Here is a 128,052-nt window from a genome sequence, read left to right as displayed (position 1 = left end):
TCTGATCCACCTGCCTCCACCACCATAGTCCTGTGATTATATGAGTGTACCACAACTCCCTGTTTATGTGGTGCTAGGGACCAAACCCAGGCCTTTGTGTGTGGTAGGCAAGCAAGCACCTTACCCACTGAGCTACATTCCCAGTCTCAAATAAAGAGTCTAAAAATCCATCCTTCTCTTCTCTCAGATCCTGCAAGGGTTGCCTGACAAACAGCTATTTAGAACCCTTACTAGAAAGCAGACTCTGCTTATCATAGTGGCAAGGGGGCTCATGGAAGAGCCAGTGACCAATATTAAGTCCCCCAAAAGACCCTCAAGAGCTTTCAAAAGATAGAAAATAAACAATACATTCTTGAAATAGAAATTTAATGACAAAGGGGGTCTATTTCAGGATTTAGAATTAAATTTAAACTTCAGTTGAAAATAAAATCAATGTTTGAAAATATGTACAAAACAGGAACTATCAGAGCAGAGGAAGTACCAAGTCAGAGCACAGGAAGACAAGACAATTAATGCCAAACCTGGTTCTTTGAAGACACAGAATGAAGATAGAAAGAAAAAACAACAGTCAACCTAAGCAAGAGAAAAAAAACAAAACAAAACAAAAATCTTTAATCTCATAAGACCTCAAAATTGACCCTTGGTGGCTAGCTGACATATGGCCAGGCATCTCATGACTTTTTTCAGGCTCACCCTGATTAGAAGGAGCAAAACAATTGCAGCTTCCCAGAATCCCCTGGTCTACTCCCTCTCTCTTCTCATTGACCAGAACTAGGTCATGGGCCACATTTCTGTGAATTAAGGAAACGAGTGGGTGAGGGAATAGAAGCAGGGCTGACCAACAAGCTGTTAGAGCTGTTCACACTGTGCTTTGAGAATCCATTTGTTTTTGATAGTTGTCTGTTTTGACAGCAAACCTGGATTTGTTTCACTGCTGTCTTTACATAGCATCTTGAATTACCTAGTTAAAGGAAGGTTTCCTGTCTTGGCTGACCTTGTATGTGTTTACTGAAAAACTTATAAATCAGGGATTCTTGGCTGATCTTGTGTGTATTTGCTTATTAAGTTCCACTACAACTCAGTGGGAAATTTGGGTATCATTTATCTGGCAGGGTCCCTCAAGCCCTATTACGCTTTTGTTCCACTCTTCTGTCTGTCCTTTGGTGATTATCTTCTCATGTTTCTTAAATATTAACCCCAACAATGTAAAATTAAAGTGTAATTGGTACAAAATGGTCAAAGATAATATCACTATTGAAAGTTAGTGGCATAAGAAGTTAAAATGTGTTGTTTAAGTGTATGAACAACTAAAGTTAACCACATAAAGCTGGGCATGGTGGCTGATGCCTGTAATCTCAACGCTTGGGAGACTGAGGTAAAAACATCAACCAGTCTAGGCTATAGACTGAGATCTTGTATCAAAGAACCAAAAGAGGGAGATGGAGAGAGAAGAGAAGGAGAAGACATGCTAGAGTCGTATTTCATTCTCATGAGTCTAATTTGATGACTCCTGGACCATTTAAAAAGAGAAGTTTTCGAGCACTGCTGCGATGATGGTGGCTACAGCTGCTGAGCAAAACAAGGAGCCCATCCTGTGAGTGCTCCGCCAGGATGTGGATCCTGCTCAGCACAGTTCGTGCTCGAGGTGGCCTCGGGCTCCAGCCAGCACGCTGAGCACCTTCCCCCACGAGTGGCAGCCGTCAGATGTGGATCAGCGATGCCTGGACAGCATTGCCACCACGACTCAAGCCCAAGGGCTGTTCAATGTGATGGCCCCACTGTACCCGGATGTGACCTGGGAGTGGGAGCAATGGGGTGGGATTCAGCAGCGATCCCTGGACCTGTTGCTCTGCATGAATATGATCCACATCAGCCCCCTGAACTGCACTGAGGGGCTGTGCTGATCTCCTATGGGCCCTTTGCAGTCAATGGGAAGATCTTTCCCCAGAGCAACGTGGACTTTGACCTAACCCTCAAATGCAGGAACCCAGAGTGGGGGCTTCGTGACACAGCTCTCCTGGAGGAACTAGGCCAGCCCAGTGGCTTGATCCTGGAGAGGATAGTAGGCAGGGCAATGTTGGGGAGGGTAATCTCCCTGTGACTAAGGGCCACTCCAGCAAAGTATTTTTCCAGGTGGACATGCCAGCCAGATTTTCCGGAAAGAATAACCTATTCCTACCTCCCATGTGCCTGCATCTCTGTCAAAGGTCCTGTCATGGCACAAGCCCCTCCCTCATTGAGTCATTCCTTGTGATAAATTAGCCCCTCCTAGTCTGGTGGCCACAGTGCTACAGAGAACCTGGGTCCAGTGGGCCCTGAAATAAAGCCGTTCCAGCCTACTGTGGGACATACATAAAAAAAAAGAGAGAGAGTCTACCATCAAGGTCCCAATGTGCATTCTTTTTTACATACCACCAATTAGAAAATTATGATAAATTTTGCTTTGTTTCTGATAGAGATGATAATTTTTTTCTTTTTTTAAATAAAATTTTTATTAAGAGATTTTCTATTCATTTTACATACCAACTACAGATTCCCCTGTCCTCCCTCCTCCCACCCCCAAGCATTCCTCCCCAACCCACCTCCCATTCCCACCTCCTCCAAGGCAAGGTCTCCCATGGGGAGTCAGCAGAGTCTGGTACATTCAGTTGAGGCAGGCTCAAGCCCCTCTTTCCTGCATTAAGGCTTCACAAAGTGTCTCACCATAGGCACTAGGTTCCAAAAACCCGACTCATGCACTAGGGACAGGTCCTGGATCCCACTGCCTGGAGGGTCCCTATGCAATTCAAGCTAAACAACTGTCTTGCTTATTCAAAGGGCCTAGTCTAGTACCATGGGGGCTCCTTAGCTATTGGTCCACAGTTCATGTGTTTCCAATAGTTTGGCTAGTTGTCTCTGTACTTTTTTCAGTCATGGTCTCGATATTTCTTGCTCATCAATTGGACTCCTGGAGCTCCACCTGGGACCTGGCCGTGGATCTCTACACGTGCTTCCATCAGTCACTGGATGAGGGTTCTATGATGACAGGGTATTCAACCATCTGATCACCAGAGTAGGCCAGCTCAGGCACCCTCTCAGCTATTGCCTGCAGTCTATGGTGGAGTCATCCTTGTGGATTCCTGGGGACCTCCCTAGCACTCTGCTTCTCCCTATTCCCATGGTGTCTTCATTTATCTCTTTCCTTGCTCTCCCACTCTGTTTCCATTCCAGATCGAACCTCCTGCTCCCCTAAGCTCTCATCCCCCATCCCTTGCCCTCCATTACCCTGCTCTCCCAATTTGCTCACGTAGATCTCATCCATTTCTCCATTGATGGGCTATCCATGCTTTCTATAATTTTTGTTGTTGTTGAAATCTAACTTTAAGCCATGGTGGTCTGATAAAATACAGGAGGTTATGCCAATTATTTTGTATCTGTTGAGATTTGCTTTGTGACCGAGCATGTGGTCAATTTTAGAGAAGGTTCCATGGGGTGCTGAGAAGAAGGTATATATTTTTTTGTGTTAGGGTGGAATATTCTGTAGATATCTATTAAGTCCATTTGTGTCATAATGTCTGTTAGTTCATTTATTTCTCTGTTAAGTTTCTGTCTGGCAGATCTGTCCATTGGTGAGAGTGGGATATTAAAATCTCCCACTACTAGTGTCTGGGGTTTGATGTGTGATTTAAGCTTTAGTAATGTTTCTTTTACATATGTGGGTGCCCTTGCATTTGGAGCATAAATATTCAGAATTGAGACTTCACCTCAGTGGATTTTCCCTGTGATAAGTATATAATGTCCTTCCCAATCTCTTTTAATTGATTTTAGTTTGAAGTCTATTTTATTAGATATTAGGGTAGCTACACCAGCTTGCTTCTTAAGTCCATTTGATTGGACAGTCTTTAAAGTTGAGGTGTGTTTCTTGTATGCAGCAAAAGGATATATCCTGTTTTTGTATCTATTCTGTTAGCCTGTGGCTTTTTATAGGCGAATTGAGACCATTTATATTAATGGATATTAATGACCAGTGATTGTTAATTCCTGTTATTTTTTGGTGGTAGTGTTGTGTGTTTCTCTTCTTTGGTATTTGTTGGTGTGGGATTATTTATTGCCTGTGTTTTCATGCTTGTATCTAACTTCCTTAGGTTGGATTTTTTTCCTCCTAGTGCTTTCTGTAGGGCTGGATTTGTGGATAGGTACTGTTTCAACCTGGTTTTATCATGGAATATTTTGTTTACTCCATCTATGGCGATTGAGAGTTTTGTTGGATATAATAGTCTGGGTTGGCATCCATGGTCTCTTAGTGTCTGCATATTATCTGTCCAGGACCTTCTGGCTTTCAGAGTCTCCATTGAAAAGCCAGGTATTATTCTGATATGTTACTTGTCCTTTTTTCTTTGCAGCTCCTAATATTTTGTCTTTATTCTGTATGTTTAGTGGTTCGATTGTTATGTGGCAAAGGGTCTTTTTTTTTTTTTTGATCTACTCTATTTGGTGTTCTGTAAGCTTCTTGTACCTTCATAGGCATTTCCTTCTTTAAGTTGGGTAAGTTTTCTTCTATGATTTTGTTGAATATATTTTCTGTGCCTTTGAGTTGGTATTCTCCTTCTTCTATCCCTATTATTCTTAGGTTTGGTCTTTTCATGGGGTCCCAAATTTCCTGGACGTTTCATGTTATGACTTTTTTAGCTTTAGTGTTTCTTTTGGCTGATTAATCTATTTCCTCTATTGTATCTTCAATGCCAGATATTCTGTCTTCTATCTCTTGCATTCTGTTGGTTATGCTGGGATCTGTAGTCTCTGTTCATTTACTCAGATTTTCCATTTCCAGCCTTCCCTCAGTTTGTGTCTTCTTTATTGCCTCTATTTCAGTTTTCAAATCTTGGACTTTTTAATTCACCAGTTTAATTGCTTTTCTTAGCTTTCTTTAAGAGATTTATTGGTTTCTTCCTATTTTTTTTGTTTGCCTTTTCTTTGAATTCTTTAAAGGTAGTTTTCATTTCCTCTTTAAAGGTTTCTATCATCTTCTTAAGGTCATTTTAAAGGTCTATTTCTTCTACTTTGGGATGTTCAGGTCTTGCTGATATAGCACCACTAGGTTCTGTTGGTGCCATATTGGTCTTTATGGTGTTGACTGTATTTTTGCAGGGGCATCTACCCATCTCTTCCTGAACTCCCCGTGCAAGTGCTGTCTGTGGCTGAGGGAGCCTCTTTTGGTGCAATTGATACTCTTGGTCTAATGGGAGCTCTTGGTCTAATCTGGGCTCTTGGTCCAATCGGTACTGGTGGATTCTATGTCTCAGGGAGCAGATCTTAGTCCAATGGGCACCAGTGGGCTCTGTCTCAGGGATCAGCTTTTCCCAATTGGTGCAGGGTAGGACCTGTTTTCTGTTCCCAATCAGTGCAGGATGGGCTTATGTCTCCTGTTTTCACTGGTGTCACAGGGGCTGTTTTCTTGGCCAGGAGGAGGGGGAAGAGGCAGCTGGCTGTTCCCTGGGGATCCAAAGGCTTGGGGGAGGGGCACAGGGTGTGTCCCCAGGGCCTGGGAGCTTGGCACCTTGTCAGATGGAGCCTTACCTGTTCCCAGTTGGTGCAGGGTGTGTTTAAGTGTCCAATTTTCCATGGTGTCACAGGGGACAGTTTTCTTGGTGAGGGGCTGGGGAAGAGGCAGCTGGCTGGTCCCTGGGGATCCAATGGATCATAATTTTTCATACATCTCTTTTTTGTTGATGCTTCTAATTACAATTTCTTTCCTGTGTCTTGTACAATTTATTATCTTTATTTTTCCTTCTTCTGTTAGGGTGTTTTGGAGACAAGGTCTGTTGTATCCCAGGCTGACTTAAAATTTGGTATATAGCTGAGGATGACCTTGAACTTCTGATTCCCCCTACTTCCACATCCCTAGTGCTGTATTGTTCAGGGATGTACTATCACCTCCAATTTATGTGGTGCTTGGGATCAATCTCAAGTTTTTTGTCTGCTAGGCAAGCAGTCTACTAACCAAACTACATCCCCAACCCACATCTGGCTTCTTCAAACTCCTAATAACACCTTTTAACATATTGAATTCACAAACATATAGATAATTTATTTTTAATTCTTGGACTACTCTTTCTCCACTTGCTGTTCTCCACTTCCAGGACTTCTGCCCAGTTGGCATCCCTGGGATCATCTGTGACTGCTTTCCTGGCATAGATTCACTATCTTGTGGATCCCAACACTTCGTTCTTGGCTTACAACTTTCTCTTCCTTCAGAACATCCTTAAGTAGCTTCCTAAGAAAATGTATTTGAGAGAGAAATTTTATTAACTCATATATCTCTACAACTCTTTATTTCATTGTCACACTTGATGGTTATTTTGGCTTGTACAGGATGCTATTACTAACAATCATTTTCCTTTAGAATTTTTTTGGCAAGCAAGGTTTCATTGAAAAATAGCCAGGGCTGGAGAAATGGCTTAGTGGTTTAGAGCACCAACTGCTCTTCCAGAGGACCCTGGTTCAATTCCCAGCACCCACATGGTAGCTCACAACTGTCTGTAACTCCAGTTCCTGAGACCTAAAACCCATGGCAAAACACCAATGTACATGAAATAAAAATAAATAATAATAATTTTAAAAAAGCTGGGCGGTGGTGGCACATGCCTTTAATCCCAGCACTCGAGAGGCAGAGCCAGGTTGATCTCTGTGAGTTCGAGGCCAGCCTGGGCTGCCAAGTGAGTTCCAGGAGAGGCACAAAGCTACACAGAGAAACCCTGTCTCAGAAACCTCCCTAAAAAAAATGAAGGGCTGGAGAGATGGCTCAGAGTTTAAGAGCGCCAACTGCTCTTCCAGAGGTCCTGAGTTCAATTCCCAGCAACCACATGGTGGCTCACAGCCATTTGTAATGAGATCTGGTGCCCTCCTCTGTATACATAATAAATAAATAAATCTTTAAAAAAATAAAAAAGAAAAGAAAACTTTCCTCCCAAATCAGAAAGGGATCCCTTGTGGTGATATATTGTGTACCCTAATAAAATTTGCCTGAAGATCAAAGAACAGAACAAGCCACTATATTAAACTAGAGGCCAAGTAGTGATGGCACACACCTTTAATTCTAGCACTTAGGAGGCAGAGATCTGTCTGGATCTCTGTGAGTTCAAAGCCACCCTGGACTACATGAGATTGACTCAGTCTAGGAGAAAAACAGAGCCAGGCTGTGGTGGCACACACCTTTAATCCCAGTACTTGAGATTCACACGCTTTTAATCCCAGCAAGTGATGGCTGGGCAGAGAAAGGTATATAAGGTGTGAAGAGACAGGAACTAAAGCCTTTTTTGGCTGAGGAAGTTCATTTGGCTAGAGGCCTATGGGCTGAGGAGTTGGTGAGGTAGGAGGTGGTGGCTGTGCCTTGCTCTGCTTCTCTGATCTTTTAGCTTTCACCCCAATATCTGGTGCCAGGTTTTTTATTTAAAGACCAATTAGTAATTTGTGTTACAGTCTGTAACAATGACTTTCTGTTTTCTTGTTGCCCTCTTATCTTTTGTCACCCAGTGTTCTTAGGAAGTCTGGAGCTATTCTCACAACTGTCCTTTTTTTCTCAATTTTTAGTTTTCAAACTCTTGTTAGGCACTGGACTTCATAGAACACACTTCAGAATTCACATTTTTCTCCCTCTCTTTTTTAAAATTTTATTTCCATCATAGTTTTGTCTTTGCTGTTTCACTGTTTTCTGAGAAACATCTAGAATCCTTCTCCTTAATATTCATATAGGAATTTGAAATTAATCTTAACTTTTTGTTGTGCTAGAGATTGAACCTGGGAACTTGTGCAGACTAAGCAAGTGCTCTAGCATTGAACTACATCTCCAGCCAAATAAAGTTTAATTTCTCTTTTGTTTTTGCTGTTTGTTTTTTTTTAAACAGGGTTTCTCTGTGTAATAGCTGTCTGGGAACTGGATTTGTAGACCAAGGTGGCCTTGAACTCACAGAGATCCACCTGCCTCTGCTTCCTGAAAGCTGGGATTAAAAGCATGCACCATAACACCCAGCTTCAAATTTTAATTTCTAAGAATTCCTTTTTGTCTCTGATTGCTCCTTTATATAATGTTCTGTTCCTATTTATAGATACAATATTTTCTCTTAGTTCCCTGAATATACTAATTAAATTTAATCTTTTTCATATATAACTTATATTTCCTGAGATTCCAAATCCTTTTTTTTTTCAGCATTGACCATTAAAGTAAGTGTTTTGTTAATTTTAGACAAGACCCTGATTTGTGTGCGTGTGGGGGGTAGTGTTTTGAAGGCTTTCTTCTATTTTTTTTCTTTTTCATGTTTGAGAGGACAGGTTCTAACACTATACCTCTGGCTGACCTGGAATTCTCTATGTAGCCTAGCCTGGCCTTGAATTTGTGGTGACCCTTCCTTCTGACTCTCAATCTCTTGAGTGCTAGGATTACAGGTGTGAGCCACCATACACAGCTCTTCCTCTCAATTTTTTTATTATACTTAGTAATTATTATAATTAATAAGAAAGTTTCAAAAGCTATTGTGGATTGAACATTATGTTGGAAAAATATATCTGTTTTCCCAATCCAAATGGCTTCTGTATAGGGCAGGGGCATGGAGAAGTGGAGATCGTAGACCCTACATGCTAGAATGAAGAAGAAATTACTCACAAGTTGTCAGCATCCATGCTGAAGCCTTGGCTCTCTGCAGATGTCATTCAGTTTCTTCATAGAACAGTCAGATGTTTTCTGGGTAGGTTTATGCCAGCTCAAGTCTGCTGGGGGAGAGGGAAGTTCCAAATGAAACCATCATCCTGCACCAGGGCCTTTGCTGAATCCCTGTGTGTCTAGTCCTGTTTTATTTCATTTTTTTCTATAACTGTAGATTCAGACTCTGCTATTAAACCTGCAAAGTGTCCCCTATCTCTTTTCAGCTGCTCTGTCAAATATTTTCAGCTGAATTTTCCCAGCTACCTTATTTCTCAAGTAATTCTTCTCTGTATTCTGTGTGTGTGTGTGTGTGTGTGTGTGTGTGTGTGTGTGTGTGTGTGTTGTGGGATAATCTTTTTGTACACTGTGAAGATGTGTCTCTGTTTTATCTCATCTGCCTAAGGCTCCTTCTGATTGGTTTAATAAAGAGCTGAATGGCCAATAACTAGACAGAAGATAGGTGGGGCTTCCAGGCCAAGATAGGAACTCTGGGAAGGAATCTGAAGGCAGGGGATTTTGCCAGCTAGATGCAGAGGAAGTCAGACATACTATACTGAGGAGAGGTAACAAGCCATGTAGTGGAACATAGATTAATATAAATGGGTTAATTTAAGTTTTAAGACATGGCTAAGCTAAGGCCAAGATTTCATAAATAATAAGAAGTCTCCATGTCATTATTTGGGATGTGGTCCAAAGAGATGGTGTGTGTGTGTGTGTGTGTGTGTGTGTGTGTGTGTGTGTGTGTGTGTATGCAGGCATGCATGTGGATACGGGTGCATGTATACATGTGTATGTGGAGACAGGAGACAAGCTCCAGTGTTCCTCCTCAGGATCCATCTGTGGGTTCCCTACAAGCTCTACTGCTATCAGTGAATCAAACTACAAGAAGAAGGAAATCCAGTTCAACAACATTTAGTTAGCCTGTGTTGGTTCAAACTTTTAGAGTCTGACCTCAGGCAGGTTTATTTGTTTAGTTGGTTGGTTGGTTGGTTTTAGGTTTGTTTTTTTTTTCTTTCCTATTTTGGTTGTTATTATTATTATTATTTGGTGTTTTTGAGACAGGGTTTCTCTCTGTAGCCCTGGCTGTCCTGAAACTCTCTGTAGACAAGGCTGGCCCCAGACTCAGAGATCCATCTGCCTCTGCTTCCTGAGTGTTGGGTTTAAAAGGCATGTGCCACTATATCTGTCTCTAGGCAGTTTATTTAAGACATATTTAAGTACAGTACAATTTTGTGAAAAAGTTTCCTGGTAATAATTATCTCAACCCCATGTACATAATAAAGATTAAGGCCTAACTACATAGAAACTCTCTTGCAATGTACATGTGACCTCTACCATTAAGATGGGCTCTATAGCTTAGGGACCTAGGATCTGGTGTGGCCTCAGTCATACAGATAGTGTAGAGGCCACCAAGATATAACATACATAGGACATCTCCCCTAAGGATGGGTTCTATTGACTGAGAAACCAAACTAAAGATGAAGGTCTAGGGAGGGAGAGTCAAACATAATAATCTGGGAGATCCAGGTGTGTCTTGGCCTTGCAGACAACAGAGATCACCAGGCTGTTAACAACATCCACTCCCAGCCTTCTGGTTGGAAACAGATATACACATCCGTTCTGTTGAAGAGACAAGCCTGTGTACTTAACATTCCTGGTTCCCATAGTGCTTGTCTGTGAGCACAAAGACCTCATGCCATCTACATCCATCACTTTTTGAAGATTGTGCCCATCACTGGCTGAAACTTACCAAGTAGGCTAGGCTAGCCAGGCAGCGCTAGGATTCTGCTTGTCTCTGCATCCCCAGTATGTTGTGGAATATTACTTTAACTATTGTAAAAGTGTGTTACATTTGTTTATGCTGCATTTGTTTAACTAGGAAAAGATGTATTACATTAGTTTATGCTGCATTTAATTATGTAAAGATGTGTTGCATTTGTTTTACTTTGTCTGCCTAAGGCACCTGATTGGTCTAATAAAAAGCTGAACGACCAATATCTAGGCAGTAGAGGAATAAGCAGGGCCGGAAGGCAGAGAGAATAAATGGGAGAAGAGAATGAAAGAGAGGAAAGAACAAGGGAGAAAAAGAGGGAGATGCTAGGGGGCCAGCCTGACAGCCACCAGCCAGCCAGAAATGGAAGAAACAGGAAAAGTAGGATACACAGAACAAAAGAAAGGTAAAAAGCCTTGAGGCAAAAATGTAGATGAAGAGAAACAGGTTAATATAAATTATAAGAACTAGCAATAAACAAACATAAGATAAGGTTGAGAATTCATAACTAATAAGTCTCCATGTCATGATTTGGGGGCTGGAATCTGAGAAAGCCTGTTACACCAATACTAGAATTACAAATACATGCCTCCTTGCCTATATTTTTAATGTGGCTTCTGAAGGTTGAAATCAGGTTCTCATGCTTGCACTTCTGATCTTCTTGCATTTACCTCCTGAGTGCTGGCAATATAAATATGCACCACCAGGCTAGGTTCATGTAGAGTTAGGTATTGTCTCAGGGCTTTGTACATGCTAGGCAAGCATTATACCACTGAGCAACACTACCATCTTCTGTGGCTATTTTTGGTGTGTCTGGTGCATGAATAGCTTTAGGAGATATTCCATAAGTATCTGAAGCAAAGTTGTGTTTATACTTTTGTAGCATCACCTGAGATATTACCTTCAAAATTTTGGACTGTGTCACCTTTCTCATTTTTCTTTGTAATTTTGGATTTATTCTTCTAAAATATGTTTTCTATCACTCCCACAAGTTTTTAGGTAGAGTAGATGTTTTCTAGCTCCCATATTGCTAAAATCCTTCAGTATGTTGAGGTTTTGCTAATGGGTGTGTGTAGTATGTTTTCATGGCTTTAATCTCCCTCCTTTTTTATGATAGCAGGGCTTCACACATGGTAGACAAGTGTTCTACCATTGTGCTTTATCCTCAAACTTTATCTCCCCATTTAAAAGAGATATGTAGTTGGAGAGCTTCTCTCCAGGTCCCACCAAGCCCTGTTAGTCCAACAACCCACTTACAAAATAAACACACAGACATTTATATTATTTAAACTGCTTGGCAACTAGCTCAGGCCTACCATTGTCTAGCTCTTACTCTTATATTTAGCCCATTTCTATAAATCTATACTTTGCCATGTGGCTTGTGGCTTACCAGTACCTTACATCTTGTCATGTCAGAGGCTAGCATCTCTCCCCCAGCCTTCCACTTCCCAGAATTCTCTTCTCTCTTGTCCCGCCTATACTTTCTGCCTGGCCACTGGCCAAACAGCATTTTATTTATACAGAGCAATATCCACAGCACTTCCCCTTTTCTTTTTTTTTTTAAAGAAGGTTTTAACTTTTACATAATAAAATTACATATAAAAAAACAATTATCAAGCAAGAATTATAGTTAAATATCTAGTCTATTTGTTTTGGCAAAATTAAACACAATATTTTATCTTTCCTATATTTGTGAGTCTAAAGTTTTTATATCTAACTTGTCTTTTATCATAACTGAGGAAATTATAACTATCTAGTCTTCAACCACATCAAAGACCTCAGAAGGATATATTATTACCTGAGAAATGGGAGAAGGATGCAAGTAACTTTCAGGAGTCTTGCAGGGTAGACAGAGACAGCTGGCAGCCTGGACAGTCACCTAATGTTCCTTTGTAAATTTGGGGCATTTGTCTTCAGCCCACAGGGCTAGAGTCTCTTGGTCAATTTTCTCAGTGTCCTGGAGAATGTCTGGCAGTTTCATCTGTGAAGCAGGAACCTGAAGGACCATTTTGTCAAGCAAAGTTTAGTGGTCACCTTTCTATGGGTCCTGCATGTCCAATTGATCAAGCAATCCAGGCAAGAACACTTTCTTGCCCAAATGGCTATTTTTGCCAAGGTGAGGATAAGATATGAAGTGTCTTCAATGCCCATCCTCCTCTCTGAAGTAAATTAGTGTTGCCAGGAGCAGACATGTCTCACTGTCCAGAAAGTCTAAATTTTTAAAAATATTTTAAATGCCATACTCTGTGGGTCTTTGAAGTATTTGAAGATTACCTATCTATCTGAAATGTCTCTATGTATACCTAGAAGACTTAACTAACATGGCTACGAGTATGATTATAATAGATGACTAATTATTAATCTATTTTTAATTATCCATTATAATTTAAAATGAGCTATACAAACATAATACCTTAAACATGAGTAGAAATATACACACAGTATAACAAAATTAACTTTAAGTTTGTATCAATAGACTAAAATCTATACCAATGTAAAACATTTTAAACAAGTTGTTGCTCTTTAGAAGTAAGTTTCTTAATCTACCCTTTTCTCCTATTATATCTATATCATATCCCCTTTTCTTCTTTAGGAAGAGATTGCATTTATAATCAACCTGCTTTAAATAAAAATATTGTTTTTTTTCTGTCCCACACCAGAGGGCTCTTCTGATTTGGGACACAAAAATCTCTTAACCTTTTCTTTTAGCCTTGAAACTGTTTTGGATGTTGGATTATCTGGGCCATGGTGTCATTGGAGACCTTTCAGGGGGTCTTGGCTGGTCAAACCTGATGTATCTTAATCTGGAACAAATCCATAGCTTCTGGCTTCCTGTGGAAACAAAAGCAGAGCCTCTTTTCCAAAGCAACATATCCTTACATCCAAATTTGAAGTCAAGGTACCTTTAAATTTTACATATTTATTTAACTCAACAGCTTTTACAATCAAATCTTTTTCTGCAGTTAAAAATCCCAAAGACAACATAAACCAGATTCTCTGTGTAATATCCATCTTTGTAAGACTGAAACACCAATGTGGCTCATGGCTCCGCCCACCTCAGCTTCCCAACATGGCGGTGGTACAGTTTACTGCCAGCTCTGGGTCTGGAGCCATGTGTACCATCAACTATCAACTATCAGAAGCAGTTCTATCAAAGCAGTGCATAGCCCAGAAACTCTTTTTTTTTTTTTTCAAACTAGCAAAGGCTAAATCCACCTTGCAGCAGAGTAAAGTGCCTCTTGTAGACGCCTCCTTTCCACCATACTGCAGGTCAGATGCACATGCCAGGAACCCGCCATAGTAGCTCAAACTGGCAGGCTGCCACTAACTTGAGAGAGACAACTAGGAAGCTGTTTTTAGCTCTGTTTTAGAATCTTTTTTCTCAGGTTTTAGGTGAAAACTCATGCCAACACATTGGCGCCATTTGTAGTTGGAGAGCTTCTCTCCAGGTGCCACCAAGCCCTGTTAGTCCAACAACCCACTTGTAAAATAAACACACAGACATTTATATTATTTAAACTGCTTGGCCACTAGCTCAGGCCTACCAATGTCTAGCTCTTACTCTTATATTTAGCCCATTTCTGTTAGTCTATACTTTGCCACATGGCTTGTGGCTTACCTGTGTCTTTACGTGTTTCTCCCCCAGCCTTCCACTTCCCAGAATTCTCTTCTCTCTTGTCCCACCTACCCTATCCTTCCTGCCTGGCCACTGGCCAAACAGCATTTTATTTATACAGAGAGATATCCACAGCAGAGATATTATTTTTAAATGCTACAGTCCCATTTTAAAATGGCTCATTATTGTTCTGTGAAATACTTTTAGTACAGTATATTTTTCTACTTTTAGTGAAAACACAAACTATGTCATTCAAGTCTTTTTTTAAATCTAATTTAAGGAACTTAAGATTCTCTTTGCCAGGCACTCAGGAAGCAGAGGCAGGAGAATCTCAGTGAGTTCGAGGCCAGCCTGGTCTACAGAGCAAGTTCCAGAACAGCCAGGGCTACACAGAGAAACCCTGCCTCAAAAAACCAAAAAACCAAACCAAAACAAAACAAAAGATTCTTTTTGTGGGATTTCAAAAATGTCTTGGCTTCTTTCCCACATTACTCTTCTCAATGCAGGATTAACTTATTACAGTCCATAAAAACTCTTGGGTTTATTTATTTGTTTGTTTGGTTTTGGTTTTTCAAGATGGGATTTCTCTGTGTAGCCCTGGAACTCAGAAATCTGCCTGCCTCTGCCTCCCAACTGCTGGGATTAAAGGGATGAGCTACTATGAAAGGCTCAAAGATCTTAGATTAATTTATAAAGATTGACAATTTTATGTTGAATATTCCATTGCAGGAATATGGTAGTTGACAGTTTTTTTTTCATATCTTTTAACTACTTCAGTAAAATTTTATATAGGTTTTTACATTTCTTTAAACATTTTTATGGAATGGGGATTTAGCTCAGTTGTAGAGTGCTTGCCTAGCAAGCACAAGGCCCTGGGTTCGATCCTCAGCTCAAAAAAAAAACCATCTTAAAAGAACATTTTTATTACACATATTCATTATTGTGTGTATATCTACACAAGCATTCAGATGCCACAGTGTGAGTATGGAGATTAGAGGACAACTTTTGAGAATTAGTTCTCTTCTTCCATGATGTGGGTCCTAGGCATCAATCAGGTTGTTAGACTTGGCAGCAAGTGCTTTTATCTGCTGAACTGTCTCAGAGGTCTAGTTATTTACAGTTTTTAATAAATATATTTCTATACTTTAACCCTGCCATTACACTTGGCAACATTTTATTATTAGATAGGTTTACGTGTCTGCACCCTAATACTATACTAAATCTATACCAATGTAAAACATTTCAAACAAGTTGTTGTTCTTTAAAAGTAGGTTCATTAATCTACCCTTTCATCCTATCATATCTAAACTATCCCTTTTCTTCTTTAGAAAGAGATTGCATTTATAATCAACCTGTTTTAAATAAAAATATTGGTTTTTCTCTGTCCCACACCAGAGGGCTCTTCTGATTTGAGATGTAAGAATCTCTTAACCTTTTCTTTTAGCAATATGCCTGTGTTTAGAGGAGTGAGCCAATTCCATCTTTAAAGCAAGTTTGGTATATTTGGGAATTTGGGTATAGCTTCTCTTACTACCTCCTGCTGGAGGGGGCCACTGTGTCTTATGGGGACACAAAGAAAATTTTAGAATTATGGAGTAGTCCGTGAGGGTATATTGTCTGAGCCAGTTGCCTTGAAACTGTTTTGGATGTTGGATTATCTGGGCCATGGTGTCATTGGAGACCTTTCAGGGGGTCTTGGCTGGTCAAACCTGATGTATCTTAATCTGGAACAAATCCATAGCTTGAAGTCAAGGTACCTTTAAAATTTACATCTTGGCTTAACTCAACAGTTTTTACAAACAAATGTTTTTCTGCAGTTAAAAATCCCAAAGACAACACAATCCAGATTGTCTGTGTAATAGCCATCTTTACGTGGCTTATTTTTTATACTACTTTTACTGTCTCTTTAAAGACTTTAGTTTTAAAAACTATGTATTTCTTTTTATAACTGTATATATTCCTTTTTCCCTTTCTTCCAAACCTACGTACATTTTTACACACATTGTAAACTATTTAAAGTCTTGTTCCATCTAAATATGTCTTACTGTGAATCTATTAATCTATTGTTTTAAACTGCAGCATTACTAGGCCTAAAATAGCAGCTGTGGCTGCTGGCTCTGCCCACCTCAGCTTCCCAACATGGCGGTGTTATGTTTTCCACCAGCTCTGGTAGCCACCAACCCTCTGAAGCAGTGGGTCTATGCTTCTATCATACCAGCGAGTAGCTCAGAAACCTTTTTTTTTTTTTTGTACTAGCAAAGACTAAATCCACCATGCGACATGTTGCGTGGCTTACAGAAACCACTGTAACTTGGTGGAAATAGGTCAAGCCCACATGTCACCAGCCTGCCATAGAGTAGCTCAAGCCCGCATCTAACTGCCTGTATGAGACATGAAGCAGGAACCTGGTTTTGGCTCCTTTTAGAACTGCTCATCAAATGTGCTCAGGTTTAAGGTGGAAACTCAAGCTGTTGGGCACCATTTGTAGCTAGAGTTTTCCTGATCCTGCCTGACCCACATTCAGGATAAATCTCTCTCACCTGCCAGTCCCACAGGTGCTCAGACCCAACCAAGTAAACACAGAGTCTTCTATACAGCTTACAAACTGTATGGCCGTGGCAGGCTTCTTCTTATCTAGTTCTTCTATCTTAAATTAACCCATTTCTATTAATGTATAAGTTGCCACGTGGCTTGTGGCTTACCAGTATCTTAATATCTCCTCATGGCAGTGGCTGTCAGCATCTCTCTGCCTCAGCCTTCCACTTCCCAGAATTCTCTTCTCTGCTTGTCCCACCTATACTTCCTGCCTGGCTACTGGCCAATCAGTGTTTTATTTATTAACTAATCAAAGCAACACATTTGACATACAGAACATCCCACAGTAGTGAAGGGCCACTGATGAGATTGTAGGAGGGAAATGTATTTTATTTTATGTGAATGATAATGCACCATAGATCTTGCTCTGTTTCTTGGTTTGTCATCAATTAAAAATGTTTGTTCTACAGTTTTATAGATATCTTTGATCAGATTAAGGAAATTATAGTTCTTTTTTAAGGCTTTTAATGTATTTTATAAGGTAATGCTGCATTACTGCTCCATTTCTCAGAAAAAATTTCAAATTGAAGATATCAAGAACAAATTAAACATATTACATCAATAAAAAATGCACAGAGTAACTACTTAAGATAGGCAAAGCTAAGAGCTACTGTCAGACCCTCAACACAGAGAAACCCTGTTTCCATGATTGTACTGGACCTATCAAGAAAAGCTGTGAACAGCAACATCATAGATACAAAAGGTCATTTGTTCTTGGGTAGTCCTTATCCAATAAAAAGATGGAAGCAAGTTAACCTGTTCTTTTGACTTGGGAACAGTGGCTGTGCCTTAGTCTACTACTATGTCAGCCAACAATTGTGACTTTGCAGTTACCAGCCTGCTTCTCTAGCAGTGGCCTGGCCACTCAGGCTATGCAGCCTAGTGGGAATTTTATTCCCCCAGGTATCAGGTCTATTGCTGCCACTAAAGATAGTTTAAACTAATTTCTATTGTTATATTTATAATTAAGACTCAAGACTCAAAGGCTGGGGTGAAAACCTGCTAGCTGGGTCATAACTAGCTAAACTCTCCTTGCTTGCATCTCCAAAAGACCCACACTTCCACTCTACCAAACCAGAAAAGGCTGTACCAGCCACTGCAAATGCCTCCTTTCTACTTCCTGTGTCTCTCTATCTCTTCCAGATGCCCTCTGATGTTCTATGATTGCTTTCTGTCAACTAGTTGCTAACTCAGCTGTGGTGATATTGTATTCCCCAATATATTATGCACCCTAATAAATTTATCTGGGGTCAGAAAACAGAACAGCCACTAGACAGACATAAAGGCCAGAAAATGGTGGCACTCACACCTTTAATCCTAGCATTCCAGAGGCAGAGATCTGTCTGGATCTCTGTGAGCTCAAAGCCACACTGGAAATAGTTAGGCATGGTAACAAGAGCTTTTAATTCCAGGAAGTGAGGGCAGAAAGCAGAAAGGTATATAAGGCATGAGGACCAGGAACTAGAGCTGGTTAAGCTTTTAGGCTTTTGAGCAGCAGTTCAGATGAGATTCATTTGGATGAGAACTCAGGCTTCCAGTCTGAGGAAACAGGATCAGCTGAGGAATTGGTAATATGAGGAAGCCATGGCTAGTTCTGTTTCTCTGATCTTCCAGCTTTAACCCAATAACTGGCTCTGGGTTTGATTTTATTAATAAGACCTTTTAAGATTCATGCAACACTCAGCCTCCTGACCCAAGGTTAATTTTATGTAATCATTGCAAATGCAAACTCAGGGCTCACAGTATGATCAAATATCCCCCCAACATTAACCCAAGATTTTTAAAAAAAGAGATATACTAAAATAAAAAATTCAATAACTCCAACAGACTCCATAAGCCAGGTACAGTCCACACCAGTTGAAAGAACAGGTGAGTGACCTGCCTCCCAGCTGAACTGCCCCACTCCCCAGACCCTGATCCCCAGGCCACTTCTCATGGCCCTCCCCATTGCCATGATCATAATAGACTGAACCTCTGAAACCATAAGTGAGCCACCCTCAATTAAATATTTTCTTTATTAGAGGTGCTGAGGTCATGATGTCTCTTCACAGCAGTAGAAACCCTAACTAAGACAGAAGTTGATACCAGGGTAATGGGGTATTGCTGTGATAGGCCTGACCTTGCTTTTGTTTGGAGTAATTTAGACTTTGGTACTTTGAGTTAGGAAAGCAGTGGAATGCTTTAAGCACTACTTAATGGGGCATACTAGTAGGAGCATGGAAGATAATGGTGTTCATAATGATTGAAATGTCAGGAGCTGGCTCAAGAGGTTTCAGAGAATACACCAGACAGACTTGATAAAACAATATACCACAGACTTTAATTTGTTAAATACCACCCCTCCCTTGACCTCTGGCTCCAAGAATACTCCCTAGAATAGCACAGGCAAGGAAGACTTATCTATTGGGAAGAATTCCTAACACTTTTCCAGGGTAGAATTCTGGCTAGTCCAAAAAGGACCCTTCTTTTAAGGGTTTTGGGAAACTAGACACTGCAACTTTATTTAGTATTGGCGACATTTATTTGAAGCAAATTCATCTCCAGGAGCTGGACAGTTGAATGCAGGAGTTCTACTAATTCCTTTGATTTGTAGCAGCTTGGCCAAAGCATTCAGTTTTTGGTGGAGTCAATCCCAGGCCTTCATCTGGCATCATAGTGTCAAGTCCTGGAAGAGTTGGGATACCAGTTAGCTCAGGAGCTGTAGGCATGGTGCCTCTATTGTTTATGCTCATAACACCTCCCATAGCCATTTGGCCCATCCATATCTCTTGTTCTCTCAAATCAGGGAATGTTCCCTTGAATCCTTCCTGCTGTCACTGCATCATTTCTTGTTGCTGCAGCATTTCTTCTTCAAGGTGCCTGCACTCATCTTCCTGCCTAAGTTTTAGCTGCTTTTGTTTCTGAACCTCTTGGTTATGCAGTTTCTCCATTCTCTGAAGCTCTTCTTGACACCTCATCAAATCCTGCCTCATTAGCATAAACTGGTGCTCATGGCATGCTGCCTCCATCTTCAGCTTCAGCTTCTCATGAGCCTCCCTGATATTTGGGCGCAGTTCATCCTCCTGTTGCTCTTCTATCTCAATGAGTGTCTTCCTGTGGGTGACACTGGCTGTGCAAATCTGGGTGGGTGTTCTTGCTCCTTGTGAAATTGCTGGGGTTTTTTTTTGGTTGTTTGTTTGTTTGTTTGTTTTTGTCAGCAGCTTCTCTGCAAGTGCCTCTTCATCATCTAAGTGGTCCACAGGTGTAGATGTAACAGTCTTGTTAAATAAGAAACACAGAATCAAATGCAGAATTAAAAGCCCAAGAGGTCAGAGCAGAGCTGATACTAAAAGACCTTTCTTACCCTTTGCTGTTGTTGTCATCCTTCCCCTCAGAAGGAAACCTACCTCCTGTGTACCTGTCTTTTTATTGACTTTCTGTTCTGCCTTCTCATTGGTTGTAAACCCAACCACATGACTTCCTCGTCACTGCCCGTCTATACAGACCTCCAGGTCTTCTATGGTTGGTATTGAGATTAAAGGCGTGTGTCTCCATGCTGCCTGTGTCCATGAACACACAGAGATGTGCCTGTCATGTGATCGGGATTAAGGGCGTGCACCACCACTGCCAGACTTCTGCTAAGGCTTGCTATTAGCTCTGACCCCCAGGCACTTTTATTTATTAACATACAAATAAAACCACATTTCAGCACAAATAAAATATCACCATACACAGGCTCCACGGTCACAGGCCAAGGAAATGTGCTTAGCAAGAATGAGCCTTCACAACATCTGTCCAGAGGTTTTTGAACAGCTGGATTCCCTGAGACCTCAACAGTACTTTTCCCCAAGGGCTTTCCTCAGTCATCCACAATTACCACAGCCCTCTCCACCTGGCCAAACACAGAAAAGGTTTCTTCCAGCAGTTCATTAGATATGTACTAAGGAAAGTTGCGGACTGTAAGGGATGCACTATAGGACAAGCAAAGTGTACAAGCTGCTGCTTTCCACAGAATGTCATATTGCCCAGCTCCACTTTGGCAACTTTCACTAGGGGTCCTGTTTCCAAGCAAGTAAAGACAAAGACAGGCTGGAGAGATGGCTCAAAGGTTAAGAGCACTTGGCTGCTCTTCCAGAGGTTCTGAGTTCAATTCCCAACAATCACATGGTGGCTCACAACCATCTATAATGAGATCTGGTGCCCTCTTCTGGCCTGCAGGCAGAACACTGTATACATAATAAATAAATTATTTTTTAATAAAATAAAATAAAGACGAAGCCTTTATCCTTAAGAACAAAAACTTTGCCTGCTTTCTTATAGTTCTCAGAAAGTTTCCTCATTTCCTCCTCAATGACATCAGAGGAAGATTGCCCACAAAGAGGCTACTCCAGGTGAAGGTCTTTCCTGGTTTCCTAAAATTCTGTCTGCTGGCCTGCTGTCCATTTGCAGGTATTGGTAGGGTGTCTGCTGCTGCTGTTTTTGCTACTTGTGGTGATGTTGATGATGCTTCCTTGGAGTATGGTTCTGCTTCTCCAAGTTAAATCTTTTATTGCTCTGCAGTTTTGAACCCTTGACTTTGATTTGAACACAGCAAAGTGTCTATGTCCCGCTCTTTTCTAACCTTCACTTCCTCTGCACACAGTTCTTTGCTCATAGTAAAAGTAATGCTGCATAGCCTCCACCATCCTGAGCTCTAATTATAGTTCCTTATAATATTTTTAAAATCTTAAGTAGGTCTTGAATTTTATCAAATGCTTTCTCGTGCATGTATTAGGATAATCACATGATTTCTTCTTAAAATTGTAATTGGTTTCTAATTTTAAAGCATATTTGTTTTCTTAGAATAAAGCTCAACCTGGTGGGGTTCGAGAGAGGGCTCAGCACTTAAGAGTGCTTGTTTCTCTTGCAGAGGACCCAAGTTTGGATCCTAGCACTCATGTTCAGTGGCTTATAACTGTAACTCAGCTCCAGAGGTCTGATGCCATCTTCTGGCCTCTGTAGGCACCTGTACACACACACACACACACACACACACACACACACACGTACGTACGTAAAAATAAATAGTCAATGATATATAACCATATACTTCTGGATTCAGTTTATCCAGAAAACAAATTCTTACATTTATTCTCATAACTTATGTCATATATTTCTGTTTATTATTATATTAGCTATTTCATTCTAATAAAATAAATATGACCAAAGTTCTTAATTTTCTATGTATGATTCAATCTGCTAACCCATTAAACAGTTGATAGAATTCATCTGGTAAAGCATCTAGCTGTTTTATTTTTATTTGATTGTTTTTTGAGGGAGGGTATTAAACATACTTTCTTTAAGCTTATGAGACTCTATCTATAGTTAGTTTGACAAGCTGTATCTTTCTATCATTTTACTTACGTTTTCAAGTTTACTCACAGTTCTTCATAAAGTTGTTTTAAAAAATCTCAGGCTGGAGAGATGTCTCAGTTTTTAAGAGCACTGGCTGTTCTTTCAGAGGTCCTGAGTTTTATTCCTAGCACCCACATGGTGGCTCAAAACCATCTATAATGGGATCTGATGCCCTCTTTTGGTGTGCAGATGTACATGCAGCCAGAGCACTAATATAAAAATAAATACATACATAAATCTTTTTTAAAATATTACTAGGAACTAAAGAGATAGCTCAGTGTGTAAGAGCATTTGCTGTGCAAACATGAGGACTTGAGTTCAGGTCTCAATCTCTAGCACTTACATTAAAAATCCAAGTGGCCACACATAAACATGAAACCCTAGTACTATGGGGAACAGAGACAGTAGGATTGCTGGGACATGTTGGCTATCAGTGTACTTCCAGTTTCAGTGGGAGACATTTATTCAAAGAAATAGGCAGAAAGTGATAGAGCATAACACCCTACATCCTCCTCTGGCCTCTGCATATGCAAATACCTGCATGCTTACACCCCAACATGCATGCTCATAACTCACACACATATCACAGTCACTTACATATATCATATTCACACATACACATGCACAGTTTCTGCCACTCTGTGACCATACCCACTTAAATTTTTTTACATTTATCTATTTTACTAATTTGTATTAGTGTTTTGCCTGTGTGTGTATATATATCACCATGTGTGTGCCTGGTGCTCATGGTGGTCAGAAGAGGGTACCAGATCTCCTGAGACTAAAATTACATTTGGTTTTGAGTGGCCGTCTGGGTGCTGAGAAACCTCTAGTTTTCCCCATTGTGGTAAAACAAAACAAAACATTCACTTGGGTGATCCTGCCCCAAAGTCAGCTATCATCCTTTTTTTTCTTCTTTCTTTCCATCTGAAATCAAATACTTTTGGCTTAATTTTGAACATACATCTTAAATACCACAACTTATTGAAAGCCCCCCCCCCCCCCGTCCCAATAACTTAGCCTAAGAAACGCCATTCTGCAAGGCAAGCACCAGAAAAACAGGAGTTCATAACTATGGTCGGCCACCCGGCCTTGGGAGAGATAACTATGGTCGAACACCTGGCCTTGGGGAATAAACAGTTGGGCTTGGAAAATAGCCACTGTACCCTAGACAAGGCCAGGTCGGCCACACACAACACATTTCTGAAAATTAAAGATATGTCCCCAAGTTCACCCTGGCCTTATTTGAATCAACCAGTGGGAACCCTGTAACTATGCTTCTCGCTTCTGTAACTGCGCCTCTGCCCCTGGGATCCTATAAAAAGTCCCCTTTACCCTGGGAAGGCGCGCAAGTCCTCCGAGAGACTTTGTCGCCCCAGGTACCTGTGCATTTAAATAAACCCTCTTGCTGTTTGCATCTGATCCGTGGTTTCGGCGTGTTCCTTGGGTTCGGGGTCTCTCCTGAGGGAAGATCTCCCATGGGGGTCTTTCATTATCACAATTCAACTGCTACTGCCCTAGTTAGAGCCACCATCACCTCTCTCTTCGACTGTTGCCAGAACCTCTGGACTGGTCTCTTGGTCTTAGTCCTAGTGTCCACCTCCATTCTCCACCTGCAACATAGGTTTCATGATGTCAGCTACTGATTCAAATATCTATCAAGGGCTTCCATAGATGGAAGTTTTCCTGTGTCCTACCTGGTCCCACAGCTGCTTAGTCCCAAGTAAACACATACTTATATTAATTACAAACGATATGGCCTATGGCTCAGGCTTCTTGTTAGCTAGCTCTTTCATCTTAAATTAACCCATTTCTACTAATCTATGTTTTGCCACATGACAGTGGCATTACCAGCCTTCAGGCATCTTGTTGCTCCTTGGGAAGCAGGCTGGCATCTCCTCTTCCCACTTGTCTCTTTCCTATATCTCTGCTTGGATTTCCCACCTGCCCCTAAGCCGCCTTGCTAAAGGCCAAAGCAGCTTATTTATTAACCAATGGGAACAACATATATTCACATCCCACAGCAGGCTTCTCATCTCAAAATAATCTCTCAGTTCTCCTGGAGGCCTAGGCTACTTCTCTTATCTCTCTCTCATCACATGGCCTCCTTGGTAAGTCAGGCATAGTCCTTCCTTAGGATCTTTAAACTTGCCTAGAATGTTTCCCCCAGTTACCCATATTGGGGGATAACATGAAGGCAAAAGCCAGCGTATCTAAATAGCACTCCTTTCACCCTTGCCTTATCTATTTCAAAGTCTTTATTTCTTTGTAAACATTTAAGTTCTACTTACTTGTATGTTTAGTGAGGATTCTTCCTTACCAAGATTCTGGTTTGTTTCCTTGTTCAGTACTAAAACAGTGCCTAGCAAATAAATGAATGGAGCGGGAAGCCAAATTTGAATCAGAAAGTCTCTTGTTGAGCATCAGATTAGCAAAAGAAGCATTGGATGATGACTGATATCAGGGTAAGGTTGCTTTGACACTTCTGCCTGACACCCTATCACCTAAACCTTCCCACATAAATTAAATTCAGATTGCTGGGTCTCAGGTCCCAAATTACATCTTCAAAGCAGTGCTGATTCCTTTGGGCTCACTGCCTTTTATACATACTTCCACCTAGCCATCTGATCAACAATGACAGATCTCATATGGACTTGGCACGCACCATCTTCCCACAATAGAAGTCTGCAAAGACCAGAGTTTGATATGTTGAGTTTACTGCCAGCCCTAAGAGTGTAACATCTGGAAATTAAGTGGAATACTACATGGATAGGCCCTTTAAAACAAGTCCCTTTGCTTGGAACAATGTCAGGCTTCTCAGCAGGCAACTTTGTTGCTTCTGCTGAAAATGATACTAAGAAAATGCTGGTGTAGTCAAATGCTTATTGCACTGTACTAGATGCACTTGCAGATAGAGGGTCAACTGCTCAGCAGGGCGGAGCTAATAGGCTCCGAGAGCCTAGCCTTTCTTAAGCTCCGGCATCCACAAGGGCCCCTTTAATCCTTAGCATTCAAAAACCGCCCACAAAACCAGCCCCTCCATGCCCTAGCCGCCTCTTTTCTCCAAGTGACAGTCGACCATCACCAATCCGCAGCTGAATGGGGTCCGCCCCCTTTTCCCTGACCTAAACAGACAGGACCTCCTGCCAATTGGGGATGTCACTCCTAAGGCTCCGCCCCAGCCTGGCGCCACAGCCAATGGAGGGTAGATTTGACTAAGTGCCGGAGGTGGGGCACGGGCGCGCAGGTGCAGCTGCGCACATTCTGGCCGGGAGGGCGGGGAGCGACGTCGGCCGTGCGGGGTCCCGGCATCGGTTGCGCGCGCGCTCCCTCCTCTCGGAGAGAGGGCTGTGGTAAAAGCCGTTCGGAAAATGGCCGCCGCCGCCGCCGCCGCCGCCACCGCCGCCGCCGCCGCCGCCGCCGCCGCCGCCGCCGCCGCGCCGAGCGGAGGAGGAGGAGGAGGCGAGGAAGAGAGACTGTGAGTGGGACCGCCAAAGCCGCGGGCGGGGACCCTTGCTGGGGGGCGGGAGGGTAGGGGCGGGACGTGTCGCGGGAGGGGCCCGCGGGGTCGGGCGACAAGGCTGGCGGATGGCGTCCCTCCTCTCTACCCTCCCCCTCCCTCTGCTGCCGGTAGCGGCTTTCTCCTCCACTCGTCACCCGCAGTCGCGAGCGACCTTCCTCAGCGCGATCTCCCTGGAGCCACCTTCGAATGACGCCCTCCCGCTGCCCGCCCCTTCTGTGCACATCCTGGGCCTCGGCTGTGCGGGCGCCCTTGTCGTCTGGGCTTCGCCAGTTGGGCCTGCGCGCGCTCCTGTCCTTCTTGGGGCTTTGGGCCACGGCAGTGTCGCGTGCCGGTGGTCCTGGCCTCTCCCTGGATCGCGCTGTCCCCTCTCCCTCGCGCGCCCCCTCTCCCGTTACTCGTCCCCCCCCCCCAACACACACTCACACTGCGCGCGTGCGCAGTCCACCTCCTGTTGGGAGAGTGCGCCACAAGGGCTCCTGAGCTCTCACCCCCATCTCTGGGCTTTGCTTACCCCTCCTCCTCACCCATTCCACGACTTTTTACCCCCACTGCAAGCGAGTCGGTCCTCCAGCTTCATTCCCCATTTGGCAGGAACAAGTAGGTGGGGGTTATTGTCCACCCACATAAAGGACTAGACATTATGTTCTGAGTCCCAAAACTCATCATAAAGAGATGGTTATAGTTCTCGTCAGGAACCGTGGGAAGGGGACTGTGCGTTCTTCAGCACCTGAAGCTCTTCCGTGAGACCATGCCCTCAGGGTGCTCTGGTTCTTTGGGGGTGCTGTGCTGTGGCTTCGGAATATGATCGTCTACCCACCCAACCCCCCTCCTTCGCCAGCGATCATCCAGTTACATAAGTGGAATGGGACATTGTATGTAACGGGCTCTCTTCGTCCTGGAGCGCTCAGGATCACCAGTACCAGATGGGGCAAGTTCATCACATCGCTCTGACTCCTGGATTATTTCTGAAAGTTCATTCTCTTTTTAGTTTGATTATGGCCAAATCACTTAAAATAAAACACAGGTGACTTTTATGTGGCAATGTTTCTGAGGTTTTTGCACTGAAGGTTTAAAGATATTATGGAATCTAAAAAGATTGCTCTCACAAGAAAGACCCTGTATAACATTGCTAAGTATGGACCCCGTGAAGGGCAAAGCTTGCTAGGGAGTAATTCTGTGCTAGTTCCTTGTGTTTTTGGGTATGGGTTAATCACAGCAAAAATGGGCTCCACCACAAAATTGATATTCCTGACTCATTGTCAGGCAAATAGGTGTTTCTGGTTATTTTTCCAGGAACACAAATGGGTTCCGTTGAGCCATTTGCATATTATCTCCAGTGTTCGGAATCATTAACCCAAACAATGAGACAATAGGATCAAATACTGGGTGGTTGGTGGTGATCATGAAACATAATGGACTAATTTATAGTGCTAGGTGGCCGAGATGTTGTAGGATTCTCACAAGTTCTAGGTATTTTATTATACTATATAAATGAAGCCAATTTGGGCCTGGGTAGTAAAATTGTAGTAATAGGTAATTATTACTGTAGAGGAGAATTTTGGGTTTGTGGTTGGAATTGTCATGTGAATCTCAGCAGTTTCAATTAATAACATGATTAAACTGACCTCTTGGTTCCTTTGAAATATGCCAGATCTCTATAAAAAGATGGATGAAGTCTGGATTGTTTAGGCCTTTGGGGAATTTCCACCAAGGGTTTGGAAAAATACATTTATTTATGGGCTTTTGGGTTTTTCTTTGTTTTTAACTTCAGATCTTATAAAGCCTTGCTTTTATTTTTTTATTTTTTTGTACCTGGGTATGTCAGAACCTTAAGGAATCCAAACAGTTTAGAAGTAAAAATTACCTAAAATGAGTTGATGCACATGACCCATTCATGGCAGGGCAGCCAAGTGGCTGATCAACAGATCGCATTCACTTTCATAAACACACCCAAGCCTTGCTTGTCAAAGATTCCAAGGTTTGCACATTTGAGCCTGAGCTCAGAGTTGGAATCTTTAGTTAATTTTCAAAGTGCCTGGTGACATCTGAAGTTAATGGTCCTGAGAATTGAGTTAGTATGTCCTGAGAGTTTAAAGAAACTGTATGGCTTTCTTGCTAATGTTGATCTATCACATATTCGTATTTCCTTTCCATGAGAATGAGCCTTGAATGTTTTAAACCTACAGTAGCAGATCCTTGTTACACTTAGGAAGAAAGTATCTTGTAGTCAGTTGTACTCTGAGAATTTTTAAATTTCTTTTTGTTGTTGTTGTTGTTGCCGTACTGGTGGTCAAATCCAGGACCTTGTGCATGCTAGGCAATCACCCCACCCCACTGAGCTACGTCCCTAGCTTTCTATTCTTTCTTTCATGCTGTTTGAATTCTGAGGTACATCTGGGGCACTACATAAGACCACAAAGATTTTGGAAAGTTATGATCCATTTTTGCAATCTGTGTTTCTTTTTCCAGTTAGAGTTGTTCCCTCTGCCTAATCTGTTTCTATGAGGCCTAATCTACTGGGGGCAGGGAGGCAAAGCTATGGAGTTTGAAAGAAAAAAAACGACTAGACTATAGTCCCATATGCCAGTGCCCCAACTCTACTCAGGCACTCCTGAGAAGTTTGTTTAACCTAGTAATAAAGAACAGCAGTGGTAAACTTGATAGCTTGTTTACATGGTAAATTATGTATCCTGGAACCTTTTATCTTTCCTAAAGGTGACTGTCAGTAAGAATCTTAATTGGCTAAGAGCAGTTTATCACCAGGCTGTCTGAGTTATATCTCTGGGAAACAGAGAATCATGGATAATGACATTTGTAGTAACCAATGTTTTAAGCACAGCCTAGACTGTAGAATTCCAGGGAATGTGGCAAAACACCTCATTTTCATCACCTGCTCTCGTAACATCTGTGCAGACCAGGCCATGTGGCTGACAGAAACAATCTTTTTGTTGGGTAGAGAACATTATTGTTCTTGCAAGGGAAGGGTGTAAGTCCTCAGTACCCATCACAGCCTTTTGTAGTCACCCTGCTGTTGTCTAATCAGAGCACTGTACCTACTCATCATTTCAGGGAGGACCACTGTCAGTGGTTCCCTTCTTCTGGGGCTTGTTTATACAGAAAGTGTGTGTGTTCTTCTGCTTTCCACACTTTTCTTCTGCTTTCTTTTCCAAGGAACATTTTCCATCGAAATTTTGATTTGTGTGTGATGGCTTAAATACTTGATTAGACCACTTTCATGGTAGATATAGTATGTGGGATGACTGAGTGGTAGTAAGACTCTGAGAGAAGGCAGACATGCCTATTCCCATGTTAAAAGGGGCAGTATGACCAGAGTAAACATTGGCCTTTTTACCTTCTGGGCACTCTGCTAGCATGTGGATGTCTGCTCACCTAGTGTAGCTCTTTGCCAGCCAGTACTGTGGATGTCTGGACTCTTGTTATTGGCCAAACCTTAGTAAAAGTGTGTTTATCTTCCTTTCCTAAGAGCTGGAGGTATAGCATGAACATTTTTGTTGGATTTTTACCTAACTGTACCCCTTTTTAGCTTTTTCCCTGTAAAATCTTGAGTTAATTAAAGATCTCAAACTCTTTAAGAGCTTAGAATAAAGCTTAGCTCAGCTCCCAATGAAACAAGGGCTGAAGATACATGGCTTAGTCAGTAGTAAAGTGTTTGCATTGCATGTGCAGGACACAGATTTCAGTTCCAGTACTACAAAAATAAAACAATAAAATTGCATATAGGTAAAATTGTGGTCTTCAGAACTTGTGACTTTGCAGGCCCTCCCAAACAAGGTGTTGGTTTGGTTTTTATTAGGCAAGTGTCCAAAAAATATTAACTTTGGGATTTCAAAGTGTTTCATGACTCAATTCTATGACTTAAGGAAATTATGGGAATTAAGAAGTTTTACTGAGCCTTAAAAGATAACTATAGTCATCATCTAGGGAACTAGCAGTCAGCTGCCAAGGACTTGGTTGCTGTTGCCCTTCGTCTGGATTTGACCCAATGAGTGACTATAATAGTCTTAAGTTGTATAATGTAAGCTTTTCTCTTAGTCTAAAGATAAAAGTATTAATGCTGGGAGAGCCAGGTATCTGAAATCAGCTAATATGGAGCAATTTAAGTTTTAACAAGGAAATGATGGTATCTTGATGGCAACATCTTTATTTGAACATGTGTTCAAAAACAAAAGAGGCTGAAGCAGAAAGATCTGAATGTGAGGACATCCAGAACTATATAATAGAACTGCCTTAAAAAGTACCAAGGTTGGAGAGATGGCTCAGCGATTAAGAACACTGGCTGCTCTTCCAGAAGATCTACATTCAATTTCTACTACCTTCATAGAGGCTCACAGTGGTCTATAACTCCAGTCCCAGGGGATCTGATGGCCTCCACTGGCTTCAGCAGGCACTGCATGTAGGTGGTGAACATGCATTCAGACAAATGCTCATACATATAAAATAACAACAAATAAAATCTCAAAAAAAATTTAAGAAAAATAAAAAAATAGTCAAATGACCCATCAGTTCAGTGTTTTATAGACATTGAGATTTACTGATATGAGAGGCTTAAAGTAATTGGTTAGAGATGGACTTCTATATTTTGGATGATGGCTTTGGCTCTCCTGGTGCTTTTTGTCTTTTATCTCAAGGTGAAAGCCCCTTTGTGTGATGTTAGAGCAGTTCCTTGCAGCTTTGACTGCTGGAAGCAGAAGGGAGACTTGGCTTCTGGATTTGGTGTGTTCTTTTTGAGGTGATGTTTTGATGTTGCATGCACTCTTTGAACACATTCTATCCTTGACTTTTTCTGTATTACCTGTAGAAGAAATCTTATCAGAAATCACCACTTGTGGTATGCATTGTAGTTTCAAAGTATTCCTCAGAGGTGTCAAGACCTCTGAGTTTTGATTCTGACAAGCATAAATCTTGTTTTTATTTTAGCATTCTGTCATGTGGCAGTAATTTGCAGTTTATTCTTTGCTTCTAACTAGATGAGCTGGGAAGTAACATAGTACTTTGTCTGTGTTTATCTTCAAAATGTCCCAAAAAGCCTTGGGAAAAAGGTGCAGCTCAATGGGGACTTTCAACTTACAATTTTCTTTGTTTTAGGCTCCATAAAAATACAGACTCACCAGTTCCTGCTTTGATGTGACATGTGACTCCCCAGAATACACCTTGCTTCTGTAGACCAGCTCCAACAGGATTCCATGGTAGCTGGGATGTTAGGGCTCAGGTAAGTAACCTTCCTTTTTTTTTTTTTAGTATATGTCCTGGTTTGGCCATCTGTTTTTAAAACAAAAAAAAAGGAAAAAAAAGATATATTACTCTTGGACAGTATAAAAGTACCCCCAAGATGAAAAACATAACCTGGCCAAACTGTGCCATATAATAAAAAAAAGTCACTTCCCTGAGCCCTGAAAGGTCAGTTCAGTTTGGGTAGAGTTACTTTGTAGTCACAATGTGATCTGGGGGTGGGTGTCAGATTAGAGCTGGAACTGGTGATCTGCAGCTTCAGTTCACCTTGAAGCAGAAGAGTGCTTGTCCTGAGCTCTTCACCTATGCTGCTGCTCTTACCTAGTGGTCTTCAGCATGACCATTTATTTGCTTTGGTTTGGGCTAAATGACTTACTGGTCAATGTTAGCAAAAGGTAGTGTACTGCATTTTCAGATACAGGAACTGGTATGTGGTCCCCTAGAAGGATACCCTTCTGAAAGTGTCACAGAACAGTGGAGAGTATGGCTAATGGTGCTTACTTGCTGTACTCCAGTGATAGAGTGCACTCAGACACGTGCAGCTCTTGGGATTCTAGAGCAGAATAAGTGCTTTTGGAAAAGCTGGAGAGCCAAGTCATTGTAGAACTGACATTTAGGTGATAGGTCTGCTGCAGTGGGGTACCATTGTGTGGTACTATTGTGTCGAATTTAGTTTTGTAAGAGTGAATTGTTCTGTAATTTCTCATCTTTTATCAGATTCAAGCCTCTCAAGCTTTTTTTTTTTTTTTTAAATAAATGGTTATTCCACATTTGATATTTTTGTCACCTGGATTTCTGTGTGATAAAACAGATAATTCCAATGGAATTTTCCCATTTTCTACAGAAGAAAATGTTGACTGTTCACACATGCTGCATTGTAATTCCAGCCGAGACCCCCAAGTATCATTTTCTGTGTATCTAGTATTTATTATGCCTCATAAAACTATTGTGTACATGCACATTACCCCCAATCCAATAGCCTATTTATCTGTGGGAGTAAGTTTTAGGGAGAGGAGAATAAAAGGAAATGAAGACCATAGCACTGCCTCCAGGTCTCCGGTTTGGTTCTGCTCTTGACCCTGTGACTTTAGTTGTCATTCTTCTTACTGTGATGGGGCGTGCTCCAGACCTGGCTGACTGTTCTTTGTGCTCTACATGTTTATATTGGTGGGAGTTATATAGTTAGTGCTTTATCTCAGAAATTCTTTGGACTAAATGTAATAGGAACAAAGATAGGTTTCTTCTGATAGATGTTGAGTTGGGAGTGGTTTGTGTTTTTTATATTATTTTTCTCAGTTTACAAATGCCTTTATGAAAAAGGTAGTAATGACACTACACATATAGAAAAGATGGATTTTGGAAAAAACTTACTACTTACAAATAAGAAAAACATAACCATTTGAGTTCGAACAATAGAATTTGTCTTTACTTGTAAAGTGTATCATATCTTTTCTCCTTTTAAAAAATTGCGGGGTTGGGGATGTAGCTCAGTGGTAGAGCACTTGCCTAGCAAGCACAAGGCCCTGGGTTCGGTCCTCAGCTCCAGAAAAAAAAGGGGGGGGGAGAAAAAATTGCCAGGCATTGTGATATATAACTTTAATCTTAGCACTTGGGAGGCAGAGACAGGTGGATGGATCTTTGTGATTTAGAGGCTAGCCTAGTTTACATAGCAATTTCTAGGCCAGACATGGCTACATAACAAGACCCTGTCTCAAAAAAACAAAAGAATAAAACTTTGAAGTAGAACTTCTTCATAAGCCAGTCATTTTGAAGAATGGCTGCCTAGACTTGGAGGTACTGGTAGGTATTGGCATATCGCCTTTCCAAATGGCTGTCTTAGTTCCTGGGGCTTCATAATTAGATAACTATGTTTTAAATCAGTTCTCTTTTCACTATTACTGAAGTTGAACCTCAGTAATCATTGGCCATTTGTATCTGGCCTATGTGAATTGTGTGTTCATGTTCTGTATTCATTATTCCATCAGAATAATTTTTTAATTCTGTGTATGAGTGTGTCTTTATGTCTGTGTCTTTAGGGATGTGTATGCATATGAGTGCAGGTACCTGTAGAGGTTAGAGGTAGATTGTGTTGGAGCTACGTATATGGACAGTTGTAAGACACCTCACATGAGTGCTGAAAACTGAACTCAGGTCCTCTGCAAGAGCAGCAAGTGCTCTTTTATCTCTCCAGACCCCCAAGACACTTCTTTTTAACTGGATCTATAAGAAGCCAGGGCCTTGTACTTTCTAGAGCCACTGAACTGAATACCTAACCTTTGTAAGAACTCTTTATATATTAAGAATTCTGACTCTTTGTCATGGTGCAGATATTTTTCCTACTCTGTCATTTTTTGATAACTGCTTATCTTTCTACTATATAAAATTTCAGACAGCCCAATGATTGGCTTAGTGGCTTAAAGATACTTCTACCAAACCTAATGACCTGAATTTGATCCCCAGAAGCCATATAGTAGAAGAGAACCATCTCCTGTAAGTTGTTGATTCCAGTTGTTGATTCCCACAAGTTGTCTTTGGACCTATACATACGCACTATAGTACGCACATGTGTAACATGCATTCATTTTAAAAAGTTAAGATTTCTTTTGCTTTTAGAAAATGTTTTCTGGGGGCTAGAGAGATGGTTTAGTGGTTAAGAACATAAGGACACTTGCTGCATGGCAGTGGTGGCGCACGCCTTATAGTCCAGCACTCGAGAGGCAGAGGCAGGTGGATCTCTGTGAGTTTGATCTACAGAGCAAGTGGACAGCCAGGGACACATAGAGAAACCTTGTTTTGAAAAACCAAAAGAGCCGGGCGGTGGTGGCGCACACCTTTAATCCCAGCACTCGGGAGGCAGAGGCAGGCAGATCTCTGTGAGTTCGAGGCCAGCCAAAGCTACACAGAGAAACCCTGTCTTGAAAAACCAAAAAAACAAAAACAAAAACAAAAAGAGCACTTGCTGCTCTTGCAAAGGGTCTGGATTCAGTTCCTAGAATTCACAATTGGGTGTAACTCCTGTTCTAGGGGATCCAACACTCTCTTCTGGCCTCCACAGGCATCAGGCATGCATATGGGAATAAACATACATGCAGGCAGAACACACATAAAATTAATTTTTTATAAAAGAAAGTCTTTTTCTTCTAAGAATTAGTTGATTTTCACTTTCATTTTCTTTCTGAAAAGGTTGATGTATTTATAATATACATATTTAATGTACATTATAAGTTCATGTTCCAAATTCTTTTATAAGTTCATTTTTCAAATTTGTGTGTGTGTGTGTGTGTGTGTGTGTGTGTGTGTGTGTGTGTGTGTGTGTGTTAGACTAAGGGATCATTAGGCTTGGTGTCATGCCTATTTATGTCTCTCTAGCCCTTGTAGTTTTTTAAATTAGCTTACAAAATGACGGTTTCATAATGGTATTTTCATATGTATTCTGTTCTGTTGCTCATTCTTCCCCAGTCCCTTTTCTGTTCCCCTGCCTTGTCCTCCTAGTCCTCTCTATGGAACCCCCACATTCTGGTTTCATGTCATATGTGTTCTATTACCCATTTTCCCCTTAAGTTTGCCCAGTGTTTTCCCAAATACTGATTTTTGTGTTTAATTTTGGGGTGGGATGATGTCTAGAAAACACTTGGTTTTGTTTTAGTCATTTGGTGAGCTAGTCATTCAATTTTCAATATCAAATGCTGTCTTCTTTAGATAAAACAAAGTATCTCTTAATCGTTTTTCCTATTTTCTCTGTAAAGTTGTGTTTTGTTTTTCCTGAAATTTGGGGAGCTTGATGGTGGTCCTATTAGCCAACATTTATTCATTCACCTGCTAGGGCAGTGCTAGGGCCTGGACCTGGCGTTTTCTCCTTGACTTGGTAGATGTGGGCTACAGTGCTTCCACAAAACTTGGACACAGCAGATCTTCACAAAAGCAGACTTTTGATAAAATGGTAAGAGTTTAGAAGAGTCTGTGTTGAATTTTTCAAAGAGCCAGGTGTAGTGCTCCATACCTTTAGTCCCAGCATTTGGGAGGCAGAGGCAGACAGATCTTTAGGCCAGCTAAGGCTATACAGGCTCTGGCTCTTTAAAAAGTGTGTTTTAAGAGGCTAGAGAGATTACTCAGTGGTTAAGAGCACTTGTTGCTCTTACAGAGGACCCAGGTTTAGTTCTTAGCATCCATAACCATTCATAATTCCAGTTCCAGGGAATCTTTTCTGACCTCTGTGGGTACCAGACATGCATGTGGTACACATACATACATGCAGGCAAAACATTCATACACATAAAATAAAACCAGTAAATCTTAAAATTTTACTGTATTTTGAGACAAAGTCTCTCTAAGTTGCCCAAGCTGGCTTTAAACTTGTAGTCTTCCTGCCTTAACCTTTCTAAGTTGCTGGACTGACAGACATGTACCACAAGCTCCAGCATATATTAAATTTGTTTTAGTCAAAATACACATAAAAGTTACCATATTAATATTAACTTTTATGTTAAAATGGTTACCATGCCATTTAGTGTATTGAGATTGTTGTACACCTATTATTGCCATCCATATCTGGATCTCTTTTTTAAAAAATAAAGCTGCAGTTCTGTGCTTAGTGAACACTATAATTTCCACTTTCTTCCTTCATTCCCATCTTTTGCTAAACCACTATCCTGCTGGCTGCCAATTTGACTAGTGCCTTACTCTGAATGTTTATGCATATATGTTTTTATGTATTTTGTGTCTGCTTACACACAAGAGTATGTAGGACTCTATCTTTTACCTGAACTATAAAATATGGTACATACTTGCAAAGCTTGCTTTCTAGTTAATGTATCTTAAAAATTGTTTGGAATTAGTTCATAGAGAACCATATCATTCTTTTTAACTATTGGGATTAAATAGTCTATTTATGGGATGTACTATAATTCATTTAACTGGCTTTCTATTAATGGGTGTTTGTGTTTCTGATTGTTAAAATTTCATTGATCCTAGCTCAGTATGGTGGCACACACCTATAATCCCAGTACTTGGTAGGCAGAGGCAATAGGATCACTGCAAATTTGAGGCCAGCCTGCTCTACATAGTGGGTTCCAGACCATTCAGAGCTATATAACAAAATCCTATCTGCCCCAAAATGCTAATGCTATACATTCTTCCTTGTAGATACGATTTAGCTCAGTGATAAGTTTATGTGTAAGAGAAAGTTCTAGAAGTGGAACTTGCTGGGTCAAAGGATATATGCATGTTTAAATTTCAAAGTATTTCAAACAAAGGGGTGGCCATTTGGTTGTAGACTTTTAAGGGGAAAACTGAGTAAATAAACACAAATTTATGACTACAGTACTATTTTTAGAGATTAGAGTGTAATTGGGCTAGAAGGAAGTTGTTTTTAGTAGTTAGCACTAGAAAACAAAACTTTGGAAGCTTGCATTTCATAAAATGCTCCTCATGTGAGCAGGACATTTCAGGCAAGACATTTTACTTGAGAAGAATTTCAGCTAGTTCCTCTTTGTGAATCTTGAAGAAAATGAAATATTTTTTTTTTATTTTGAATCATTCTAAGTTATGGTAGCTTCTTTGGATGCCTGGCTGAAAAGTATCCCTCAGATGCTGGACCTTCTGCCTCTTTCCTGTTTTAATTTGCATAAAGACTATCCTGTAAGTATTTGGAACTAATTGCTGTTGCTTCATTTCTCTATGACTATTGTAGTATGTATAGCAATACTTTATTCATATAACCTCCACTGCTTGAGCTTCTGTTATGTAGGGTAACTGCTAGCTACTGGGGACTGCCCTTAATCCTGGCCTAATAAAGGTACAGATGGGCAAATGGGCTGTGACTTTCCAAGGGGTTGACCGCTATGATTGTGAAAAGTGTGTGCCACTGAGGGAGCACATAAAGGGTTAGATTTGGGGAATAGAGGCAGAAAACGGTTTAGTTTTCTTTGTTTTAAATGACAGTCAACACCTGAATAGTAAGGAAACTTTAGCTGAGTCCAGGAGAAAGCATCAGTAGGAAAAAATGAGTCTTAAGGATAGACCAGAATGCCTGGTAGCTGAGGCATGAGAGAATATGTGGGGCTGGCTCAGAGTGGCTGGCTTGGTACATCAAAATAGGCAGGGGTGAATAGCAAGCTGGAGCCTGTGAATGGGAACTCTTGTGTTTTCAGGCATTGTAGTACAGATGCTGAGGCAGCTGTATACCAGGTATGCCAGGCAGGCTCGCTTTCTTTACAAGCTACATCATATTCTTAAGATATTACTCTTACCCTCAGAGGCAACAAGCAGTTCCCTGTCCATCCATCCTGTCCCATTTCCACACTGAAATTTGTTCTGGGGGGATCTACTCTTAGGCAACTTCTGTCACCTTCCCATTCTACCTGTTGGGCCTCCAGGGTTCACATTGTAGCTATCTTCAGAGAACCTCCTTCCCCTATAGTTTTGCCCCAGGAGACTGACAGACATTAACTAGGACAGGGCTTGTCCTTCCAACATAGTTTATTCTCTATTAACATAGTAATGCTTAATAGTGCCAGCCTGTGAGGTAGTCCAGACTTCCATAGGAGCAGAAGCTATCGATGGTACTAAATGATACTTAGTTCTCTTGGTTTTTTATTCTAGGAAAGTACTTTACCGTTAACCTATACCTCCAGCCCTTAAACTCTTACTGATTTTCATTTGTTGGTATTTTTTTAATGTATGTATGTTTTCATTTTTGAGACATTGGTGCCATGTAGCACTGACTGGCCTAGAACTTTCTGATTTTTTGAAACAGTCTATCCTCAAAATCCACATGTAGCTGAGGCTGGTCTTAAATCACTAATCCTATTCCACCTCCCAAGTACTAGAATTAGAAGTGTATATCACCATACCTGGCTTTATTATTTTTTTGAACAAGAATTTGGTAGTGAAGGAGGTGTGTGAGTAAACTTGCTCCTTTCTTGTCATGGCCCAGGTCTGCCCTTGATGAGCCAATTTTAACAGCACTTGTTCCAATTCACCCAGCCTGGGCTCAGGAGCTGAAACTAGAACCTTCTCCTAGATCTTCTGAGCTTTCATCTCTCCTATCCTCCCTAGGTCATTCTGAGGTTCTGTTCTCCTACACTACAGTCTTCCTAGCCCATATACCTTAGTCATGTGGTAGCTACCTGAGTACTTTATGACCCAGACATAAGTGTTAGCAATTTGCATATTCATGCCAGGCTCCTTTTACAGAACCCAGAAACAGTCCAGCTAAACTCCAACCCATGATTAACATTAATTTCCCTGCTTCCCCAAAGCAACCAGTCTGCTAAAATTGATCAAGACACATTGCCTGCAAGGTTTGTATTGTACATACAGCATAGTATATTTTACAGTGCTTAGCAAATTTGCAAGATGCTGCTGTATGCAACTCCTTTCTCTCTCTCTCTCTCTTTTGAAAAGTATAGTTGCATTGATCTTTGCAGACCTTGTTCATTTGTGTCTTCTTTTGCTGTAGGAACATTTTTGCAACAGAAGCCTAGCTAACCAGAGTCTTGACTGTGAATGGAATTAGAAACAAGGATTGGCATTTGATTTATGTTTACATCCTTTGGTTCTGTTAACTAAGAAGTTGTTGGATCTCTGTGTTTGTAAAATCTTCCTACAAAAAAAAGATGGTATCTGTACCTAGGCTTCCTCTCTCCTTTGTAACCTTCCACATTTCTACTAAACCATGGATTTAATACTTTTGTATCATGATCTTAATTTTCTCTATGTGAGTTGATTTTGAAAATCTTAAAATATTTTGGCTTGTTTGGGGCTTTTGATACTCCTGGGTGTTCTCCCCCAATTTGGGACTGTATCCAATTTTTTTATTTTTTTTTGTTTTTTCTCTGTGTGTAGTATCCCTGTCTGTCCTTGAACTCACAAAGATCTGCCTGCCTCTGCCTCCTGAGTGCTGGGATTAAAAGTGTGTACCAGCATGCCTAGCATTTTTGTAAATGATTTAAACATTTTATATATATATATATATATATATATATATATATATATATATATATATATATTTAGACTAGTGTTCCTTATGTTTACTTGCCTAGTTGTTGAAAGTTGTTCATCTGTGTCCAATTCCTGATAATCCCAAATCTTCATTAGTTTCTACCAATGAAAGAGATATCCTTTATAAATGAACAGATTCAGTATGCCAAACTACTAAGGGAAAATTCCATTGCTTGAGGTATGTATTGACATTGCTTTGATGTGTTATATTCTGATTGTTCCTACACATATTTAGTAATTCATTTTTAAAATACAAATTTCCATGTGTTTCTAGGTTTTGTGTTTTTGTAAACAGCAGAAGGTATTAGAGCATATTAAGGACTAATTTGCTCTAATATTTTTAGCTGTTTTTGGAATTATACTTGGCAAAAAAAATAGACAAACGTCTGCAAGTTGTGACATTTTGCTTTTTGTTCTTTTAAATTCCAAGATAAATAAATCTACTGAGGTTTTTTTTTTTTTTTTTGCTTGTAAAAACATGGGAATGATTAAAATGATAAAACCCAAGTAGTTAGGACAGTTGAAAGTGTTTTTTTAAATAGTTATATATTTTTTATGTATATAGGTGTTTTGCCTGCATGTGTATATCTGTATGAAATGTGCAGTCTTGGTTCCTGAGGAGGCCAGAAGAAGGCTTAAGATCCTCTGGGACTGGAGTAACAGATAGTTGTTAACTGTCATGTGGTGCTGGGAATTGAACTGGGGTCCTCTGAAAGAGAAGCCAATGCTCTTAACCACTGAATCATCTCCAGCCCCAAAAATGTGTTTTAAAGTGATGCTACCTTATTAAAAAAATGTAGCTTTTAAGTACTTGTATAGTATTCCTTAGAAGTTCTTCCAGATTAAGACAAAACAATCAGAAATATATCTTTCTTTTTTTTATGTGCATTGGTATTTTGCCTGCATGTATGTCTGTGTGAGGTTGTTGGATCCCCTGGAACTGAGTTACAGACAGTTGTGAGCCACCATGTGGATGCTGGCATTTGAACCCTGGGTCCTCTAGAAGAGCAGCCAGTGCTCTTACCTGCTGAGCCATCTCTCCAGCCCCAGAAATATGTTATCCTTAAACCTTTTGGGCTTTGGTTTTTTTAAGACAATGTGTCATGTATCCCAGACTGGTCTCAGACTCCTCATATAGCTGAGGATGACCTTAAACTTCATATCCTTTTGCTTCCACCTCACAAGTTGGGAGTAGTCCTGGCCTTGGCATATAGCTCAGTGGTAGAGCACATGTATAAGGCCCTGGATTTGGTCGTTAGTACCAAGAAAGTATGTGACTATCACCAATAGAATATAAAATTTTTTTTCAGATTACATTATATTTATTGTAGATACATGAAATATCATATGTGTTCATTACTGCTTCTAATTTTTTTTTTCCGAGGCAGAGTTTCTCTGTGTAGCTTTGTGCCTTTCCTGGAACTTACTGTGTAGCCCAGGAGGGCCTCGAACTCACAGAGATCCACATGCCTCTGCCTCCTGAGTGCTGGGATTAAAGGCGTGCACCACCACCACCCAGCTCTAATTTTTATGGTTAGATCTACTTCTGGATCTGATTAATGATTTACCAAAGAAGCACATGTTATTTTAGCACCAATTCTCAAAAAATCATAAATCATTTTCTGTGTATTTTATTTTATGTATTTCAAACCATTTCCTGAGGAGGAATCCAGAAAATAAAACAAGCTCATGACAAAAAAAAAAAAAGTTATGAATGACCATCTGTGGGCTGAAAGTGTAGCTTATTGGTAGTATGCTTGCCTCGAGTTTGTGAGGTCCTGAGTTTAGTACCCAGATCTTGGAGGTGAGTGGGGAGAGATCTCTGTTTATTATTCCATGCAACAGTAGATTAAAAAATAAATCAAGTCTGGCTTGGTGATACGTACCTGTAACCCAGCACTTGGGACATCATCATAAGTAAATAAATAAGTGACCAGTTGATTTGAAAAATACCCAAAGTAAACTTTAAAATATGGGCTGGGAAGATGTATCACTGGGTAAAGTACTACTTACACAAGTGTGAGAATCTTGAGTTCTGATCACCGGCACCATGTTTAAACAAACAGATGTGGCACAGATAGAAACAAGAGGATCCCAGGGGCTCTCTGACCAGCCAGTCTAGTCAACCTATAAGGTCCAGGTTCAGTGAGAAACCCTTTCTCAAAATATAAGGTGAGGAAGCTGAATAAAACTCTCAGTGGTTAAGAGTGCTTACTATTCTACAGCAGCTCACAACCGTGACTCCAGAACCAAGATATCTGTTACCTTCTTCTGACCTTGAGCACCTGTACATCCATGATGCATGTATATACACACATACATATAAAATAATAAATCCCTTAAAAATAATAAAAATAAGCAGGAAAAAAATAGAGGAAGACACTACCTGCCAACCTCTCACTTCTCTGTATGTGCACACATGGATGTGCACATGTAAATAAAATAAGTAATCACTGGACTAGAGATATGGTTCATCAGTTAGGAGCAGCCCATAGCTCTTACAGAGGACCTAAGTTTGATTCTCAGTCAGTACCCATGTTAGGTGACTCACAACAACCTGTAACTCCAGCTCCAGGGGATCCTACACCTCTAGCTTCCATGAGTACTTCATACTCTACACACACTTAAAAATAAATCTTTATAAAAAAATTAAGGTATTGCCGGGTGGTGGTGGTGCACACTTTTAATCTCAGCACTTGGGAAGCAGAGCCAGGTGGATCTCTGTGAGTTCGAGGCCAGCCTGGTCTACAGAGCAAGGTCCAGGACAGGCACCAAGACTACACAGAGAAACCCTGTCTTGAAAAACAAAAACAAATAAAAAAATTAAGGCATCAGTACTCAAGTAGGCAGTTATATAGGATAAAGCACAGGTATACTAAAAGTAGACAAAGGAACTAGAGAGATATCTCAGCAGTTAAATGCACATATTACTCTTGCAGAGTTTGGTTCTCAGCACCTATGTTTGGTGAGTCACAACTGCCTTTAAATCAATTTCCAGGGGATCCAATGCTTTCTTCTCTCCTCTGTGGATACCTGCACTCACATGTGCATACTACCTTTACCCCATAACCCATAAAGATAATTTTTAAAATAAATATTTTTTAAAGATACAAAATGAAATTCGAATTTTCCATTTTGAGATAGTGTCTTACTGTGTAGCTTAAGATGTCCTCAAATTCATCATCCTCTTGCCTCACATTTCCAAATCCTAGGATTGTAGGTATGTGTCACTGTACAAGTTCACCTTAATTACACCTAAAATTTATTAACACATGAGAAGTTTATAGATCTGCAGAGTGTAATAGAATAGAATTGGTTTTTTGTATATGTCTCTCTCTATATATATTAATTACTATTATTGTATATTTAAGTGTTGTTTGTTTTGCTCTTTTGGGGAGCCTGCCACCCAGCTCCGAAATAAATCACACACAGACGCTTCCTATAATTTATAAATGTCCAGCCTTAGCTTGGCTTGTTTCTAGGCAGCTTTTCTTAAATTACACCATCTATCTTTGGTCTTAGGGCCTTTATCTTTTTCTATTCCCGTATACCTTTTCTTTTCTTCTTACTCTAAGACTAGCTGTTTAGCTGGGTGGCTGGGTGGCTAACTCCTGAAGTCCTCCTCCTTCTCTGGCTACTTCTTTCTTCCTCCCACATTTCTCCTTTATATATTCTCTCTGCCTGCCAGCCCACCTATTTCTCTCTCCTGCCTCACCATTGGCCATTCAGCTCTTTATTAAACCATCAGGTGTTTTAGACAGGCACAGTAACACAGCTTCCCAGAGTTAAACAATGCAACATAAACAAAAGTAACACACTTAAAATAATATTCTCCACCCCCTCTTCTTTTTAAACAAAAATGAAAGGTTTTAACTTAAACATAGTAAGACTGTACACAATAAGAACAATTACCAAGTAAAGGTTACATTCACATTGTACTGAATTCCAATTCATTTGTGTCTAGTAAATTTAAAGAAAATACTTCATTATCTTATCTTAGTAAATCCAAAATTTTATACCTAATTTACTTTTATCATATCTAAGGAAAACTGCATCTATAACTATGTAGTCTTCAACTCCATCAAAGACCACAGAAGGATATAATATTATTTAAGTAAACAAAAAGGTGTATTGCAAACAACTTCCAAAAACTCTAGAAATGACAGAGATGTCTGACTGCCTGGACAGTCACTCAAAAAGTTCCTCTGCAACATTGGGGCATCCATCTTCAGCCTACAAAACCTGAGTGTCTGGCAGACTTTTCAGTGAAGCAGGAAATTTGAATGACTGTCCTGCATATATTGGCAAAGTTTGTCAGTCACTTTCCTCTGTATCCTGCAAAATGTCTGACATTGTTCTGTGAAGCAGGATCCCTGAAGGACCATCCTGCCTTGTTTTGTGTTTTAATTTTACATATCAGCCATGGGTTCCCCTGTCCTCCCCACTCCTGCCCCCGCCTTCCCCCCAGCCACTCCCCTCCATTCCCATCTCCTCCAGGGCCAAGACTCCCCTGGGGATTCATTTAAACCTGGTGGATTCAGTACAGGCATGTCTAGTCCCCTCCTTCCAGGCTGAGCAAAGTGTCCCTGTGTAAGCCCAAGGTTCCAAACAGCCAGCTTATGCACTAAGGACAGGTCCGGGTCCCACTGCCTGTGTGCCTCCCAAACAGTTCAAGCTATTCTATTGTCTCACATATCCAGAGGGCCTGATCCAGCTGGGAGCTCCACAGCTTTTGGTTCATAATTCATGTATTTCCATTCATTTGGCTATTTGTCCCTGTGCTTTTTCCAATCTTGGTCTCAACAGTTCACACTCTTACAGTCCCTCCTCTTTCTCGACAATTGGACTCCTGGAGCTCCACCTGGAGCCTGGCTGTGGATCTCTGCATCCACTTCCATCAGTTATTGGATGAGAGTTCTAGCATGACAGTTAGGGTGTTTGGCCATCCAATCACCAGGCTAGGTCAGTTCGGGCTTTCTCTCGACCATTGCCAGCAATCTACAGAGGATATATCATTGTGGATTTCTGGGGACCTCTCTAGCTCTCTGTTCTCATGTGGTCTTCATTTATCATGGTCTGTTATTCCTTGTTTTCCCTTTCTGTTCTTGATCCAGCTAGGATCTCCTGCTCCCCTAAGCTCTCTTTACCTCGAACCTTGCCCTTCATTACCCCCACTGTCATCCAGGTTGATCATGTAGATCTCATCCATTTCTCTGTCATTGGGCGATCCCTGTGTCTTTCTTAGGGTCCTGTTTTCTAGGTAGCCTTCCTGGAATTGTGAGTAGCAGTCTAGTCATCTTTGTTTTACATTTAGTATCCTCCTATGAGTGAGTACATACCATGTTTGTCCTTCTGAGTCTGGGTTACCTCACTCAGGATGATTTTTTTTCTAGATCCATTCATTTGCCTGCAAAAACTCATGATGTCATTGCTTTTCTCTGCTGAATAGTACTCCATTGTGTATATATACCACATTTTCTTTATCCATTCTTCAGTTGAAGGGCATCTAGGTTGTTTCCAGGTTCTGGCTATTACAAAAACTGTTTTGGCAAAGTTCAGCAGTCACTTTCCTATGGGTCCTGCATCTCCAGTTTACACAATATACTGTCTATCAGTCCAGGCAAGAGCAGCTTCTTGCCCAAATGGCTAACCTTGCCACAGTGAAAGCAAACTCCATAAGGAGTTTCTTTGGTGCCCATCATTTCTGAAGTAAATTGGTGCTGCCAGGAGCAGATGTATTTCATTGTCATGAAAATCCCTAAGTTAACAAAACATTTTAAATGCCATATTCTATAAGTCTTCAAAAGGTTTGATGATCATCTGTCTATCTAAAATATATCTCGGGTTGGAGATTTAGCTCAGTGGTAGAGCGCTTGCCTGGCAAGCACAAGGCCCTGGGTTCGGTCCTCAGCTCTGGAAAAAACAAACAAACAAACAAATGACTGACCACTAACCTGTGTTTCCTGATTATCCTATATAGTTTATAATAGCTTTCAAAAACTAGAACTTCACTCTACATTTCCAAATGAACTGCATAGGCACAATACCTCAAACAAAAATAGAAACATACATACATTATGTTGTAACAAAAATTAGCTTATATTTTTATCAATATACAAAAATCCTTTAAACAAGATTAGAAACATATATTCAGTGTAACAAAATTAACATTAAATTTATGTCAATATACCAAAATCCATGCCAGTGCAAAATATGAGATTAATAGTTGTCTTTTTATCCTATATTCCCCTAAATTATAACAAACATCCATAACCCACCAAATAGCCAAAGACCACCCACACCCCTCCAACTCTTGGGAATGTGAGTGTAGTTTTCTCCATACTGCTTCCTGCTGTCTGTTGACAAAGTGTCTTTAGGGTCCCAGAGAGAAAATTTTTAGATAATTGCCAAGTCCTGGGAAGACCAACTGTAACTTTTGTTGACACATATCACCTGTCAAGATTCAGGAGGTCTCCCCTGATCCATATTATTCCTGAAGAAATACACAGCCTCTTGTTTCCTGTGGAAACAAAACTCCAAAGCATTTTTGACTTCCACTTGACAAATATATTTTTTTACTTCTTTTTTAAAGTTAAGGCATTCCTAAAGTAGGTAGATTGGTTCAATTTTACAGTCCAGTTCACAGTCCCATGTCTCTTAGCAGCTGTCGTTTGCTTCTTAACAATCAAAAAATTGAAAATCAACACAATAACATACAGAATCCAGATTCCCTATGTATTTCCCATCTCTACATGGCTTATTTTTATATTACTTCTCTCTTTACTTTACTTTTAAACTATTCCTTTTTTTTTTCTGTGACTATACCCTTTTTCTTTTCTTAAGCCTATGCACATTGTTAAACATACTGTAACCTATTTAGAGGTTTTTTCTGTCTGGATCTGTCTTTACTGCATATCTCTTAGCCTTTTTGACCATGTGAGCAAACTTTAAACTGCCAAGATACACTTGAATCCTCCATGCAGCTCTCTTGACTGGCTCTGCCTAAAGTGGGTCATGAAAGCCAAGCCTAAAAATCACACCCGGTCAGAGGTTCATCTGACCAGGAACTGCATTCAGCCTTCCTAGAACTCTAGAATGCTAATGCACGATGGCAGGCATTTTTGTTTAGTTTTTTTTTTTTTTGTTCCTACTTAACATACTGGCTGCTCAGGGGCTTGCTAGCAGGCAGAAACTCTTAAAAGAGCCGAATCTTTTTTTTTTTTCTTTTTCTCAACTTTCTTAAACCCTCAGTGGAAATTCAGGCCTACGTTGATACACCAAAATGTTGTTCGTTTATGCTCTTTTGGGGGGGCTGCCACCCAGCTCCCAAATAAATCACACACGGAGACTTATTCTTAATTATGAATGTCTGGCCTTAGCTTGACTTGTTTCTAGCTAGCTTTTCTTAACTTAAAATCCCATCTCTCTTTGGCCTTGGTGATAATTCTCTATTCCTGTATATCTTTTCTTTCCTTTTTACTCCATGTCTGGCTGTTTAGATGGGTGACTGGCCCCTGAAGTCCTCCTCCTTCTCTGGCTACTTCTTTCTTCCTTCCAGATTTCTCCTTCTATATATCTCTCTGTGTGCCAGCCCTACCAATCCTTTCTCCTGCCTCGCCACTGGCTGTTCAGCTCTTTATTAGACCATCAGATGTTTTAGACAGGCACAGTGACACAGCTTCACAGAGTTAAACAAATGCAACATAAAAGAATGCAACACATCTTTGCATCATTAAACAAATATTCCACAACATAAATGAATGTAACATACCTTAAAAAACTATTCTACAACAGAGTAAAGTATGGGAAATGGCAAGGAATGGTCAGAGAGATTGACAGCAACTGGATCATGCAGATTTTGGATGTTGATAACAGAATGGTAGGAAACTTGGAAGGTTAAGTTTGTTGGGGTTTGAAGCTTAATTTACAAAATAGTAGGTTTAATTATGACATTCTCATATGTATAATTTGGTCATATTAACTTCCTTGTTACCCACAGTTACCCCTTTTGCTGGTTGTCTTCTTATTCCCTGAAAGTCCCCCTTCTACTTTGTCTTCTTTTAAGCTTCCACCTAGGAGAGAAAACGTGGCATTTGTCTTTCTTTGTATTTTAATTCATTTGAGACAGAGTCTCATGTACTCAGGGCCTGGCTTCAAATTTGCTATGTAGCCAAAGATGACCTTCAAATCCTCCTGCCTCTACATTTTCCAGATTACTGGAATTTCAGGTGTGTACTATCATGCCAGGTATTTGTCTTTCTGAGTCTGGCTTATTTTTGTTCTCATATAAGTAGCCTTCCTTTTGTCTTTCCTTCACTAGATTTTATAGAATATTCTTTTTCTTCTGTGTTCTGAAATTCAAAGAGGCTGTGTCTGAAACTCTTTTCATTCATTGTTCTAGGGATTGCTCAGTCAGAACACTTTTGTATGTTGTCATGTTTTTAAAAAATTAACATCTTGGGCCAGAGAGATGGCTCAGTAGTTAAGAGCACTTGTAGCTCTTGCAGGGGACCCAGATTCTATTCCAAGCACCCACATGGCAATTCACAATTAATCTATAACTCCAGTTTGGGGGGAATCTAATGTCTTCTGCTGGCCTTAACAAGCACTGCATGCATGCGGTACAATTACATGAAGACAAGACAGTCGTGCATATAAAATAAAAACAAATAAATATTCTGTTTCCTTGTTTTTAATTTTGGAACTGTGGATTGCTCCTGTCTCTCAGGTTTTTTTTTTTTTTCAGGTTCCATTTATTGGGGGATGTACTGAACTTTGAACCATCCTCTGATTTTCTGAGCCTCTGTTAAATGCTTTATTTCATTTTACCTTTTTTTCTTTACATTGAATCCTGTATGCCCACTGACTAGATTTGACAGTTGTTAACATACTGGCATATTTGCCTGGTATGTATAGAGTGGTACTTTTGTTTGTTTGTTTTTCAAGACAGGGTTTCTCTGTGTAGCTTTACGCCTTTCCTGGAACTCACTTGGTAGCCCAGGCTGGCCTGGAACTCAGAGATCCACCTGGCTCTGCCTCCTGAGTGCTGGGATTAAAGGCGTGCACCACCACCGCCCAGCGAGAGTGGTACATTTTTATACTTCTTTGCTGATCATTTGAAAGGAATTCACAGACATGATGGCATTTTACTCTTAAGTACATCTCCTAAAAATCATATTTTCTAGTTTAAGCACAATGCCCTGGGTCACATCTAAACTATACCCACTCCAATTTCAAAGTTCCTTCATATGTCTCTTATTGCTATGAATTGGGCTGCAAAACAATTAAATTTTACGTATTTACATTGCATTCAAGTTTTGCTTGTTTTGTCTATTTTGACAGGAACATCCTCCTCCCCCTCCACTTTACCTTTAACAACAAGTCTTTTAAAAAAATGTTATTGTTTTAGATTTATTTTATTTTATATGTATAACTATTTTTGCTTGAATGTTTCCCAGGTGTGTGCTTTGTGCCCCCGGAGGTCAGAAGAGGGTGTTGTATCCCCTAGAACTAGAGTTCTGAATGGTTGTGAGCCACCCTGTGAGTGTTGGGATTTCTGCAAGTGCCAGGTGCTCTGCAAGAGCAACAGTTACTCTTAACTTCAAAGTCATCTCTCCAAGCCCCCAACATTGACTTCTTGAAGTAATCATCCCAGGCAACTCACATTTTAGAAATCTCTTAATATAGGCTTTAACTTTTATCTGTTACATTAATTGTGAACGAGAAGTTAGGTTGGTAGGCTTGTGAAGGCTTAAACCTTCACAGCAAGAATCTCTCACAGGCAGTGCTGGATACTTCATCCCACATCAAATTAGGAACCACTTAATGGCTTGTCTTATGTGGTGTATGATGCTACCTACACTTTACTAAGTAGCTAAGTGGTTAAAGGAGCTAACTAGTCAGGTATGGTTGACAACCTGTAATCCTAGCTAGTACTCATAGATAGTATCATCACTTCAAGCTAGCCTGATCTCCTATCTCAAAACAAGCAAAACACAAGGTACACAGTGTGCATATACATACTGAAGGTAGATGGCCACTGCTAAATCTCTTCATTATAAATGTACAGTTTTTCTCTTGATCTATGAGGTTTGGCACAACATAAATATCTTCTTTCCCAACAGTTATTTACTTAATGACTTTAGCATTCATTGATATCTTTGCCTGAATTCATTATTTTATTATGGGCTGCAAAATTACAGTTTTTTTTAATTCTGTCATCTTTCTTTTTTGTTTTTTTGGGGGGTGGGTGGGGGTTTAAGATTTATTTATTATGTATACAGTGTTTTGTCTGCACATATCCCTGCAGGCCAGAAGAGGGCACCAGAATTCATCACAGATGGTTGTGAGACACCATGTGGTTGCTGGGAATTGAACTCAGGACCTTGGGAAGAGCAAGCAGTGCTCTTTACCTCTGAGCCATCTCTCCAGCCCCCCCTTTTTTTTCTTTTGGTTTTTCAAGACGGTGGTGGCGGGGGGGGGGGGTTCTCTGTGTAGTTTTGGTGCCTGTCCTGCATCTCGATCTGCAGATCAGGCTGGCCTTGAACTCACAAAGATCTGCCTAGTTCTGCCTCCTGAGTGCTGAAATTCTGTCATCTTTCAGTTGCCATCCCTCTGTAAAGAATTTTCCTATCAATTAAGGGGGAACTATATTTCCTCCCCAAAAGGTATAGATTCATAAACTTTGCCTTTAATTACTGGATTAATTACTAAATTTTAGAACAAAGAGTTAGTGAAATAATCACCTTTGGTGGTAACAAAATATTTGTTGTTTTTCATGTAGGTGTGGACTCATTATTTTATTTATTAGAAATTTTAGAATTCAGCTGGTCCATAGTGGTACACATCTTTAATCTCAGCACTCAGGAGCGGAGGCAGGCAGATCTCTCTGACTTTGAGGACATCCAGAGCTATACAGAGAAATCCTGTCTAGAAAGAAAAAAAATTTTTTTAGAGTTCAGCTAGTCATTGTTTTATGATCAAATTATTCCGAATTTGGTCATTGAATTCCATATACGTATTATGTATGTATGTATGTATGTATGTATGTATGTACTTATGTATGTATGTGTGTATGTATGTGAGTGATTTATTAGAATGGCTTATAGGCTATAATCCAGCTAGTCCAACAATGGCTGTCTACCAACAGAAGGTCCAAAAAAAATCCAGTAGTTGTTCAATTCATGAGGCTGGATGTCTCAGCTAGTCTTCAATATATGCCAAAATCCCAAAGAAGTAGGTTCTAATAACATTGAAGGAATGGACTTGTCAGTGAGAATGAGAAAACAGCAAGCAAAAAGAGAGAGAGAGAGACAGAGAGAGAGACAGAGAGCAAGTTTCCTTCTTTCCTGTCCTTTATACAGGCTGCCAGCAGAAGGTGTGGCCCAGATTAAAGATGGATCTTCCCACTTCAAATGATTTAATTAAGAAAGAAATCCCTCATGGGTAAACCCAGCCACTTGGGTTTTAGTTAATTCCAAATGTAGTCAAGTTGACAACTAAGAATAGCCATCACAAATCTACCCCTTATCACTTTGACACTCCATCATATCTCCTTAAGCCATGCTTAATTTCCAAATGAAAACAATAACCAGGACATAATTACATCTAACATGATATAACTATCTCTTTGTACAACACCAAATGCATTATAAATTTTAGAATAGGTGATAATGTCCCTTGAGAGACATTCTTTTAATATCTCAAACTTAAATATGGTAACCACTAATATTCTCTTAATCGATGTTACTTTACATTATAAAGAAATAGAGGAAAGAAAATGCAATTCCTATATAAATACATTCTTAACAAAATTTGACATAAACACTCATGTCAGTTATAATCCTTGTTTCTGCAACTGGTCATGAGGTCTTAGCTGGAATTTATAACTGCTTTTCTCTACTACCCATTCTGTATTTCTTCCACCTTCAGAAAGCACCTCAGCAGGTCTTGGTTATTTTTCCTTGGAGGAGTGACCTATATCCTCATTCCTGAAGGGTCTGTGCCCTTTCCCCTTGTCATCTGCCTGAATTACATACACTGTTGTAGTCTCCCATGGACTTTAATCACACACAGAACATGGTAGTACCAAGAGATACCCTAAGGGATCTCCTGCACTCCAGACATAATCTTTCTTACCTCCATTGGAGAGACACAATACAATTTTCCTTTGCTAATCTGATCAAACACCCCTCCCAATACTGTTATTCCTTAACCCGATGGCTTAAGGGCATCAGAAGCCCAAAGTGACCAGTGGGAGTCTGAGCTTCATTTTAATGGAATGTCTCTAGGTAGAAGCCCTCTTCCCCCCTGGAATCAAAACTTCTAGGTCATCAGAACTTAATGTTGTAGGAAGCAAACATTTTCCTAGTGGGTCACTAGGGGTGATAGTCAAACTATTCCCTTTTCCATCCCTTGATTCCTGGACCTATGGATTTTCTGAACATGAGCCCACTATTAAACTTCTCTGGCTATGAGAAGCAGTTGTTCAGAAGCAGTACTGAGTGGAATATTGTGATGATGGATAAGATATTCTGTAAGTCTGTAGATGGTGGTTTTGGCAGAAGCATTGCCTACAGTAAAGGCAAATCCATAACTAGAATAAGCATCAACTCCAATAAGAAAAAAGTGTTGTCCTTTCCATGGAAGAAGTGCTCCAATGTAGTCAGCCTGGTGCCATGTCTGGGGCTCAGTGTTGGCCTTTGCTCTTGTAAGATCTGGCCCTCAGGCAGCAGCTGTATCCAGGTTAGCCTTGGTGAGTGGAAGTCCATGCTATCTAGCCAGTGTCTAACCTTTATCTCTGCCACTGTGACTACTTTGTTCATGGGTACATTAGGCAGTGACAGGATGGCTGGCAAAAGAGGCTGAATGTTCATAGAATGGGCCATCCTATCTACTCAATTACTGAACTCCTCTTTTGCTCACCTTTTGATGAGCATTGACATGGGACACAAGTATCTTCACATCCTTCTTCCACTTGGAGAGATCTATCCACATTTCCTAGTTCTTACCTGTTTTCTTTTTTTGGTTTTTTCGAAACAGGGTTTCTCTGTGTCGCTTTGCGCCTTTCCTGGAACTTGCTTTAGAGACCAGGCTGGCCTCGAACTCACAGAGATCTGCCTGCCTCTGCCTCCCGAGTGCTGGGATTACAGGCATGTGCCACCACCGCCCGGCATCTTACCTATTTTCTAATCATGTTCTTTCCAAGCTTCTGACCATCCAGCTAGTCCATCAGCTACAGCTACAGTCCATTAATCAGTGAACAATTGCACATCTGGCAATTTGTCCTTCCAAACAAAATGTATGGGCATGTGTAGTGCCCAGAGTTCTGCCCACTGTGAAGATTTCCCTTCACTGGTGTCTTTCAGGGTTGTCTCAGAAAGGGACTGTAATGCTGCACTTCTGGGTGATTCCCACATAATGTGAAGAACATCAATAAACCAGGCTGCTACAGTCTTCTCTTCCTCAGTCAACTGATCATAGAGCACACCCCATGAGGCTATAGGTGCACACTTGGCAGCAGAAAGCATTGTAATGGCAGTAAAAACAATAGGCATTTGGACAACTTCTTCATGTAACCTGCGTGTGCCTCAGGACCTGCAAGGACCTGGAAACATATATACTTCCATTTGATAATGGATTGCTGCTATACACATCCTACTTTATCACTTGGTAGGTCATATAACACCCAGCTAATGATGGGCAGCTCAGATCACATGGGAACTTGGTGGCCCGTTGTCAAATGTTCAGTTTCCACTAAGGTCCAATAGCAGGTCAAGAGCTGTCTTTCAAAGGGAGAATAATTGTCTACAGATGATGGTAGAGCCTTGCCCCAAACCCCCAAAAGTTTCTTTTGTGTTTGCCAATAGGGACCTAACAAAGGCTCTAAACAGCATCCCAATCTGCCACTGACAGAACTATCAGGTCTGCTGGATCCTGGTCCAAATGGAAAAACCACTGCCCAGCAACCTGGACCTGTTGAAGAGCCTTCTATTCCAGGCTCCACTTAGAGCTAACATCTGTCTGAGTCACTTGTTATATGGGCTGGAGTAACACACCCAAGTGAGCAATGTGTTATGTCCAGAATCCAAATAGGCCCACTAAGAAGTGTGCTTCTTTATCAGTGGTGCAGTAATTTTATCATGTGCAATAACTTATCTTTCACCTTGGAAGTAATATCTCTGAAAATCAAATGGTAAAGTGTGAGGTCTGGCATGTGTGAGGCCATAGGTTTGATTCCCAAACAAACAAAAATCCCTGATAGCACCAAATGTTGCTGATAATATACAGTAGGACTGACTAGGAAGGATGCCAGGGAACTTACCATTGCTGTGTTTATGTCTTGCTAAAAGTATGTGTTACACAGCTGCATGCTCTTAGCAAAACTTATCTATAGGCAGAGTTTCTCTGTGTCCAAGGCAGGTGCTCCCCAATAACCACACAGAGGCTTAATATTAATTATAAATGCTCAGCCAATGGCTTAGGCTTTTTTTTTCTAGCTAGCTCTTTTAACTTAAATTAACCTATTTATATTAATCTGCATTCTGCCGCATGGCATTTACTTCTTTTTCATCTTGCACCTCCTGTTTCTTCTCTGTGTCTAGATAGCCACTCCTCTGATTCCATCCTTCTTCCCATTGTCTTTAGTCTGGCTCTCCCACCTAAACTTATCCTGTCCATCTATTGACCATTAAGCTTCTTTATTAAGCCAATAACAATGATGTATATTTACACAGTGTAAAGGAATATTCCCTATTTCCTCCTTTTGTCTAAATAAAAAAGGAAGGTTTTAACTTTAACATAGTAAAATTATATACAACCAAAAGAATTATCAAGTAAAAATTAGTTAAAATACACTTGTATTTGGCAAATTTTTAGAGAAAATACTATATCTTTGTGAGTCTAAAGTTTTATATCTAATTTACCTTTTTATCATAACTAAGGAAACTTTAAGTCTAATTATTTAGTCTTTAACTCCATCAAAGACCCCAGAAGGATGTAATATTATCTAATGACGAGGACGTCTGGCTGCCTGGACAGTCACCCAAAGTTCTTCTGTTATGTTGGGGCATCCATCTTTGGCCTATAGGCCTAGATTATCTGACAGACTTTTCTGTGAAGCAGGGAATTTGAAGGATTGTCCTACTTGTCTTGGCAAAATTTGGCAGTTACTTTTTTTGTATCCTGATGTTCCAGTTTGGACAGTATACTGTCTGCAGTTGAGGCAAGGCAGTTAGTTTCTTTTCCCAAATGGCTAGATTTTGCCATAAAGAAAACAAACTTCATTCGGAGTTTCTTCAATGGCCATCATCTTCTCTGAAGTGGATTGGTGCTGCCAGGAGCAGGAATGTCTTACTGTCATGAAAAGCCTTAGGTTATTAAACATATTAAATTCCATATTCTGTAGGTCTTTAAGGTGTTTGAAGACCATCTATCTAAACATATTTGTCTATGACCTTGAAAATATACCTCATATGACTACAAGTATTTTTAATTATACATCACATTTTTAAATAAGCTGCATAAGCACATTACCCCAAATAAGAATAAAATATACATACAGTATAGCAAAAATAACTTTAAATTTATGTCAGTAAATCTAAACATATACCAATGTAAAATATTTTGAGATTAATAGTTGTTTTTTGGATTTAAAGTAGATTCAATAATCTACCCTTTTTTCCCTACCATTCCTGTATCATATCCCCCTATTTTCCTTTAGAAAAAGATCTTTGAATTTAACTCCTTTGTTTAGCCTTTTTTTTTTTTACTAAGACGAATAACAATTTGTAACCAGCCCCCCCCCTTAAATAATAATAAACATCCATAACCCATCTTTTGGGAATGTAGGTGTTGTTCTTTAGACTACTTCCTGTTGTTTGGGAGTGCTGGTAATCTTTGGAGGAACCTTGAGAAAATTAAGATAATTGTTAAGTCTTGACTGGAGTATTCTGTGAGGCGGGATCATCTCAGCTAGCAGCCTTGAAGCTGTTCTGGATGCTGGATCACCTGGGCCATCTGTTCTTATTGGTGTCTGGGCCCCTTGTTCTGAAAATACATAAACTTTTAAAGGTAACATACATGTCTACATTAATACAAGTATAGATGATGCATTGTACACAAGTCAGCCAAAGATGATTTTTATTTTATGTTTGATCAGGTAAAATATATATCATGTGTCTTTTAGTTCTTCTAAGTTTATTTTCTTTATGTTTGCAGTCAGGATTTTCAGGGGGTCTTCCTTGATCAAACCTGATCATCTTTAACCTTGAACGAATCCCCAGCCTCTCATCTGTGGAGATAAAGGCATAACCTCTTCCCCAAAGTAACATATCTTTTGACTTCAATTTTGAAGTCAAGACATTTTTTAAATATATAGGTTGGTTTAATCCAGCAGTTTTCATAATCCAGTGTGTTTTACCAGCTGTTGTTCCTTCATTAGCAATCAGAAAATCTAAAGACAACACAATAACATACAAAATATAGACTCTCAGTGTATTCCTCATCTTTATGTGGCTTATTATATTTTTTACTCTATTCCTTTTTTAAGGACTTTGTTATTTTTAAACTGTTTTTAATTTATGACTGTCTCTACTCTTTCTTTTCTTTCCTAAGCCTAGGTGTATTTTTTAACACACTATAACCTGTTTAGAGGTTTTTTCCATCTGGATTTGTCTTTACTGAGCATCTATATATATATATTTTTTTTTATCACATGAGATGAATCTTGAACTGCTATGTCAGCCACCAGCAGTGTAGCTTAGCTTAGTGCTTGGCAGCTGGTGCCTGGCTCCAGCTGCTGGGAGATGTGTCTCATAAGAGGCCAGCATAAGAGCTACAAGTGTGTTTGGCTCCAATTTATGTGTTTAGAACCTGTTTTAACCTTCCTAAGGTTTTATTTGGATATAGGTGCCAGACATTTGGATGCCACATGTAGGCAGAGTTTCTCTATGTCCCAGCAGCCACTCCTAAGTAACCACACAGAAACTTAATATTAATTATAAATGCTTGGCTGATAGCTTAGGCATTTTTAGCTAGCTCTTATAACTTAAACTAACCCATTTTTACTAATCTATGTGCTACCCTAAGGCTTGTTTACCTTATTATGTACTTCCCATCCTGCTTGCTCTGCATCTCCTCAGGCTCCACCCTCCTTCCCAGCATTCTCTCTGCCCCAAAAATTCTGCCTAGCTATCAGCCAATCATTTATTAACAGTGAGAGCAGTACATATTTACAATGTACAAAGATTGTTCCACAGAAGTCATTAGATGGTACACTTAAGATTTATACACTTCAGTGAGTATAGGATTTTTTCAGTTTAATGACATGAATTCCAAAGTGTTTATGGATTGTCTTAGGGTTTCTGTTGCTGCAATGAAACAACTTGACAAAAAAGCAAGTTGGGGAAGAAAGGGTTTACTTGGCTTACATTTACACATCATAGTCTATCATCAAATAAAGTCAGGACAGGAACTCAAACAGTCCAGGAAACTGTAGACAGGAGCTGATATAGAGGGGTGCTGTTTACTGGCTGGCTTCCTGTGGCTTACTCGGCCTGCTTTCCTATAGAACTCAGGATGACCAGCCCAGGGAATAGCACCACCCACAGTGGACTGTGCCCTCCCTCATTGGTCATTAATTGAGAAAATGCCTTACAGATGGATCTCATGGAGGCATTTCCTCAACTGAGGCTTCTTTCTCTCTGATAACTGTAGCTTGTGTCAAGTTGACACACAAAACTATCCAGGACAGGGATGAAGTAACTTTTGAGATGCATTAAAAACAAAGTAGAGCTGGGTGGTGGTAGTGCACACTTTTAATCCCAGTACTAGGGAGGCAGAGGCCAATGGATCTCTGTGAATTTGAGGCCAGCATGGTCAACAAAACAAGTTCTAGGACAGCCAGAGCTATTACACAGAGAAACCCTGTCTCAAAAGACAAACAAAAAAAGTGAATTGCATGTATAAGACCCTGAGTTCAACCTCCAAGGCTACAGAAAAATAATCTTATGGGTTGTTGAATGGGTGGATGCTGTTGACATTAGGACAATGGAGATAATGAGTATACAGACATTTTTGTATTGTTTTTGGTTTTCTTACATATTTGCAGATTTTCTATATAATATGTTAGAAATAACTTGAAATAATGAATTTTTTTAAAGTTTTGATTTTTTCCTTTATTTTTTTTTTAACAGAATTTCTCTTCATAGCCCAGGATGGCCTGGAAATTAGACGCTTTTTGTCTCAGCCTTCTGATGGTTGGGATTACAGGGGTACAATACCAACCCAGCTTTCTCTTTACTTTTTAGATTAAAACATTTTGATGATTATGAAGTCAGGCCTGGACCTGGAGAGATGGCTTGGCAGTTAAGAGCACTTGTTGCTCTTAGGGGGACCAGGATTTATTTCCCAGCACTCATATATTGGCTCACAACCACCTGTCATTCCACTTCTAGGGGATCTGATGCCTTCTTCTGGCCTCTAAGGGTACAAGGCACACATGTGGCACACGTACATACATGTAGGCAAATTATTCATAAACATAAATTTCTTTTAAAGAAATCACTCCTAAATTATTCTGTCCTTCTGATCCATTTCCCTTGTTTCTTATATAGAAGATTAGCATGTTGTACCCATGCTAGTTGCTGGCTCAGTTTTTTTTTTCTCCAGTTCACTTTCACTTACTCTTTCCCAGAGATCACACCCCATCAGCTAGTGATCTTCTTTTCTTCAGGCTACATACAGCTATGTGTGGTGATATTGTGTTCCCCAATATATTGTGCATCCTAATAAACTCATCTGGGGTCAGAGGACAGAACAGCCACTGTATATAGAGGCCAGAAATGGTGCCGCACACGCTTTTAATCCTATCACTTGGGAGGCAGAGATCCATCCGGATCTCTGTGAGTTCAAGGCCACACTGGAAATAGCCAAGCATAGTGACACATGCCTTTATTTCCAGGAAGTAGTGACAGAAAGCAGAAAGGTAGATAAGGCGTGAAAACCAGGAACTAGAGCCTGGTTAAGCTTTTAGGCTTTGAGCAGCAGTTCAGCAGAGATTCATTTGGATAAGGACTGCAGGATCAGCTGAGGAACTGGCGAGATGAAGTGGCTGTGGCTTGTTCTGCTTCTCTTATCTTCCAGCATTCACCCCAATACCTGGCTTCAGGTTTGATTTTATTAATAAGGACTTTTAAGATTCCTGCTACAGCTATGTCTTCGTTCTTCCCATTACTGACTTCCTTGTGTAGATGAACAATGCTTTTTCAGTCTGGCAGTTTCCTGTGAATGGACATTTGTGTCATTACAGACTTCTCTTTTGGGAAATGATGCCATACTGAAAAACACTGTACAGTACATGTGTTGTTTTGTATTTGTACTAACCTATTTTAATTTTGAAATTCTTATCTGTTTCCTTGTTGTTTATGGATGATTCTCTTGTAGGATTTCTCTGAAATACTGTCTACTTTCTCTAGGGACAGAATTGGAGTCTATATGATATTAGTTCTCTGAGCTCCCATCCCCTCACCTGAAGAGCCTCTGGGGTTGGAGTATGCAGTCTGCATGGTCTCTCTTCAGAGGAAATCTGGAGGCAGGAGTTTTGTGGAGGGCATGGCAGGTTGACAGGCACACTCAACTTAAAAGAGGATTTAGGAGAAAGCAGTCTAGTTGATCCTCAGAGGCCAAAAGAGATGGAAGGAAAGGAAGGTTCTGTCTAAGCATTGATGTCTTAGGAAGGGAAGAACTAACTAACTTCAGTAGTATCAGCCTCACAATTGGCACTGTACACCAAACTTTATGAATTAGGGCCTAATAAACAATAGGCCTGGCCTATTTGTATGAGCATGAGAGTCTGAGAGACACTTCTTGTCTTATTCTAGTCTGGTCTTATCTGAGAGTCTCTGGCATTTGGCAGGGGTGCAGGCACCATTCATTTTTTTTCCAGACAGGGTTTCTCTGTGTAACTCTGGCTGTCCTGTAGACCAGGCCTGCCTCTGCCTCCCAAGTGCTGGGAATAAATTTGTAGGCCACTACCCCCCAATACCTCCCTGTAATATCTTTTATTCTGTTATATTAAGTAGTTTTTTTCTTCCTACTTGCAGTGTATGGAAGTTTGCTAAATATACTTTTCTTGATAGTTTGTAAGTCTCTTACTGTCTTTGTTAGAGGTTCCGTCCTTTTGTGTGTCTGCGCTTGTATTTCTTAGTGATTTGAAGGACCTTACACAGTTGGCTGTCCTTTAGTGAAAGATTTTAAGGTTGAAATAACACAAATCTACTTACATATAAAAACTTGCAGGAACCTTACCTGTGGTACAGTAAATTTAGTTGGAGTTAATGGAGTCAGAAGCTAGATTAGAGTATATGGGTGAGGGAGAAGAGATCCAGTGTGGTGATATTGTGTTCCCCAAAATATTGTGTACCCTAATAAACTTATCTGGGGTAAGAGAACAGAACAGCCACTGGATATAGAGGCCAGAAAATGGTGGCACACACACCTTTAATCCTAGCACTTGGGAGGCAGAGATCAATGAGGATCTCTGTGAGTTAAAGGCCACACTGGAAACATCCAGGAATGGTGACTCATGCCTTTAATCCCAGGAAGTGATGGAAGAAAGGTATATAAGGCACAAGAACCAGGAACCAGAGCTAGTTAAGCTTTTGTTTAGTTAAGGTTTTAGGCTTTTGAGTAGCAGTTCAGCTGAGATTCATTCTGGATGAGGACTCAGAGGCTTCCAGTCTGAGTAAACAGGATCAGCTGAGGAACTGGTGAGGTGAGGTGGCTGTGGCTTGTTCTGCTTCTCTGATCTTCCAGCATTCACCCCAATACCTGGCCTCAGGTTTGATTTTATTAATAAGACCATTTAAGATTCATGCTACAATCCGGTAACAACAACTCTGTTTAAGAAGTTTTGATATTATCCAGACATGGTGGTGTATGCATATAATCCAGCACTTAGGAAGCAAAGGTAGGAAGACTGCTACAAGTTCATGGCCGCCTGACCTACATGATAAGTTCCAGACCAGCCTGAGCTACAGATGAAACTGTCTCAAGAAAAGAAGTTTATTATAATCTCAAGGCTGGGAAGAATGAGGCAGGAAGATTGTGAGTTTAAGTCTATCTCCAAAAATAAAAGTTTTGTTGTGATGAGGTCCAAAGAACTAGGGATAGAGTTGATGGTGCTGTAGGATTTCATAGGGTCGTTTGAGATGAATGGATATGTGTTAATGGATTTTTCAGAATCTCTCAATTCTGAAGCATCACGTATAAATTCTGATATGAAAGCATGTCTAGATCATTCTGAATAACCCAGGACATAAAGGACTGGGACCTGATGGAGCAGAGACTTTGTGTGAGAGAAAAAGTAGCATCCAGAGGAGCTAGCTGGAGTTGGTTTAAAACAGACTCCCTTCTGTGTTCCTAAAGATGTAAATACAGGGCCCAGACATTTTATGAGAATTAGAGTAGATACTGCTGCATTTGTCGGCCAGTCAAAACAAAGTGCTCCAAACTCTGTAGCTTGTGCCAACAGCAACACATTCTTGAATAGTCTGTGTGCCAGTCTAAATCCAATGTGTAGCAGTGACCCATTTGCTCTAGAAGCTCTAGCAGGGGAACTTTCCTGGCCTCTACTAGCTTCTGGTGACTGCCAAACAAACTTTCCTTGGCTTGTGATCATATCATTCCATTCTGCTTTGTCAAATGTCCTTCTTGGCATCCGTATCTTCTCCTGGCTTGAGGTGGTGATATAGGGATCTCATGTGGTTGCCAGTGTTTAGAAGCTATAAAACAGGACAACCATCCCCTATAATGCTCTCATACTTCTCTGTACCATGGTCTGTGGCTGCAGAAGGGAACAGAACATTAAAAAGTAAAAGTACTTTACAGGCACACCCTTGAAGACAACTCTTTTTAAACTTATTTTTTTTGTGTGCTGAGTATTGCCTGCATGCATATATATGTGAAGGGGCACAGTAAAGAAACTGCCTAAGTGGCTGCTCCATTAGGGTAAGGTTTTTATTGTAGGTAAGAAAGAGAGAAGAGCCAGAAGCATCTGAAAGAGTCCAGAGCAGAGAGAAAGATAACAGACTTGAAATATATAACAGGTACTTGTGAATGGGGACTGAGTAGCCTGGAGGTCAGCATGGTCTTTGATATGCAACCACAGGTATGTGCCAATGGAGAGCTATGTCCCTTCTGCTAAAGGCAAGGTATATTAGTCATTGTTCTCTTGCTGTAACAAGACACAGTGACCAGGGCAACTCTTACATAGGAAAGCATCTAATTAGGAGCTTGCTTACAATTTCAGCATCTTAGTCCATTATCATGGTGGCAGAGAGCATGGTTGCAGGCAGTTGTGGTGCTAAAGAAGTAGCTAAGACCTACATCCTGATCTATAGGCCAAGAGAGAGATTGGGCATAGCCTGCCTGGGCTTTTAAACCTCAAAGCTCACCCCCAGCAACATACTGCCTCCAATAAGGCCACACCTAATCCTTTTTAAATAGTGCCACTCCCTAATGACTAAGCATTCAAATATGTGAGCATATAGGGACCTTTCTTATTCAAACCATCACACAAGGGAAATGACTCCTTTTGGAGGATGGGAACCTATTTCATAGTTCCTGAGGAATGCTAGATTTTATCTAACTAGCAGAAATCTATCTGTAGTCCATCTTGAACTCATTTCTAGACATGGACTGCCTGAGACCTAACAATATGTATGTGAACTATGTCTGTGCCTGATGCCTGTGGAGGTCAGAAGAAGACATAGGATCTCCTGAAACTCAAGTTAATGGATGCTTGTGTTCCACCATGTAAGTTCTGAGAATTGAACCCAGGTCCTCTGCAAGAGCAACAAGTCCTCTTAATTAGTGAGCCATCCCTCCAACCCTGTCAAAGACTTTTTAAAGCTGTGTTAGCTCTGAAGGTTAGCCACATCTTTTTACTTTTTCTCAAGCATTCACAGTGGCTAGTGCTAGTTCTAATACCAGAAAATTTAGCCCAGATCATGTTATTTTTCTTTTTTTCCCACATTGTTTCATTTTGTTTGTTCATATATGTACGTGTGTTACACCAAGTGCTTTCTTTACCTGCTGGTCTGTTGTACTGGCCCTTAAATCTTGTATCTGCAAAAGCAGAACTCTTATGTTTCAAACTTACCACCTATAGTGCCCAACTCCAGTACTCATTGCCTTGGGAGCACTTATAATCCATATTTGCTTCCATCTTTAATCTGGCCATGTTTCCCACTCATCTTTCCAGTTTCATTGCCATGGCCAGTTGTTTGTATTCAGTCAACAAAGAACCAACTCTCATAAAATTCAGTCATCTACCTTTCTCCAGTCTACTCCATACACACTGAATATGGTGCCTCTTTAATATGCGCCAGGTGGTGGTGGCGGCGGCAGCGCACACCTTTAATCCCAGCACTTAGGAGGTAGAAGCAGGCGGACCTCTGAGTTTTGAGGCCAACCTAGTCTACAGAGCTAGTTCTAGGACAGCCAGGGCTACACAAGGAAACTCTGTCTGGGGAGAGGGGACTTCCACGTGAACCTCATATTGGCCAGCATACTATAGTTCCCCCATGTTACTGTTTGCTCCACCTCCTTTGACCATGTATTAGATGTCACTGTGACAAATACCTGAAGAAAAGGGGGAAAATGTATTTTGGCTCAGCTTCCAAGGTCTCCCTTTATAATCAGCTGGCTACATTGTTTCTGGACCTATGGTGAGGAGAGAGAGTATTATAACAGAAGGATGTTAGAGAAGAGCTACTTACTTCATGGTGGCCAGGAAGCAGGGGAAAGCTCAGAGCAGGGGACAAAATACATCCCTCCAAGATATGCCCTCAGTGACCTATTTCTTCTAGCTAGATCATATGTAATAACATGACTACCACCTTTCAATAATGCTGTTAAGTTATGAGTCCATCAGAGCCCTCGTGGTTCAGTCACCTCTCAGGGACTAAATCCACCAGCTGGGGATCCTTTGGCCAGAGGTGGAGAGGTGAGAATAGGGGAAAGGCTATCAATTATCAATTATAATAGGTTGTCATACCTCCTCTCACCTGGTAACTGTTCTGTTTCCAGAGAACAGGGGAGCAGTCAAAGAGAATGTCCACAGACCAGCATTGCACCTCCCCAATCTCCCTTATTCTGAGAGAGACCTAACCCTGCACTCTCTCTTCTGTTTCACGACTTGTCTCTAGAGCTCTCTGGTATCAGACTCTCCCCTCAATTCCCTAGAATTCCTACTTCTTCCACTTCAGTGGCACTGCTTCTGGCTTACTCCCTTCCAGATTCACAACTTACCTTTTCTATTCCAGTGAGCTCTGTCTCTCTCCATGCTTTCCTGACCTCTTTGCTGCCACAGCTAAGCCATGCTATATATAGTAAGGCCTTCCCAGTAATGACCTTCATATTGTTCAATATAGGTCCAGTTGTTGCTTATCCTGTTCTAGAACATTTCAGCATCATTTGATCCTGTTATCTATAGAAGTCAGCCCCTTCCTTCTGTGAGTATCTGCACTAATGTATACTTTCTCATGGGGAGTACCCTGGCTATGCTTTTTTTTTTCTCACTCCAACCACAGCTTTTGTCCCTTTTTAACAGTATATAGCTGGCAGTTCTTATTTTTACAGTCAGCCCATTGTAGCATATGTTGTACAAGACAGGATTGTCCACTTGATTCCTGATGTGGCCCAAGATAAAGCTAGAACAGTGCCTGGTGTCCATAGGTCCTCCAGAAGCCCTGGGCAAATGTATAAATATCCCTTCCTTCATCTTCTTCTGTTCCCTGTGTAACATGGAAGGGCTTTGGGCCCAGATCTCTCTACCCTCACTCCCAAAATTTGCTCAGATTCATGACTCCCACCTGTTTGTAAACCATTGATTTCCAAATTTGCATCTTCAGGCTGATCAAGTCACAGAACCTCCCATTCCCATGACTCCTCTTACCCTGATTTCCTTTGTAGTCAGGAAACTCCCTCCTCCTCCTCCTCCTCCTCCTCCTCCTCCTCCGCCGCCGCCTCCTCAGAGGAGAAATCTGGTGCTGGTTGTCTGTCCTATTTCTCCACAAGTCTCACTAATTCTATCTTGACAACATAGTTGTAGAATCTGACAAGTTCTACTTCCACCACCTCTTCTTGGTCCAAGAATCCTGCCTCCTTGTCTCTGCTCAGTCCTTCAACACATGGTCTTCTGTTTAAAAATCCTCCATAGGGTACCTTCTCACTCAGAGAGTCAGGCTACAATCCTTACAATGGCTTGTTGTAAGGCCTAGTGTTGTGGCCATTCATCTGCCGCATTGGAGTCAGGGGAGAAACAGGGGCTTCCTAGATCCACCATGACATGCCCCTATTTCAGGACATTAGCCCCTGTTCTCTTCCTGGTATCACACAGCTAGCTCCCTTTGTGGTTTTCTTCAGGTCTGTTCAAGGATAATTTTCTACTATGACTCTATGTAGCCACATCCTTCTAGGTCAAAGTCTTCTTCCTATACCCCTTCACTGCCAAGCCTAACTAACACTTGTCACCATCTGCCGCAAACTGAATATTTTTGTTTTAGCGCTCCTCTCCACACTACAGTCTGAACCCCATGAGGGCAGGAGGGGTGGGGCATATAGATACTGCTATATATCCAGTAGCTAGAATCGGGAATAATTATTGAATGGCTGAATAGGGACCTTGCCCTAAGGGCTTTATCTTAAAATAAGCAGAACAGATTAGAACATAGCCTGCACTGCTGTTAGTTCATCAACTTCAATGTGCCTAACAGAGACACTATTGTTCATGAGCTAATTAAACCCGTAGCTGTGAGTCAGAGGTATACAGAAAGGGAAGATATATGGATTTGGAGTTACTTTGGGGGAGTTGTAGTCACCCAAAACAGAATAAATTCAATGAGAGTCTAAATAGCACCCACACATTCTTCCTTCTTTTAAACATAAGTGTATGATTTAACAGCACAGTTTCTCAGCTCAACTTTACAAAACAGGAGACATGAATTTTAAAGGCTGTCAGGTGCCTCTGCAATCTGTGGCTTCATATTTGTATAACAATATTTGTGTTTTGCCAACATTTGTACTACTTAAAGTACCCATGAGAATGGCCTCTGTGGTTTTCTGTTTCACTAGAGGGAACCTTAGGAACTGATGAATGCACAGAGACTGGCACTACTCCCAGCTCCAGCTCCAGGGCCCTGGCCGACCCCTGTAGGCATCTGTCACTGCTCCTTCCTGGCACATTGTTCTACCCTCATGGTTAATGAGTGCCTCAAGCACAGAAGTCCACAGCTGACTTCCCTTTGCTTCTTCCCCCATATAGGAGGGCACCCTGTGTGTTGAGGCACCCAACAACTGGTCAACGAAAAGAGAGTGTTCAATCGAATCTTCCTGGTTGTCTAAGGGAACAAGAAAGGCTTATTCCTTAAAATCTAACCATTGCATCTGAGCAAGTATGTCACCCATGTTTGCTGCCGAGGTTCACTCACAAGACTTCAGCTGCTTCCTTTACTGCTAGGTGACTGTTGTAGCTTGGGAGTGTGTTCGTTTTCTTTGCTATGGCCAACTGAGCTTTCTGGGTCCCAGCAATTTAAACGTGTAGTTTTTGTTCTAGTTAAGATTGAAAAGGAAGGGTCTGCTATTGTAGGAAGTGGTGTGTTGTGTAATTACTTATCTTTTAAGTTTTTTATAGTTTTACAATAAGGTACGTTTTCTTTTAATAAATGATGCTGGGAGGTTACTACCTAGGAGACATAATTTGTATTCAGTACAGTCTGAAATATCTAGGTTTGTTTTGTTTCTCAAATTCACTTAGAACCAATTCAGAGGCTGATTTTTTTTTTTTTTTGATAACACATATGAAGGAAAACCTTTAACTTTGTCATTTTTTTTCTTTCTTTTTTTTTTTTTGTTTATATGTGTGTGTCTATGTGAGTATACCTCACGTGATTGGGGTGCTCACAGAAGTCAGAGAGGCATTGGATACCCTGTTGCTGGAGTTACAGATAGTTATTAGCCATCCAACATGGATGCTGGGAACTGAACTAAGGTAGTTCAGTTCTACAAAAACAGCAAGTGCTTTTAACCACTGAGCCAATCCCACTTGTAGTTTTTTTTTCAGTGGGTTGAGTTACATTGTGATTGTGATATCTTAGTGGAAAAGCAGTATCTCAAATAAACCTCACATATGGTATATCATGCACATCTTTTTGTTTGTTTGTTTCTCTTCATCTTGATATCCCATTTGTATTGTAAGAATCCCCTTGGGGCTGGAGAGATGGCTCAGTGGTCAAGAGCTCTTGTGGAGGGCCCAGGTTCAGTTCCTAGCACCCACATGACACCTAACAACCATCTGCAGCCCCAGTTCTAGAAGATTTTGTGCCCTCTTCTTGCCTCCTCAGACACTGCATGCCCATGGTGCACAGACATACATGCAGGCAAAATACCCCTACACATTAATTTTTAAAGACTTCTCTTGCTGGGCCTGGAAGTACATGCCTTTAATTCAGCACTCAAGAAGCTGAGGCAAGTGGATATTTTTGAGTTCAAAGCCAGCCTAGTCTACATAGTTCTAGGCCAGCTAATGCTAAATACTGAGACCTGTCTCAAAAGGTGGGGAGGGGGTGGCTAGAGAGATTGTGTTTTACTTTTCTATTGCTGTGTGTAGTTAGAGTTTTCCTGCCTGGCCCAGTCAGGACAAATCTCTCACCCACCAGTCCCACAGTCTCTCAGACCCAACCAAGAAAGCACACAGAAACTTACATTGTTTAGAAACTGTATGGCCGTGGCAGGCTTCTTGCTATCTGCTTCTTCTATCTTAAATTAACCCATTTCTGTTAGTCTATACTTTGCCACATGGCTTGTGGCTTACCGGTGTCTTTACATGTTGCTTTTCATGGCGGCTGCTGGCAGTGTCTCTCTCCAGTCTTCTACTTCCCAGAATTCTCTACTCTCTTGTCCCGTCTATACTTCCTGCCTGGCCACTGGCCAATCAGAACTTTATTTACACAGAGCGATATCCACAGCAGCTGTGATAAAACACCAGGACCAAGGCAGCTTATAAAAGAAAGCATGTAATTTGGAACTTACAGTTTTAGGGGACTAGAGTCCTCCCTGCCTCCAATTTGTGGAATAAGATATTAAGCACTCAGATGTTCCTGCCACTGTCACCTGCTCCACCATCATGGACTCTAATCTTCTGAAACTGTAAGTCAACTAAACACTTTATTTTATAAGTTGCATTATTTGTGATGTTTTGTCACAGTAATATAAAAGTAGCTAAGGCAGATGATGGCTCAGTCATTAAAGCACTTGCTGTTCTTTCAGAGGATATGAGTTTGATTCCAAACACCATGCTGGGTGGCTTACAACTTCCTATAACTCCAGCTAGAGGCGAGGGGCAGTTGATGCCTCTGGCCTCCATGGGTACCTGTACTTACTTGCCTATACCCCACGCATATATACATATTGCCAAATATGGTGCTGTATGCCTTTAATTCCAGAACTGGAGAGTCAGAGGCAGGTGGAGCTCCATGAATTAGAGACCACCCTGGTCTACATAAAAAGTTCCAGCATAGTTAGGGCTGTGTAGAGACCCTGTCTCAAAAAAAAAAAAAGAAAGAAAGAAAGAAAGAGAAAAAGAAAAAGAAAAAGAAAAACAACAAAAAAGGTACATATAATTAAAAAATAAATTTTAAAACAGTCCCCATTGTTTTCTTAGTCTAAAGACAGAGTTAGGAGCTCATATTGTACTTGTCTTTCATGTACCATGATATCTGAAGATAGATTTCCTAAGCCACTAGTAACTTTTTGTGCATACACTATCTAAGGCCCCTCAGTGAGTGTATTCCATCCCTAGTATAATGTCATAGCTGTAAGATGGCTATCGGTATTGTAGCCATTGCACCCATCTTTCTAGACAGGCAAAAGTGACACACACACACACACACACACACACACACACACACACACCACAACACCCTTGCAGGTAGCAGCTGCTTCCAGAGTCTAACTTGTTTTTTTTGTGATGTTACATGTATATACAGGCATATATAAACATTTTTATTTTTCTTGCACCTGCTTGGATTAATATGGGGAAAATTTTTTTACAGGAATTGTCTTTTTTTAAAAAACTAAATTGATTAACATTATTTACATATTTTTTTAAGGACCTAAGACATTCTAGAAGAAATTACCATTCTGATGAATTAACTCATTAAATCTCTATCATACTTTTAAGAATAATAATAAAAAAGACATTTTGCTCTTAACATTGAGTAACATGGTATAATAAACTTCAGCAGTAGAAGCCCCAATTATGACAAGTGTATAAGGAAGGGATCCTTTCTCCATATATCCGTACCAACATTTAGTAGCTTAGTAACATCATGGTCAGAGACTTGGTGTAGTGACACCAGTCCTTGCTATTGGATGATAACTGCTTTGTGACCTTACATAAAACAGGCTTGGGCCTGGCTGCAGTCCTCAGCCTTTGTCAGAGTCAGTCCCTGGGTAAGGCTTAGGTCTCAGCTGATATCCCATTAGGTGGTGGTAGAGAACACTAAAAGGAAATACAAAGGAAGTAAAACTTGTTTGGCTTTATGGTAGAATGGGACTTACACAAAGAATTAGTTTTGTCAGATTTTACCAATATTTTTAATAGTGTATTAATTTTACAAAATAACGGGGTTTCTTTCTGATATTTTCATATAGGCATATGTTGTGTACCTGTTCTCCCTTTCCCCATTACCTTCTCTTCCCTCCCCCTTGTGCCCTTCCTTGGCCCAAATTTTAATCCCTGAAGGATTTCTGGTTTGGGGGTTGTTTTGTTTTGTGCTCTTTCTTCCTCCTCTTCTCAACTCACTGCCTGCTCTGCCACCTATGAGCCTTCTTCGAAACAAGCTAGGTAAATAAGAAGACCACACAGCCATGACATATGCTCTGCTTACAATCCCCCAAGCCGAGACTCAAGCATCTTCTGTCCTTCCCTACAATATCTGCATCCAGGGAGTTGCCAAGCTGTGCCACACTGTCCCTTTCTTTTTCCCACCTTTCTCTTGACTACTTCTATCACTGTCCTGGATCAGATCTCCTCTTGAGGATTCCTGTGATCTTTTAAGCTTCCCTACAATTTCACACTATCTCTATAGTCACATCTCTCTCCTGCTTTAAACCCAAGTGCTATATACCTACCTAGCTTTAAATGACATCAAGACCCTTAATGTAACCCTTGCCTTTCTTTCTAGCCTTTTCCCTAATCCCTATCCAGGTTAGATTCCCCTATCTCTGTGCACCCACACCTCATCCTCTTCCAACAGTTGCTCATTGATTGTCTCCTATCCCATGTACATGCTGTCCCATGTCCCTGGGACTTCATTTGTCTTCCTTCCTTTCATGAATCATGCTTATCACCATAAAAATGTGTTTTGGAATTTCCTCTTTAGCCATGCACACCTTCTTCAGCCTCTGTCCAGTCTCTGCTTCCCCTTTTAGTCAAACTCTTTCTAGAGTTCTCTGCTCATAGACCCTTTGCTCACCTCCTGTATAGTCCACCATATAAAGGCTTATTTCCCTGTGTTCCATGAAGTGGCCTTACCAGTCTGCAGCAGACTTTCACAGTGTCATGGACAGTGGCAAATCCTCTTCCTTCCTGGCATTGTGTTCAGTCCTTTACAAAACTTTTTCCTTATTCCTCTTCTGAGACTTCACAGTCTCCAGATACCATTATGTGTTTGGAGGACTTCTCACCCCACCTTAGGAGTTTGATGGGAGGCCAAATAACTTCTATAATAAAAAAAAATGCCAGTTGCTTGTTTACCTAGCTTTTCCGTTAAGGCAACAGCTGGTGAACCACATCCCAAGAGTTAGCTCTGGCTCACTGCTTGATTTAGTTTGGTTTATTTGTGACAAGGTCTTACTGTGTATCCTAGATTGGCCTCCAACTTCTGACCCTGCTGCTTCAGTCTCTAGAGTGCTGAAAATATAGTTATGTGTCACCATACCTGGCTTCCACTGCTTGTTTTTGCATATAAAATTCTACTGGAACTCAGCTGAACCATTTCTTCATGTGTTGTTTTTGGCTGTGGCCCTGTTACAACTCTTAAGTTGAGTGGTTGTGATAGAGCTTGTGGAGCTCTCAAAGTGGAAAACATTTACTATCTGGCCCTTCACAGGAAAAAAAAAGCTCCTGGGCCTCGTGCAAGGATATGGATTAGGCTCTGCCAGTGACCTTCACCTGATAGAGGAATGTGCCGCCAGGGATGTAGGACAGATGAGCTCCATAGCCAAAAATGGCCACAGTGGTGGCCAATGTTTTCTTCAGGCAGAGTTGCAGAGACAGTGCCAGCTGCCGTCAGCCAGATTGGCAGAAAGATTTAGAGTATTCTTGGCCAACTGGACCCAAACCTGTTCCTGCAACCTCTAGGAATTCTCTGACCACCCAGTAGCCATTTTGAACTTAAGTTACTTTTTTTAGTTTGTGGGAGTTGTTGGATCTGGGAGGCATCCTAGGGTGATTTTGTTTATTTAGCTTGTTTTGATTTGATTTGGGGTGTGTGTGTGTGTGTGTGTGTGTGTGTGTGTGTGTGTGTGTGTGTGTGAGAAAGAGAGAGAGAGAGAGAGAGAGAGAGAGAGAGAGAGAGAGAGAGAGAGAGAGAGGAGACGAGACAAGATCTTATTCTTTTACCTTGGCTGGTCTTAAACATGTAGTCCTCCTGCTTTAGCCTTCTTAGTGCTGTGGTAGACAGGAGTACACCACAATTGACTGGGGATTTTTTCTTTAATTGTGCCCAAATATATACATAACAATGGAGTGTGCCTATGCTAACACTTGGGAGGTGAAGGCCTGAGGATCTCAAAGCAGCCAGAGCTGAATAGCAAGACCCTGTCTCAACTACCTTAACCACATTTTTTTTAAAGAACATTAGCATTTAATGAACCTCCCTGTGTGGTTTCAAGAGACCTGGACAGAGGTACTCCTAAAACCCTTGACCTCAGTTCTGCTGAAGAATTTAGCCTTAAGGTTTGACAGGCTGATTAGGGAGCTTCCCCTTCCCCCAGAACGTTGCTGTAGCCTGATTTGCACCACATCGATGGGAGCAGCCCGGTCTTGTTTTTATGTTTTTGTTTTTTTCATCATTTGCCTGTGTCTGCTCAGGGACCAATTAAAGTGTTAGAATGAGGGAGACTGAGTCTTAAAAATACCAAAAAGAAGGCTGGAGAGATGGCTTAGTAGTTAAGAGAGCTTGCTGCTCTTACAGAGGACCAGACTTCAGTTTCTAGCACCCACATTGGGAAGTTTACAATCTCCTGTAACTCCAGCTCCATGTAATCCAGTGCCAGTTTCTGGCCTCTGCAGGCACTTGCACACACATGCAGAAACCCCAACACAGATATATACATAAATACATGTTTTAAATTAACTACCAGAAGAGGAGGAGAACCCTGCTAGAACACAGTCAAAAGTCCAAGGGAAAGTACAGAAACAGAAGTTGCTAAAGATACAGGCTTTTCAGAGGAAGAAATGAGACACTGAATGAAAATTTCTGTATTAAGCAGTGGGTCTGGCTTTTTCTCCCTTACCTCATTTATGGGGGCAGTCAGTAATAAAGACACCCTACCTGGATCCCTTGATTCTTATCTTACCAGGTTTGTTACCTTGACCTGGTTATTTCTTCATCCCCAGTGGGTCCCACAGTAGCTATAGTATCCCTGTTGTAGAGCTTTCCTGGGTACTTGATGAGTCTTACCTAGCTCCTGATACTGATCTTTTGTGTTCATCAAAGCTGCTATTTTGAAACACCATCCATACCAGGAAAAAGCAGCAACAGATGCTTCATGCACGTAGAGAGTCTTGGCCCAAGTGTGGCATGGACAAGACATGTAGATGTTTGAGGGACATTGAGTAATGCATGAGCAGGTGAGTTAAGTGAGATGGAGCAATACATACCATTCCTGGCAGTCTTACTCTAATGGCATGTACACCTTCTATTTAAACCATCTACTATCTACTAAGCATTCTAGAAGGATTTCTGCCACCCCACTTTACTTCTGTCTAGTTCCAGAACATTTTAAGTACCTTTAAAGGAAATCCCATAAAAAGCAGTCTGACAGCTTCTCAGAAGGTTAAATATAGAGTAACCATATGCCCTAAAAACCACTAGGTTTGTAGATGTAAGAGAATGAAAATGTATGTTCACATAAAACTTGTATGTGAGTGTTCATAGAAACACTACTCATAATAGTCAAAGGATGAAGAGAACCTATATGTCCATCAATGGATAGCCATGAAACTTTTTTAATGGTGTGTGTATGTATATGGTGTGTGAGTGTATATTCATGTAGGCATGAATGTCTATGCCCCTGAGTGCATATGTGGAGGCTAGAAGAGCATGTCGGGTGTCCTGCTGTCTCTTTCTCTACCTTACTCCCTTGAAGCATGATTTTTCAGTGAGCTTTCTGGGTCTGTCTACCACCATTCACTATCCCTGGGGTTACTCAAATGTATAGACATGCCCAGTGGTTTTTTTTTTTTCCCCATGTGTGCCAGAGTTTTGAACTCAGATTCTAATGCTTGTCTTGTGGAGCAAGTACTTTTACTCACTGAGCTATCTTCCCAGCCCCACAAAGTGGTATTTCTATAAGAAATTATTGTGCCATAAAAATGAATTGGGGCTGGGGATTTAGCTCAGTGGTAGAGCACTTGCCTAGCAAGCACAAGGCCCTGGGTTCGGTCCTCAGCTCTGGCCAAAAAAAAAAAAAGAATAAAATTCTGATCCATGCTACTTTGAAGACATTATGTTATATGGAAGAAGAGCCACAAAAGGCCACAAAGCTTATGATGCCACTGATAGTGAAATGTACATAATTGGCTGTTTTGGAGACAGAGATTAGCAGTTGTCAGGGGCTGAAAGGAATTGGAATAATTAGTAACTGCTTATGGGTACAGGGTTTCCTTTGAGAGTTATCAAAATGTTCAGGAACTGGAGAGTAGTAATGATTGTTAAATGCCACTAATGGTAAGCTTTATGTCTGTGTTTATTTTACCACAGTGTTTATGATGATGAACTGCCCTGAGGATATTTAGCTAATAATCTTCAACCTAATTAAAACCCCTAGTTATTAAACTTCTTGAACTAAATTCCTTTCTGAAGGGCCTGGCAGTAGTGGTACATACCTTTTTTTTTTTTTCCCCAAGACAGGGTTTCTCTGTGTAGTTTTGGTACCTGGATCTCACTCTATAGACCAGGCTGGCCTTGAACTCACAGAGACCCGCCTGTCTCTGCCTCCTGAGTGCTGGGATTAAAGGCATGCACCACCACTGCCAGGCGGTACATACCTATTTTATCAGCACTTGTGCAGCAGAAGCCAGTGGATTGTAATTTTTAGGTTAGCCTGAACTATATAGCAAGAATCTTGTTTGTTTTTGTTTTTGTTTTTTTTTTTCAGATCTGCAGGGATTTTTTTTAAATTTTATAATTAATTTAATTTTACATATCAGCCACAGATTCCCCCATCCTCCCTCCTCGCGCCCTCCCCCCAATCCACCCCTCATTCCTACCTCCTCCAGGAAGGCAAGGACTCCCCTGAGGATTCAGCTCAGCCTGGTAGATTCAGTTGAGGCAGGTCCAGTCCCCTCCTCCCTTCACCTACGCTGAGCAAAGTTTCCCAGTACAGGCCCTAGGTTCCAAACAGCCACTAAAGACAGGTCCTGGTCCTACTGCCTAGGGGCCTCCTAAATAGTTCAAGCTAATCGACTGTCTCACTTATCCAGAGGGCCTGATCCCGTTCCATGGGGGCTTCTCAGCCATTGGTTCACAGTTCATGTGTTTCTGCTAGTTTGGCTATTTGTCCCTGTGCTTTTTCCAATCATGGTCTCAGTATCTCTTGCTCATACAATCCCTCCTCTCTGTTGCCAATTGGACTCCTGGAGCTGCACCTGGGGCCAATAATAATAATAATAATAATAATAATAATAATAATAATAATAATAATTAGGTGGGCAGTGGTGGCGCATGCTTTTCATCCCAGCATTCAGGAGGCAGAGGTAGGTGGATCTCTGAGTTCGAGGCCAGCTTGGTCTACAGATTAAGTTCCAGAACAGGCCAGGGCTACACAAAGAAATCCTGTCTCAACAAAAAGAATGGAATTGAGGATATGGCACAGTTGGTGGAGTGCTTGCCTGGCATACATGAAGTCCTGAGTTCAATCCCCAGCACCATATAAATGGGGCATGGAGGCAGGAGGATCAGAAATTCAGGGTCATCATAAATTATATGCACACATACATTAAAGTTCAATCTGAGCTTAGTGGCATAGGTCAGTAATCCCAGATACTCTGGAGGCTGAAGCAGAAGAATTGCACATTCAGGGCCTTCCTGGGTTACAAATTGCATTCAAAACCTGCATTCAAATTTTTTTTTGTGGGGCTAGAGAGATGGGTTAGCAATTAAGAGCACTGGCTGATCTTCTAGAGGTTCCAAGTTCAATTCCCAGCAACTACATGGTGGCTCACAACCATCTATAATGGGATCTGATGCCCTCATCTGGCAGGCAGGCATACATGCAGACAGCATTCATACATTAAAAAAATGTGAGACCCTATCTCAAAATAAATTTTTTTAAAAAAGAGCTAGGGATATAGCTATTGGTGGAGCTCCTACCTAACATGCATAAAGCCCTGGTTCAATCCCCAATATTAAAGAAGAAAAAAAAGTATATGGTATACAATTCAATGGCATCAAGTATATTCACAGTATTGTGGAGCCATTATCTATAGTAATTCCCAAACATTTTCATCACCCCACCCTACCCAGAAAAAAACCCTCATATCCATTAGTAATCACTCCTTATTACCCACAGCCCCTAAAAATGGCTATTACTATGGATTTGCTTGTGCAGACATTTTATGTGAGTAATATCACACCGTGTAGCCTTTTATGTATGACTTCTTTCCCAGAATGTTTTCTTGAGGCTCATCCATGTTATACTGTGTGTCAGAATTCCCTTCCATTTTAAGGTTAGATAACATTGCATTGTTTTAAGAGGTTATTCTCCATTCATCCATCAGTAGACACTTGGATTGCTTCCACCTTTTGGCTTTTCGGGGTCAGGCAGCTGCAGACATTAGCATATAATTATCTGTTTGTGGGCCTATTCTCAGTTCTTTGGGATCTGTAATTCAAAATGGAATTGCTAGGTCATAGGAACTCCATATTTAATATTTTGAAGCATTGTTAAGACTTTTACTGCAAAAATATTTGTGTTCCTTGTTCCATTTTTGTTTGTTTGAGATAGGCTGATCTCAAACTCATTATGTGTAGCCAAGGATTGTCTTGAACTTCTGGTCCTTCTGCCTCTGCCCCTCAAGTGCATGTCACCACTCACTGCTAGGAACGGGGTTTTGTTGTTGCTTTTTTAACTGGTGTGGTAGATTTGTGTTCAGGTTTTCATTTTATACACCTCTAAAAATGATATGTACTGTAAGAATTGGATGCCTTTATTTGGGGAGGGACCTGCTTTTGTTTCACAAGAACTGTTTTTTTTTTCTTTTAATGGTTTTCCTTTTCCATGTTCAAGTCTATCTGTAGCAGGAATCTTAAAAAGTTCCTCTGTATCTAGTGGCTGTCTGTTCTCTGACCCCAGATAAATTTATTAGGGTGCACAATATTTTGGGGAACAGAATACCACCACATTTCCCCCTTTTTGTCTAAAATTTTAAAAAGGTTTATAACTAATACAAGAAAAACTATCCAATAAGTATATACAATATATACAGTCAAGAATTACACTAACGATGTCTAGTCCATTAGCATTTGACAGATTCAGACAAAAACTCCATTAATACATAACAATGTCCAGTCCAGTAACATTTGATAAACTCACACAAAAATTTTTTTGTTACTTATCCTATGTAAAACAAGTAGTTCCATTTTAAAAGTATTTTTTCTTTTCATAATGGATTCAGTAATCTACCTTTTGTCATTTTCATATCTGCCCCTTTTTCTTTTTACAGTAGATTCTGTGATCTACCCATTTATCCTATTATTCTTTATCTTTTGTCTCAGAGTAGATTCATATCTACCTCATATCTATATTCTCTTTTTTCCTTTTTTTAAAACAAAAACTCTGAATATAATCTCCTTGTTCAGCTTTTTTCCTGACCATTAATAATTAACAACTTGTAACCAACCATTGTAAACAATGGCAATATACATAACTCATTAAACGACTGAAAACCTCCCATCCCACCTCTTGGGAATGTGGGTGTCGTTTTTCTTAAAATTACTTCCTGAGTTCTGGGGGTGAAGACATCTTTAGGGGATCCTGAAAAGAAAATTTTGGGGTTCATTGTCAAGTCCTGTATCATTTGTCCAGTCTCTGCATAATAGGAAAGTTCAGGGCTTGTCACAAATCCTTGTTCGAGTCTGTCAGGCTGGATCATCTCAGCTAGCCATCTCGAAATTGTTCTGAGCAGTTTGTAGTCCAAAGTTGATCTTTCCGTGGTGTTAATCAACTTAATGGCTTTATCATAGTCCATGTGGAATTACAGTTTGTGGGATTTTTTTTCACCTTTTTTGAAGATTTTTAAAGTCGCTGTTAGATGTGGTCATCGTTCCCTGAAGACTTTTTTTTGTGTGTGTGCCTCCTCTGATTTGGAGCAATTACAGTCTGATAAATGTCTGTCTCTCAGAACCATGAATGTTCTTCCCTAGAAGAGAAAATCTTCACAGCAATTTCTCCCCAGCATTTCTCTTGCCAAACTTTTCCAAACTGACCTTTGTCGATGCTTTCTTGTAACACGATGGTCCTGAAAATTCTTCTCAGAACAAGCAACAGTAAACCCTTTGTCCCAGGTAGCAGCATCACCGCAGTCACCAACACGAAGAGAAGAAGCCTGCAACTCGGAGCAGCAGTCACTGCCTCCATGGTCCCACTGCCACTGTTCGTGGCTGGACCCCGGCTGAAACTTCTCCTTAGCAAGTCTCCTAGGTCAGCCTCAAACTCAGGATCCTCCTGCCTTTGCCTCCTTCAGCAAATCTTACCGGCGTGCGCCACCACAAGGTCTGAGCTGGGGCCTGCATCTGCAAAGCCACAGGCAAGAGGCTATTTCGTGAATTCGTACCATGAACGTTGGACGCCAGATGTAGCAGGAATTTTAAAATGGTCTTATTAATAAAAATCAAACCTGAGGCCCATTATTGGGGTTACTGCTGGAAGATCAGAGAAGCAGAACAAACCACAGCTACCTCACCTTGCCAGTTTCTCACCTGATCCTGTTTCCTCAGACTGGAAGCTTCTGAGTCCTTATCCAAATGAATCTCAGCTGAACTGCTTCTCGACAGCCTGAATGCTTAACCAGCCAAATGCTTCTAGTTTCTGGTCTTCATGCCTTATATATCTTTCTAGTTTCTGCCATCACTCCCTGGGATTAAAGGCTCACTTCTTGGAATTAAAGGCATGTGTCCCTATGCCTGGCTGTTTCTAATGTGGCCTTGAACTCACAGAGATCCAGAGGGATTTCTGCCTCTGGAATGCTAGGATTAAAGGTGTGAGTGCCACCATTTTCTGGCCTCTGTATCTAGTGGCTGTCTATTCTCTGACCCCAGATAAATTTATTAGGGTGCACAATATTTTGGGGAACACAGTACCACCACATCTATCCTTTATTATATAATGTATATGTATACCAAATAATCACATCACATTTATCCAACTTGAATATAATAGTCTTTACAGTTGAATATTTGAAATATATTTGAAAATATATATTTGAATATAATAGTCTTTAATAGTCACTTAAATCTGTTTAAATAAAGACAACTCCCTTAGACTCATACCAAACATCATATACACAAGGACTTCTGTCCACTCAACTCAGTTTCATCTGGCTAAATTTTACTAATGTGGAAAGATTTAAATCTTTCATTATATTTCTTTTGGCTTTTCAAGACATAGGTTGTTTCTTGGATCTTCTCAATAGAAGAGACTTTAAAATGCATAGTGAATTTAGAGCAATTCAGGCAGCTGAAGCTTAAGTTCTACCATTGTAGCCTTCAAGCTGAAACTCTTACCCTCTTCCTTAGAGACCAATAAGACACTCCCAGTGCCAGTTTGATTTCATGGATATTTAAACAGCTGAAGCTGTCATTTCAAATTGCTGCTTCCTTTATATTACTTCATGTGGAGAAGCCTCCATGATTCAGAGATTCTACAGTAGATACTGAAAATAGAAAGGACTGAGTACAACAATTGAATCACACTGTAGGATGGAAGCAACTGGTGTAAGGAAACAAATCTTGTTCTCTGGCCCCAGTCCATTCTGTGGGGAAGTGGCCTCTGCCCTGCCCTAAGTCCATGATGACCTTGTGTGGTGTTTTAACTCTATGTCACTCCATGAGATAACTAGAAATGAAAGGTGCTAAGAAACACTCTCTCCTAAAATCAGCCTAGTGCACACATGAGTGAAATTAGAAAAACCTAGAATGGGCTGAAGAGATGGCTCAAAGGTTAAGAACACTGGCTGTTCTTCCAGAGGTCCTGAGTTCAATTCCCAGCACCCATATGGTGGTTCACAACCATCTGTAATGAGATCTGGCTCCCTCTTCTGGCCTGCAGGGATACATGCAAACAGAACACTGTATACATAATAAATAAATAAATCTTAAAAAGAAAAGGAAAGAAAGAAAAAGGAAAATCTAGAATGTTGCTAAGTTGCTGAAATTATCCAAGAGCTCATACAAGAGAGAGCAAGAATTATGCTGGGTTCCAATTTAAGTAAAAATATTTCAGATGCTGATTTCACCTAGCGTTTTAGTACTCTTCTTAGTTAGGGTTTCTATTGCTGTGATAATACACTACAACCACTATGACCAAAAGCAACCTAGGGAGGAAAGGGTTTATTTGACCTTACAACTTAAAAGTTCATTACTGAGGGAAGCCAGGGCAGGAATTCAGAGCAAGGACCTGAAGGCAAGAGCTGATGTAAAGGCCATGGAGAGGTGCTGCTTACTGGCTTGCTCCTCATAGTTTACTCAGCCTGCTTTCTTAAACTGTCCAGGACCACCAGCCCAGTGGTCACCACACCCACAATGACCTGGGCCCTCCCAGATTAATCACTAGTTAAGAAAATGTTCTACAGACATGCCTACAAGCCAGTCTTTTTTTTGTTTTTGTTTTTTTGTTTTTGGGGTTTTTTTGTTTGTTTGTTTGTTTTGGTTTTTTGTTTTTCGAGACAGGGTTTCTCTGTTTAGCTGCCTGTCCTGGAACTCACTCTGTAGCCCAGACTGGCATCAACTCAGAGATCCGCCTGCCTCTGCCTCCTGAGTGCTGGGATTAAAGGCATGTGCCACCACCACCCAGCCAGGCCAGTCTTATGGAGGCATTTTCTCAATCTCTTCCCAAATGACTAGCTTGTGTCAAGTTGACATAAAACTAAGCAGCATATCTTCCTTGTTTTCTTTGAGACAGTGTCTCTGCATAATCCAAGTCAATCTTAAATTTTCAGTCCTTCTGAATCAGCCTCCTAACTACTGAAATTACAAAATGTTCACCACCATACTTAGCTCCGTTCTTTCTTGTAGTACTACAGATAGAACCCAGAGCAGACAGATGAATGTTAGACAAGCACTCCACTAGTGCTCTAACCCCAACCCTTATCCCCCATTTTATTGTTGTTATTGTTCTTGTTCTTGTTGTTTGAAACAGGTTTTCTCGTATAACAGCCCTGGCTCTCCTGGAACTCTGTAGGCCAGGCTAGCCTTGAACTCACAGAGATCCACCTGCCTCCCTAGGGCTGGAATCAAAGGTGTGCACTACCATGCCCAGCTTCCTCCCCTATTTTTAAATTTAAAAGCCTTAGGGATTATGAGTAGGACTGCCCCTGTTAACTTGCTGAGTGCAGAACATAGCCTCCTGGTACTGCCTTCAGGGCCTCTAAATAGGGTTACTATAGATAACTGTCACTATAAAAATGCAGGTAAATCTTACCGCCCAACTCCTCTGGACATAATGATTTGGCCTCCTAGTGCAACAAGATTTCTCTAACTCAGGGTTGGGGATTTAGCTCAGTGGTAGAGTGCTTGCTTAGCAATCACAATGTCCTGGGTTTGGTCCTCAGCTCTGAAGAAAAAAAAAGACAAAATGATAAAAAGATTTCTCTAACTCTTAATTTTCCTTTGTTGCATCCAGTGAAGGCTTTGAACTAATGTTTCTATTTTAGCTGTGGAATCATTGAATGTTGTTTTATTATCCAAGAACACTGCCATGTGCTTTAATATTTAAGATCTGTGATGCTCTTCCTGTTCCAATGTGGTATGTACATCTGGGAGGGGTACTTCTTTTTATTTCAGTACTGGAAATTAAACCAGGGACATCATACATAAAAGGCTAGTACTTTACCACTGAGCTACATCCACAGCTCAAAAAGGTAAGTTCTTAAAGGAAAAGCTAGGGTAGAACCATTGCAAATATATGTGGCTTGGTAACCAGAGCTCACTAGTGAAACTATTAAAAACGCTGCTTACAGAGACTAGGAGTTAGCTTGGTCTGTAAAGTAATTGCCTCATAATTATGAGAACCCGAGTTTGATTCTCAAGAAGCCATATACGAAGCTGGATATGATACTACACACTTGAAATCCCAGCACTAGGAAGATGAAGACAAGATGATCCATGGGGCTCAGTGGCTAGACAGAGTACCCTGACAAGTATCAGGCCAGTAAGAGATCCTGCTTCAAACGAGGTGAGTGACATTCTTGACGATGACACTCAAGATTATCTTATGGCCTCCACATTTATGTGCACACACATATACCAGCACATACAAGCATAAAAAAATAAAACTCTAGCCAGGCATTGATGGTGCACGCCTTTAATCCCAGCACTTATAAGGCAGAGGCAGGCAGATCTCTTAAGTTTGAGGCCAATCGGGTCTACAGAATGGGTTCCAGGACAGCCAGGACTACATAGAGAAATCTTGTCTCGAAAAACCAAAATAAATAAACAAACAAGCAAACTCTGGTTACAAAGCTGAATGTGTTACACACCTATAATCCCAGCACTTAGGGAATCAAGACTTTGTGAGACCCTATCTGGAGGGGAGAGATCTGGTTACTATATAACTGTAGCATACTTCAGCCATCCCTTCTCACCATAACCAGCCTGCTTACTTTCTTAGGCTGCTTCAGAAGGTCCTGGATGTCATTAGCTCCTGGACAAGCAAGTTTCTGGAAGCCTAGATAAGGCCACCTTTGGTAGTGCTTTTTTTCTTTTTTTGTGGGGGGGCAGGGAGTTCAAGACAGGGTTTCTCTGTGTAGCTTTGTGCCTTTCCTGGAACTCGCTTTGTAGACCAGGCTGGCCTCGAACTCACAGAGATCCACCTAGCTCCCAAGTGCTGGGATTGAAGGTGTCGTCTGCCACCACCACCACTCGCTGGCAATGCTTTTTTCTTAAACATGAAGACTGTAGGTTTACGTCTATTTCACTCCCATGTGGCAGCTTCACCATATACATTGTAGTGTTGTGGCTGTTTGAGCTACTAAGACAGAGTGATTCAACAAGGATTCTAGGTGTTTTGCTTTTCTTTTTTTAAAAAATCAAGCTTTGTGGACCTTTAATGCCAAAACTCAGGAGGCAGAGGAAGGTGGATCTCTGTGAGTTGGAGGCCAGCCTGGTCTACAAAGTGAGTTCCAGGAAAACCAGGGCTACACAGAGGAACCCTGTCTCAAAATACTACTCTTGGAGCTGAGGATATGGCTCAGTGGTAGAGTACTGCCTAGCATAACCATTTTTTAAAAATTGCCATCAGGCCAAGTCTGGTGGTATACACTTTAGTCCCAGCACTCAGGAGGCAGAGCCAAGGGGATCTCTGCTCAGCCAGGTCTGTATAGTGAGTTCCAGGACCAACAGAGCTACATAATAGACTGTCTCAAAAAATATTTTTTAAAATTGCCATAAACCAGTAGAGTTTCTGATGATATTGATGTCATTTCCCCTTTTGAAAAACATGTTATCACATTGACACTGTACATATTCCTTCCACCCCTGAATCATTTCCCCTGTGAAAGTTAGAAGTTGTCATGATGTTCAGTTATAAATACTTAAACCTGGCTTTCCTAAGAGCAGACAGCACAGTTACAACACTCCAGAAGTTTAGCAATGAGCTAATGTAGAGCCTTATTCACATTTCCCTGAATGTCCCATTAATACCTTTTTAGTACCTTTAAAACCAGAATACAATCCAGGGTTGTGTGTTGCATTCAGATGTTCTCTGTCCTCAGTCTTCTTACTCTTTACTCTGTGTGTTCCTTCCTTCCTTATAGGTATGTTTAAGACAGTCTGGGATGTCTTCTCTAAGATATTTGTTTCATTCAACATTTTTAAGTGTTTCAACAGGAGGGTTGTGTGCCACATTAACTGGAAACTTAGCAGTCCTGCTGTTGTAATCATCTTTTATATTACTGACTCTGGGACCCTCAGTGACTTCTTCAACCTCATCTTCTGACAATTCCAGCCTAGTGATGTCCAACACACTACTACTAGTTCCTAAGCTCACCATTTGTTCATTTACTCAAAGCCTATCTACTTTCAGCACTAATGTAGCCTCTGGTCAGAGATACAGAGATCAAAAGAAGCAGATGTAGCACACTGTCAGCATCCTGACTATTCACATGGCATATGTTTATTGAGTGTTACTGTTTTGTCAGGCACTGAGCCTTGAGCAGGGAGATGGGAATTGGTGTGTATAGTAGTATATTTTATGTTCATGGAGGGTGGGAAATAGTATGTCCTAATTCCAGGGCACAGGGGAGGAGAGAGTCAGGAGCAGGGAAAGCCTCTGAAAAGTATCACCTTAACCTACAGGATGAAAGGTCTCCAAATGAAGAGACAAAGAACAGCAGGCCCAGAGCTGCTGTTGATACACGGAGGTATGCTAAATAAACAGAAAGAGCTAATAAAAACCCTCAGAAACAGATTGCATAATGCTTTATTAACTTTGAATTTTCTCAGTGCTAATAAGAAAGGAATAACAGCTGCAGAGAGACATTGGATACTAGGAAAAACTATGGAATTAACTCAGCCTGTATACTTTAAAGATGTGCTGACCTCAGAAGGGAAACCAGGATTTGTTTTACATTGGGGACGAGGTTCTGCTTTTGTTTCCTCAGGAGAAGAAAAGTTATGGATACCATCAAAATTGATAAAAGTTTGATTTGAACAAGAGAGACTTCTTAATTAGAAGAGTGATGATAGTTCATCAACCAGTGTGACCATTCAATTTAAATTAACTTTAACACATGCTTCTCATTCGATCAGATATAACTTGTCCCCAAAGTTAGGCTTGGGGCAGGGTTTTCTTTTTGTTTTTCAGGAGAATAAAGGCATCCAGCTTAGGAATCTGAAGACCATTGGACAAGTAAGATACCTAAAGAAAAAGGACAAATTATCCAGAAAAAATACCCCTAGAAAAAGAGTAAATTGGCCTATTAATATATCACATCTCCAACAGAATAAAATTTCATAAATCTTCCCAAATGTTTGTTTCTGCTTCTTTCTACAGACATATAATGCAAATGGTTTTTGTAGTCCTCAGTTCAATTAAAAAATTAAAGCTGGCTTTGGAGTTGGAACATGGCTCTCTCCTTCTCTAAACCCCAGCATGCTTGTTAAAGGAAAATGCAAAATGTCTATATCATGTCAGAAGAGCCACCTGATATGGGACAGAAGAAAAACCAAAATTAAGGGACTATTTTATTGCTACTAACCTCATAATCCCTTAGTTTTATTTTGACTCTTTAAAACTTTTAAGGTATGAATTTTATATCAAAATTTATAAGATTTACATATATATTTTAAACTTTTTGTCATGATATTAATGGTCATATAGAGTACTAACTAATTCTAGAAAATGGGCTTCATCTATCTTCCTGTACATGATTTTGGGTTTGACTATCAGTTTTCTGCAGTGAATCATGACCATGCTTAACAGTGACCTTTGAAGTCTCCAAAAGAATGAAGGGGCCCCACAACGATAACACCGCTAAGCTGACAAACACCACCCAAAGATCAGCTTTAGACTACAAACTGCTCAGGACAATTTTGAGATGGCTAGCTGAGATGATCCAACCTCACAGACTAGCTGGGACTTGAGACAAGCCCTGTACTTTCCTATTATGCAGAGATTGGACAACAAATGATATGGCTTCCTCTCCCAGGATTTGACAATTAACCCAAAATTTTCTTTTCAGGATCCCCTAAAAATGCCTTCACCCCCAGACAGCAGGAAGTAAATTTAAGAACACGACACCAACATTCCCAAGAGATGGGGTGGGTGGTTTTTGGTCATTCAATGGGTTATGGATAATTCTCATTGTTTAGAGTGGTTGGTTACAAGTTGTTATTGATAATGGTCAGGAAAAAAGTTAAACAAAGGAGATTAGATTCAGGGTTCTTGTTAGAAAAAAAGAAAAAAAGATATAGAAATGATAGAATGAAAGGGTAGATAATTGAATCTACTCTGAAAAGAAAAAAGGGAAAGGATGGATATGATAAGATAAAAAAGGTAGATTGGGGGTTGGGGATTTGGCTCAGTGGCAGAGCGCTTGCCTAGCAAGTGCAAGGCCCTGGGTTTGATCCTCAGCTCCACAAAAAAAAAAAAAAAAAAAAAGACAGCTTGAAATATAAAATTTGTAAGACTTGATTTTCCTTGAACAGTGTCCTTATTTCTTTGCCGGGTGGTGGTGCCACACGCCTGTAATCCCAGCACTCGGGAGGCAGAGGCAGGTGGATCTCTGTGAGTTCGAGGCCAGCCTGGTCTCCAAAGTGAGTTCCAGGAAAGGTGCAAAGCTACACAGAGAAACCCTGTCTCGAAAAACAAACAAACAACAACAAAAAAAGGTAGATTGTTGAATCTACTTTTAAAAAGCAACTACTAGTTTTAAATATTATACATTAGATTGGATTTTTGTATATTGTATACAAATTGTGTATATTGATACAAAGCTGAGATTATTTTTGTTGGTACATACTATATATATATATATATTTGTACTCTTGTTCAAGGTATTGTACCTATACAGCTCATTTAATAATGTAATGTAATTTTCTAGTCCTTGAAAGTTATTATTACGGGGCTGGAGAGATGGCTCAGCAGTTAAGAGTACTAGCTGATCTTCCAAGGGTTCTGAGTTCAATTCCCAGCAACCACATGGTGGCTCACAACCATCTGTAATAAGATCTGGTGCCCTCTTCTGGCCTGCAGGCATATATGCAGGCAGAGCACTGTATACATAATAAATAAATACATCTTTAAAAAATAAAAATAAATAAATAAAAGAGAAAGTTATTATTACAAACTAATTAGGATATAAAGAAATGCAGGTTAGTAGTTGTTACCTATTACATTCAAACTTGTAGTCATGTTAGGTATAGTTTCAAGGTCAAATAAATATATTTTAGATAGTCTTGAAACACTTCAGAGATCTATAGAATATGGCAATTAATATGTTTTAATAACATAGATTCTTTTTTTTTTTTTAATGACAATGAGACATGTCTGCTCCTGGTAGCACCAATCTACTTTAGAGAAGATGATGGGCATCAAAGAAACTCCATATGGAGTTTATTTTCTTTGTGGCAAAAGTTAGCCACTGGGCAAGAGAGTGCCCTTGCCTCAACTGCTGACAGTATGCTGTCCAAATCGGCAAGCAGGACACAAGGAAAGGACTACCAAACCTTGCCAAGACAAGGTAGGAAGGCCCTTCACAGAGTAGTCTGTCAGATATGCTAGGCCTGTAGGAACCTTGCAGAGGAACCGTGGGTGACTGTCCAGGTAGCCAGCTGTTTCTGTCATTTCTCACACTTTTTGGAAGTTGTTTGTTTGCACTTTCTGCTTACTCAGTTAATATTATTTCCTTCTTGAGTCTCGGATGGAGTTAAAAACTAGTTGCAGTTTTCCTTGTTAACAAATTCAGAAAAGAAATTCAATGAAGAGGTGTAAAATGTGTAAGTTTGAAAGACATCAAAAGATAGTTTTTGGTAGGTAATACAAGTTAAGATAGAAAATAAATTAGGTATAACACTTTGGACTCACCAAAATAGGACAAATAATGGAATATTTTCTCTGAATTTGTTAAATGTTAACGGACTAGACATTTAAATGCAATTCTTGACTATTTATATTGTATGTACTTATTGTATATAGTTTTTCTTATATTATAACCTTCTATTATTTTAAACAAAAAAGGGGAAATATGGTAATATTTTATTTATACTCTAACAAATAAAATTTGCCTGAAGATCAGAGGACAGAGCCAGCCACTAGATTAAACATAGAAGCCAGGCAGTGATGGTACACACCTTTAATCCTAGCACTCTGGAGGTAGAGATTTGTCTGGATCTCTGTGAGTTCAAAGCCACCCTGGACTACATGAGATTGACTCAGTCTAGGAGAGAAACAGAGCCAGGTAGTGGTGGCACACACCTTTAATCCCAGTACTTGGGAGTCACACACCTTTAATTGCAGCACAAAGAAGGTTGAGACAGGAAGTGATATGGCTAGGCAGAGAATGGAATATAAGGCAGGAGGAGACAGGAGTTCAGTGACCTTTCAGCTGAGTACTCAGAGGCATTCAATCTGAGGATATGTAGAGACAGGATCTTCCCCTTTTGGCTAAGGAAGTTGGTAAGGTGAGAAGTGGCTGTAGCTTGTTTCCTCTGATCTTTCAGCATTTACCCCAATATCTGGCTCTGGATTTTTATTATAAGACCATTTAGGATTCATGCAACAAAAAATATCATGGGTTACTTTTCTTTCTGGGAAAGTGGTTAATAGTATAGACACAATAGCAAAGGCAGTTGATGAACACATACATATACATGTTTGTAATGATAATAAATCCATCCATTGTAAGCCCTCTTAACTGGCCATAAACTCGACAGTGACCTCAGACAAGTTCCTTTGTGTAGTTGGGCTTCCTTTTTCCTTCATCTGTGACATTCCAAAGTTGAATATATTGGTTTTCTGACGATACTTCCAACTTTGAACTGTATGAACATATAAACTAGGTACTTGGTTCTCCTAGTAATCATGGAAAAGACAGAGGGACAGGAAGTTGCGGGGTGGGGCTAGAGAACAGCAAAAGAAACACATGTATGGTCAGATGAAAGGGAGGATGAAATGGTATTTGGTTTCTTAGGAAATGTATTTCAGTAAACATCACAGACCCTCTTGGAAGGCAACCTTGGGAAGTTGTCTGGTATCCCAGCCTAGCCCCTCCCTTGGATCCTGTAGTGATGACCCCTTGTCCCATCCCACCCCCACCCCCAGGACTGAACAGGCCCTTGGACAAATGTCAGCTCTTAGGGATTACATCGTTTGTATCCTTTTTACCTTCATTCCACATCTGGAAAGAATTCAAGCTTCTTTGTGAGCTTTTGTTATTTTGGTATTGCTGAGATTTTTTTTTAACGTATGTGTACATGATGTGTCTCTGTAATGTGCCACATGCATGCAGATCCATCCCACAGAGGCCATCAAGGTGTGTCACATCCCCTGGAACTGGAGTTACAGGTGGTTTTGAATGGTCATGTGGGTGCTGGGAAGCTGGGCACCAAACATGGTTCCTCTGCAAGAGCAGTAAGTGCTCTTAACCACTGAGCCATATCTCCAGCGGTTACTTGTTTTTAAATAGAAAATTAGCTGACATGGTGGAGCATGCTTATAATCCCAGAACTGGGAAACATTGAGGTCAGGGTCTGGTCTTAGCTTCAGAGTGATCCACCAGTGGACTAAGCTCAGTTCTTTCCCTCTCTTTTTTCCCCTCCCCCTTAATTAGCAGTGAAAAAATATAATCCCAAACTGTGTGCCTTTCCTTTGGTATGCAGAATTAAAAAGTACCATATAGTTATTATTTGCTACAAATGTTCTCAATTTGAAAGAACTTGAGGGTTGAGGATATAACTCAGTTGATAAAATACAACCAGGGCTCACCCATTTGTAGCTACTAGCTGTGGAAATGCTATTGAGTGCCTGTTCCCTCACCCAGACTTTCTCAGTAACTGGCACTGCTGACTCCTCAGACTTTGACACAATTCTTAACTTAGTTCTGCCCTGTCCACCATTGAGCTCTGTTGATTCTCTCCTAAACAGATCCCAAATCCTTTACTACCTACATCCTTGGCCATGCCTAGACTATTGCTAAAACATTTTTCTTGACTTCCCCCTGCTCTGTTTTTGTATTCCCATCCCCAGCTTTACAGGCACCACAGGGTGCTCCAGAACCAGAGTCACCCATTTTACCTTTGAGCTGGTCTAATGTATGTACTACCCCAGGGATATTATTGTTGGTGTTGAAATATATCCCACTCCAGGAACACTATGGTCAGAAGTTGGAGTCTTTTTTGTGTAGTATGTTATGTTGTTAATATACTTAAGCTCCTTTGTTCCTGTTTGCATGCATTATAATAGCATAGTTTTGCTACTTTTGTCTTATTTTTAGTTATGTTCATATTTACATGATTTGTTAGACACAATTATATTCCAAGAAGTGTTCAGCAAGGGCTCTTTTTCACCTACCCTAGACTAGTCTACAATCCTGCACACCAGATCCATGTTGTAAATATGTCTGCAGTTTTGTTTTTTTTTTACTTCAAAAAAGGTCATGAAACTCATCCTTCCTAGCTACACAGCCTTACAGTATGTAAGCATCCTGTGGTTTATTCACCAGGTCTCCTTGGTGATGAGGACTAGAGAGGCCTGCAGTCTTAGCTAGTGAAAATAAGTTTTAGTGAAAATTGCCATGCCTGTGTTGTTAGGCATTTCCAGAGGTATCTCCTCAGGGTAGATTTCTAGAAAGGTGTTCCTTTGCTCATGTGGCTTGTATTTGATCTTGTGGTGGTTAACATATTTCAGAATACAAATGAGAATTCTAAAGAAGCCAAGTTATCCTGTTAGTCTAGTGGTTTTCTCAAATTCAAGGACTCTTCAGAATCAGGGGAGCAACCCTGGTGTTCAAAAGGAACCTTTGTGGAGTTACATGCAAGTGATAAGTACCTGCTGTATACTACTTCGGCCTTTTGCTTGCCAGCTCTGCTGGTGAGTACCCCTACTTTCCTCTGTCACTGGGAGCTTCCATATAAGCCTGTCCTGAAGACTGAACTGAGCAGACCACAATATTTCCTGATGCACCTCACAGCCCATGGGCTTACTTTCCAATTCTCCTAGTCTTAGACCAATAGGCAATTGCTACTTCTTTCCAAACCTTCCGTAGTCTGACCTGTAGCTCAGCGATGCAAGCAATGCAATGTGGCTAGATTCTGTAGTCAAAGGGATACTTACTGTGTCTCCGTACAATGGTCACTAGAGCATCAGAGACAGGCTTTGAACCCTATAGTACATGAAGGGACCCCACCAAGGAAAACCAAAACCTGTAGAAGGAACTGCCTCTGTCTACAAGAAAGAATAGGCAGGTGTCCTGTCCTGGAATATGGCTGTTTCCATATTTCATAGACTTTCTCTTTCCTCTGTTTCTGCTGAGGATAAGATGATTGCTTGCTTGCTTGCTTGCTTGCTTGCTTGCTTGCTTGCTTGCTTGCTTGTTTGCTTGTTTTAGTAAGGAATATCTTATGGTAAAGACCTATGTGACTCAGGATCCCTTTTTTCTCATACTGGAATCCTAGGCAGCAGTTGCTGTTTGCCTGAATTAGCAATAGTTACCTTTTGGTCCATAATTCTCACAGAAAGTATGCCTCTAGGGATGAGATTAGCTACCATTGAGATGAGGAAACTGAAGCTTAGACTGATGGAATCACTTGCTAGGGTCCTTGTTTTGAGAATGGCAAAGTCGGGAAGCTGGAGCAATGGCTCAGAAGTTAAGAGCACTGGCTGTTCTTTCCAAGGACCTGGATTCAATTCCTAGAAGCCACATGGTGGATCACAACTATCTGTAACTTTAGTCCCAGGGAACCCAGTTCCCTCTTTTGGCCTCCACAAGCATTAGGTACTCATGTGGTACACAGACATACATGCAGAAAAAAACACAAAATAAATAAAAGAAAATGACAAAGTCAGAATTGGAGTTCAGGTTGGCCAATTCCAATTTTGTATGTTCTTTTCATGACTGTACTGTATATCACCTTCCAGGGGGTTTGAGCTCCTAAAGCAAGTTGTGGTAGGCAGTTCCCTTTCTAGCAGTGGAGAGCGTTTTGTCATGCGACAAGCCCAGGGGGCCATCAGATGCAACTTATAGACTGACCTCTGCTAGTGGTATGTTGAGAAGCCAACCCTACAATGCTTAAATACAAGAATAAAACATATGCCACTTTCACAGCACTAGAACTAGGGTTTGGAATAGTATGATAAAAGTCAAGTGCATTTGACCAACATTACCAGCAACCCAGAACTGCTAAAGAAACCTTTGGGCCTCAGCTTGGCCTAAGGATGCATTGTCCCAGGGAAGTTACCAAGACCTGAGTGTGCAGCAGCTAGGTGTCTCATGTATGGCACCCAAGCTTGCCTGTGCTTACTACTCTGTATGCAACTGTGTTCTTTGTGATACTTACATATTTGTTTAATACTTCAGGGAGGAAAAGTCAGAAGACCAGGATCTCCAGGGCCTCAAAGACAAGCCCCTGAAGTTTAAGAAGGTAAAGAAAGACAAGAAGGAAGACAAAGAGGGCAAGCATGAGCCACTACAGCCTTCAGCCCACCATTCTGCCGAGCCGGCAGAGGCAGGCAAAGCAGAGACATCAGAAAGCTCAGGCTCTGCCCCAGCAGTGCCAGAAGCCTCTGCTTCCCCGAAACAGCGGCGTTCTATCATTCGTGACCGGGGACCCATGTATGATGACCCCACCTTGCCTGAAGGTTGGACACGAAAACTTAAGCAAAGGAAGTCTGGCCGCTCTGCTGGAAAGTATGATGTATATTTGATCAAGTAAGTAAGAGCAAGTCCTGTGTTTATAGATCAGGAAAGGCCAGATGGGTGGGAGAGCTAGATAAAAGGATCTATTGAAACTATAGCTCTGTGGAAATGTATCTGCCACCTGTAGGATGCTTAAAAAACATCAACACTAGATACATTCAGAAAGTACTACAGAGGCCCCTACTCTGTTGCTCTGCTTCAGAGTAGTGAGTCTTTTACCTATGCCACATGTCAAGTTCTTTCTCTTTGCTTCTAAATCAGTGTTAGGAAAGGTTTGCTGTTTAACAGGGCCTCTGGAAAGGGACACAAACAGACTTTGTTTGCCTTTCCTATTGCTCCTTGTGCATTTGTCCAACTTTGGACTGACCTTAGTGTTTTCTGTTAAAGCAAAGTAACTTCCAAAGCCAGAGGTTTAGAGGAGCAGCCAAGTACATCAGCTCCCCTTAAATGATCCCAGAAAGGCTAGCAATTTTCCCAGTATTTGTGGGTAGTTTTATTTAATTTTCAACTCTAAGAAGGGTGAGGAAAGTTTTATTGCTTTATTCCCAAAGAGGCTGGACACCATGCCTTGGTTTAGAACCAGGAATGTTTTGATGGTAGATTAGGTCTAGGCACCATCCAACAGAATTGGCCCAGCCCAGTGGTCCTCTAGTACTAGGCCTGACCCCTTTGGTTTCTGGATTGTAGAGAAGCCAAGGAGTACAGCCGAGTGGACTTAGAAGTAGACAGGTCCTCTGAGGCTTTCAGACCCAGCTGTTCTGGCTCCTGAGTAAGCTGTATAGGTATTCACTATCCCTGGTAATATGATTTCTACCCATGCATTAGTGCATTGCATCTGGTCTGGCTGTGCTCTTCAGTTTTAGGTCATCTCTGTTCTTCTTCAGTTTGACCCTTTTTCACTTACAATGTCTTATAAGAAAGCTTATCAGTACCATCTCCTCTACCTCAGTCTCTTAAGTTTTCATAAAAAGCTTCTGACATTTGTTTGTGTCTCTGTTTGTCTCCACAGTCCCCAGGGAAAAGCCTTTCGCTCTAAAGTGGAATTGATTGCATACTTTGAAAAGGTAGGCGACACCTCCTTGGACCCTAATGATTTTGACTTCACAGTAACTGGGAGAGGGAGCCCCTCCCGGAGAGAGCAGAAACCACCTAAGAAGCCCAAAACTCCCAAAGCTCCAGGAACTGGCAGGGGTCGGGGACGCCCCAAAGGGAGTGGCACTGGGAGACCCAAGGCAGCAGCATCAGAAGGTGTTCAAGTGAAAAGGGTCCTAGAGAAGAGCCCTGGGAAACTTCTTGTCAAGATGCCTTTCCAAGCATCACCTGGGGGCAAGGGTGAAGGAGGTGGGGCTACCACTTCTGCCCAGGTCATGGTGATCAAACGCCCTGGCAGAAAGCGAAAAGCTGAAGCTGACCCCCAGGCCATTCCTAAGAAACGGGGCAGAAAGCCTGGGAGTGTGGTGGCAGCTGCTGCCACAGAGGCCAAAAAGAAAGCCGTGAAAGAGTCTTCTATACGGTCTGTGCATGAGACCGTGCTCCCCATCAAGAAGCGCAAAACTCGGGAGACCGTCAGCATTGAGGTCAAGGAAGTGGTAAAGCCCCTGCTGGTGTCCACCCTTGGTGAGAAGAGTGGGAAGGGACTGAAGACCTGCAAGAGCCCTGGCCGAAAAAGCAAGGAGAGCAGCCCCAAGGGACGCAGCAGCAGCAGCAGCGCCTCCTCACCCCCTAAGAAGGAGCACCATCATCACCACCACCATTCAGAGTCCCCAAAGGCCCCCATGCCACTGCTCCCCCCCCCCCCCCCCCCCCCACCTGAGCCTGAGAGCTCTGAGGACCCTATCAGCCCCCCTGAGCCCCAGGACTTGAGTAGCGGGATCTGCAAAGAGGAGAAGATGCCCCGAGGAGGCTCGCTGGAGAGCGATGGCTGCCCCAAGGAGCCAGCTAAGACTCAGCCCATGGTCTCAGCAACCACCGCCACAGTTGCAGAAAAGTACAAACACCGAGGGGAGGGAGAGCGCAAAGACATTGTTTCATCCTCCATGCCAAGGCCAAACAGAGAGGAACCTGTGGACAGCCGGACGCCCGTGACCGAGAGAGTTAGCTGACTTTACACAGAGTGGATTGCAAAGCAAACCAACAAGAATAAAGGCAGCTGTTGTCTCTTCTCCTTATGGGTAGGGCTCTGACAAAGCTTCCCGATTAACTGAAATAAAAAATATTTTTTTTTCTTTCAGTAAACTTAGAGTTTCGTGGCTTCAGGGTGGGAGTAGTTGGAGCATTGGGATGTTTTTCTTACCGACAAGCACAGTCAGGTTGAAGACCTAACCAGGGCCAGAAGTAGCTTTGCACTTTTCTAAACTAGGCTCCTTCAACAAGGCTTGCTGCAGATACTACTGACCAGACAAGCTGTTGACCAGGCACCCCCAACAACCCCCTCAGTGTGCTTATTAGAGACAGCAGTTGAGAGGACACTCCCGTTTTTGGTGCCATTTGGTGCCCTGTCCATAGCTTCCCTGACTCTTCCACCATCCCATCTCCCAATCTGAGGGACCGGGAGATGTGAGGCAGGAAAAACCATTGGATTCTTTAGAGAAGACTGGAGGTGGTCAGTAATTATGGCCCAATGATTAGAACTGTGGTGGCACAAGTCTGGCCCCACACCCACCCCAATCCAAAACTGACAAGAATATTTTGAAAAACAGGAAAATGGCACCTGTCTGATCCAGCTCTGGCATGGCTAGAAGTGAGCCCTGAACTGCTGGATTATAGACTGGACTGAACCACAGAAGAGGATGGCCCAGGGTGAAGTGTCATCACCAGTTCACAAGGCATGCTCCCCTAGAGAATAATGCTAAAGAGGTGCCATGGAGACAGCAGGACAAGGCATAGGCAGGCTGGGTGGGGTCAAGCCAAGCCTAGTGCCACAGAACAAGAGAGCAGTCTGTGACTAGTGGTTAGGAACTTAGTGGATGGGACAAAGGGCATAGGGGAAGAAAGGAAAATATTCTTCCAATTACTTTCCAGTTCTCCTTTAGGGACAGTTTAGAATTATTTGCACTATTGAGTGAGTCTTCATGTTCCCACTTCAAAACAAACAGATGCTCTGAAAGCAAACTGGCTTGAAATGGTGATACTTTGTCCCACAAGCCACCAGACATGGCAGTGTTCAGAACTACCTGGATCTGTATATACCTGCGCTTGTTTTAAAGTGGGCTCAGCACATAGGGTTCCCACGAAGCTCCGAAACTCTAAGTGTTTGCTGCAATTTTATAAGGACTTCCTGATTGCTTTCTCTTTTGTCTTTGTCTTTCCATTTCTGCCTTCCTTCATTTCATGCTTTCATTTCTTCCCCATCCTCCTTTCCCTAACTCCTAGTTGGCTCTTCTGTTCCAGACAACGGCAGTGCCCAACCACATGCTTACCTGACAGCATTCAACCACAGTCCTAGGATTCTCCCTGCCCTTTGACTTCTCATTGCCAGTGCCAGCTATCATGTTTAACCCTGAGCAAGTGCTGGGCTCTGCTGAGTCCTCCCTAGCCTCTGTGAAGAACAAGAGGGCAGGCCCTTACTCCCTTAGATAGTCCCTCTTCCTTGCTAAGAAAAAACTCAAAAGGCTTTTCAGATCCTAAACAATGAGCCTTTTCACCTTCTGCTCTAGAAAAGTGGGCTGGAGAAACTGGGCCACATGTGGTAGCTGAAAGAGATATAGAGGCCCCTGTGTTCTGCCAGGATCACTGAGTAGCCCAACAGGGGTGCCATGCTCACTACCCTTGACCACACTCAGAAGCTTAACGTGAAGCATAGTGTGGCAGGGCACCTGTCAGGACAGATGCAGATTTGAGTAGGGAGTGACACGAGGGCCCCTTGCTCTTCTTCTGACAAGTCTTTTTTAGTGGAATTCTTTCCCTTTTGTTCACTGGGGACTGGGTAGGGCCAGCACACCCCATATTTCAGTCTCTGTTCCATAAGTGTAATGGTGAATTTTATAGGCTTGGCTTTGCTGTGGGGCTTTAATTGGTCAATTTTTATTTGGGATCCCAAAGTTTTAGCCTCTGTTCAGGAAGTCCTTATCTAGCTGCATATCTTCATCATATTGGTATATCCTTATCTGTGTTTACAGAGATGTCTCATATCTAAATCTGTCTAAGTGAGGAGTACCTTATCAAAGTAGCAAATGAGACAGCAGTCTTATGCTTCCAGAAACACCCACAGGCACGTCCCATGTGAACTGCTGCCATGAACTGTCAAGTGTGTGTTGTCTTGTGTATTTTCATTACTGTTCCCTAAGCTTCCTTATTGCAGTGTAATCATGGAAGAGTGAAACATCATAGAAATCATCTAGCACTTCCTTGCCAGTCTTTAGTGATCAGGAACCATAGTTGACAGTTCTAATTGATAGCTTAAGATAAAACCATGTTTGTCTCTTCTGGAATGGCTAGAACTAAGTGAGAGATTTTGCCCCATTCTGATTGCAGAGTCATAGTTGGGCTTTCTAGCATATTTGTATCCATTTCCTTGTGCTACAAATACAGACCCTGCAACCAGCTTCCTATCAGGCAGTCATTTTGCCTGCTCTGCTGTTGATCCTCAGCCATGGGTTCTGATTCTTCCCCAGGAAGGGAAGAGGTCTCAGAAGAGGGACTCTGGAGGGTCCAGGATATATCCTTCTTAACTCCTGCTTCCTCCAAGGACAAAAGGCCCACCTCACCCCACCTCTGCAGTGGCCTCACACTCCCCAAGGATACCTTTCCATACCCTCACAGCACCTAGCCAGATTGACATCAAGTTGTTTTATTGTGGTCAGTTTGCGGTTTTGCCTGTTATACTTAATTAGTCCAGTGAAATGTGACTCCTAGGCTGAGGATCCCTCATCCTTGGAAGACAACCTAGGCTGATTAGACATTCACAGTTGGGATTGCAGCACTTTGCGTGCCATTTTCTTTAATTTGAGCCCCATCTGCAGCCTCCTCATTCCCCAGCTTTCCCTTAGAGCTGGTTTCAAAACTGCAGGTGGTGGTGCCTGCAGCTCCTGGGGTTTTTTTGTTTTGTTTTGTTTTGCTTCCTGCTTTTTTCCCCATTCCTTCATCCCCCAAATAAGGACATCATGAGTCAGTGTCCTTTAAGCAGGCAGCTTTGATTGGGTTTTGCCCTGGCAGCCAGGGACTCTGTATAGGCTCTCAGGCTGCCTCTGCCTTGCAGTCAGGTTGACAGGAGGTTGGAGGGAAAAGCCTTAAGCCATGGGATTCTCACCAGCTGTGTCTGGCTCAGACCTGGAACGTGACCTTGATTTTGTTGTATTTGAACATTGTAAAGATTGGGTGGCATCTTTCACTGAATATATGAAGAATACAATAACTGACCTACAGCTTTCAGATACCTGGGACTAGGTCATTAAGGTCACATCCATCTTCCCTACCCTATTCTAGTTGTTAGTTACTACCTCTGCCAGATATATTGCTGTATATTCTCCAACTATGTTCATCCTGGCCCAGTCCTGCCCATTCTTGGGTTTGTCTTAACCAGTGGAACTGCTGCTCTTCAAAGTGCAGTGAGTTGAGAACTCTTGGTCACAGCCAGGCTCTAGTACAGCTCCCTTCTGCTGGTGCTGTATTCCCATATCAAAAGGCACAGGGGAAATCTAGAAGTACCACCTTCCCTAGTCCATCAGTGCCAAACTAGCCTGTGATCCCAGCATGGGTACAGGGAACTCTGTTCAGTGCTATCACAACAGACTGGAGGCCACAAACTTTGGAAATGGGAACCAGAGCAGCCCCAATTGCTGTTGTTTCACCCAGCTTGCTCTTGCTGTGACAATGATAAAAGAGGGTAATAACCAGAAACTGACAAGTTTGGTAGGGAAAGGAGTTTCCATAGCTGACAGGACCTCTGAATTTTAAATAAATTGTAATAAGTGGCTCAAGCCCACCCAAGAAATAACAAAAGGGTTGGAAGTGACCAGATGAGACCAGCCAGAGTTCATGCAGCCCAAGTGGAGTCTACCCATCTGAGCTCTACAGCACTTCTCTAACTACAGAGAACATTCCAGCCAGGCTCTCTGGGCTAAGGAGAGATCATAGGTGCCAGTTCTTCAAGAAGACCTTTGTGCATCAGTTCATAGCCTGTATCTTTGCCCCACATTGTTTGCTGATTCGGGTTCACACTTACAGATTCTAGGATGGATGGCCAACACTCAGAGAAAAAAGTTTCTAGAGCCCCTGCGGACCATGGTATAGCAAAGTCCCAAGTTGAAGGGGGCTAGGACAGATGCATCAATGCCCCATGCCTGGACCAAGCTCCATCCATATCTTCTTCTGGCTTTTCCTTCTTGCTCTCTGCTTGAGTGAACCAGCCTAACTCTGAAGAGATTTATTGACTCTCTCCATTTTGATGTTTTTTAGGTACTATATCAATCTTGAGAAAAGACTTAGTCTAATGGTTATAAATCGCTAGGATACTGCCTCCCCCAGGGTCTAAAATTACATGCTAAAGGGGAAATTTTGAACTGAAACCAGTTCTCAACAATTTAGAAGGAAAACCTTTAAAACATTTGGCAAATAATAATACATTTTTTTTTTCTGGATAAGAGGAGGCTTTTAAAAAAAATGTTGATCTAAAAATACTTAGTTCTTGGTCTGAGATATCTGGTGAGTGATCTGGGCAAAGGGAACTCCAGGCTGAAGCTTCCTACATCTGAGGAGGTGGAACTAGGAGATTCTTGAGATCGAGGCTTTTTATTATTGGAAAGCCTCTTTGGGTAGCTGACCCCAAGACACCACTTCTGACCTTGTCCTTTGGTGGTATGGAGGTTAGTGGCCTGCCAGATGCCAAATCTGCATGAGACCAGCTCTTGGTGCATCAAGTGAAACACTCATCAGTGACCCAGAAGGCCCGTCACAAAGTGTCTGCTCTCTTCTCATCTTAACTGAGCCTGTCCCAGCACTACTGCATAAACTAGGGAGGGTCTGCTACCTACAGAGCATTTCTCCCTGGGACCTCCTATCTTTTGCAATCTGTATACCCCACCCTCAGGATCTTGGCACAGATGAAATTAACTGTGTGGCAAGTACTTTGGCATGCCCTCTTAAACTTAACCAGTGCCTCTCCCTGCCTCTTTAAGCCAGCCTGCCTGCCTACTGGGGAGGCATGAGAGCCTATGGAGTGGAGAAGGGAGGGCAAGCAGGCAGGCAGTGGAAAGGCTCTAGAAAGAAGGACAGGCCCCCAAGCTTTGCACAAGCAGGGCTCAGCCCCTCATGGAACTAAGTGTCATCTTTTAGTTTAAGAACATTTGGGCAACTTGCAAATGATGTTTGCTCCTTGCTCTCCCCTTTTATCAGGTCCTGCTTAACACTGAGAAAATGCGGTGAAAAGGCAGAGGTTTGGCTCCTGCCCACTGATAGGCTCCTCTCCCTGCAGTGTTTGTGTGTCAAGTGGCAAAGCTGTTCTTCCTGGTGATCCTAATTATATCCAGTAACTTATAGACTATATGCATAGGTCTGCTTTGTCTTTTCTATTCTGGGCTTTTGATTTGTTTTTCAGTTTTGCTCTTAGTTTTCCTATTCTTTTTATTTTATGCACCAGCTAGACACACAAAGCAGTTGAATATATATATATGTATGTATGTATATATGTATGTATATATATATTCATGTGTGTGTATGTATATATATGTATATATATACATACATATATATGTATATATACATATATGTGTGTGTATATGTATATTGCACAATTATAAACTAATTTTGCTTGTGGCACCACACACACAAGAAAAGACCTTTTAAAATTATACCTATTGCTTAATTACAATATTTCTGATAACTGTAGAGTAGGACAAGAGAAAAAAAAAAAAGAAAAAAAAAGACATCTGTCTGCTGGTCACTTCTTCAGTCCAAGCAGATCTGTGATCTTTCCTCGCTTCTTTCAAAGGCTTCCCTGTGCTAAGTGAAGGAAGCTCCAGGCTGCACCCAGGTTTTGTACTTTGTTTCTCTGCTGTGAAAGGGGCCCCATGATTCTGGGTGCAGGACAGTTCATTTCAACATTGGGGGAGGGGGTAGATGCACTCCCTGTACCTGCTGAAGTCCAGAACTTAGTGAGCACAGCCCTGTCCCCACCTCTAGGAGTGGGGAGCTGGCATGCATGGGAGTGGCCCAACCAATTCCCTCCACCCTTTCCCTGGCCAAGGAGAGCCTGTGTCTAGTAAGTCTGGTAGGCTTTCCCCAATTAGCAGGGCTTGAGCATTTCAAAACCCTCCTTACTTTGCTGAGTCCAGGGGCTGGAGAGGAGATAGGAGGCTTGACCTGTCTCCAAACCTGTTAGCTGTACTAGGCAGAATGCCAGAGACCCCAGAATCACATCCAACAGTCCAGTGGGTCTCCTTCAGAAAGTAGTGAAGACTCCAGAAACATCCCTCTTCTCCCTGCTCCCATGAGTAACTGCATTTGCTTTTATAATTCTTGATGAGCAATATCTGCTAGAAAGATTAGCTGTAACGGTTCTTTTTGCAAAAGGATCATTCTTAAGTAATTAAAAACACACACACCCCAAAAAATGAATAAATCCAGAACCTTGTTCTTTCAAAGCAGAGAGCATTATAATCACCAAGGCCAAAATCTGCCACACACCTCCACCGCACCCCCTCATCATCGCTTCTTCTGAAGCCAAAATATAGCAGAGATATTTGTAGGCACTTTGGGTGGCTGGGCTACCCTTGTGCTGCTTGGAAGACAAGCTGGGGAAACCTCTGAGACCCTATCCTAGGGCCTTGCTTTAATGAGCAATCAGTATTAGGAGAGCATCACATTATTCCCCAGTCAGCATGGATTATGGGCATAAGGGGCCAGAGGGTTGTTGCCACTGATAATTGGCCACTGACAGGTGGGTGACCATGTATGTCCATATGAGTGCTTTATGGCTGATGTGAGATCAGCACCCAAGTTAGCTTCACCTGGTGACCTCTAGCCCTGCCTGGATGGAGCAGGCTACCTGGTTCAATGTTTCTGGGCAGCTTGGACATTGGAGTATAAAAGGCTTGCAGAACTTGAAGCCTGCTCCTTACCTTGCTACCATGGCCTTGTTTTTCCATTTGATTTGTCACTGCTTCAATCAATAACAGCCGCTCCAGAGTCAGTAGTTGATGAATATATGACCAAATATCACCAGGACTGTTACTCAATGTGTGCCGAGCCCTTTCTTTGTGCTGGGCTCCCTGTGTACCTGGACACTGTAATGTGTGCTGTGTTTGCTCTCCTTCCTCTTCCTTGCCCTTTTCTTGTCTTTCTGGGGTTTTTCTGTTTGGGTTTGGTTTGGTTTTATTCTTCCTTTTGTGTTCCAAACATAAGGTTCTCTCTAATGGTCCTCTTTAACTGTGGTGTTGAGGCTTCTGTTTGTGTAATTTTTGGTGGGTGAAAGGAACTTTGCTAAGTAAATCTCTTCTGTGTTTGAACTCAAGTCTGTATTGTAACTATGTTTAAAGTAATTGTTCCAGAGACAAATGCTTCTAGACACCTTTTTGTTACAAACAAAGCATTTGAAGGGAGGGGATTGGTGACTAAGACAAGACGGGCTATCTGAAGAGATGACCCCTGCCCAGATCAGCCAGAAGCCACCAAGAAGTTAAGCACTGGATTCCCATTCCAAGTCAAACGACTGAAGTTAATGTGTTGCCATTTTCAAAGTCAGAGGAAAACCAGATTTTGTTCCACTTGGTGGATTCTTTTGTTTCCTCTTCCCGGATTATTACTACTATTGTTAATTTTTAAAAAAAGACAAGGCCAGGAGTGCCCAGAGGGGAGGGGATGTAAGAGCAGAGCTGAGCTCACTGAGTAGGGAAAGGCTGGGCCTGCCTTTGCAGGAGGATGCCCCACTGAAGAAACAGGTTAGGAAGGAGACAAAATGAATTAGCCACTTCCTGCCTGAGATAGCTATTCCTGGATAAGTCGAGGCAGTGGGCATTATTGTCTCCAAAGCATGTTTCAGGGACATGACCAGTCAGGACACTTCTGTCACACCCCATGCTGTCCCCTAGTGCATAGTGCTAATATGTTATCTTGGCTCCCCACCGTGCCTGGGGAATAAAATGGTGGTAAAGGGTTTTCTCTTTCAATGTCATCTGATTCCCAACAAAATCTGCGTGTAAGATACCACCTTCTCTTTCCATGGCAAACATCTTCAGTAAAGCCATTATCCTCATTACAGATTGTTCCAGGCTCATAGAAGAGGAACAGACCTGTGTTCCTTTAGAGCCTCTTATGAAGATAGTGCTACCTGTAGTGACCAGTTGGCCATGGCATTTAGTAGCTGGAAGAACCCCCAATCCATGCTACGCTCCCCTCTGCCAGCCTGAAGGGCAAGATCTGTAGGACAGTGCAGCCAGTGACAGGCCAATCTGTATTGGGACATGTTGGCATCAGCTCAAAAAGCCTATCTGAGGTTGGGAGCAGGCACACAGGGCACAGAGAGATCCAGGACAGACATAGCTGGAGGGGTCAGTCTTGAAAAGCCCTCTGTCGCATTCACCTTCAGTTTTTGTGTTTTGGGACAATTACTTTAGAAAATAAGTAGGTCGTTTTAAAAACAAAATATTGATTGCTTTTTTGTAGTGTTAAAAAAAGGTTCTTTGTGTATAGCCAAATGACTGAAAGCACTGATATATTTAAAAACAAAAGGCAATTTATTAAGGAAATTTGTACCATTTCAGTAAACCTGTCTTGAATGTACCTGTATACGTTTCAAAAACACCCCCCCCCACTGAACCCCTGTAACCTATTTATTATATAAAGAGTTTGCCTTATAAATTTACATAAAAATGTCCGTTTGTGTCTTTTGTTGTAAAATCAAGTGGTTTTTCATAAGGTTCTTTTACTATTTGAAAAGATGGGCAGCACGTGGTTTTATTTTATTTTTGTAAGTTTTTTAATACATGTGAAAGCAAAGAATACTCAGCATGCCTTTCTAAGTGATGCGTTTGCACCTTTTGTTGGGAAGTACTGTATCCTGTGCTGTTAGCATTCTCGATAAATCTCTCTGTGAAAGTGACTCAAGGTCTGGGCTTTCATTATAAGTCAGCAGTCCCCTCCAGCTCACCTGATGGTGTGTTTGATCCAGCTGTCCCTGAACCCCAATAGCCTCTCTCAGGAGTGGAGTGGGAGGGAAGGGAAGCCTGACTTCATATGCAGGCCTCCCTGGCATCCTCCTCAGTTTGCTGTGTCAGTGCTTTCCAGGCACACTGCACCAGAGCACAACTTCCAACCAGTTGTGGTAGTGGTAGCTACCAGGTCCTGGTGTGCCACAGTGTTGTTGTTTTTTTTAAATACCTTTCTCCTCAACTCTGACTCCTGTGGCCAGTAACAGCTAAGACCTTCTGCATGACTTCTGTGAGTGGCTAACCTGCCTTCCTGACCAAGCTAGGGAATGCTGAGGAACTGCCCTAAGGGATCCCTTGTGTCACTGGTTTCCTATAAGAATATGAACCTTCTGCAGTTGCCCACTCATTATATCTGTCCCCTTAGGCTGATCTGGGCTTGAGGAGAAAATAATGGTTTGTCATATGCAATTGTGGACATACCTACTAAAGGCTACCTTGAAGTCCTGGCCTTGAATGTTAAATGAAAGGGTTGAAGATTCAATATGTAGATATGGAACATCTACTGTGTGCCAGGCCTATATCAGACACTGATAGTCCCCAGTACATAAAAAGGACCAAATCCCTGCTCCTAGAGCTTAACATAAGCACACAATAATTTTGAATACTGAATTTGGTGCATTTCGATAATGACTGGCCCGTGAGAAATCACTGGAGGCTCAGCATATGGTTGACCTCTTGAGTTGTTTGTTTGTCAAGGTCCAACTTCTAGTCCAGGCTGACCTGGATGAGTGTGATAGGTGATATGCCTCAGCCTCCCAAATGTTGGAATTACAGGTGTGAGGCACCATGCCCAGCTTTGTTTTATTTATGAGAGGGTCTCACAGTATAGCTCTGGCTGACCTGGAACCAAACTGGCCTTAAATTACAGGAATGCACCACCACACCTAGTTTGGCCTCATCTTGAGAGTGGCCAAAATGGCTGTGGTTTCAGAGAAGAAGCCAGAGTGGGAGCCAGCCATGGGCCTTGGGTAGACCTGGAAACATACCCTAAGTTTCTTAGAGGACAGGCTACTGAGAGGGAACTCTTTCCAGTTAGGATTGATATGACAAGAGAGTCTGTTAGAGAAACTGGTCAGAAGAAAGCTGTTGCTTTACAAACATGCTTTCAGCTGGAGAAACAAGGAAGGCCAAGTTGCTGCCTCTGGAAAAGTTCAGAGGTATAGAACTCCAGCAAGCTCAAGATGTGCCCAAGAGAAGAGTTACATGGGTTTTAGGAAGCTTTCCCCACAGCTTTTTATGTTCAATCTTGTCGGGGGTATATGCAAACTCAACTTCAGAAACAGAATGAGAAGTGTTTTTTAGGACATCTAACTAAAGAGGGTTTTTTTTTTTTTTGGTGGGGATGGGGTGGTGGTCATGGTCTTGTATCCCTGGCTGACCTGGAACTCACTATTTAGACCAGGCTAACCTCAAATTCACAGAGATCCACCTACCTTTGTTTTCCAAGTGCTGGGATTAAAGGCGTGCACCACCAAGACCAACAGCAAAGAGTTCTTAATGGCTTAAGGCTGTTGTATGTAAGTTCAGGTAGGTGTGCAGAGGCTGGCTCTGCCATCTTCCAAACAGCCATAAAGAGCTGGGACTCTATGGGAGGGCTATGGAACTTTGGGAAGGTAAGAAAGTGATTTGGTGATTTGTACCCAAGAAAGACCACGTGAGCAGTGAGCCCTATCAGAGCCATAAAGTTCATGCAGGTAAGTAGTATTGGCTAATGCTAAGAGTAGTGGACTCATGGAAAGAGGACTTCAGAGAGAAGAGACCATGGGAAAGTAGTGTGCACTGAGGTGTGGGTCATAGAGTGACTAAAAAAGCCAAAGAAATCCTGAATGGAGAACATAAGGGGAGTGGGCAAGCGACACTCATGTGGCGAAGCGGTCACAACAGGTGGTGTCACTGATAACTGCTCTAGAAAAGAGTAGGGGAAGCAGCTAGACTCTAGTGTCCTCATGAGGAGAAGTGCAAACTAAGCCAAAAGTGTGACAGAAAAAGGAAAGGGATGGCAAGAACTGGACATCATGCATATGGGGGCAGAGCAAGACCCTGTTAAAGAGACATAAATGTGTTGGTTGGCGAGCTAGTGAGGAGCCTGCACAGGCAGATACTGTGAAGAGCTAAAACTTGCTGCCCAGCTGCTGGCAGGTTCCTGGAGGCGGGGATGGGGGTGGAAGGGTGGGATCTAGCACAAAGGCAGTGTGGGTGGTGTGCAATCTTCAGACCATTCTCTGACCAGATGACTAGAATCATCCAGAGGGCCGTTTTGTGACCCACATTTGACCGTGTCCTACCAACATTTCAGCTGACTCTCCACTGCCCCCCCAAATAAAGCCAAAAGGAGCCTCTCCGTGACTTTCACCAGGCTTGATATAAATCGCCTTTGTAAAACATCATATCTTTCCTATGCCCTTTGTCTCCAGAACTGGAAGTCGTTCTTCATCCTGCTCAGTCCTATTCAGACGGTTCCTACTGCTGGAAGCCCATCCTCCTGTAGGACCACAGACCTCGGTTGAGGGCGGCATGGGACGCCCCCGTGTGGCCGAAGGCCGCGGAGGGCAAGATGGCGGCGGTCCCGAGCGCCGCCTCTTCCGCCCTGCCGGGCGTCGCACGAGGCCGGCTTGAAGGGGAAGTGAGTCAGTGTTCGCGGACCCGGCCGGCTTAGGCCCGCGCCCGCCGAGGCCCCAAGAGGCCCCGGCCCGGCGGCGGCAGCAGCCATGGCCGGGGGGCCGGGCCCCGGGGAGCCTGTGGTTCCCGGCGCCCAGCACTTCTTGTACGAGGTGCCACCCTGGGTTATGTGCCGCTTCTACAAAGTGATGGACGCCCTGGAGCCCGCCGACTGGTGCCAGTTCGGTGGGTGACGGCAGGCCGGCGTGGGGCAGGGGATCCGGGTTTCTGGCGCTAAAGCCTGACGTTCCCCCGCTCCGCAGCGGCCTTGATTGTGCGGGACCAGACAGAGCTGCGGCTGTGTGAGCGCGCAGAGCAGCGCACAGCTAGCGTCCTGTGGCCCTGGATCAACCGCAACGCGCGCGTGGCTGACCTCGTTCACATCCTCACGCACCTGCAGCTGCTGCGTGCGCGGGACATCATCACAGCCTGTGAGCGAGCGTGGCCCCAGGGACATTAGGGATGGGAACCCACGGGAGGTGATGGGTACAGAGCCTCCTGAGACAAGAAATCATATGGGAACCCCTCCCTACACACAGACAGACAGACACACAGACAGAGACAGACCTGAGTCACAACCCTCCTTTCCTTCCTTGTTATTCCAGGGCACCCTCCTGCCTCTGTTCTACCCCCAAGCACCGCTGCTCCAAGGCCCAGCAGCATCTCTGCAGGCTCCGAGGCTGAGGACTGGGGCCCCCAGAAACTGCAGTCCTCTTCCTCCACCTTCCTCTCCCCAGGTAAAAAGAACCTGGGTGTTGGGCTTGATAGGCCTGAGGAAAAGGCCACCTTGACTGTTAACATGGCTGTAGACTGCTACTGGCCTCTGCCTCTCACTGGCATCTTTATGAAGCTTTTCCAGGCTCCCAGACCTATTCTGAGCTAGAGTTCCTCCCGGTTCCAGTCCCTGCTTCCTTCAAGCCACCACTGCCATCTTCAGTCCCTTCCTCTACCAAGGTAGGTGTCCTTTAACCCCCCACCCCAGGGAAAATTCTAGACAAGGAGGGAGAAACTCAGCCTTTGGTGTACCACAGAGCCCACAACAGCACAGCCAGGTCATTTGAGAGACAACCAGGGTTGAGAGGAGCTTGCAGCCTGGACCAAGGGAAATAGACAGGGTCCTCACCTGATCCATGGTCTCTTCCAACAGCCAAGCCCAGAGAGCCCAGTGTCTGGCCCTGGCCTCCAAAGGACACATCCCTCCCCATTTTGCTGGCCCTTCTGTGAGATTTCCCAAGGCACCTGCAACTTCTCTGAAGAGCTCAGGATTGGAGAGGGTGGTTTTGGGTGTGTCTACCGGGCAGTAATGAGAAATACCACATATGCTGTGAAGAGACTGAAGGAGGTAAGTGTAACAGTGGGGTAGCCACCTGGAAGACAATCCATTAATCCTTGTTTGTCCAGTTTCTCCCTCCAACCTCCCTCACTTCTGCAGTCCCTTGCCTCTTGCCTCCCCAAACAATTCCTTCAGTCCTCTGATTCCAGTTCAAGGACCCCAAGCCTTCCATTATTATGGGCCTGGAAACAGTTGGCAAGCTTGGCTCATGCTGCCTACTTTCCCTGCCTCTTACCCCATCGTGTCTGGGGCTGCAGGAGGCTGACCTAGAGTGGACTGTGGTGAAACAGAGCTTCCTAACAGAGGTGGAGCAGCTGTCAAGGTGAGCCTTGGGGGTCCCTCCTGTCTGAGGGCACAAGGAGAGAGCCACACCAGGGCCTTATCAGTCTCTAGGACTGCACAGCACAACACCTGGCTCCCTCAGGCCCTCCAGGCCTTGTCAGGCCCAGGTGAGGGAACATCAAAGGCTGCCCACCCAGCCTGGCCTGATGAAAAGAGAACTAAAGAACTCAGACTCTGTCCAGCGGTGGTGGCGCACGCCTTTAATCCCAGCACTCGGGAGGCAGAGGCAGGGGGATCTCTGTGAGTTCGAGGACAGCCTGGGCTACAGAGTGAGTGCCAGGATGGCCAAGACTGTTACACAGAGAAACCCTGTCTTGGAAAAACAACAACAAAAGAGAACTCAGACTTCACTCCTTGTAACAGGTTTCGTCACCCAAATATCGTGGACTTTGCTGGCTACTGTGCAGAAAGTGGCTTCTACTGCCTTGTTTATGGCTTCCTGCCCAATGGCTCCTTGGAGGATCAACTCCACCTTCAGGTAGTCCCAGCTGGTTTGGCATCTTTACTAGCCTGGTTCCTTAGTCTATGTCAGGCTGGACCTGGGCTTCTGGATCCCCCCTCAAATTGAAGGTTTGGCCCAAGGGTTTCTTTCTTCCTTTTTATTTGCTTGTTTGTTTGTTTGTTTGAAACAATGCCTCACTACCCAGCCCAGGCTGGCCTCAAACTGGTAAGTCTCCTGCCTCAACCATCTCTGTGCTAGAATTATAGGCATGTACCATTATACCCATCTTGGCCCTGGATTTTCCATACAACTCTTCCCTCTGGCCTCTCCCCAGCTGCTCCTCTAAAGACAGGGTTATTGGCTTTGTAAGCAGAATAGATATAGGGTTTAGTCCACATAGCTTTTGAGGAATGGGAATGAGTAGAAACAGACTGTCTAACTGAACCCTAGGTTGAGCCATGCCTGAGTGTCATACTAACAAGCCACCATACATACAGGGCAAGAGTTTCCTTACTTCTCAGTCAAGCTGTGTTAGGGAAGGGTAGGGATAAGGGCATCAAGTGAACCTGAGCCCATTGGATTCTGTCCTGAGTGCTGTTATTCCAGCTGTAGGGTGCTTGCCAAAGCCTTGGGAATAGCTTTAGTTGCCACTTGCTCATGAATTAGGTCATGGACAGTCTTGCTCCTCATTCTCCAGAAAGGAAAACTAAGCATCAGAGAATAAAGTGGATAGCTTGCTCCAAGCCATAGAGCAACAGGTGAGGGGAAGGTTGGGAATCAAAGAACAGATGCCCCCAGCTGCCCCTGTGCCTCCATCTTTGCCACTCTAGACCCAGGCCTGCTCCCCACTCTCCTGGCCTCAACGACTGGACATTCTTCTGGGCACAGCCCGGGCTATTCAGTTTTTACATCAGGACAGCCCCAGCCTCATCCATGGAGACATCAAGAGGTGAGGAGGGGCTCAGAAGAACTGTAGGTATAGCTAGAACAGTGACCCCTGCTCAATGAGCAGTCCTGTTCTGAGTGCTCTGTGAGATTTGAGATTCCTCCTGCCCAGTCCTGTGGATATGGGGGCAAATGCTGTCTGAAACCTCAGAGCTGAGAGTACTTATGGCTCTGAGTACCCCTGCATGGTGCAGGTATGGAAATGAAGCCAGTAATAGGCCTCAGTGGTGAGCAGAAGCCAAACTATGTGCTGGGACCCTGGGACAGCTAGCTCTTAGACAGCTGGGATGCAGTGTCAGCCACTTTCCATATTCAGTGTGCCAGGCTGGTAGCCTTTAGTCTAGTTTATCAAGGCCACTCAGGTATGGGGGACAGAGAAGGCTATGACCATCCTAAATTGGTGCCATTCTTTTCTCTCCAAGTTCTAATGTGCTTCTGGATGAAAGACTGATGCCCAAGCTGGGAGATTTTGGCCTGGCTCGTTTCAGCCGCTTTGCAGGGGCCAACCCAAGCCAGAGCAGTACTGTAGCCCGGACTTGCACAGTACGGGGTACCCTCGCCTACCTGCCTGAGGAGTACATCAAGACAGGCCGGCTGGCTGTGGACACGGATACCTTCAGCTTTGGGGTGGTGAGCCACCAGCCCTTCTGTTGGATTGGGGAGGGAAAATCACCAGTAAGTAAAGGCAGAAAAGCCTAGAGAATTCTAGGCATAGGTCAGTGAGAAGTTAGCATAACTTTGGCCCCAGGGTCTACCCTGCCTCATATAGTTCCCTCCTCCCTTGCACTAAATTGTGTTTGTAATTTTGCATCCTTTTGCTTCATATAGCCACTCTTAATTGCTTAAGCATTGGTCCTATTACATATCTCTGTCCTTGCTAGGAAGTAGTCTTTACCTGCCCTTTCCCAGGGCTGATCTCCTATGAGTCCTGATCCATCCCCACTCTACAGTCCTCTTATCTGCACATAATACCTCCCTGCTAAGACCTAGGGTGATGCTCTCCATCCCACCCTCTCTAGGTAATACTGGAGACCCTTGCTGGCCAGAGGGCTGTGAGGACACAAGGTACCAGGACCAAGTATCTGGTGAGACTCCTGAGGTGCTGCATTCAGGGAAGGAAGGAAGGAGGGAGGGAGGGAGGGAGGGAGGGAGGGAGGGAGGGAAGGAGGGACGGACGGACAGCAGCAACCAGTGGGTACAGCCCCAAAGGGTGGAATGATACAGATCCTTTGCAGTGCCCCACAGCAGCCTGCCACTGCTGACTCATCTTTGGAAGTGGGTGAGTCTTCAAGCAGTTTCTTTTACCTTGCTTGGAAAAACTTGTCTTTCTTCTGTACATGGGCCTTGGGGCTGGGGATATAGCCACAGTGGTAGAGTGATTACCTTATGTGCAAGGCCCTGGGTTCTATCCCCATCAAAGGAGGGAAGAAGAACCTTAACAGGTCCCCCCTCTGCCCTGGGCTGGGGACAAAGAAAGGGACATTCCTGATATTCTAGGACCAAAGCTGCAGTGGAACTCAGAGAAGGCAGGGCCTAGGAAAGGCAATGGGAAAGAGTTAGTCAGGCTTTTGTACAGATAGCTCCAAGCTATCCTGACCCGTACCCCTACATTCCTGTCTGCCTTGCTGTACACTGTGATGAGGCTAAGAAATAAGAGACTTAAAGCCTAGCATCTGAGCACATGCTTTTAGTCCCAAATTCAAGAGTCTGAGGCAGGAGGATTGCTGGGAGCTGGAGCTATATAGCAAGACTCTCTATCAAAAACAACAAAAAATTAGTTGATTATGGTGGCATATGCCTATAATCCTAGTACTTGGGAGGCAGAAGTAAGAGTATCAGGAATTCAAAGTTATCCTCAGTTACATAGTAAGTTTGAGACTAGCCTGAGCTACATGGGATCCTGTTTCAGATAAACAAACATACAAAAAAGAGACAAGAAACCTGGGTTTTAGTCACATCTTGATAGTGGCCATGGATCAAAGTCTGCTCTTCATTGAGCCTCAGTTTCCCATATAGAAAACAGACACTAACACACAAGTACTGTTTCAGCAATTCTTGGACCCAGAACATGCTTGGCTAGTGCTGGGTCTTCACCTTTTACAAAGTTGTATGTCTCCCATTGCCTCTCCTAGATGGGTCTATTTTTGTCCACTGTTGGGCCCAGCGGAGGATTTAACCCAACCAACAAACTGAATCAGACTGTACCCATCCTTCCTTCCTTTAATCTTCTGTATCCATTAGCACACTCTAGCTCCAGTGCCACTTCTCAGGACCTATGGGCCTTGCTAACAGACTAATATTTTTGTTGGGATCTGTTTCCCCCACTGCAATGGAATGTTAGGTCTGTAAAACAAGGCCCAAAGTGTTTGGTTTGTGGCTGTTTTCAGTAAATCCCCAGACAGCATTGGGCATACAATGGGTGTTTAATGAACCCAGTAAAAAAAGATCACAGGAATGACAGTGGTCTGGAAGATTTGGCAGAGCCATGCTCACAGTATTTGTCCTACAGAAAGACCTGATTGAAGATGAGGCTGAAGAGGCTGGAGTGGCCCTGAAAAGCACCCACCCCACTCTACAGGTGGGTGTGGCCACAGATGCTTGGGCTGCTCCAATCGCTGCCCAGATCTATAAGAAGCACCTGGACTCCAGACCTGGACCCTGCCCACCACAATTGGGCCTGGCCCTGGCTCAACTAGCTTGTTGCTGCATGCACCGTCGGGCCAAGAAGAGGCCCCCCATGACCCAGGTAGCCCTGGTGAAGCCAGCTATCCATGGAGACATAGTGGCCAGCCAGAAACCTCAGATTCTTATGCTGCTTGATACACAAGCTACACTGCCTGATCTCTTTACAGAGGCAAAACCCCCAACATTCCTTGCTTTCCCTCTGGCTCTGTTTTACTCTGCAGAACTAAATGGTGAAGGGCTGCTGCTTTGCTGGGTGGGGCTCAGATCCCAGTCACAGGTAGAAGAAAAAGGCTCTTACGGTGCCTCCTCATAGGGGTTCTGTGCCACGACATTTGTCTTTTTCTCTTACTTTTTACCACTTATTCTGAACACAGACAAGTCTAGGACAACCTGGAGCAGCTCTGTAGTTTGACCACAGGGTGTCACATCTGGGCTGCCCTGCCCAACTAGGAGCCCCAGCTCTGCCCATTCTGAGAGCCTCTCTCTCCACACAGGTGTACAAGAGGCTAGAGGGGCTACAGGCAGGGCCTCCTTGGGAGCTAGAGGTTGCTGGCCATGGCCCCCCTTCCCCACAGGAGAACTCCTACATGTCCACCACTGGCTGTGTCCAGAGTGGGGGTGAACCATGGCAGCCTCTGGTAGTGCCCACAAGAGCCCCAGACCAAACTGCCCAGCAACTCCAGAAAAGCCCTAACCAGCCAGTGGAGAGTGATGAGAGTGTTCCCGGCCTATCTGCTGCCCTGCACTCTTGGCACTTGACTCCAGATTGCCACCCAAGCCCATCGTCCTTCAGGGAGGCTGGCTGTACCCAGGGGAGTACCACTAGAGAATCAAGTTTGAGGAGTGGCCCAGGCTTCCAGCCCACAACCACGGAAGGTAACTCTGGGAATGGGTATTCAGAGGTGGGACAAGGATCTCCTTTGACAATAACCTATTTATTTCCCACCCATGTCTTCTGGGCAGAGGAATCTAGGGCCAAATATTTGGCCCACTGTGTCTTTAGCAAGCTCAAGGTCATGGAAAGGGCCACAGAGAGTGGCTTGGTACTATCTTTTATCCCCTACCTGGGCCATCCTCCCAACATGGGTGAGAAGAACTAGGAACTCCTTTCTAGCCCATCTCTCCACCCCATGCCTGAAGTCAAAAGTAAAAATAGACTCTGCCCAGACATCCTGGGAGCCTCATCTGTAGTGTGATCCTCCTCCCAGCCTGGGCCTCAGTTCACTGTGGAATTCTGCCCTGCAGCCAACATCACTGGCAGTGGGGGCTAGGAAGACTCTGGAGGCTAGAGTGTCACTTAGGTTTGTCAGGGACAACTAAGAGGTTACTGTCTCTGCCCAGGCACATCCATGAGCAGCTCTTCCTCACTGTCATCAGAGCCACCACAGATCATCATCAACCCAGCCCGACAGAAGATGGTACAGAAGCTGGCCCTGTATGAGGAGGGAGTCTTGGATAGTCTGCAGCTGCTGTCATCAGGCTCTTTCCCAGGTACCTGGTGATACCCCAGCTCTGATTCCTAAAGAGTGGGCCCCCAGAAGAGCCTCCCACCTCTGTCATAAATACATGTACATAAGCTCATACACTGCAGCTCCAGGACACACAGGCATACTTCCTTGTGCCAACCCTAAACAGCAGAACAACCCACTCACCAAGAATGTAGGAAAGGCAGGCCATTCCCTCTAATGGTGGTTCGCAACCAGCTTGCACTCAACATCTGTTGAAAGATAACTAACTCCATTCCTTACTCTGCATCAACAGCACATTCCTCCCATCTGAGAGTACCAGTCTCCTCCCTCATGCTCCCAGAATATGTGAAGCCCCAGCAGGAATTTTCTACTCCGGGTACTATTTAACATGCTGCTACTTAGAAAAAGCCTTAACTGGGCATGATAGTGTGCCGGTAAAGGCCATCCTTGGCTACATAGAAAGTTTGAGGCCAGGCTAGGATATACGAGACCTTGTCTCAATAAAACAAACTAGCAGGCTGGAGAGATTGTTCAATGGGTAAGGGCATGTTCTGCTTTTACAGATAACCTGGCTTCAGTCTCCAGAACCCACATTAGGTAGTCCACAACCACTTATAACTCCAGTCCCAGGGGATCTGAGTCCCTCTTTTGGCCTCCACAGACACCTGTGTACATATGGTGCACATAAACTCAGACACACACACACACACACACACACACACACACACACACACACACACAAATAAATATCTTATTTTCAAAAAGTGAACTAACAAGAAAAAAAAAACTTGCTTCCAAAGAGTACCCTGAGCTGAGCAGTAGTGACTTTCATGCCTTTAATCCCAGCACTTGGTGGCAGAGGCAGGTGGATCTCTGTGAGTTTGAGACCAGCCTGGTCTACACAGTGAATTCCAGGACAGCCAGGGCTACACAGAGAAACCCTTTCTCAGACAAAAACCAACAGGGAAAAAAAAGGTGCCCTATAAGTTCTGTAGTCATGGTTTAGCCTTCAAGCCAGGGCGTTTGAAAGACAAATTGTCCCCAACTTGCTAAGAGGTATTTTCTCTTCCATAGGCTTGGATTTAGAACCTAAAAACAGACAGGGGCCTGAAGAAAGTGACGAATTTCAGAGCTGATTTATTCACCCAGGCAAATCCCTCAGACTCAGATGTCAAAGTTCTCATGGTTGGAAGTTCTCATGATGTGCAACCTCCTCAGTAGTCCAAAGGCATCAGGTGTGGGGCCTACCCTGGCGAAGGAGAAAGAGTGGTGGACCTGCTGTTCTCAGGGTGTGAGCACAGGCAGGGCCAACTGAAGAGCCTGCTAGAAGCTGATAGGGCAGGCCAGCATTTGGGAGCAAGGCAAGCAGAGCAGGCAAGGGTGGGGTAGTACATGACTGAAGACTGGTAGTTACACAGGCCCCATGGAGGCAAGTGGGGCTATTTGAATGGTGGGAGCTGGCTCCCTTGAGAGCTAGATAAGATATCTGCAACCCAGGCCTGCAATAACTGTTAGTCCATCCCTCTGAACTTCCCTAGAGCCCCAAGAGAAAGTAGCTATTGTGCTTGTAAATTGCAAAAATGAGTGTCTTACAGTTCAGTCCACTAGCTGGAAGTGAGCACTCTGAGAATCTCCCAAGAGTCCAGTAGAACCCCCTCCCAATCTCGGGTGGGTATATGCTGGCCTTACCAGATACCTGTGAGCTAGTTTCATGTGATTGCCTACTAGGCAGGTTATCCTAAGACCCTGCAGGTGAGCTGTGGGTGCCCCAGATTGAGCTGTAGACCAAGGTACTGGTTGTGGCAGAAAGGTCTAGCAAAGCCAAGCTTTGTGGTACCCAGACAATGAGAAGCCCCAAAAAGCAGAAACTGAGAGCAAAGCAGAAAGTATTTGAGGAGGGAGGAAGGCTCCATTTTAAGAAGCAAGTTTTTGTGTCACCAAGTGTCTTCAAAAGTAACCCAGGGTTATAGCCCAGGCTTACAGTGATTCTGTGTTTGAGTCACAAGTCACACTACATGCCCCTGTGAAGGACTGGTAACATCCAATTTGTCCTTGAGTAATAAAAGTGTGCATTTCACTGTCTGGTTAAACTTGTAGTTTGTTGCACTAAAAGCTTTGTGCTTTTCTAATTCTTTGGTTCTTGGGTATCCAGCCAAAACTCAGGCCCCGAGCATCTTTTCCATTCTCTTGCCACACCCAGACTGGGGTAGATCCTCAGTGCTGCTACCCTTGCTTTCATGTGCCATTAAGTTTTTTCCTATAGATATTAATGCTATTAGGAATGGTATTAATGCTATTAGAAATGAAACTTTCATGTTCTTAATTATTCATCAATTATATATAAAAATATAATTAAGTTTTGCCTCTGATCTTTATTCTGTGACCTTACTTAAATGCACTTACTAGTTCCACTTGTTTGGGGATGACTATTCTGGGATAGAGTGTATACAATCTTCCCATCTAAAAATAAAGACAATTTTACTTCTTCTTTGCCAACCTATATGATTTTTAGTTTTCTTTTCTTTGTAGACAAGATCTCACTATGTAGTCCTGACTGTCCTGGATTTTGATATGTAGACCAGGCTGGCCTCAAACTCAGGAGATCTGCTGCAAGCCGCAGGAAAATGTAATGGAATTCAGCTACTTTCAGAAAAGCTACTACTTGGAAAGGTCAAGGACTTGTCCAAAGGTCAAGCCATGCCTTAAGAAGTCTTGGTGATATTTTAGCATATATATATATGGTTCCTACAGTGATTTTCTTGTAATGCTATGAGTGCTTCCAAGAACTCCTAACAGTGTATTTATCTAAAATACCCACAAAGCATCCAGTGCCAAATGATCTCCTGAACTAAGGTGGATAGTTTTATTTCTTGTGCTATCTGAGACCCTCCTTTTCTATTACTAACACTATAGACTCCTAACTTCTTACCTAACCACTTCTAGGAATGTAGATTGAGCGCATAAATTCCCTTTTCCATATACTAACCAATCATTAGTTCTCAGTTGACCTCCTCCTTTACCACTCCCCTTTTGGGTTATAAAAGAAAGCCTGGTGGTCACTGCCTGAGGAAAACTCTTATCTGCCTTTATGACCCTGTAAGAATTCAAGCCTGGTGACCTTGCTCTGCCAGAGGGTTGCTATTGCTTGAGTTTATAACCGGATTCCTGAGAGACTTGGGGAGAACTGAGAGAATAAGGAGACTGAGAGGAGGGGAGAGAGAGGAAAAAAGAGAATGGAAGAACTAGATGGGTAAGAACTGGAGAGGAATGTACTGAGATGGGGAAGAACTGGATTGAAGGGCTAGAAGAGAGTACTAGAGGAACACGAGGGAAGATGAGGAAGAGCCAGATGGGGAAGAACAATGTGAGAGAGAAGGAGATGAGAGAGGAGCTAAGATGGGAAGGAACTAGATGGATGAGAACCTAGATGGGACAGAATTAAGATGAGAGAATTAAGATAGAACTTAGAGGGAACAGCAGATAAATGTAGAGAGAAATCGGGCAAGAAAGGAGCTAGGCATGAGAGCAGAATAGAAGCTTGGAGAGAGAGAACTGACACAGAATAATAAAGTGTATGGTCTAGGAGTTCCATGTATGTAGATTCATTTCTTATCCTCAAAGATTAATTATCAGCTGGTTGTAGATTCTTCCTGGACCCTGGGAGGGGACTGTTGAGGGGCTGGACCCCCATAGTACCCAATAGAGATCCACCTGCCTCTACCAAGGCATGCACCACCATGCCCAACTGCCTTTTTATTTTTTTCTTATTGCACTGGCTAGGGCCTATAAATTTTGAATACAAATGGGGAACCCCTCTCACTCTTAGGAGTTCTTTTTTGTTTGTTTGTTTTTTGAGACAGGGTTTCTCTGTGTAGCCATAGCTTTTCTGGGCTAGCTCTGTAGACTAGGCTGGCCTCAAAACTCGCCTACCTCTGCCTTCTGAGTGCTGTGATTAAAGGTGTGTGCTACCACCACACGGCATCTTAGGAGTTCTTTCTCACTTTTTTTAAAAGATTTATTTATTTATTTATTATGTGTACAGAAGAGGGTGACAGATCTCATTATAGATGTTGTGAGCCACCATGTGGTTGCTGGGAATTGAACTCAGGACCTCTGGAAAAGCAGTTGGTGCTCTTAACCTCTGAGCCACCTCTCCAGGCCCTCTCACTTTTCTTTAACATATCTATGTTTGCTCTATTTAAAAAGAAAGAAAGTGGTGAAGATAGACATCCTTGTTCTCCATCATAGATAGTATTGTCTTACCATTAAATGTGACATTAGCTGTGAAGGTTGTCATAAATGTATTTTTAAAGCTTATCCTAGCTGTCAAAATTTTTCTTCTAATGGCTAAATTGTAAGAGGAGTTACATAATGTTTCAAATGATACTTCTGACTCTATTGAGATAAACATGGAATTTCCCTCCATTCTGTTCATGCAGTGATCACACTGATTTTGAATGTTAAACTGGATTCACATCCTTGCTTGGTCACAGGATGTCCTTCCTTTTGTTTTGCTGAATCTCATTTACTAACATCTTGAAGGTTTTTGTTTTTTATTTGTTTGTAGCCCTCCCTGACCTGTAGACCAGGCTGGCCTCGAACTCACCAGATCTACCTGCCCCTCTTCCTGAGTGCTGAGATTAAAAGCATGTATCTCTCTCTCTCTCTCTCTCTCTCTCTCTCTCTCTCTCTCTCTCTCTCTCTCTCTCTGTCTCTGAGTGTGTGTGTGTGTGTGTGTGTGTGTGTGTACAACTTTGAACCATCTCACCAATTTATATGTTCAATTTTGTATCTATATTCATGACAGATAATTGTACTGCAGTTTTCTAATAATTTTTTCTTATTTTGATAATTGAACATCAGAAAAATAAATAGGAAAATATTCTGTCCTCCTTTTGTTAAAGAGTGAGCATACTTGATACTGTTTTATGTATTTCATAGGTTGTTAACGAGGGAAGCCATTTGAACCTGGAATGTTCTTTAATTTTGGTTCAGTCTGGGTGCTGTTTTGTTTTGTTTTGTTTTGTTTTGTTTTTGTTTTGTTTTTGAGACAGGGTTTCTCTGTGTAACAGTCTTGGCTGTACTGGAAATCACTTTGTAGACCAGGATGGCCTCAAACTCAAAAGATCTGCCTATCTCTGCCTCCTGAGTGCTGGGATTAAAGGTGTCCATCACCACACCTAGCTATAGTACATTTCTTGTTGGTTAGTTGGTTGGTTGGTTTGATCGTTTTGTTATTTTGGTGGTGTGATTTTGGATTTTTACTATGCTGGGTATTGAGCCCAGGAAGTTCTTAACACCTGCCTCAGAAAGCTTTAATTAGAAATTCAGTGTCAGCCTGGAGTAATGTTTCTCACACCTTTAATCCTAGCATTCAGGAGGAAGGGGCAGGCAGATCTCTTAGTTGAGGCCAGCCTGGTGGCAGAGGCAGTAGGATCCCTGATCCAGGACAGCTAGGGCTACATAGGGAGACCCTGTCTAAAAACAATAAAACAATAAAAACGAAAGAAATTCAATGTCTTTAAATTATATATTTTTGGGTTGGGGATTTAGCTCAGTGGTAGAGCGCTTGCCTAGCAAGCGCAAGGCCCTGGCTTCGGTCCTCAGCTTATATATATATATATATCCATTTAGGGGTTTTTTTGAGTCAATGTTGATCATATGTGTACTTAACCTCTTAAATTACTAATTTTGGGGATTTTATTAATTTTTCTGAATTATTTGTCCATTTTCTATTTTGTCCACTCCTAACAATTTCCTTTCTTTTGTTTATTTTTGAATTATAATTTGGTCATCTTTTTCCAGTTAACTTGGGTATAGCCTCACTAATTTTAAAAATGCTTATGGTTGGGGGCTGAAGAGATGGCTCAGCAGTTAAGAGCACTGACTGCTCTTCCAAAGGACCCAGGTTCAATTCCCAGCAACCATATGGCTGCTAACAACTGTCTATAACCCCAAGATCTGACATCCTCACACAGACGTGCATGCAGGTAAAACACCAATGCACATAAAATAAAAATAAATTATTTTAAAATGCTATGGTTTTGAGATTTTATTTTTACTATTGTTTTTCATAAATTATCCTTATCTTATGTATATGAGCGCCTGAATGCATGTATGTGCACCATGTTTTTGCCTAGTGCTGGCAGAGACCAAAATGTAGCATTGGAACCCCTAGAACTGGAGTTACAGAGAGTTGTAAGCCAACATGTAGATTCTGGGAACCAAACAAAAGAACTTGAAACAAATACTCTTAACTGCAAAGCGATCTCTCCAGCCCTATGTTTTACATTTTAAATTATGAATACTTGTGAGTGTCTATATGTTAGTATGTGCATGTAAATGCAGGTGCCCTCAGAGGCATTGGATCCTCCTAGAACTGGAGTTAGAGGCAGTTCTTCTTTTTTTTTTTTTGGTTTTTTTTTTTTTTTTGGTTTTTTGAGACAGGGTTTCTCTGTGTAGCTTTGCGCCTGGAACTCACTTGGTATCCCAGGCTGGCCTCAGACTCACAGAGATCCACCTGCCTCTGCCTCCCGAGTGCTGGGATTAAAGGTGTGCACCACCACCACCCGGCTGAAATATTTTCTAATTTCTCCTTTAACCAATAACTTACTTAGAAGCATTTTGTTTAATTGAAAAGTACAGTCCTTGTTTGTTATCCACCGGAAATTGGTTCCAGAACCCTCAATGGATAGGGAAATCATAGATGCTGAAGTCCCTTATACAAAGATAGAGCTCAGTTGGTAGAGTGTTTTTCCAGCATTCACAAAGTACTGGGTTCCATTACCAGCACTGCATAAATGGGGCCTGGTGGTATACACCTGTAATCCCAGTACTTGAAGCATGGAAGCAGGAAGATCAAAAATTTAAGGTTATCCTCAGCTATGTAGTTGAATTTGAAGCCAATCTGGAATACATGATACCCTGTCTCAAAAAAATGCTCTTGTATAAAATGGCACAAATCGGCATATAATGTATGCACATCATCCTTTACAATATTTTTTACCATGAGGAGTTGACTTTTATAGGTAGACTTTCTCTGACCTGCCAGTCAGCTCTGTCCCACCAGCTGCCTCCCCAAATAACCCCACAGAGACTTATTATTTGGTCAATAGCTTAGGTTTGTTACTAACTAGTTCTTTCAACGTAAATTAACCCATATTTCTTATGGGTTACTCTATCACGTGGCAGTACCTTTTTTCAGTACAGCATGTTCATCTGCTTCCTCTGTGTCTGGCTGGTGACCCCACCTTCAAGCGTTCTCCCAGTTTGGCTCTCCCCCTAACCTCCTCCTGCCTAACTATTGTCCAGTTAGTATTAAAACAATGAGATCAATACATATTCACAGTGTACAAAAGAATTATTCCACAGACTTTATTATTACTTTGTTTGTTTGTTTGGTTGGTTGGTTTTTCAAGACAAGGTTTCTCTGTGTAGCCCTGGCTGTCCCAAAACTCTTTCTGTAGACCAGGCTGGCCTCAAACTCAAATCTGCCTGCCTCTGCATCCCAAGTAGTACAATGAAAGGCATGTGCCACCACTGCCTAGCTGACTTTATTATTTTAATTAACAGTCTGCATTTTTCTTTTTGTTGTATTCCTTGGAAGATTCATACATGTTTATAGTGTAATTTTGTCATTTCTCCATTTCCCTCTCTTCTGCCTCCTACTGTTGCTGAACTCCTTTTTCCCAAGAAGTTCCTCTGTGACTTCCTTTTTTTAAAAAAAGGCAGGAAAGGTTTGCAAAGCCAAAGTGAAAGTAGTCTTGACAGGGGAGGGGACCCAGAGTGGAATCCTGCCCTGCTACTGTAGCTGGATTTTCTCCACTCCTGCTGGGCCCCCTCAGTTCCACAGCCCACTTACAAAATAATCACTCAGAAGCTCATTTTAATTAAAATTGCTCAGCCATTAGCTCAGGCTAACTATTGACTAGCTCTTACATCTTAAATTAACCCATTTTTATCAATCTATACGTTGCCACATGGCTTGTGGCTTACCAGTACTTTTACATCTTGCTTCCTCTGTGTCTGGCTGGTAACTCCTGACTCAGCCTTCCTGTTCCCAGAATTCTCTTCTCTGCTTGTCCCGCCTATACTTCCTGCCTGGCTATTGGCCAATCAGTGTTTTATTTATCAGTCAATCAGAGCAACACATTCATAGCATCCCCAGCATGCTACTTTCTTGTCTTGCTTTTTGTTTTGTTTTGTTGGCTTTTTATGCTCCACTGGGCTTACTGAGGATTTCCTGCATGAGCACTGGTAAAAGTTATTTTCTGTTCCATGGGTAACTTAGCAGTGCTCCTTTACAACTGAAATCATCTTTAAATTGCTTATGTTACTAGTACAATGTAAATGCTATAAAATACTATTTACATTGTGTTGTTTAGAGAATAATAGCAAGGAGGGAAATTTGTATCTAGTATATATGGAATTAGAAAAATATTTTCTAAGCACAGACCCTACAGGTTGTAACTCTTTTGGGCTTGCCCACCTTTCTGAATCCAAGCCATAAGTTCTCCTTTTCTGTCTCTTTCTTTTGAATGCTGGCCATAGCCTACATAAGCTTTTTTCTGGTACTTTGTGCTCCCTTAGTTTTTCTCTAAGGCTCCCCTTCTGGCCTAGTGGCTATCTCTCCACCATATGGTTGACCTCCATGTCAGCTTAACTCAACTGAAATAGCTAATAATAATAACTTCTCTTCTCCACTCTCCTCTATGCAGCTGCTAAGATTTATAGCTTGCCTGTCCTGAATTTTTTTAATTCTAATATAATTATATTATAAAAATATCCTCAAGCTTCAAAAGAAATATTGATTGGTTGGTCAGATCCATAGATATGAAACCATGAATACAGAAGGCCAACTATAACGTTTTACAGATTATCTTTTTGCTATTGGTTTTTCATGTGATTCCATTGTAGTGACAGTTTATTAATTTCTTCTGAATTTATTGAGACTTGTTTTAAGGCCTAGCATATGGTTAGCTTTGCAATGTGCCCTGTGTGTTTGATGAGTTCATAATCTGTAGTTGAGTAGAGAGTTCTGTGTCAAGTATGTCAAAGTACTTGTTAGTGCAATACAAGTCTCAGTAGCCTCAATGATTTCCCATCTACCCATTCTTGTCTTGCAGACTGAGAAAGTTATTGCAATGTTCAACTGTAATTATGGATTCATGTTTCTTTCTTCAGCTCTGTCAGATTTTGTTGTAGGTATTTTGAAGCTGTCATTGAATACATTTATTCGTAATTTACCTTTTTATTCTTATGAAGTACCCTTCTGTCACTAGTAATGTCCCTTCAGAAGTTGGCTTTATCTGGCATGAATATAGCCACTCTAGCTTTCTTAGACATAGGGGTTTTTTTTCATGGTATAACTTTTTCCATATTTTAATGTATTTGTGTCCTGTTCTGACTTCTCATTGTCTCTAAGCCACATGACTTCCTTGTCACTGCCTGTCTGTACGGACCTCCAGGTCTTCTATGGTTGGTATTGAGATTAAAGGTGTGTGTCTCCATGCTGGCTGTGTCCTTGAACACACAGAGACTCTGCCTGCCATGTGATCAGATTAAGGGCATGGGCTACCACTGCCTGACTTCTGTTTATGGCTCACTGACCTCTGATCTCCAGGCAAACTTTATTTATTAACATACAAATAAAATATCATGTTTCAGCACAAATTATCACCACATTTCCCCTTTTTATTCTAATATAGAGAAAAAAGTTATAACTAATATAAGAAAAGCTATATACAATAAGTACAACTATATACAATATATTCAAGCAATAAATACCTCAACAATTTCTAATCCATTTGCATTTGACAAACTCAGAGAAAATATTCCATTATCGATTCTATTTTGGTAAGTCCAAAATGTACCTGATTGCCCAGGCAGGGCTGGCAAGAACTCCAGCTACAGGCCCCAAAGCCACACAGAGAAACCCTCTCTCAACCCCCAAAGAATGAGTGATCTGAAGTCAACTCACTCCTCTCTGCTACACCTGGGAGGAGCACGAGACCACATTCCAAGAACAATTCCATGTTTTGAAGAAACAGAGGTCACAAGACTCTTGTTTTCTTGGAGTATTGTCACAAGCACTCAGAATTATACTCACAGTCCATCCCTGGATTGTGTTCAGACATATCAGGAGTTCAAGATCAGCATAAACTGCACAGATAACCCTTGACTCAAAAACCATAATAGCCAGGCGTGTGGTGCATTCCTTTAATCCCTGCACTTAGGAGACAGTGGCAGGAGGATCTCTGTGAGTTGGAGTTCCAGGACAGCCGAGAATAATGAAATAAAATAGTAACAACAACAACAACAAAACACCAGGGCTATTGAGATGGCTCAGCAGGTAAGCTGCTTGCCACCAAGGCTAACAACCTAAGTTTGATCCCTGGGACACATATGGTAAAGGAAAAAAGCAAACCCTACAACTTGTCCTCTGACCTTCACAAGCATGTTGTGGAACACTAATATACAAGCTCATACACACACACACACACACACACACACACACACACACACACACACCAAATAAACACTAAAATAAATGTAATTTTAAAAATACATAGAGGGTTGGGGATTTAGCTCAGTGGTAGAGCACTTACCTAGCAAGCGCAAGGCCCTGGGTTCGATCCTCAGCTCCAAAAAAATAAGAAATAAATAAAAATAGATACATATATATGTTCAAAAGGAAGGGAATGAAGATCATTCATGGGCTAAGAGTTAGCTCACTGATGGAACACTTGCTCACTGCCCATGAGATTCAGAAAGGATCCCACATATAGCTCAGGTTGGCCTCCCCACCCCCATACCACTGCCTTCTGAGTGCTGGGACTGTAGGCCTGCACTAACAGGCTCAGCCATATTAACTATATTTGACTCTAACTTCTTTTGGAGGGGTTGGGGGAGAAGGAGACAGGGTTTCTCTGTGTAACAGCTCTGGCTGTCCTGGAACCTACTCTGTAGACCAGGCTGGCCTCAAACTCAGAGATCTGCCTGCCTCTGCCTCCTGAGTGCTGGAACTAAAGATATACACCACCATTGCTGGGCTTCAGCTTGCTTATAGAACTCAAGACTACCTACCTAGTGGTGGAATCAATCAACAATCAAGAAAATGCCCCCACAGGCCAATCCAATCAAGGCAATACCCCAATTGAAACTCCCTCAGATAACTCGTGTCAAACTCATAGCTGAAGCTAGCTGAAAAACCTGGTTTATTATACCCTGAGTTCTTCAAGTGTCCGAATACCGAGAATCTTCCACAAAAACACACTCTGGTACTCAAATTTATTTTAAATCCCAAAGATAGTTGTATTTTGAAGTCTGCTTTCACTTACATTTCCCTTCATATATACTCTTTCTAGGACTTCCCATTGAATGAAAAAACAAAAAAGAAAAGAAAAGGACATGAATGTTCCTATGTATGTTGGAGGAGAAAGTTTATTATAAATTTGTGGGAGAGCATAACCAGAGGTAGGGCGTCTGGGAGAGTCCTGAGTGGACATGGCCAGACTGAGCTGGACCATGTGAGAAGAGGAAGGAGGGGAACCAGGTGCAACAGCCAGGAGACCCAAAAAACTACTAGACAAGAAGGACCAGGTAACCAAAATGTCTGGATTATATAGGGAAGGGCTAGGGAACAGGATGTGCCAGCCAGGGTCCTGTAACTGGTAGGGTCTGAGGGATGTAGGGAGAACCTGACAGCCAACATCAGCTTTGAAGCATTAAATAGGCACCTCAGTCTTTGGCCCAGGTTTGAAACCTGACATCCTTGCACACCTATCCTTTCATCTAAGTAAGACCTGCCTCTCCTTCTCCTCCTCCTTGTCCTTCACGGTCTCAAATTACTTTATTTCCTGGCAGAAAATAAAGTTAAAAAATAACCAGATGATCACATTAGAAATATTGAAGAGTGTGAGACACTCATTCTCAGCAATTTTAAGGGCACTGCAAACAGTACCCCAAATCTTTAAAGGCACATGTCACCAAACCTGTCTGCTGTGGAATAATCCTTCTATTCACACTGTGAAGATTTGTCACTCGGATTGGTTTAATAAAAAGCTGAGAGCCGGGCAGTGGTGACACATGCCTTTAATCCCAGCACTCGGGAGGCAGAGGCAGGAAGATGTCTGTGAGTTCGAGGCCAGCCTGGTCTACAGAGTGAGTTCCAGGAAAGGCACCAAAACTACACAGAGAAACCCTGTCTCTAAAAACAAAAAACAAGACAAAAAAAAAAAAAAAAAGCTGATTGGCTGGTAGCAAGGCAGGAATTATAGGTGGAACAACCAAACTAGGAGAATGATGGGAAGAAGAAAGGAGAGTTGCCGGCAAATGCAAGGAAAAGCAAGATGAACGTGCCATGCTGAGAAAAGGTACCAAACCATGTGGCAAATATAGGTAAAAAATATGGGTTGCCAGGCAGTGGTGGCACACACCTTTAATCCCAGCACTCAGGAGGCAGAGGCACTGCCTCCCCAGTGCTGGCATAAAAGGCCTTTCTCACCATGCGTGGTCCTTTTGTGGATCTTTGTGAGTTCGAGGCCAGCCTGGTCTACAGAGTGAGATCCAGGACAGGCACCAAAACTACACAGAGAATCCCTGTCTCAAAAAGCCAAGAAAGGAAGGAAGGAAAGAAGGAGGGAGGGAGGGAGGGAGGAAAGAAAGAAAGAAAGAAAGAAAAAAAGAAGGGTTAATTTAAGTGTAAGTGTTAGCTATCAGCACAGCATTTATAATTAATATTAAGGCTCAGTGTGGTTATTATAAAGTGGCTTCTGGGACACAGAGAAACTCCACTTATACCTGTCCACCTGAGTTCAATCCCTGGAACTCATATGGAAGGAAAGAACCAACTCCAAGTTGTCCTCTGACCTCCACATGCACTATGGCAGGAATACGTGTACACACACACACGCGCACACACACACACACACACACACACACACACACACACACACAAATGTAATTTATAAAGTTTTAATTAGATTTTTTTTTTCAGAGACAGGGTTTCTCTGTAGCCCTGGCTGCCCTGGGCCTTGCCTCCCAAGTGATGGGATTAAAGGTGTGTGCCACCATGCCCAGCAATTAGATCTTCCTTAAGATTTATGTTTTATTATCTTTAATTATGTGTGCCTGTTCCTGGAGAGCAGAGGTGCTCAGTTTTCTGGTAAGTTATAGGCAGTTGTGAGCTGCCTGATGTGGGTGCATGGAACTGAACTTGAGTCCTCTGCAAGAGTAGTAGGTGCTCTTAGCTGATGAGCCATCTCTCCAGACTTGTAATTAAAAAAAAAATTTAAAAGAAAGAATAATACAGTAGGATACTCCTCTATCATAATGATAGAATATTTGTTCCCTTCAGGTTGCTATTATTATTTGCTTATATTTTGTTTTTATTTTGTTGTTCTTGTGGCCCTGGACAGCCTGGAACTTACTATGTAGGCTGACTTTAAGCTTGTGATTCTTCCATTTCTGTCACTATAGAGCTGGGATTACAAGCAAGCACCACACTTGGCCCATGCATTTAAGGATGTTGGAATAAAGATACTGGTTTTTGTGGAGATGTGTGTGTGTGTGTGTGTGTGTGTGTGTGTGTGTGTGTGTGTGTGTTGTATGCATGACCATGCAGATGTGTGTGTGTAGGCAACTTGGGGTGTCTTTCACTATTGCTATCCACCTTAGTTTTTCAGATAGGCTCTCTCACTGAACCTTGAACTCCTAAGATTCTCCTAAACTGGCTGGCCAACAAGCCTCAGGTTACTACTCCTGCTTCCCTATAGCTTTAATAAGATGTAATCCATAGCCAGGTATGGTGGTTCAGGATCCTAATCCTGACATTTTGGGAAATAGATGAATTCTAGTAAAATATCCTTTAATGACACAAGCTACTCTCAGGTGGAGAAGCTAGGACAGGAGCTCTAAATCCACAGAACAAAGGAAATTCCTTTTATAGACTTTGTTTTTGTCTTGTTTTGGGGGTCGGGGTCTCACTGTGTATCCCGGGCTGGCCTGGAACATGCTATGTAGGCCAAACTGGCCTTGAACTCACAGAGATCCTCCTGATTCTGCCTCTGCCTCCCCAGTGCTGGGATAAAAGGCCTTTCTCACCATGTCTGGTCCTTTTGTAGACTTTTAAAGGAGAGGTTTTCTGACATTAGCAGTTTGGAGAAAGCCCTAAATAGGTTGTAAGACTTTGACTCAGGTTGCCTTGGACCTGGGCAGCAGGAAGCTGATCCTATTGCCCCGTCCTACCCTGGGGCTGTTAAGTGCTTGGAATCTAGCAGTTTAGAGAAGGCACTAGATAGGGTATAAAACTAGCTCTGATTGGCTTGGGCCCAAGATGAGAAACTGCAGAAGGTGGTGGCTAATTGCCCTACAGTGGTAGATCTAATAGCTGGGATTACAGTCCTGCACCATCAGACCTAGTTTGAACACCCTACCTTTTTTTTTTTCCCCGAGACAGGGTTTCTCTGTGTAGTTTTGCGCCTTTCCTGGAACTGCTTTGTAGACCAGGCTGGCCTCAAACACACAGAGATCCGCCTGCCTCTGCCTCCCGAGTGCTGGGATTAAAGGCGTGCACCACCACCGCCCTACCTTTTAATAGTAACTTCCAGGTACCCTGTTTTCCCTTCCAATCAGAGTCTGTCACTAATCTTTCTGTCAATGTAGATTTACTCAAGTGTGAAGGCTAGGGATGTAGTCCATTGGTCGAGTGCTTATCTAGTGTTCAGGACTTTGAGTTCATTCCTCAGCACCACATAAACTGGTGCATACCTATAAACTGGTGCATACCTTTCTTAGTACTTACAGGATATACTTGAAATATCTTGCACTTCTTCCAAACTAGCTCCAAAGTGGAAGCATACATGTGATTATAACGCCTTTGGGTTATGCCCATTCTAGTGGGTATATTATTATCGTTTAGTTTTTGTTTGTTTAGTTGGTTATTGATATCTTTTAGGTTTTGAAACAAGAGCTCACTGTTTGCCCAGGATAGCCTCAAACTATTGGATTCAAGGGTTAGAGAGATCGCAGCAATTAAAAGACCCTGCTACACTTCCAGAGTACCTGACTTTGGATCCCAGCATCCATGTTAGGCTACTTACAAACACATATAACTCCAAGGAATCTGACACCGTCTTCTGGTTTCTTAGCTACCTACATACCAGTGGCATATACTCACACAGATAGAAAAAAAAAATAAGTGAATAAATACTCTTGGGTTCAAGCAATCCTCTTGCTTCTACCTGTGGAATACCAGGAACTACAGTACATGCTTCCATGCCCAGCTACTTCCTGGGGTTTTTGTTTTGGTTTGTTTTGGTTTGGTTTGGTTTGGTTTGGTTTTGGTTTTTTTTTTTTCATTCTGTTTTGGATTGTATTTTACTTTTTTGAGACAGAGTCTCACTATGTAGCCCTAGCTGTTCTGGAACTCACTATGTAGACCAGGCTGGTCTCCAACTCACAGAGATCCATCTGCCCCTGCCTCCAAAATCCTGGGATTAAAGGTGTGTGCCACCATACCTGGACATACTTGTAGTTTTGTTTGCATTTCCCTCATGATTAATGACCTGAGCATCTTTGCATGTATGGGACCATTTTTCTTTAGCTTGAAGAATGACTTGTAGTGTTGCTTATTTTAGTCATGTGTAGCACATACCTCTCATCCCAACACTCGGGAGGCAGAAGCAGAAGGATCACTGCAGTTTAATGCCAGCCTTGTCTATAAGGTGAGTTCCAGACCAACCAGGGCTATATAACAAGACCCTGTCTCAAAAGAAATTTTTTTTCTTGAGCTGGCAAGATGACTCAGAAGGTAAAAGTGTTTGCTATATTGTCTGATGATTTGAGTTTGATCTCCAGATCAAACTGATCCCACAGTGGAAGGAAAGAACTGATTCCCAAAGGTTGTCCTCTGACCTTCACATGTGTACCATGACAGAAGCATACACACCCATCACCCCCACACACAAATTAAATAAGTAAATAAATAATAATAAAACATTTGAGCCAGGTGTGTTGGAGTAGAGCTTTAATCCCAGCACTTTGGAGGCAGAGATAGATCTCTGAATTTAAGACAAGCTTGGTCTACATAGTTTCAGGATAGCCAGAGCTACACAGACTGTCTCAAAAAAGAAAAAGAAGGGCTGAAAAGATGGCTCAGTGGTTGAGACCGCTGGCTGCTCTTTCAGAGGATCCACTCAGAACCCACATGACAGCTCACAACCATCCATAACTCCAGTTCCAGGGGATCTGAAGTCCTCGCAGAGACTTGTAGGCAAAATACTAACATACATAACAATGAATAAATCTT

At 42.2% G+C, this 128,052-nt stretch overlaps 2 protein-coding genes and 2 pseudogenes across 5 annotated transcripts; 3 read left to right on the top strand and 1 right to left on the bottom strand.

The window, feature by feature from the left end:
- Nucleotides 1–1,550: 1,550 nt before the first annotated feature.
- On the top strand, nt 1,551–2,101 carry LOC118574638 (annotated as a pseudogene).
- Nucleotides 2,102–18,982: 16,881 nt separating this feature from the next.
- On the bottom strand, nt 18,983–21,104 carry LOC118574442 (annotated as a pseudogene).
- Nucleotides 21,105–25,481: 4,377 nt separating this feature from the next.
- Nucleotides 25,482–92,897, top strand: Mecp2 (methyl-CpG binding protein 2). Its single transcript, XM_036174078.1, has 4 exons — nt 25,482–25,510; nt 30,662–30,785; nt 90,387–90,737; nt 91,735–92,897. The coding sequence occupies exons 2-4, from the start codon at nt 30,760–30,762 to the stop codon at nt 92,825–92,827; spliced, it is 1,470 nt and encodes a 489-aa protein (XP_036029971.1). The 5' UTR covers nt 25,482–25,510; nt 30,662–30,759; the 3' UTR covers nt 92,828–92,897.
- An 11,436-nt stretch (nt 92,898–104,333) lies between these two features.
- Irak1 (interleukin 1 receptor associated kinase 1) lies at nt 104,334–114,243 on the top strand. Of its 4 annotated transcripts, none has more exons than XM_036174932.1 (14): nt 104,334–104,713; nt 104,791–104,958; nt 105,133–105,264; nt 105,378–105,481; nt 105,675–105,869; nt 106,118–106,182; nt 106,566–106,680; nt 107,475–107,593; nt 108,012–108,219; nt 108,609–108,674; nt 110,099–110,335; nt 110,769–111,150; nt 111,652–111,765; nt 112,818–114,243. In XM_036174932.1, the coding sequence occupies exons 1-14, from the start codon at nt 104,578–104,580 to the stop codon at nt 112,877–112,879; spliced, it is 2,103 nt and encodes a 700-aa protein (XP_036030825.1). In that variant the 5' UTR covers nt 104,334–104,577; the 3' UTR covers nt 112,880–114,243. The 4 variants fall into 4 exon arrangements, with proteins under 4 accessions (XP_036030825.1, XP_036030826.1, XP_036030824.1 ...); XM_036174933.1 differs by having other exon boundaries at nt 104,337–104,713; nt 110,099–110,167; nt 111,616–111,765; XM_036174931.1 differs by having other exon boundaries at nt 104,337–104,713; nt 111,616–111,765.
- The last annotated feature ends 13,809 nt before the right edge of the window (nt 114,244–128,052 follow it).

The sequence above is a fragment of the Onychomys torridus genome, chromosome X (genome assembly GCF_903995425.1).
Source record: "Onychomys torridus chromosome X, mOncTor1.1, whole genome shotgun sequence".
In the NCBI taxonomy this organism is placed as follows: Eukaryota; Metazoa; Chordata; class Mammalia; order Rodentia; family Cricetidae; genus Onychomys; species Onychomys torridus.
This window is presented reverse-complemented; position numbering and strand designations above follow the sequence as displayed.

Coding starts and splice junctions, on each gene's coding strand:
- Irak1 (XM_036174931.1), top strand. CDS start 104,578: ATGGCCGGGGGGCCGGGCCCCGGGGAGCCTGTGGTTCCCGGCGCCCAG. Junction 104,714..104,790: donor CGCCGACTGGTGCCAGTTCG/GTGGGTGACGGC, acceptor CCCGCTCCGCAG/CGGCCTTGATTGTGCGGGAC. Junction 107,594..108,011: donor ATCCATGGAGACATCAAGAG/GTGAGGAGGGGC, acceptor TTTCTCTCCAAG/TTCTAATGTGCTTCTGGATG.
- Mecp2 (XM_036174078.1), top strand. CDS start 30,760: ATGGTAGCTGGGATGTTAGGGCTCAG. Junction 30,786..90,386: donor GCTGGGATGTTAGGGCTCAG/GTAAGTAACCTT, acceptor TTAATACTTCAG/GGAGGAAAAGTCAGAAGACC. Junction 90,738..91,734: donor TATGATGTATATTTGATCAA/GTAAGTAAGAGC, acceptor TTGTCTCCACAG/TCCCCAGGGAAAAGCCTTTC.